Consider the following 119,010-nt stretch of genomic DNA (forward strand, 5'->3'; position numbering starts at 1 on the left):
GGGGGTAGTGTGAGAAATTTCAGCCCTTGAACTTTGAAATGTAAGTGTTGCATTTAAAATGCAGCTTACTGTAGAGTGGAACAGATTTCACATTCAGATTAAAAGACTCATTGTTCGCGATGAATGTCACGGTGTTACCAATCAAAGAGAAAATTCTGCTCCAGTGCCAAAATCATATGACCAAACATGAAATGAAGAATACGACAAGGCACCTTTTATACGTTGTTTGTGTTGTAGGAGCAAGTGCTTGGCAAATTTAATTCATCAAAGTGAATGTAAGAGAAGTTGACTGATTCGCATGTGATAAGACATCAGTTAACTTCCCGATCAGCTTACAGCCCTCTCACATCTGGGCTCCTGACAAACACAGACTTTTGCTTTCATCAGTACCGCTTTCTTGAATTATACATTTCCCTCATGTACCGACCCTGGTTCACCTTCTCCAGGAAAAATCGTACTTGTAACCTGAGTCAGCAGTTGAGAATCAGGGTCATTGTCTGAGTGCCGAGTGCCAACAAACCGGTATTTCTGAATGACCTGAGGCCGGGATTTTGACTCTAAAGTATTTGATGAAAGTATAATGCGTTTAGCGACTTTTGCATCTGAGCTCCTCATTGTATTTTTATCAATCTTATCCTATCCAATTCTGCCTGCTTCTTATTATAGCAAATCTATTTCAATAGATATCTAAACACTAAAAATATTTGCAGTGCCGTATACCTACATAAAGTAATGTAGTGTCAGCCCTGACAGATGGAAACTCAAATCCGTCTCTGGTGACCATTTGTAATTGAAGCTTCTTTGATTCTGTCAACATTGCATATATATTTTACTCTCTGCATTTTTTCTTTTGCAGTGTTATTGTTTTCAATAAAATAAAAAATCATGCTCACATTCTTAAAAATAACTCCCCACAAGTGTAAAATTTCAAGCAAAGTCTTCATTGTTATTTAAAGGGGACATTTCACGAGCCTTTTAAAAATGTCAAATAAATCTTTGGTGTCCCCAGAGTACGTATGTGAAGTTTTAGCTTAAAATACCATATATATAATTTATTATAAAATGTCACTTTGTAGATGTATGCAAACATTTGTTGTTTTTGGGTGTCCTTTAAAATGCAAATGAACTGATCTCTGCACTAAATGGCAGTGCTGTGGTTGGATAGTGCAGATTAAGGGGCGGTATTATCCCTTTCTGACATCACAAAGGGAGCCAAATTTCAATGACATATTTTTCACATGCTTGAAGGGAATAGTTTACCAAAACTAAGTTACTGGGTTGACCTTTTTCACATTTTCCAGATTGACAGAAGCAACTGGGGCCCAATTATAGTACTAAAACATGGGAAAAGTCAGATTTACATGATATGTCCCCTTTAAGCCAGGCTTAGTATTAACTCTGAATGTGCGCTGGGACGGTCTGCATTTTTCCATTTAGCAAATGCATTATAAAATGCAAAGTAGACTGATGTCTGTCACTGAATGTTGATGAAGTCTTGTGTGTGTGATAGCTTTTATAAATTTTGCTGATTGTTTTCTTTTAAAGCTATAACTAACAACAACTTACAACCCAAAAGTAGCGCCTCACGTGAAAGAGAAAGAACTCCGTGTATGTTTTAAAGATCGCTCTGCATCTGATCTCTATCAAAAGTCCTTCACAAAAATTGAATTATCTCAGCTTTATGCTTTATGCTTTATAATTGGGTGTTTTTGAAGAAACCTACCCATGTTTGAGAGGTGAAAAAAGAGAACTAATAAAGGTAGGATGAAATGTTTTTTTGTTATATTGTTTGTTTATATATTTAAAGAAGAACATTTCTGGAAGGCATTCAACTTTTGTGAAAATCATGAAAAATGCTGGCGCTGGCTGGCAACTTTTTTTTTAAAACGCTGGCGGGGAAAGAGTTAATGTTCATGTCACATGCAGTATATAGTTTCAGCATTATCTTCCAACCTGCCCAAATGGCAAAAAATAATTTAAAGAAATTATTTTAAAGATATTTCAAAATATACAAATTTATTTATACAATTTATTTGCTGAAATAAATATGTTTAAAATTTTTCACCAATATATTTTTGGCCATTTTTGTATATTTTGAAATAAATGTAAAAAAAATTAAATGTTTTTATTTTTCCATGTTTAAGTGCTATTATTGGGTCCTCAGTGCTTTTATCAACCTAGAAAATGTGAAAAATATCAACCCAGTAACTTAGTTTTAGTAAAACATTCTCTGCAAGCATGTGAAAAAATAGGTTATATTTGAAATCTGTACTGTATATTACAAACCTGTAAACAACAGGTATGAAAAGGTTCAAATTAAATATATTTTCAACTGCAAAAACATACTTTATCAAATTTAATTTTGTAGCCATACTTTAGCATATAAACTTCTATATTTTCCACAGGAGAAATATATTTTTTGCCATATGGTTTGTAAAATTAGAAATGTATTTGTTGTCCCTGAAATACAGAGCCCCTAAGGTGACATTGGAGTAAAAAAAATCTAAAGTTTAGTTTTATGTGCTCACCCGAAACCTTCATGTGCAGAATTTTTTTCGCGTGCACATGAAACTATCGCGCACACGTGAAAGCGAAAGTTTCACATACGCACACAAAAGTTTCACGTAGGCCGCGAAAGTTTCACGTAACACGCGAAAGTTTCACGTAGCATGCGAAACTAAACACGGTAGTTTCATGTGCGCACGCAAAAGTTTCACGTGAGCACGCGAAAGTTTCACGTGAGCACGCGATAGTTTCACGTGCGCACGCGAAACTAAACTTTATTTAATTTTTGCCCCATGTCCCCCTAGGGGCTCCTTACTGAAGTCCAATTTGGAAATAAATATTAAAACATGCAAATACAATTTTCATTTTTTTCCTTCAGATTTTGGTTCCCAAATTGTTTTGTATGAGGCTGTTATTTTAGTTTGAGGTAAAGACTTGTTAATGTTAAATGTTCACTTAACTTTAAACAAACTGTAGATAACATACATTTATATTTACAGTAAGTTACTGGCAAACAGTTGCCAGTACTGTGATTTCTACACAATTTATTAACAGTAGTTATTTAAGCTTTACTTTCCACAAAATGTATTTAGCATGTATTTAAAATATATGCAAACATTTTTTGCCAAATATTTTTTTTGCCATATGGGTGAATCCAGTTAGATTATTTAACGCATTTACCTGTTGCCTGTGACTGGTGGTTATAGTCTCTCTATTGCTGTTCTTCTTGTGTGTTTTACTGAAAAAAAGCTCACAGAGAGTGGGTGAGAAAAGCATGTTGCTCTTTTGAATTTGTTATTGATTGTACAAAAAGTCTATAAACACTTGAAGCGACGATCCGGTGCATCTGTGCATTCAGAGCAAATGTTCTCTCTAGTGTTTGAGAGCCGAGCTATTGCATTTCTTCGGTTGATTCTCTCCTGGCCTCCTCTTTCCTCCCTTGAGTGATGATTAGCATGCTCGCTAATGTCTGCTAATGCACCTCTCTTCACTCAAGCCCCTTATCCTGGCTGCCCGCACGTGCGTCTAAATAAAGACGCGCTATTGAGCTCGCGATATCACCCTGACAATCATCGGTCAGCGCTATCGTTCCATTAGCACCGACAACAAAAGACAGGAGCCGTCTAATTCGCCAATCGCCGAGCATCGCTTTCAGGGAACTCGTCAATGGATCGTAGCCCTAATGGTGATCTCAGCTCTGGGCTCGATAGCATCAAGTTGGCCTTTGTGTGGAGCTAATGGAAACGTTGCTGAATCTGACCGAGGAAGATTGTGAGGTTGTTGGCCTGGACCTCAGGAAGGAAACCATGAAATGCTACACAATGACGCTAGCTTGAGTTGTGAAACAAACAATGGCGGTGTCATGTAAACTTTTATCACATTACTACACAGTTTATTTGAACTGGGCTTGAAACTTGAAAAAAAGTGTAGCCATTTAACTCTAATACCGTTAAGTTTACACATGCTTAATTGACTAAGCTACTTTGTATTGAGCTCTATCAGACAGAGAAACACTTAAGTTAGGTTTCCATTAAGTTTATTCTACCAAGTACAATCTAGATGGCATCAATTTAATGTACTTGGCCTTTTTCGCCATAATACTTAAGCTGTTGAGCCGAAGGGGACTTGATCTTCATCCAGAGAGCTGCGCTGTAAGGGACGCAAGCTAATGCAATTATGAAGTCAATTAAGTCCCAGTAATAGAGTTTCCATGAAAGGACGTGTTAATCTTCTGACTGAAGTGTCTTACAGTGAAAAGAAGGAAGTACTGTAAAAATAAAGAGCTGTGTTTTGTCTTTTGTCTAAAATATAGTGACAAATTGGAATTGAATAGAAACACAGTGGCTAAATGATTTATTTAGACTTCATGTGCATCATGAAAATAAAAGCTAGATGTAACAAAAGCAAGGGGAGAACAGATGAGGTGTTTTATTAAATGATTTCTTTATTTTGTTTTGTTCATTTTCGAGCAACCACTATTTTACCTCAACAGCTGCTGTTGCAATACATGTAAAATGCAAAAATACATATTATAAAATTTATAAAATAATCAAGACATTTTTGCAATTTATCACAAGAAATTTAAGAGTAATTTCTAAAAAAATCTTACAATTTATTTGCATGCACCAGTTAGTTAACCCCAAAATTAAAACTTTATCATTATTTACTTACCCTCATGGCATTGTTCTTCTTAACCCAATCGCAAATTGTTGTTAATAAGTGTTGTGGTTTGGGGATTTGCTAGTTACTATGGGAGTGGATGGTGACCAACTAGAGGTTCAATTGATATGAGGCGGGGGAGTAAAGGCCTGGGTAATACACTTTTTACACGTATGCAAGGATCAGTGTACGTCGCGCGTCACGCAAATTTCATCATCAAAATAGTACACAACACTTGTACACCCACTGCCAGATTTTTGTAACTGTGCATACTTTGTACATGCTTCGCACATGCTTATTTAATTTTCTTGCAGTAAATTGGTCGATGAAAAACTACACGAACAAAATAGACCGTGTGCACGCGTGTGCAACCTACATCAACAATGGAGACCATAAATGACAGATTGCACAAAGAGGTCAGGAAGTACCCTCATTTCTACAACTTTACCATGAAAGAGTCGAAAGATGTTCACATGAGTTTTAACTCGTGACGTTACCCATGTAGACCTACTTAAAGGGATAGTTCACCCAAAAAAAAAAAAAATTGTATCTTTCTTTGTTCTGCTAAACTCAAATAAAGATATTTTTCTTTCAAGCAGGAAACAGAAGCACCATTGACTTCCAAAGTAGGAAAACATAATTCTATGGAAGTCAATGGTGCCCAAACACGGTTTGGTTACAAACATTACTCAAAATATCTTCCTTTGTTTTCAGGAGAACAAAGAAATTTATACATTTTTGTAACAATATCAGGGTAAGTAAATTGTGACAGCAACTGCTCCTTATGGACTCCTGTGGTCCAGGAGAGGAATTGCATGCGTCTAATACATATGTACGCATTCAAGTCAAATTAATTATGCTTTGCAAGGCTATGCGTTTGACTGTGCACATATATGAACCATATGTAAGGAATAATTGACAACGGGCCGTTGAATTATAAGAAAATAATGCACACTCAAGGTGGTAATGCCGGACGACGTGAAGCAGAATAATAATTCAAAGGACCGGATTCAATTATTCCGCTTATACCACGGTTACCACAAACATTGCTCTGGTGCCTATTTTTAAGACATTATTAGGTGTGCAGTTATTAAAAAATAATCAACACCCATAGAACATTTCTCAGCCAATCAAAATCAAGCATTCAACAGACCCGTGGTATAATTCCAGTTTAAATAATGACAACCTTTTAATGTATGGGTTCAGGGGCGTCATGCACCATTTTTTAAGGGGGCACAGTGTGCACAGCTCAGAGAAATTTGTGCATACACAGACATCAAACGAAATATTATAGCTTTTCCATGGCACTTACATTTCTAACACCCCTGCTTTCATGCAAAAACCTCCAAAATAAAAGTGTTGACTAACTTTCATATCAAATACTATTCAATCAAAATAATGACATATTGGCATCATATTTACATCTGAAAAGGCATATTTTGTTTATTTACGTTTTGTGTCATTAATGCATTTTGCACAACAACTGCATTATCCTATGAAATTTATGTAATTTTAAATCCATAAAGTATATAAACAACGGAAATGACATAAGCTATAGCCACGTAATTGATTTTAATGTTCAACAATGATTTAAAAAAATATATGTTTAGATAAAATTATTAGAAGAACGGATTATTGCATCAAATTTGACCTCATGTGAACGTGTGATTCCGCGCCCCGTGCACTCTGGCGAACTTTGGCGTTGTACCAAGATGAATCTAGAAATCTCTACTAATATAACGTCGAGACTGTCACATTTTAAACCACACATTTTCTACACAGAGGAGGTTAACTGCACATTACCGTACTGGGGTTTGAAAATGTTGTAAGCGTTTCTTACACGTTTAAATTCCTCAGATAGCAAAATGCAGCAGCAACAAGCTCGTGAGCGCGCTCAGACGCTGATGACGTCTGCGCTGACTGCAGCCCCTGCCGCCAAAATAAAGTAATGTAACACGATCAAAACACTATCAAAACGGCGAAAATCTCCGAAAAGTGACAAAGAGGCAGCACTGAATTAATAATATTGTGCATATTAAACAGATTAAAAACAAGTCACAGATTAATGGACACTTCTTTGATTTTGACGTTGCATACAAAATCCATTTGGCTAAAAAAACAGAGGGGGCACGTGCCCCCTCAGTTTGAATGGGCATGACGCCTCTCTATGGGTTAACTGTCCCTTTTAACAGCAAATGTGTAGAATATTGCAGTTCAAAGCTTTTTGTATTAATTTGACAATAAATCAAGAAACATAAATATTTTAGGGATTTTTCCAAAATCCTCCAAACTAAACCGGAGGGAGCCCTTTCAAAATTAGGAATGAAAAGACAGATTTCGATTTGTCTGCTACAGACAGCTATTGTGCTCTCTCATCATCAAAGGTCTCGCTTGAAATACTCCAATTTAAAATATATCAGAATTACTCCACATCGAAAACAACAGCTTTCTCCCAAACTACAAAAGATATAAAGCAGATCTTTATATGCACTTCCCTGGAGTGAATAAGACCGACAGTGCTTTTACAGACTGGAACAAATAGGTTACTCCATAGCCCCCCAGAAAAATCTGCCATCAAACACCTCTCCCCTTCGAGCAGATCATATGATTGGCCACATCTATCACAACGACTATCACTGTTTGGGGGCAGACAAATAGCAGTTTAAGTTAATGCAATTCAGACACTTGAAACTAAACCGATCCTTCTAAATCCATTTAAAGACAGACAGACACGGGACTGACGCTTCTCAAGTTAAAGACAACAATACAGATTTTACCATCTCTCTTTACCAATTTAAAAACTTTGGATCTTTCCTTTAATTCCTGAAACAAAGTGAACAACTTTACCAAAAAGCAAATGCACAGATTTTTGTTTGCACAAGTAAGTGCCTTACATTTAAAAGTAACAATAAACTGTCCTGATGTTGTCTCGCAAAGATTTATAATCAGTTATAAAACCGAATATCGTCTAGGTTGTCTCACGAATAAAGTGCTGCTCATGAGGATGCAGGTTTGAGTCTCTTGTATCTTAATAAGTAATTGATAAAGGCGATCGACCAAAATGCCAATGAAATAATAGCATCGCTTCTTTGGGAAATCTAAGTCATTTCTCATGATATGTAATTTATTTTACATTATTAGGCGCACTCCTCAGGGAGCACCGAGAAATGTCAAAACTATCAGAGAAAGTAAAATGCAACAGAGATTTTGGCAGGCATGGCAATAAGCGCAAGATGGTATATACGGGTTCCTTGACATTTGCGCTTCTAATTTAAAGTCTTTTGTAGGGATAATTACAATTGCACCATCTGAGCAGCACAGAAAGAAAAACGTTGGTGTTTCTCTGTCATTATTTTTTAACATCTGTTTGTTACTAGAATTCAAATAGGGCATTGAATGAGAGACTTTTCAGTTTGCTCATATCACACTTGGGAACTTACACGTTTTCAAGTGAAAAAAAAATCACGACATCAAGTCACGATTTTCTGTGCTGTCTCCTAACACCTGCTACGGCTTCATACTACAAACACATGTACCAAAACCATCCAGATTAAAACTGATTAATTTATATTAAATTTAACTATATTTAAAAAATATGTATACAAGTTACAGAGCAGATCACCAAACCCTCATTTACAGTATGCTGACACGCGATATTGCTGTTTTCATCTGAAGGATGTAATTTATAGATATCATCAATAAAACTTTCCCAGTCAGAATGACACTCAGCATATGTTTTTCCAACATTTATTATGTGAATGATTCCTCTTTTCAGATAATATGCTCTTTACAGACATCATGACGGCATATGTGCGCTTACTATAGAGTATGCTCTTAAAAATAATGCTTTTGAAAGCATAAAGGAAATACTTTTGCTTCCACAAAGACATTTTTGGTCAACGGTTCTTAAAAAAATAGTTCTTTCTTACCTCTCTTTCATAGTCTGTAGAAACATTTTTACAACAAAGAAACTTCAATAGAAAGGTTATGTGGAAATTAAAGACTCTTTATTTAACAAGCCTGTCAAAGAACCATTTAGAGACGCTTGCTTTTAAAGGGATACTTCAGCCAAATATCAAAATTACTCCATGATTTACTCACGCTCAAGAAATCTGAGATACATATGTCCATTATCTTTTAGACAAATACATTTGGAGTTATTTTATTAAATGTTGTTGCTTTTACATGCTTACAATGGGTTCACACCAGCTGCGTTTGAGGAGTCAAATTCGCGTCTACCGCGTCTAGTTTGCCACTTGAACATTTTGAGTTTACTCGCTTCATTCACGCGTGAAAGCCACGCGTGAAATTCTAGTCATCAAGACATTCACACAGAAATTTGCGTCATGGGAGGGGCTTCTGCGACTCTGCTTGCATCCTGTAAACACGTCACTACTAGAGCAAGTGCGCGGTGTGGTGCGTTTTTCAACTCGCGCATTTGCCCCGGAACTAATGAGGCATTTAGCACGGTGTGTTAGTTGCGTGAGTTGGCGTGAATGGCGCGAATTGAGCGTTGCGCGAGTTTAAAATGTTTAACTACAACGCGTCTTTACATTGACATAACATAGAAATCACTCGCACTTGACGCCTCTAACGTGGCTGGTGAACGCAGCATTATAATGGTAGAAAACAGGGATCAGGGAACAACTTCTGACTTTGAATCCCCAAAACAGAATGATCTCACGGAAAGTCGTGTTATAGTCACACAAAATCTGATTAATTTATTCGTGTCCATGGCACGAAATTCAGCTTTTTTGAATGTCTTTTTTGTGACGTGCACAAAATTCCTTCCGGTAACAACGCCATCTTGGAGTCAAGCGATTCACGCGACTCACGGTGCAAGGTTCCTATGGCAACCAACACTTACTTACACGAAAACTCTGGCGTGAGTCCAACATGCCGCCATTACCGAAAGCTAGAATTACAGTTTTTTAAATTTGAAATCTGGATATTTTTTCTAATCAACCATGTTGAAACAACCCAGCAGTTGGGTTAAAACAACCCATTATTTGGTTCATTTTAACCCAGAAATGTGTTTTGTCCTATAGTAACCCAGCCCTGGGTTAAATATTTTTTAGAGTGTAGCTTTCGGTAACAACACCATCTTGAACTCACGCGATTCACTGCGCAACGTACCTATGGCAACCAACGCTTACTTACGCTAAAACTCTGGCGTGAGTCCAACATGCCGCCATTACCGAAAGCTAGTATTACAGTTTTTAAAATTTGAAATCTCACCAAATTACCAAAAGTTGAGATAATTCCATTTTTGTATAGGACTTTTGATAGAGATCAGATGCAGAGTGATTCTCAAAACTTAGACAGACATACAGGTGCTTGCCCTAGGGCGAAACTTCCGGGTTTTATAAGTTGCAGAAGATCGCCACCTGGTGGATGATAGCTGTATGCAGATTGACGAGATAACTCGTCAATGGTGGGAAAAGAGTTAAACAATAAGCTGATATGAATTAGTATCATTCCACATACAACAACGGTGGAACGGTCCTCTTTCTGTGAGCGGTACTTTTGTATATGTCATGTGATCTTTCGACAAGATTATGTAATATGTAAGGTCACGCTGGCGTGTCAAAAGGCTAATGCAAGACCAGAAGTTGTGGTTTAAAAGTAATTTTTTGTGAAAATGACGATTGTTTTGCCAGATAAGACCCTTATGCCTTGGTTTGGGATCCTTTAGGCCTTTTGAAGCTGGACTGAAACGGCAATTTTAAATTGCATTGAAACTGTAAATTCCACTGAAGTCCACTATATGAAGAAAATCCTGGAAAGTTCTTCTCGACTGAACAAAGAAAGACATAAAACAATATTGTGAACACTGACTATACAGGATACAACGCAAAGTATTTGTATGTTAAATTTGTCTAGATTCTGTTTTATAGATTACTACATTTATTTAAGCCCACATCTTATTTATGTTTCGTATGTATTTATTGTATGTATTTTAATACATATAATTTTTTGCTTTAATACACTGTAATCTCTGTTTTAACCTTACAAGCCTAACCAGGGACAGGGGTTGCAAATTATTCTTGGCTATAAACCTGTATGAATGACATCTACTTTGTATTTTTTATAAAGCAATGTTTTATGCATTTGTCGCTGTCGAATAAACATTAAATAAATAAAAAAAATAATAATAAAATTAACATCTTGGATGACATGGGGCTGAGTAAATTATCAGGATTAGGGTTAGATTATAAGTGGAGTATTCCTTTAATTACGAAAAACCTTTTTGTTTTAAAGTAGTGATAAAAAGGTATGAAAGAAGTGTTTCTAAAAACCTTTGCCTAAATGGTTCTTTGTGGAACCAAAAATGGTTATTTTATTGCAGCCTGAAAACCTTTTAAGCATCTTTATTTTTAAGAGTGCACTGTAAGTCACTTTGGGTAAAAGGATCTGCCAAATGTGCAAATGTATATATAGGGGTCAAGAAAGATTAGTTAAGCCCACCTGCTTTCCATATTTATTTTTGGCCAAACCGTAATTTCTTCTCATACAAGTCACAGGAAATCAGGGCTCACACATCTGCTCTTATTACCTTCATATACCAAGGATCCTGGCATTATTATGACTCACAGATATTTCATAAACAGCTGCATGAACAGTACTGTACCACGCTAAAAAATCCATCATGTAGTAGCCTATCCGTTATGTTTTGTTTGGGTCTGAGAGACCACAAGGTCGTTGTACAAATACTGAAGTATATTGTGATAATGAATAAATCATGCGGGGTCTCTGGAGCCACATACAGTACAGTATATAAAGACAGTAAAGTTTAACTGATTGTAATGGTTAAATCCCAATAGACCGACCCATGATTTACTGTACTGTCAACTATAATTATACTGTCATTGTGACATTTCATTCTAAATGTATAAATATAATTTAAAACGTATCAATAAAATAAATATTTAAACGTTCAACAAAATCAATGTAAAATCCTGTTTTCTGTTCATTTGCGGTCGCTCTGTACTGTAATTTTTCTCCCTGTGGGTAATTGAGTAAGTGTGGTTTAGAAACACATGAACATTCTTGGAATTAAAACACAAATATCTCCAATTGATCTTGATTTTACGAGAAAGGCTTTGTGTAAGTGTAGCATGAGCTCAGATGTGACTGAGAAAATGCATCTTACAATCAAATAACCAAGACTCCAAGTTTCAGGCAAAAAAGTGCAGTTATTTCATTCTTCAAACAGATGAGCCTCTCATTTCTAAGCTTTATAAAACAATGCACTTGTCTATGAATGACAAAGATATTTGATTTTCCCTCGGACTGCTGCTCGTCGGCTCTAATCTGCTCTGCCTCCCAGAATTGATTCACTCAGATTTGTATCTGGCGGAGTCATCTTTGAACGCTGTGGTATTACTTCATATTCCTATTTCTCCTTCTGCATCTCTCTGCGTTGTATTTCTTTTCATGGGCGAAATCATAAGCAGTCATGATCCTCGATTACATGTGCAGATTATTCTGTCACTTTCTGTCGTTGCTTTACTTTTACCTTCTTTCTGCTTTTTATTCCTGACCCGCTTTTATGTGGGAGCTCCAGAGATCTGGATTTGCATTTCGCTTTGGCAAGTAGCTGTGAAATCTACTGTGGCCTTCAAAATCTTCTCATCTTTTTCATCCGCCTGAATCTTTTGGCAAGGGAACGAAAAGTTTTATGTATCGGAGGTAAATACTAACGTTGGTAAATAAGGGCTATGTTATGTAGGTATTTAGCAGACACTATTTCAAGCGACTGGTTACAGAAGTGAAGAAAACAGCAAAGCGATTCATCATAGGAAAGCAATAACACCAGAAGTGCTGTACAAAGTCAATTTCAGCTTAGAAAGTTTCACTGATCATTAGAGACACAACCTGTTTAGGGAGGTTTTTTAAACAGTAATGATAGTGCTGTCCAAAAATGAGATGAGGAGATGGATCGAAGTGCAGATTTCAGTTTTAATAAAGCAAGTGAAGAACATAAGCCAAAACATGACCATGAAACATGAAGTTAGCATGGAAGACATACAATAACCAACAATGGCAAAATAAGGTCTATGCACTGCAAAAAATGATTTTCAAGAAAAAAAATTCTTAGTATTTTTGTCTTGTTTTCAGTAAAAATATCTAAAAATTCTTAACCCTTGTATTGTGTTCGATTTTTGTGACGATTTTGAAGGAGCAGGTCAAATTGACCCACATTGGATTCAATGCAATTTCTTAAATATCACATTATGAAAAACAAGAAGGAATTAGGTATGAACAGAACCATTTTAGTCACACATTACAAACACTTAAAATTAAAAAGTATGATTTTAAAAAATGCATTCAACCACAATTTTTTTACATGTTTGTTTTAACAAATGTTGCACAAAAACTGTTGCATTTTACACAAATGGTGCTTATTTCGGTGTCATGTTTTATGGGGCACAGCTGGCATCACCTGTATTCACCTCTGGATTTTCTGTGGGTCTGAATTCATCTGCTTTACATAGTATTTCATATACATTGAAAAAGAAATGATAGTTCACATTTACTTTTCTGTGTCTAAGAAAGTCTTTATCAGTACTGAAAATAGTGAGGAAAAGCTCACTTTTCCCTTTCCAGGGTAGTAAAACACCAAAATATGTCTATACAGTTGCCTTGGAACATGGGTCAAATTGACCCGCGAACATCAAAATCGTTACAAAATTATTTTGGTACACTTCAAAACATATCAGCATGTCTAAACTTTGCATGCACGTTCATGGTCATAAATGAGAAAAAGTCACAAAATTTCAAGAATAAAATCACAAGTTAACTGGTTTATCCGACAGCAGAATCATTATTTGTGCTAAAAAAAACACTTCAAAACACATCAGTGTATCCTAACTTTGCATGCATGTTCATGGCCCTAAATGAGAAAAAGTGACAAAATTTCTGGAAGAAAAATGTAACTTAAGTAGTATTTCATATACATTGTAAATAGAAATTATAGCTCACTTTTACCATCTGTGTCTGTAAAAGTCTTTTTCAGTACTCAAAATAGTGAGGAGAAGCATTTTTACCCCCATTTCAGGATAGTAAAATACCAATATAACAACAAACAATAAAAATATATATTTAATTTAGGTCTATACTGTTGCTTTGGAGCAAAACAAAATGCGGGTCAAATTGACCCGCGAACCTCAAAATCGTTACAAAATTATTTTGGTACACTTCAAAACATATCAGCATGTCTAAACTTTGCATGCACGTTCATGGTCATAAATGAGAAAAAGTCACAAAATTTCAAGAATAAAATCACAAGTTAACTGGTTTATCCGCTTAAAAATCAAAACGGGTCAAATTGACCCGGAACATAATATGAGGGTTAAATTAAGATGTTTTTTCTTGAAGAGCAAAACGACCCAAGAAAGAAAATAAGTCTAGTTTTTAGACCAAAAATATCAAATGTAAGTGATTTTGTGCATAAAACAAACAAAAAAATCTGCCAATGGGGTAAGCAAAAAATCTTTTTTTTTAAACACTAAATTCAAGAAAAAATCAAGATAAATTTGCTTACCCCAGTGGCAGATTTGTTTGCTTGTTTTATGCACAAAATTACTTAAATTTGATATTTTTGGTCTGAAAACTAGACTTATTTTCTTGGATCATTTGCAAATCAAGAAAAAGCATCTTAAATTAAGAATTTGTAGATATTTTTACTGAAAACAAGACAATAATACTAAGAATTTTTTTTCTTGAAAATCTTTTTTTGCAGTGTGCCTAGACGGTTTCATCGGACGCACATGCTTACAGAGAATGGTTTACCGAAACTACTTTACTGGGTTGTTCTTTTTTCACATTTTCTAGGTAGATAGAAGCACTTGGGACCCAATTATAACACTTAAACATGGAAAAAACAGATTTTCATGATATGTCTATTATTCAAAAATACTGCATTCAATTATCCCGCTTATAGTTACCACAAATTTTGCTTTGGTGTTTATTTTAAGAAATTTGACAGGTTACGTGTGCGTTTTACAGAAAAATTATCAACACCTGAGGAACATATCTTAACCAATCAGAATAAAGCATTCAACAGGCCTGTGGTATAATCTAATATATATATATATATATAAGAAATTAATGCAGGGTTTAAACAACATGAGGGTGAGTAAATGATGACAGAATTTTTGGGTGAACTATCCCTTTAACCAGCAAATCTGACTTCTGACACAATTTGGTGAGATTTGAGCAAAAATTGTAGGCGTGACGTCCCTACCAAAATTGTGTGATTTGGATCTACTTGAATGAATAAATCTGAAATGGGGGACACTGAAAGCCTGTAAAACAAATGTGACTAGAATCATACGTCCTTGATCATCACCCATACATCCGTTTTCAGTTTATGTTTGAGCAGGTGAATGTGTGAAGTATAAGACACACACTCATATTTTGTCTTATGTGTCCTTGCCTGAGTCCTCCACCTTTATTCATTCATATTTTGTCCTAAGAGAATGAAGGCAGAGATAGACAGATAAAGACAAACCCTGAGGTCTACAGGCAAGATGAAGTCAGGAGTTATAGCTGTTCATGAGCTATATAAAACTCAGTCACAGTCGGGTCAAATTGACAAATGAGAACACACACGCACACACACACGCACGCACGCATGCACACACGCACACACACACACAGAGAATCAGGTTAGATATACCTTGAGGGAGTCATTGGATCAGTTTGTCTTTTATTGCAGCTCGAATGCAGCGCTGGACAAACCACAGATGCACTCTTGTGGTTCGGAGGTGCATGGTCCGTCTACACAACTGCAATACAATATAAAACACTGTCACAGGTTTAAAGGGATAGTTCACCCAAAAATGAAAATTCTGTCATCATTTTATCAATCTAATGTTGTTACAAACCGGTATAAATTTCTTTATTCTGATGAACACAAAGGAAGATATTTTTTTATTTATACAGGTTTGTAACATGAGAGTGATTAAATGATGACATAATTTTCATTTTTGGGTGAATTGTCCCTTTAAGTGTTTTTCACATTTTCACAGTAAAACACAGATTGTACATTTATGTATCAAAACAGTACATGTGCAATTTTGTTAATATATACTGTATATTTATTGCTCTTGTTTATATTTATATCTGTATCCACTTTACTTTATGCCTCTGTGTTCCTTTCCTTACTATCTCTGTTTTTCTTCACTTGTTTTGTTGCTGCTGTGACACCCACATTTCTCCGACTGGGAATTAATAAAGTAATATCTCATCTTATCTTACATTCAAAATTCTTATATAATATTATTCTAATACAAAATATCTACATCTCAAAATATAAAGTAATTTATTCGTGTTATTTCAAACTTGTATACTGTTATGTTTTTTCTTGCAAGAAATGTCTTAATTTTTTTTTTACTTAAAGCGATAGAGTTAAAGCGATAGTTCAGCGACCAATGGAAATTACCCTATAATTTACTCACCCTCAATACACATGAGATACACATGTTCATCATCTTTTAGACCAACAAAATGTGAGTTAAAGGAACACTCCACTATTTTCGAAAATATTCTCATTACAAAAAAATGTCACCTGTAATCTTTATTGAAAGTGTGATGCTAATGGTCTACTCAGATTCAATGGATTATGCTAAGCTATGCTAAAAGTGGTACCACCATACCCGGAGATCAGCTGAATGGATTCCACAATGGTAAAAATCAAATGTTTAAATCTAGGGGAGCTGGAAAATATTTTTCAAAAAAGTTGAGTGTCCCTCTAATTTAGTAAATGTCCTGGGCCCGGTTCCCCAAAACGTTCTTATCACTAAGTAGTTCTTAACCTATTCCTTAACCTCTCTCTTAACTCTATGGCACGATTCCCAAAACGTTCGTACGCCAAGTATATCTTCTGTAAGTCACACTTTCGTAAGGTTGGTCTGGACCATTCGTAAGCTCTCTCTTAGCATTGTTTGAGCGCAAAACGCTATTGCCGCAGTCTTTAGAAATCAGCGCAGCGCAGTACAAGTCAAACTATGGTATGCTGACAATGATTTTATGTTATGGACATTTTTAAGACCTATAATAGAATATGTTTGCAATGGATAGAGGACTATTTATGCAGTTGACTTTATTTGGTATCAGAACTAATGAATCAAAGACGGCGCCGGTGTTTGTTCCTCATTGAAGTCTGTTCCCTCTATTTTTATAGCGTTTTCATCACGTTACATTTATAATTTTTTTAGAAAGATTAAAGATTTGAATTGGTTATACTAAAAAGCAATAATATCATGTATTCTATTATACAATTTATTAAATATGTCATATTTGACAGTTTTATATCTTTTAACCTGTCTTTTTCTTTTCTTTTTTTCTCTACTGTTTGTTTTAAAACTGTTATGTTTCCAAATATAATAAATATATATTATACATATAATATGATTCATACTGTAAAAATAATTGACTTACAATCAAGAACAGTCAAGATACATTACATAAATGCACACATATACATCTCAGTAGCCATTAAAACTTGCAATGTATATAAAGAATAAACGTATAATGTGATAAAAATGCTATAAAAACACTACACTAAAGGGAAACATAGGGGGAACAGACTTCCACACAACACCGGCTGCGTAAGCAATACCGCATTAAACAGAAATACTGCAGCTGCTTGCCAATCAATTCTGATTGTTAAGTACCTTAACATTCGTATAAAAGTGTGTTACATATTTTTTTTTAAGTCAAAACCCATGTCAAGAAACGGCACAAGTGGCACACTGGGATAAGGAGGGTGGATAAATAGCGAGGGATACCGGGTTCGTCTACCCGTATTACTGACAAGTTGATCATTTAATTAATAGTCTATATTTTACGGATAACTTAAACTATGTTAAAATAAATGTTACTGGAATAATTTGAGTAATGTTCCATTTGTATATAACGTGTTGTCTTTCTTAACGTCGTAATGCACCTTCGCGTGAAGTGGAAAATCGATCCCTGAGTGATCGATGGCAAATAATTCAGCACCTTCACTTGGGACAGCGCCATTGTACGTCGAACTTAGAGGCAGCGTGTTAAGAAGCTTCCTAAGAGACACTTCGGGGAACACACTTAGGAACACAAACAACTTTGGTAAGATATATCTTTTTGAGTCGTCTTAGCGCGCTAAGAGTGAACAATATCAGGGAACCGGGCCCTGGTTTTTCCAAAACAGGGTCCACGACTTTCAAGCCTAAAAAAGTGCATCCATCCTTCACAAAAGTAATCCACACAGCCTCCAGGCTCGACCTGATTTTGACAAGTGAGAGATGTCCTCAGGGCAACATATTGTGTACAAACATTTTGTAAATTAAACCTAAATCCACTGCAAACCCCAACCCTAACCATAACCGAACCCTAAAATCATAGTGAAATGATAAGTGAAAAACAATGGTCTTGAAGCAGCTAATCCTGGTTATAAGATTAAACTTGAAACAAACTGTAAAAACTTACTTCTGAAATCTGATTGGTTGATTGAAATGTTGTTCCAGGGTCAACATAATTTTGAATCGATGCAAATTTTGTAAGAAAAAATATATATTTAAAACTTTATAAACTATAATGACTATTTTCCGATAGCAGCCCATGCGCATTATGCGTAGCATACGATAAGAATAAGAATCTAGCGAGAACTGTGCGTTGTTCAAGCTACAGATAACACAATATTCTCTTATATTAAATTTCTCCACCAAGTTTCTTGAAAATCCTTGGTTTAGATGACTTTTTATTCGTTTTGGACTCTGCTTTGTGTCTCCACGTTTGTCACTACGCCACTACACTACGTCACTACACATCGTACGCTACGTCCTACAGTGAAACTAGTTATTATAGTTTTAATTTCTATCAAGCTCTAAAACAAACAACCAAAAACTAATTTGACAAATTACATCAGGTTAGTTGTCAATCAAATATCATTGGTTCCTTTGTGTGTCATTACCAGACATAACTGATATCAAACCTGATCCCAACCGTGTAATTTTCACAGTTACAGCAGAGAGAAACATTTGCATAACAACTTAGTCTGTTCCCATAATAAAACTATTTTATGACTACTTGGAACTATATTTATGTTTAAATAGTACTTTTTCTTGACAGACAAGGTTTCTATGAATTGTCATCTTATGAAAAGCCGTGTGAAGACGGCATCTGGGATTGGATGATATGAGGGTAAGTAAACAATGACAGAATTTTTCATTTTTGGGTGAACTATTCCTTTAATCTAAAACCGTCTCTGGAAAACCAACTGTGATTTATTTGTTTTTATATTTCTTTTATGACATGTTTTCTTTCGGAAGAAATGCATCTGTTCGGAGTTGTATGTCAAACGATGTTTACTCAACACTGGCAAACATTTCACTGAATTTCTCCAGATAACGCTAATCTTGCTCCCGGTGCCGTGAATGACTACAGTATTCTTCCTTATGTCTTCACAAAAGTTTTCAATTAACGCAGGCCTACATAAACCCTCTAAAGGTCAAATTCAGCCAATATTCAGTTTAAATAAAACACATTGACAGAAAAGCTCAATAATAGAAGCTCATCTGAAGAGCACAATGGATGTGAGATGGGAGCTGTGCATGATAAAGGAAAGGATGAAACAAAGCTCTCTATGGTCACACTTGGATGTGGCCTTTCTCCTAAATAAATTCTCCTGTTGGCAGTCACATTAAAGCTATAACAAAACACTTCTGGGAGGCCTATTTTGAGTCGGTAACTGAATTCTTCGGAAATCGTTTGGCTAAATGGCCCTGAAATGTGCAGCTGGCCGTGTTAGACAGTAGCCGTGCGAGTTGAGGCTGTGGATTACGCAAGAGGATATAAAAAATCGCTCGATCGACTCAAACGCACCTCCCTTCCCCTCCCAGTTGTCTCTCAGCGCCTCAGATACCGGTCTTCGCCGAGATCCTCGTAAAACCCCAGAAATCCTGCTGCTATCGAGCAGAGTTTCCATCCAATCCCACCAGATCAGAACAGCTACTGGAGCGCATTACAGCACAGCTGGACGGGGAACCGGGCGCCGCGAGTGCTGTCGGGAGACGTGAGCTTGACCCAGTCTGAGCTGTGAGCCAGTCAAAACATCCACAGAAAGAAAAGAGAGAGACAATGAGGCAGAGAATAAGTCTGAGCATTAATGCTGATGAAGGATTACTTCTGTCCAGTGACTGCTGTTAAAATAATTACAAAAAAGTCAAACAGAATAGAATAGAAAAGCTCCAGTTGTAATCTGATAAAGCAATGGCAACTGTACTCTCCAACCACTTTTGATATACCGTAAGTAATCGCATGGGGCCCCCGAATTACATAGAGGTAGTCGCGGGGGGGCCTTTGTAAATGAATAGATCCCGACTTCTCTTGTGATGGCGCTTAATGTTCAATCCACACTAATGGCAAACGGCGCATTGTGACATAATTAGATCTGTGTCATTACAGTCGTTGAATGGGACCAATCTCGTTTTATCACATTGTGATGTGCCATGACATTGCTCGCTTCCAAATTTAGGGTTTGGAAATTAAATCACTTTCCAAATTAAGTTGTCCAGCAAACCACAACAATAGTGATTATGATAGTAAAATAAAAAATGAGCTCTGAATAAGAGGCACATGACAAATTGAAAGTGACAACAAACGCAACAATAACATGGTAACTTTTACTAGAATCTATGGCAGTACTGTATCTACTGTATTTATATACTGTAGTTGTTGCCAATGTTTTTTTTATTTAAGCCATTATGCTAACATTGTAAACAATACTTAAACAGCCAGTATAAATGCACAAATTACTTGCCAGCGTATATTCGGTGTCTGTACGCTGGCAACTACGTCAGTAGCATGTGCCATAGACTGCTCATGAAAGACTGAACAAATTGTTGAATAAAATCGTTAGTTTTGTTTTCTTTGCGCACAAACGTGTTCTCATCGCTTCATAATATTCAGTCAAAAGCCTTCTGGTTTTCATCAAAAATATCTAAAAATGTGTTCTGAAGACGGATCGAAGGACTTGGTGGTATAGAATGATACAGGGGTAAGTGATTTATTATCAAATACTAGGATAAACTACCTAGAAGTATAGTCCCGTTTTTACGAAAAAAAATTGTCATCAGAATAGTACGAGTGCGCTGTACACTGTACGATTTTTGTAATCGTGCATACTTTTCTACATGGAGGTCGCGCATGCATGTACATAAGAATTTAGTATGTAGCCCAGGAGATGCATTACATTTTCTCGCAATGCGCATCCGTCGAACGTCTGCGTAAACGTATAAGTCAAATAAACTATGCTTGTAGTGGTCGACCGATATGAATTTTTTTATGGCCGGTGTCGATACCGATATTAAGAAACCTGTTAGGCCGTTTGCCGATATGAAGGCGATATACTGTAACACAAATGTTATTACAGTAACAACATGATCTCACAAAGTTCCGTGGGATAGTCACGGAATTTTGTGCTCATTTTTCCGTGGCATTCTCACGGATCTCCGCATTTTTCTGTGGTCCTGCTACGGACTGTCTTTTTCCGTGGCATTCTCACGGATTGGTTACTCAACTGCTTTTTCCTATTTTCAAACCATTTTCACTTCGGTTTAGCATTAGATTTGGTGTTTGCGTTAGTATGTCACTTTAACTATTGGTTTATACTATTTTTTCTGATTTATTCGTTTATATTTTCTAAACTTTAAACAATTGTCGCCTGGCGTTGGGGTTAGAGTTTGGGTTTGGGTAGGGATGTCATTTCATGTAAATCTAACCCTAAACCGAAGCGAAAATGGTAAGAAAATAGGACAAAACAGTTGAGTAACCAATCTGTGAGAATGCCACGGAAAAAGACAGTTCGTAGCAGGGCCACGGAAAAATGCGGAGATCCGTGAGAATGCCACGGAATAAGAGACAAACAGAAAACTGGTGAAACTAAAAAAAAACTTTTGTTATGCATAACATGTATTAATATACCCTTTTGAAGTAGTTAAAACAGATTTACAAGACATAACTAATCTAACATCTCACGGTATTATTTGAATAAGTGTGTTGAACTAGTGTGCTGTTGTGTGTGACACATAACATAACGTCATGTTAAAAAGTGCATAATAATTTACTGTCTGTCAGACTTTGGCGTAACTGAGTGACACAGAGGGTCTTTTTTTACAAACTTTAAATATAGGTAAAAGAGAAATTTGCTGGCTGATTGAAAATATTTAAATATTTATTTAGGATAAAAATCGGCCAAGGCTGCGTTCGACCACTCGCGTACGTTTTGAGCAAGCGTACGTTTGCGTACACATAAAAAAAATGACTGTACCCCAAGCTATATTCAAAACTCACCCTCTCTTCTGGTTATAAAATGTTTACATCATTGATTTTTCACGATCACACCAAGAGGGCCCAAAAACCCATGCGGTGGCCCTCTCTTCTGTTTGAGCCAACTGTTCTCCAGCACCAATCTGTGTTTTTCTCTAATATTCGAACTTGATCTTGGACTTAGGAAAAATGCTCACAAAATCCTGCGGACATTTGCTGGACTGCTGTTGCATTTTTGGCCTTGTGGGTTTTGGCTTGGAAAGTGCAAATTAAGCCTGTGTGAGTTTTATTTGCAACAACTGCATGTTTACATTAGTTTTGGATAAGGAAGACTGGGGTTAACTTGTCACAGTTGCTTTTCTCAGGGTTGGTTTATATAGAACCTAAAAACCTAAAGTAATGTCGAAATCACTATTGAACAATTTCACCATTAATGCCTAGTGGGAAAAGATACATTTCACTGAACACATATTAGCCTTTTATTGTTCAACAGTAGGGCATGTTGTCTCACTTAATGGGGTAGTTTTTTATAATAATGGGAATGTGCCATTAAATTACTGGCTTTGTTCGGCTTTTGGGATTTAAAACCTCTCACTTAAAATAGTAAAACACTATTGGAGCACAAAACGATGTAACAGAACCAATTTAACAAGGTAGCCTACTATAAATGTATTGAACACTGTTTTAACAGAAATTTGGGCAAAATAATAAACATACAACAGATATATATATATATATATATATATATATATATATATATATATATATATATATATATATATATATATATATATATATATATATATATATATATATATATATATATATATATATATATATATATATATATATTTTATATAATCAATAATAAACTTACAGAATTTAAAAGACGCGACAACTTGCTTTAATAAAAAATATGACAATCTGCCCCACATGAGAAAGACTAGGCTATATACTACTTTAGTGTGTACTATAGGCTAGTAAACTGTAGTAAAAGAGTATATGTAGGCCTATATTATATAGCAATTACTACTCTTTGTTAACATATACTATATTCTGTATAACTAGTGAATTGATAAACTGTATATCCTGCTTAAATATTTACTATGGTAAGGTTCAAAACACTATAGGAAGTTTATTATGGTAAATACAGTACCTCATTTTTTTCATGTGGGATGGACTCAGCATTGCCATTTTTTTAAGTCACAAAAATGACAAAAACGAGCATTGTTCTCAAAACCTTGACAGCTTAGTCTCTCCTCTCCTCTTTATGGCTGTAATATTTATAAACCAGCAAAAATGCCAAAAAAAAAATTCAAATTCAAATAGGATTATTTTTTACAGATATAGAAATATTGCATCACGTGAGTAGGGTTGGATAAAAATATAATTGACGGTAATACTGTGTCCTTAACTTGAGAACAAACAGCAGTTGGGTGTGACAATTGTGAACAGCGCGGGGTTGCTCAAAGCGTTCTCACGCTGACGGCCATAATAAAGAATCACGCGACGATTGCTGGGCGCGCGCTTCTGAAACGCAACGCAAAGACGCGACGCAAACCCACGCGGTAACGATTTAAAACGTTCAAAGACCTGAAATGTAGACGATGCCGTTAAAGCGCCTGCTTCTTCAGTTTAGAGACTTCATATTGTCAGGATTTCTGACTTGAAAGGTTCACTTTTACTTGTAATGTTGCATAGAAATACCCGTTAATCCTGGTTTAACTAGTTTATTTATTTATTTATTAAAAGATAAGTCACTTTTACTGTTACTGCTATAAACATTCAGCTTTTCGATTTCTGGCTCGCATTGTGTGCTTGAGATGCTGTAACAAACTACTCGCGCGGTACCCGGGATCGTGTGTGTTGGTAATGAACGCGTTATTACAGCCAATCCGCGTCGCCAGAAAAGTGTGTACCCACCTCTCTCCTTCATCATCACCATCATCATCATTTGAATCCTCATAGTCAGAGTCAGACACCAGCCGAGAAAGACGCACGCAGGCAGCTCATATAGGAAGCGAGATGAAGACACCGCAACATTTTCCTAACAGAATGGAGTGAGGATCAACTAGTGGACCCGGACAGCTTTTCCCAAATTCACGCTTGGATGTGTTTATTCATCGGCTTCGACTTCCAGCCCTCTGGTTTTCGGGACACTTGCACGTGAAGTCCAGAGCGCACCCACACACGGGGATCAGCGCGGCATTGCGCAGAAGATGTGCATCACCGCCGAGCTGCTGAGATCTGCGTCGCCTGCGCGCATCGTGGGTTCGAGTCCGTCCCTTCATGTCTGCGCTCCGCGTCATTCCCGGTGAACTGAGATGGCTCTTTGCGCTGTGGTGCGACGGACACGCAGACCGCGGCGGGCGAGTTGGACACATGCAGTTGTAATCGCGACCTATTGCTTTCTGTGCATATTGCCATTGAAACAACTTTGCGCGTTTCCTTCTTCGCTGAGCGACTGTCAGACACCCACCGGTTGGAACTGCTCCGGTAAGAGACGGGTTGTCTTTTACCCTGTTTTTTTATATAAAGTAATGCATTTATTCCAAGTACAACTTGCAGGTTTAGTTTAGGTTTCATGGATAACCCCATGAGGGATTTAAACTTGCACTTTTTTAGCCACCAGCCCATCTTTTAAAACTACCAGGTAAAATTGGTTGTGCAGGGCGATCATTTAGCATGAGACAACTGGACCGGGTTGTGTGATGCCCTGTATCAGTAGGATAAATGTAGTCCTGAAAAGACAGCTTCACATGGATACACATAGGGAACAAAGATACCCATTTGTGTGCAATTATATTGTCTCTTTAAATAGCTTTAGGGGCAAGAAATCCATCTGTTGCACAGGGTCTGAGTGGGCTACCCAAGATGATACCCAAGATTCAGCACTGAATAGCCTATTGTTCCTAAAACATCCCTTAGTGTCAAGTCAGTATAAAATCATACATTAGAGCACAGCGGACCTTTTAAATTTGCTTTTGATGTGTTTCCCCCCTCCTCTCTGAATCGCTGTCTGTGTTGTACTCAGTAGTATCGATTCCTTCCCATCTCGTAACCCCACCACAGCGCAGTCGCACGTGTTGAAAGCAGGGCTTGAGTGTCAGATGACAGGCTGCTTGACTATATTCCAATATACACCAATATAAATCTTTGCATTGCCTGTTTTCTCTTTGTTAACCTGATCCAGCCAAGACCACAGTTTAGACTAGACTACAGCTGCTTCACTATTGAGATCCTCAAGAGGTAATAAAGTGATTGATTCAATGTTTAAATGAGCTATGAAAGCTTGCTCGACTTTCACAGTATGACAGTAGCAGCAGGCCTTGTTAACTTTAACCCAAACGCAGTGGCTAACTATCATCTACAAATTTCTCTGTCCTTTAGACTGTGAAAGACCGCAGGGATTAGTCTAATCCAACACCTCGGCTCTTTATTTCCTATTCCTCAGACACCGGTATGCCACAGCCTATTTTGACTGTAGAGAGTGTGTGTGAGAGGGAGAAATAGAGTCTGGAGTGTGTAAGGTCTTTTGGGAGAGCTTGTCTGAGCTCCTGGGCTAATGAGGAAGTTGCGGTGCCCTATTTCTAGTTTCTCAGGGTTTTCCACTGGTGCTCTCAGTTTTATCCTGGCTTTAATGCCATTATCGAGATTTAATCCAGTAAAACAAGAAGAACGCCGGTACTCGGTCAAGAAAAACGAGAAGGAAAAGAGCCCCGTCCTGTTTTATTCCCTTTTCTGTCATCATTAATTGGCTCAGAGGAGCCATGACTAATGCATGCCACCAGGAGGATGTTGCAGGGCTAATTTGAATGGCCAGCGCAAGTGTTTGTGATAAAATAATAATGGCACCTGGCTCGTTTATGGAGAAAGAACGGGTCGGTATTGGATGCTAGAGAGCGAGTTGTGTACCTGGAGGTGAGCAGCAGAAATAACGGACAGTAATTGGAGACGTCTCACGGAGTGTGCACTCATAAAGCTGAGTGGTTAGAAAGAGCACCGTGTTTAAATATGCATGATGGCAGATGTTTCTGCTTTTCATTCAAAACGTTGTTATTTCCTCTGTCGTACGATTGCTGGACATTCAAGGAGGGCATAATGATCACACGCGTCCCAATAACATTTAAACCCAAACAGAGATAAGCCCACATACTGATTAAAATGTCATTCGAAACTGAAAGTAAAATAAAGCCACACATGATACTTGATGATGTTAAAAAATAGTTAAGATTCATCACAGTCTCATCAAATACGCAGATAAATTAGATTTTTAAATGGTTCTTTGTTGGACTGCATGGTTCCATAAAGGTCCTTGACATCCACTGAAGCTTTCTGTTCCACAAAAAGGTTTTGCATACTATATAAAGGTAAGAAAGAAATTGAGGGGCTCAGATGCAAAACCCCCTTAAAGGAATAGTCTACTCATTTTCAATATTAAAATATGTTATTACCTTAACTAAGAATTGTTGATACATCCCTCTATCATCTGTGTGCGTGCACGTAAGCGCTGGAGCGCGCTGCGACGCTTCGATAGCATTTAGCTTAGCCCCATTCATTCAATGGTTCAACCAAACACATCAATGTTTTTCCTCTTTAAGACGAGTAGTTATACGAGCAAGTTTGGTGGTACAAAATAAAACGTAGCGCTTTTCTAAGCGGATTTAAAAGAGGAACTATATTTTATGGCGTAATAGCACTTTTGGGAGTACTTCGACTCGCCTGAAAAGTCCGCTCCCCTTCTCCCTCTCATAATGGGAGAGGGAGGGTGTTACTGCGCCGAGTCGAAGTACTCCCAAAAGTGCTATTACGCCATCAAATATAGTTCCTCTTTTAAATCCGCTTAGAAAAGCGCTACGTTTTATTTTGTACCACCAAACTTGCTCGTATAACTACTCGTCTTAAATAGGAAAAACATTGATGTGTTTGGTCACTTCTAACTTTATCTCTGATTGGTACCATTGAAAGAATGGGGCTAAGATAAATGCTATCGAAGCGTCGCAGCGTGCTCCAGCGCTTACGTGCACGCACACAGATGATAGAGGGATGTATCAACAATTCTTAGTTAAGGTAATAACATATATTAATATTGAAAATGAGTAGACTATTCCTTTAAGTGCATGAAATGTTTTCTTGTAAATGAACATTTTGGTGGCTCTTCAATTCTTCTTTTACGAAACTTTAACTAAAAGGTTCTCTGGAAAAGCAAAAGCGATTTTGCTGTGAGGACCCCCTTAAACCCCTTTATTTTTGAGAGTGTTGTACATTATCTCAACGTGCAAAGAACAGATCATAGATCTGTAGGTTCGGCAGGGTCTTGTATAATCAATGCTGGGTCGGGTGAATGCTGTCATTGAAGCAAGACATCAAAGCTTCCTGTTTGTAATTCAGCCTGTCACTCATATTGTAATGCTGATCAATTTCTTGTAGAAAACAAAACCGTGTTAAATTATAAAAATCGGAATTGATAGTGTAGTGGGCAGCGCTCCAACATGTGGTGCTTTCGCACTTTCAGCGACCCGAGTCGTGGTCATTTGCCGATCCCGTATCCCTCCCTACTCCCTGTACTTTTCTGTCCTATCCTCATTCACTGTTAAAAAAAGACAAAATGGCCAAAAAATAAATAAATTCTAAAAATGCAAAATCGAAGCTTTTTCACTGCATGTGGTTGACCTTTGGAAACCACTTTACTGTGGAACAGAGAAAAATGACTTTTTAGTGACTTTTAGTTGTCAGTAATTTTCCTCTTGATAGTTATTTTCTCGAAAAACAACAAAATTGACTCAATATACAAACCCAAACAGAGACGATCCACATGAAAACATCCCAGAAATATCAATAGCTGTGTTTCCATCCAAACGTGAAGCAAATCTTTTTAAATTTCGCAAAAAATAGAAAAACAAACAAATGCGAATTAGGTGCGTTTCTATCAAGTTGTTTGAGTGAATGGCAGTGATATTGGTAACTCAGTAACCAACAGTAAATAAATCAAGGCACGCTTGGAAAATGGAGACAGGACTGCATTTAGTTATGATTAAGCAAGTTATACATTTACTAGCAGTGCAACTTGTAATTGACAAATTGAATGTTGTGCACAGAAGAAGAAATGCAGATTTTTTGATGCGGGCACTAGTAGCAAGGGCATTACGACGACGTCAAGCCCCATGAAAGACGAAGTCAGGTTTTTGGTGAACGTCAGAATTTATTGCCAAATGCATTTAAATCTCCCATTATTCGCATTTACTCTTTTTCGCATAAATCAAAAAACACCTTAAGTGAATGTAAAAACTTTTTTGCAAATTAAGGGATTTTTATTTGAAATTTGGCATTTCCATCATCCGTTTCTTATGGGATTATTTAAAATGTGCATAAAATCTGTCTAATACCTAATTTTCAATCAAAAACCCCATGTATAGGAAAGTCGATGTCAGGTTTTTGGTGAACGTCAGAATTTATCCAAATGTGTTTCCTTCTTCCATTATTCCCATTTACTCTTTTTCGCATACAATAAATCAAAAACCACCTCAAGCGAACTCCAAGACTTTTTTGCAAATTTAGGAATTGTTATTTGAAATGTGGCATTTCCATCACCTGTTTCTTAAACGATAACTCAAAATGTGCATAAAATCAGTCTAATACCTAATTTTCTATCAAAAAATGAAGATACTGCATTTTGCCTTTAAAAAACTTATAGCTACCAAACTGAGCACCCACCAGACTCTATATAGATGTTTTCAATCAAAATAGCTCTCCCAAAGCTTTTTAAAGGAAAACACTACCGTTTTTTAAATATTTTACTAGGTTCAAACCTCAAATTAGTTTGCAGTGAGTGATGATGTCACTGCGCACCGAGGTCGAATTGCCGCAAAGTAAGTGCTCTTCTGCCATACAATATAGTTCTCGTTTTTTTCCGCTTAAAAATTGCCACATTTTATTTTGTGCCACCATACTTACTCATGTAACTACTCATGTAACAGTTTTTAAATAAGGAAAAACATGGAAGTGTTTGGTTGCTTCTAAATTCATCTCTGTTTGGATCCTAAGGAATGAATGGGGCTAGGCTAAATGGTAACGCATTCATGACGCACTGTACAAAGATTAAGTGCATGCATTGAAAAAAGATAGGTATGTATTCATTCGTCTAAGCCGAGGTAAGAACATAGCAAAACATTGAAAAACGGTGGTGTTTTCCTTTAAATGTCATTATTTTTAGCATCAGTCTGCCTGATAATGCTTCTTTTGATCGGAACTATTTAAATAATTTGACGATTACTTGACGTATTTCCGCGGTTCGATAACAGTAGGCAATTATGCGGTGTACCCCAAGGGTGCGAAGAATTTAGAATGCAACAGGGGCTGGTTTGGCCAGCTGCACAGAAACAAACATCAAATTGAATGTTTGAACAATGATCCTTACGCACAACAAGCAATGACATCAAACGGCTTTCTCCAGATGGATTGCAGGATGTTGATGTGACTAGCATGTGTTGCACATAAAAAGTTTTTAATATCCTTATAAATGCTGGAGTTTCTTTGCCAACATAAACTTAGAATAGAACATGAATTAGCTTGATAGTGTTCCTGTGATCAAAGGTTAAAGCGTTGCACTTGTGATGCAAAGGTCATTGGTTTGATTTCAGAAACACACACAGTACTAAAAGGAATAAATAGATTGAATGCACCGTACTGTGCATTAGGTTGCTGTGGATGAAAATGTCTGGATAAAATGCGTAAATGTAATAAACTAAATTGCATCAGTTGATGATTTATTGCATTGATTTAATAGAAGTGCATCTTTAACACACACTAGACTTTCTAATCACTTATGTAAGCCACATTGTTTTCAAAAGCTTACACCATATAAACAAGCCATTTCATGTAAGCTACTGGCACAAGTGTTTTATAATACATATATAAATATGCAGATTTCCTGAAGAATATGTCTACAATAAAGGTGCTTCACAATGTCATAGAAGAAACATTTTTGGATGAATGGTTCGATAAGGAACCATTAATATCCAGTTTCACAAATTTTTTTAGTAACAAAAGGTTATTTAGATTATAATTTTTTTTAATACATTACCTACATCTGTTAAATGAATTATATTGGTGGAATGCTTTCAAATTTGGTTAAACATGTTAAACTGAGCACTGTGAAGTTTACTCCAAAATAAAGGTTATAAATAAGTGATGGCATAAAGAACCATTTTTTGCTTCCCCAAAGAACCTTTTCAGCTAAAGAACCATTTCATTCTTACATTTTTAAAGTCTGTTCTTCGAGGGCACATAATGAGAAGCTCATCACAACATGTATTTAGCCAGTCATGTGTGTGGCTCGTCATGTCAAAATATGTATTCAGCGCGTCATGTTAAAGGAATAGTCTACTCATTTTCAATTTTAAAATATGTTATTACCTTAACTAAGAATTGTTGATACATCCCTCTATCATCTGTGTGCGTGCACGAAAGCGCTGGAGCGCGCTGCGACGCTTCGATAGCATTTAGCTTAGCCCCATTCATTCAATGGTACCATTTAGAGATAAAGTTAGAAGTGACCAAACAAATCAACGTTTTGCCTATTTAAGACGAGTAGTTATACGAGCAAGTTTGGTGGTACAAAATAAAACGTAGCGCTTTTCTAAGCGGATTTAAAAGAGGAACTATATTTTATGGCGTATTAGCACTTTTGGGAGTACTTCGCATCGGCGCAGTAACACCCTCCCTCTCCCATTATGAGAGGGAGAACACTCAAAAAAATAAAAAGTTGGATTTACTTAAAAAACCTTCGTCAAGTGGGTTCCACATAGCTTTGTTAAGTAATGTGTTGACATTACTTAACAAAGCTATGTGGAACAAATAAAATGTAAGTTGTATTTACTAAAAAAGTTTGTGTAAAATTGACAATTTAAATGTTGCATGGACTAAAGAAATCCTAGTAAAGTCACTATTATGAAACATTTATTTGATGACAACAAAATTAAAAATAATGATTTAATAACTCCATAACAACGAATCAATCAATCAGAGTGCAGCAATCTTTATTTAATTACAGTTTAACAAACATATCACAAACATATTTGAAATGCAATGTAACATTTCAAACCGTTTGTTGGTTTGTTTTGTTCTAAAATATATCAGAACAAGTTAATTAACTTATACTTGGCCACTTATGACTCAGGTACCCATCTAATCGTGCTACACTTTTGCAAGAGGGTACAACAATTCTGCCAGAACAACAATTTACCCATAATACACTGCAGCATCATCAGCCAATGAGATGCAAGTCTGTATTGGTTTTATTAATCTGTTACTTTTACGCAACAATGTTATATTGGCTAAACAAATCATTTTGAAGTAAAGCTGACAAAACACAGTCTTTTGTTGAAATTACTAAGTTAAATTAATCATATGTCGTTACTTGTGTTTGTTAAGTAAAGTGAACAAGAAATTATTTAGTAAAACTGACTTCAACCAAGTTCATTTTTTGGAGTGAAGGGGAGCGGACTTTTCAGGCGAGTCGAAGTACTCCCAAAAGTGCTATTATGCCATAAAATATAGTTCCTCTTTTAAATCCACTTAGAAAAGCGCTTTAAGTTGAATTAACTCAAAAATTGAAGGCAGCACGAACACTTACTTTTTTAAGTTGAAACAACAAATATTTTTTACAGTGTAGAACCAATTTCACTTCAAAGAACCTTTTGTGCAACAAAAATGTTCTGTTTTAATGTTAAAGGTTCTTTATGGAACCATAGAGCGTGACAAGAACGGTTTTGTAACCTTTATTTTTAATACTGTAGCTAACAACCATAATTAGGTCTATAATTGACGTAAATTTGGCCGTTTCTATTTTTGGGCAAGAATTAAATGTCAGCTGATATATGACCAATGTATGTAAGGTCATAGTTTACACAAGGGTTGTTTCATACTAAAATAAGGATTTCTAAAGTATTAAAGGATGTAAGTGAAAGCACTTTAAATTACCGTCTGTGTCCAAAACCGTCCTTTGAGGTCGATGTGTACTTTCATGCCTTTTCATAATATTTTAAAGGTTGTTCTGAATTGAAATGTGTGGCATTTGTGTGGGCTTGCTAATTTGTTAAATTGCTAAATGCAACAGAATTCTTTGCATTCCGGGAAAGGATGCATGCCCTTGAAATGTTTCAGTTATTAATGTATCTTTGTCAGCGTGTCGGTGCTCTCTACCGTCCAGATTCGCATTGTGACGTGATTCTCCCGATAAAATCTTGAGAGAATGTGATTTGTCTGGCTACACGAGACAGACAGGAAACACTGTTTCTATCCATCAGTGCTTATGGGCGGTTGTCGCACGCAGCCATATGGCGGTGAAACTGAGCTCATCTCCCAGAGGTTTTGAGCCGGTCTTCCACAGGTGTGCCAGAAGGTGCGAGGTTCAGTCATTATTAACCTTGTATGCAGAGACGTACCGATATTCCAAGGGTATACCTCCGAAAATGCATGGACCGGGCTGCAACCTTCATTTAACACAGGCTCTGTTCTTGCTTGTCTATTTTTGAAAATTAAAGCTAAGGAGCTCTATGGTAGATTAATGATGAGTGTATAAATACTACACTAATGGCCGGGCTATTCTTACTGGACCATCTGTTATAAGAGACGGGGCAGTGCTCACTTACAAGCATTTGTTGTTCATCAACAGGAAAACCTTCAGTGAATGGGTCCAGGAGGTGCGAGACAGCCCAGCGCTCCCTCTCGAAATTTCACTGTATGGGAAAATGTGTTTACTTAAGAAACAACAGCAGACCTGATAGATTGGTGTTATTATGGTGAAAGGCACCTTACCAATGTGTTTTTAATGGTTAGGATCACTGATTATTATTGGAAAGCGGTGCACACAAACAGTCATATTTGACCTATATTCATGTCATTTCAAACCTAATTTATGTGACTTTCTTTATTGTGTAAAACAGTAAAGGAGAAGTTCAGCAGAGTTTCCAATTGGTGTTTCATAATAAAAAATGGTGTTATCATTATGCAGGCCTGATACAAGTAGTCCCTACAATCTGTGCGGATAAGCACGAAATAGAGGTCATTATTTGTCGAAAATCTTGCTACACCTAAGATCACCATTCACATTTCTTATATGGATAAGAGCAGCACAGCATATTGAATATATGGGCATTTTGCTTAAATAATTTCTATAGTTATCCATAAAAGAACGTTTTCAAAAGGCACAATGGAGTAAATTCATTTTTGGGTAAACTGTTTTTTTTAACATGTATATATAGACTGTGTTTACAAGAAATATGAAACGTATAAAAAAATTATATATTGTGTATATTGTAAACTATAAGTTAATTGTGCGTTAAAGGTACAGTGTGTAGTTTTTAAAAGGATCTCTTGACAGAAATACAAAATAATATACAAAACTATATGATCAGGGGTGTATAAAGACCTTTCTTTATGAACCGTTATGTTTTAATTACCTTAGAATGAGATGTTTTTATCTACATATACTGAGGGTCCCCTTACATGGAAGTCGCCATTTTGTGCCGCCATGTTCCTACAGAAGCCCTTAACGGACAAACTTTTTTTACTCACTTGTCTCAGACGATGACATTTGTCTGGTGGTGGCTAACGTAGCTTCTCTATGCGTTTCAAAACCAAGGGATGAGCAGTGGACTGAGCCGTTGGTTGCAATGCGCAACCTCACCACTAGATCCCACAAAAATGTACACACTTCACTGTAAAAAAAATTGCTGTAATTTTGCATCTGGTTGCCAGTAACTTACTGTAGAAGATAAAGACTGAAAATGTTTCATGTTCATTTAAAGGCGGAGTCCATGATGTTTGAAAGCCAATGTTGATATTTGAAATCACCTAAACAAACACGCCCCTTCCCCAATAGAATCTGGACCTTCTGTTGATAGACCCGCCCCACACATACGCAAACCGGCATTTGATTTGATTTGATTGGCTATAAGTGTGTTTTGGTAGTCGGCCCGTCTCCTTTTCCAACGCGTTTTTCAAACATCGTGGACTCCACCTTTAACTTTGACCAAACTGTTGCCCATTAAATAACTTAAATGTAAAATTTACAGTAAGTTATTGGCAGCCAGTAATACTGTAATTTCTACAGATTTTTTTACAGGGTAATGTTAACAGATATAACTTTAGTTAATATTAAAATGTACTTACACTTTTAAAAATTCCTTACATTTCAAGGTTTAATCAACTTGAATTTAGAAAGTAATTTCGACTTTCTTGACTAGTGAGGAGTTAATCAAAAATAATCAATAAAAAATTAATTTTTATTTAAAAAAATTTATTGTAAATTCAAGTTGATTAAATTTAAAATAAGTACAGCAATGATTTTTCACAGTGTAGGTTAATAAATGTTGTGGTTAACTAATGTACTATAGTGTAACCAAAATATTTACTGTTGTCTAAAAATGTACAGTGAAATAAATAATCATTAGGTTTCCTATGTGTCATGGGTTAACCCAAATCTCCAGAAGTTAAAGAAAACGTGTGGCTTTCATGTTTATTTATATGCAGAAACGAAATCTTTTTAATGCTTCTTTCACCCCAGATCCAAAAACCATTACACATTATGCTGTATAATATAGTGTTCCCGTGTGGATGAGTACAAGTGCCGGCTGGCAGTAATAACACACATTAATGTGAGCTTTAGGTAATACTGCTGCAGATGCTGGGTTGCTTTGACACCCCGTGGGCTAACGATACTCATCCATTTGCATATTCATTTATTCAGTTAGCAGATGTTGTAGTTCAGAGAAACTTTGCCCCGAGTTCATTAGCAGAACGTATGCGAGGCGAGCGCAGATTCCCTGTGATGTGCTGTTTGTCAGCAAATGATCTGATGTCTTTGGCATCACCTTTGGTAAACTTTCAGCTCTGTTTAATGTCACTGTACCTACTGTACTTTCTTGTGTCCATATAATTCACCTACAGCAGATCTAGTGCTTTGTTGTGTATAAATGTAGTTGAAAGACAATTTAGAAGATGCAACTTTAAAAAGATACCTCTCTATCGCTCTCCCTGACATATAAAAAAGTAGTTTCTTCAAATTAAGTTAAATTAAGTCAAATGGACATTGCCCATAAAATCCCATTTGACAGCTCATTATAAATCATTGACCAGTGATTTAAGCAGTTTTGAGCGTGGCATGGTTGTTGGTGCCAGACGGGCTGGTCTGAGTATTTCACAATCTGCACAGTTACTGGTATTTTCACGCACAACTATTTCTAGGGATTACAAAGAATGGTGTGAAAAGGTAAAAACATCCAGTATGCGGCAGTCCTGTGGGCGAAAATGCCTTGTTGATGCTAGAGGTCAGAGGAGAATGAGCCGACTAATTTGAGCTGATAGAAGAGCAACTTTGACTGAAATAACCACTCGTTACAACCGAGGTATGCAGCAAAGCATTTGTGAAGCCACAACACGCACAACCTTGAGGCGGATGGGCTACAACAGCAGAAGACCCCACCGGGTATCACTCATATCCACTACAAATAGGAAAAAGACGCTACAATTTGCACAAGCTCACCCAAATTGGACAGTTGAAGACTGGAAAAATGTTGCCTGGTCTGATGAGTCTTGATTTTTATTGAGACATTCAGATGGTAGAGTCAGAATTTGGCATAAACAGAATGAGAACATGGATCCATCATGCCTTGTTACCACTGTGCAGGCTGCTGGTGGTGGTGTAATGGTGTGGGTGATGTTTTCTTGGCAAACTTTAGGCCCCTTAGTGCCAATTAGGCATCGTTTAAATGCCACGGCCTACCTGAGCATTGTTTCTGACCATGTCCATCCCTTTATGACCACTATGTACCCATCCTCTGATAGCTACTTCCAGCAGGATAATGCACCATGTCACAAAGCTCAAATCATTTCAAATTGGTTTCTTGAACATGACAATGAGTTCACTGTACTAAAATGACCCCCACAGTCACCAGATCTCAACCCAATAGAGCATCTTTGGGATGTGGTGGAATGGGAGCTTTGTGCCCTGGATGTGCATCTCACAAATCTCCATCAACTGCAAGATGCTATCCTATCAATATGGGCCAACATTTCTAAAGAATGCTTTCAGCACCTTGTTGAATCAATGCCATGTAGAATTAACGCAGTTCTGAAGGCAAAAGGGGGTCAAACACAGTATTAGTATGGTGTTCCTAATAATCCTTTAAGTGAGTGTATGCATCTATAAGTTTTGTACAGGAACACTGAGAAATTTATAAACAGCAGCACTACATTCAATCCTCTGAACATTCTGCATATCAGAAATTTATATTGTGTCCAATTGTAATTTCATACGATGTATGCCAGCTCCCTCTGCTTCTTTATCATTCTATACAGATGTGCTTATCCTGAGAGATTGGCTGCTTGTCTTGTTTTAGCAGCACTGTGCCACCTCTCTCTCTCTTTCTGCCTTTCTATCTATCTCATTCAATCTTTATCTCTGCCCTGCCCTCCCACCATTCATTGCTTACTTGATGAACAGTTTACCAGCATGTATCTGGCTTTCAGAAAGGCTGCATGTGTATAGACCCCCTCTCACATGTGTACACACATGAGCGCACACAATCATTTATCTTAGCTAAGTAGTCTGTACCATCGCTGAAGACACAACTGATTCTGCAATATTTAAATTTTATGCATGTCCCGTCTCAGGGAGAGAAGTCGTATCATCCATCTGCTCTTTCTCGTTCACTTTCTCCCTCTCTTGTTATCTTTTCTCAGACCTCATCACATCAGGTTAGGCACAGGTCACTTTGAGCAGATACGCATCACATTTAAATGTCTCTCTGTTTAATTTTGGTTTAAATTGACTTTCTCACTAATGCAGACTGAAGGAATGGGACACATAAATCTGTGCAGTGTTATTATTGAGAAAGGTCTTCCTTAGTCACAAGAAATATAGTTCATTATTTCAACCTGGCACATTATTATTATTAGCATTTTATAATGGCTTCCAAAATTAATTCGTCCAATCAAAATATAGAATTTGAACGATCTTCATTACAACACAGTTAGTTCCGGTTATATATTTGCAAGAAAGTGCCGATATACAGTAGCATGTGTACAGTGTGGAACGCTTCCTTGTTTTGTATTACTGTTGAAAGAATGCAATTTCCTAAGTTATCGATTTCTTGCAGCCTCGCGGCCAAATCACAACTGATACACGTCCATTGCTCACTTTTGTTCGTGATGATGTCATTCATCTTTGACAGAGGTTTTCAAAGCTGTACAATAGTTAATTGTTTTGGAAAGCTGGTGACAAAATCACCCCATTAATTCTGCCCGACCGACACATGTTTTGGGAGTAATGTCTTGAATACACTATTTGACTTTTCACTAAAGGAATTCACTGTGCAAACCCCATGAGGATACCCGAGTGACAAAACAAATCTCCAGAAAGAAGACTTGATGTATTAAAAATAAATAAATTAGAATACTGTGAAAGTAGGTACATATTTTCCGGACTATAAGTCGCTCCTGAGTATAAGTCGCATCTGTCAAAAAAATGTGTCACAAAGAGAAAAAAACATATATAAGTTACACTAGACTAGAAGTCGCATGTTATTTAAAATTATTATTCTTTTTGGGGTCATTTTGTTTGTTAAGTCTTTCTCCATTGTCTTTAAGTTAATGTTTAGTTAACAAGGGTAACAATGTTTTTTTTAGGGGTAGGCTACAGGAGCAACATATAGTGTCCTCTCGTGGCTGTAGATGGTAATGTTTTCGTTTGGTTCATGTTAGTCAGAATTAATTTTGACATATAAGTCGCACCTTACTATAAGTCGCCGGACCAGCCAAACTTTGAAAAAGTGTGACTTATAGTCTGGAAAATACGGTAATTAGATGAAGTACTCATCGACTGTTAAATCAGTAGGATATGGATAGTATGAATTAATTCGGACGTACTACATCCGCCATGTTGATACATCACCTGACACAGAGCCGGCCCTAGACCTTTGGGGGCCCTAAGCAAAATTTGGTCCGTTTTAAGTAAGGCCTAAAGAAAAGCAACGACTACCTTATGACTATACTGCACATATTATATCTACTATGTTATTTTTTTTTAAATGTGTCTATTAAATTATGTTTTAATTATTCTATGTATACTGTATGTTAATGATCTTTTTTACAAAAGAATCTGGTCCTGAGTACATATTTTGTTCTTATGTGGCAACTTGTAGCTTACAGAATGACAATAAAAGACCTTGGGGTGGTCCCGGACAGGGAATATCTTAAGACAGGACTCGGCCTTAGTTTAATTAGAAAACATAACTAATTTTAACAAAAATGCCTTACTAAAAACATTATTTCTGTGGATATTGAGGCAAAACAAAGGGCACTGGTGTATTTAAAGTTATGTCAGTGCAAGCTTTTTTCAGTTTGGACAGCTCTTAGCCTACTTTTATTTTAGTCTAGGTCTAGTTTAATTCCTGTCAGGGAAACTGCCCCCTTGAGTTCTTGATTTCAGTTCCATGTTTGATGTCTAACAGGAAAAATATGATGCCACTGACTGAACTGAATGGCAGTGCAGTGCAACAAATACACACGGATGAACTTGCTGAATAAAAAGACTGATAAAGTCATTTTCACTGACCATTAAAGAAACATTTTTAATTGACAGCAGAGTTTAAGAGGCACATAGGTTTGTGAATAATAACAATTAACTTGCAAATAATATTAATATTTGAAGATTAACAATTAACATTGCATTCATAACATTAATCTAACAAAGCTGGCTACTGTATGTCATATGCATTGCTATAGTTTAAATATTAAACACTGAACAGTGACATGACATTATACACTTTTGCAAAGGCTAGCAGGTGGTTTAACAACGGTGCGCTGTCTGGACATGTTACCACGCATATGCGCATGAGTTTGTTTACTCTTACACATAAAACACTTTAAATTCAGACGTTTAACAATATAATTACACTAATGACATAAATATGTAGAAATGACAATGGCATACATGAAATATAAGCGTAACAGAATTAATTTACCATGTTAAACCGTTTAAATATTAATTATTAAGCTTAATAAACCAATTCACGTTATGATGGCAAATATAAGAAAGAGAAGTTAAACAGAACACAGGTTTGGTCATTACCGAAGTCAAATAAGATCCACTTACTTCGCATTTATGCACAAACACACATAAAATTAAAGAAATTGTCCTTAAAGCAACAGCAAAAGTTCGCGTCTGTATCAGCGATCCGGCTCAACTCAACTTTGCGTTCTGTGGGCGGGATGCTCGCCTGCACATAGATCGCGGGCACTGATTGGCTGCTGTACAGGATGCTGTGTGTCAATCAATCTCGGCAAGAAAGAGATCTTATTAGCGAACTTTCATAATAACTATAATAACAAGTAACAGCCTTTTTAACATTGCCATAATAATAAATAATTAATATTTATATTTATTTTATGTAACTTTTGATGAATGATTTTTTTCAACCACTAGCTAAGTGACTTTAGGGGGCCCTCTGCTGGCCACGAGGCCCTTTGCAATCGCAATGGTCGTTTAGTGGCTGGGCCGGCTCTGACCTGACATATGTCGTCTTAACAACACTGTAAAAAAATTCAGTAGAAATTACAATGTTATTGCAGCTGGGTTGCCGGTAATTTACCGTAGATTTAAATTTATGCTATTTACTGGCAAGAGTTTGTTCAAAGTTAAATAGATTTTAAATATTAAGAAGTCTTTATCTTTACAAAATAAAACTATACAATAACAGCCTCATGCAAAGCATTCTGGGAACCAGAAATCATCATCAACATTTTTCTGTTTTTTTGCTTCAGAATTTGTTTCCCAGAATGTTTGGCTTGATGTTGTTTTTTAGTTTTACTCTATAAAGACAAAGACTTGTAAATGTTAAATGTTCAATTAACTTTGAACAAAATGTTGGCAGTAAATAACATAAGTTTAAATCTACGGTAAGTTACCGGCAACCCAGATGCAATTTCTACAGATTTTTTTTACAGTGAACAAGTTTGTCGTTAACTGGAATAACGTTAAACAAGCGCAATTTAACCACAAAGGGACAGCTGAAATCTGATATCCGCCGTGTTATTCTGTCATCTTTTCTCCCTTTTTTCCAAACCACGACAAATGCCAGTCCATCCCTGCAGAATGCAAGAAATCCGCTTAACCAATCACAGCGCAGCATTCCACGCAGTGTAAACAATAAGGGCGGCACTTTGAATACACACGGAATCCTACTTTTTCCTCATTTACTATGTATACATTGCAAAAAATATCTTTCTTGCTTAGTATTTTTGTCTTGTTTTCAGTAAAAATATCTAAAAATTCTAACATTAAGATGTATTTTCTTGAAGAGCAAAATGACCTAGGAAAATATGTCTAAGTTTTTAGACAAAAAATATGAAATTTAAGTAAATTAGTGCTTAAAAGAAGCAAAAAAATCTGCCAATGGAATAAGAAATATTTTCTTCAAATAAGTTGACTTTTTTCATAAACACTTAATTCAAGAAAATTTTTCTTATTCCATTGGCAGATTCTATTTTTGGCTTGCTTTAAGCACCAAATCACTTAAATTGTATATTTTTTGTCTAAAAACTAGACTTATTTTCCTAGGTCATTTTGCCAATCGCTGTCAAAAAATTTCAGCGATGACATCCCAACGATGACAGCAATGACATGTTCTTAATATGACAAAGTAAGTGTTTTGATTAATGCCATTAATGTTTATTTTTTAATCAGTGTAAACCACTAGTCAACTAAATTAATATAACATGGCAAAGATGATGCACTTTTATATATTGATTCAATAGATTTATAGCATTTTGAAAAAAAACTTTTCATGGATTTATTGCATTTTGTGGAAAAAATAATCAGTTTTTAAAATAAATCTTTGAAAATCAAATAACGGATTTGAATTTTTAATGTTTTTATAACCTAAAGATGCTATGTGAAAGTTTGTAACAGAAAATAGTGGTTTTCATCTTGTCACTTTGTTGGTATAGAAAACACATTTTTACCCAAATTAGTCAAAATGGATTTATTGCGTTTTGGAACCAAACTCTTCATATGTATTTGCTTTTGAATAGAGCTGCGTTACCACTTTTAGACATTTTTAAATAAAACAAACATCTCCTTCTTCCTCTTTGTTGCATAACTCCTCTCCCAGGGGCTCAAGTGATAGTAAAGGGTCCATCGAATGAACACTTCAGGATCTTCCCGGAGTCATTCAGTTACTTTTCGTGTAATACTATGAGTTCCAACATAATACTGCTTTTCACCTACTATATAGTATGAAAGTAGGTGGTTGTGGGCACAGCCTTACAGTACATACCACAGCTGTGTACTGTACCTCCTCTAAACAACAAACCTATTCTACAGAGACTATCCACAAAATTGAACATAGTCTTTCCATCCTTTCACTACTGCTAATGCCTGTTGGTCACAGTGAGTGCTAAAGGCTATCCCAGCAATACAATATCTCAGAGAAACACCTTGAACAGACGGCCAATCCATCCCAGAGTTACAGTGACTTACTAAATTAACTTAATCCGTGAGATACCAAACAGCAACATGGAACCATGAACAATGTACTTCTTAGACTAAACTATGTTATGAAATCATGAAAGCATATTTCAAGTATTATGTTTTAAATGCATTTACATTTACCATAATTTTAGTAACAACTAAAAGTTGAAATGCTAATGAAGTATACTTGCAGTTAAATTGCTTTAGCATGTACTGTATGGCTGTTAATTCATTTAAGTTAGTGGTTCTTACTTTTTGGTGTGCCCCCCAGAACCTCCCACCCACATGTGTAGGGTGCCTCCCTTTGCGTCCCCCCCCAAAGAAAATTCATGACATTTTAATCTCAGACATATTAAATTATACAATCTAGTTAGTTAGTAGCCTTATTTTTCTGAGGTTTAATTACACAGAATTTATGATACATATTTGAGATTACCTAAATAAACGCCCCTACCCTAATAGAATCTGGACCTTTTTTTGATAGACCCGCCCCACATATACGCAACCCAGACAACGATGTTGGTTAGTAGACACACCCCTTACTGCTGATTGGCAGTGTGTTTTGGTACTCGGCCCATCTCCCTTATCCTTTGAATTTAAGTTAAATTACTAGACAACACACTTTTATAAAATAAATTTTTTATGAAGGATTTTGAGTATGTGATCAATACACTTTGGTGCACTTCTTTTAAAAGGGTCCGAGCATGCAGGAATATTGAAAGGAAACCGGGGGAAACCCATCATCTGACACGGCATCAGTATGGTTCCATGTTGTAACATTACACTGTGTGACGTGGGTCCTACCGTTAGTGCTCTTTTACTCGCAGATGGTTGAGCCTATGAAATATTCATCCTGTATGTCGATGCGTGTTTACAGGGAGAAAGCAATTAGTTCTATAGTTATAAACTGACACTCTTACATTTTAAAAATGTGTTGCACAAAAAGTTCTTTGTAGTAGAAAGATTTACAGACTGCAAAAGGTAAAAAGAATCTTAAAAACCTAACATAAAAGTTTCTTTGGAGAACCAAAATGATTCTTATATGGCATCATTGCAAAGAACAATTAACAATTACACTATCAGTTAAGGAGCGCTATCTGATACTGTCTCATATATACAGGGGCTGCAGCTCCCCCTTGTGTTTTTTAGAGAGATATGCAATCATTGCGGTGATCTGAAATCATCGCGATGAGGTCAAACAATTGCAATGAGACATGTTGGATTGCAATACAACTCAGTCTAGACGTTGTGCCACACAAGTAGGACATTAAAGTTTCTTCTTTCCAATCAAGGTACAGTAAATGGTATTTGTATGTGTCTGCTTTTTAATATATGTGTATGTCAAGACAGAAAAAGGAAAAGATCATATCCTTGAAACCACTAACATTCGACAATAATGTAAATAACTTATCTCTCTTTAGCTTGGCTCTTATCTATATTGCATGTCTATGGACTCTATTCTTGTTGACAAGCACAAAACCTCAGTCCATTAAGAGACATCCTCCCCAGAGTCTTAACAGAGGTCTGTTTGCTTCATACTCCAAGATGTTATGACCCAAACCAGGGAAACCATCAACTTTATAAAAGCGGCCTTTATAACCGAGTTTCTGTCATTAGCTATTGCGCTCATAACACGCTTTAGGTTTGACACCATCTATTCAAAGCTTGTAACTAAAGGTCCTTTTGTCCTGAGAAAGTAATTCTGTGAAGCAGTTTCACACCAATGATGTGTTTACTCAGTTATAATGAAACACATTGCCTTATTTGACTGCCGGGGTTCTTAAGAAACAGATTGTTGGCTATGCAGAACCAATAGCAATGACAGTGAGACATTTTTTTCCCTTTTAGAAGTCTGAATGGATCATGCGGTTTTAAACTCAAGCAGTAAATAAGCCCTTGTGACCTGAGAGAAATGTAACATTCAAAATGTAAATTTGTAGGGCTTTCATATTCTTAGCGTGTCTTAGTATGAAATACCTGTTTCTAATCGAAATTTCTTGTATGTTTCATGACAGGGTTCGAGGAGCAAGACACAGATCTCTTTCTTTGCGACACAAACACATGCAAGTTCGACGGAGAGTGTTTGCGAATCGGGGACACGGTGACGTGCATCTGCGATTTCAAGGTAGGAAGCGATGCATCTCAAATACTGAGATTTTATTTAGCGTCACAGCGTGTTGAATGTGCTATTGCGTATTTCAGCATAGGCGGAGTTACGGTTTTGCCTGGGGGGCACCTACCGGCAAACAAAGGTACTGCAATACTTTGAGATTAGCGAGAAAGTGAGGCTTCATGGTTTTAAATATGAATTAAAACTATTTTAGCCTTAAAGAATTAGACCATTTTCTTAAAAAAAATCCAGATAATTTACTCACCACCATGTCATCCAAAATGTTGATGTCTTTCTTTGTTCAGTCCAGAAGAAATTATGTTTTTAGAGGAAATAATTCCAGGATTTTTCTCATTTTAATGGACCCCAACAGTTTTAATGCAGTTAAAAATTCTTTTTTAAAAATGCAGATCTTAATGATCCCAATCGAGACATAAGGGTCTTATCTAGCGAAACGATTGTTATTTTTGGAAAGAAAAAGAAAAAATATGCACTTTTAAACCAAAATTTCTCGTCTTCCTCCGTTCGTGTGACGCGCTAGCGTGACCTCACGTAATTGCGTAATGAAGTCGAAAGGTCACGTGTCACATATATGAAACGCACATTTGCGAACCCTTTTAAACATAAACTGACACAAAGACATTAATTAGTATCATTCGGCATACAACAACGTCGGAACGGTCCTCTTTCTCCACACTTGTAAACACTGGAGCGTAGTTTCGCATATGCCATCGTGACCTCTTGACGTGATGATGTATTAAGTGAGTTCGCGCTGGCGCGTCACACGAACAAAGGAAGATGAGAAATTGTGGTTTAAAAGTGCATATTTTTTAAATGACAATCATTTCGCTAGATAAGATACTTATGCCTTATTTGGGATTGTTTAGAGTCCTTTGAAATTCCATTGAAACTGCAATTTTAAACTGCATTAAAACTGTTACGTGTTGGGGTCCATTAAAGTCCATTAAAATGAGAAAAATCCTGGAATGTTTTCCTCAAAAAACATAATTTCTTCTTGACCTAACAAAGAAAGACATCAACATTTTGTATGACGTGGTGGTGAGTAAATTATCTGGATTTTTTTTTTTTTTTAAATGGACTAATCCTTTAAGTTACAGCCTAGCTCTTAAAATTAGACAAATGAAATATGTTTCATTTTCATTAATAGCTCAGATAAATCATAAGTGACTCTGTTCTAACCCCCCTGCCCACCCCCGGCTCTGCCTATGCATTTAAGCACGTTCAGAGCAAACAAAATTACCATATTCCTCCACATGACCCTCACACACACGGACACGCAGACGTTGTCTGGTTAGGTCAGAGTACTCAGACATCGTGCATCTGTTCCTTATTGCCGTCCAAGCTGCATCACTCAGGTAAATAGCATTATCTGTCTGCTCGCGCCGTGCGCGGGGGGATTTGCCTTTCATGCATCTGCTCGATCGCCCTGACTCGCTCGGCACAATGCTGCCTTGTGCACTTAAGAAGGGGTCACGCTGCTTTCATTTCTGCCCTTAATACAATTGAGCGCCGCTAACGCTTGTCTGGGGCCATGTGAGTGCTTCTAGCCGTGGTGGAGGGGAGGGGGTTATCGGTCAAGGATCGTGCACAGAGAGAGTCTGGGTGCGTACGGGGATGCGGGGATGCCCTGTTCCTGCGGTCTGATGCTGATACTCAAAGCCCTGCCCTATAGATGGGCTCTATTCCCAGATTGGATGGCGAATGGGAAGTGTGTGTGTGTGTGTGTGTGTGTGTGTGTGTGTGTGTGTGTGTGTGTGTGTGTGTAAGAAAGATGAATGGATGTGATTGGTACAAGTTCACTTACTGAGACGCTATTGATCCAGCTCTCATACTCAGCCTTCCATTTCTCTCTCTCTCTCTCTCTCTCTCTCTCTCTCTCTCTCTCTCTCTCTCTCTCTCTCTCTCTCTCTCTCTCTCTCTCTCTCTCTCTCTCTCTCATTCCAGACAGACAGTGTGAACTGTTTCTGAGCAGAAATAGTCACATGGGCACCAGAAGCCACACTTAAAGGTAATGTCTGTTATGGGCTAGACATAACAGCAAGGGTTGCAGGTTTTTGGGCAGGGGTACTTATTCGCACTGAACAATAGCGACGTTTTAATAATATCAAATTTCAGAAAGCAGTCATTTTTTATAGAGGGTATGCATTGACGTCACTTTTCCACGTGACCGTGCCGGAGCTCGCCCTGTCGAGTGGCAAACGTTCAACAAAATGGCTGGTTTTCATAGCGCCTGCTGTGAAAATGCCAGTAAAACTGACTATTATCAGCTTAAATTGTATTTAGTTGGACTTGATAGCAGAGGTGGACAATACTTACATTAGTTACATTTTCCAAGCATCTGTGCTTTATTAGGGTGTTTGTATTGGGAAAAATTTTACTTCACTACATTCTAAAGCATAATCATACTGTGTATTCTTTAATATTGCATATTAAACTATATGTAATACCCAATTACATTAAAATTGTGTACTTTTACTTGAGTTAAAGTATGTTAATCTGTACTTAAATATTAAATGTAAAACAAAAACTTGTATTTATGAAATGTAATAGAGTAAAAATTATGATAATATGCGAATGTATGTTTTCCAAAGAAAAACACAAATAACATACAAATACTTGAAAATAAACTTTTAAGTAGAAAGTAAAACCTTTGCTTGATAGCAGTGGTGGACGAATTACACAAATCGTGTACTTGAGTAAAAGTAAAGATACCTAGCCTGGTTAGCCAGACCTACATCAAGATGTAAGGTCTGGCAACTCTTCACACAAACGGCTCAATGCAAGGGGCAGGATATAAGGTTGTCCCTCAAAATGCCTCTGTACGCAATAGGATAGCGCTATGACCAATCAGAGCAACGATATATCAAACTTTTACCGTAACCAGTCGGCAAAACTCCAAACACATCTTTCTTGCTTAAAAAGGACTTCAGTAGGGTTATTTGCTCTTCTCTCAAAGAAAAACATAAGTCTAAGTCCTCCAGAGCCAAAGCCGCTTCAAAAGAAAGCTGTTCGCCAGCAGCAGCAGCCATTCTTTGTTTTCAAGTAGGAACCGTCGCAGCTGTGTCGTCATCATGTTAAGACCGCCCCACAGACGCTACACACGATGTGATTGTCCTGACCAATTTTTGGTTTTTGGAGCTGTTAAGTGTATTGTGAGTGCCTAGACTAAACCCTGGCAGCAAATATATTTTGCGGCCGCTAGGGTGCGTCTAGATTTCTAGGCTAAAAGATACCCAGGGTAAAATATTACTCAAGTAAAAGTAGAAGTACTTGCTTAAAATTTTTACTTGAGTAAACATACAAAAGTATCTGCCTCAAAATGTACTTAAGTACAAAAGTACTGTGATTTATTATGGCCGTATCATTTTTGTCACAAAACTCAAATTATGTCTATTAAAATTATCATAAGCCTAAAACCTTAAAAAGAAAAAAATTCCTTTAGCATGAAATGAAATAACAGGATTTAAGAGCAGTAAGTCTCATTTTAAGATTTTTTGTTAAATAATTTAACAGTTTAAGTGTAATAAAAACTTGACTTTAGCACAGGTTCACAATAGTTTTCAAAACATTAAATACATAAGTTATCTAGAAATCAGTCTCCCTTTCTTTGACAAATAAAACAAGCCTTACAGAATATAATTTCAGAAATGTTTCATGTGCTTTAGCATGTCATATGTATATTGTAATACATAATTAAATGTATTTATATATTTTGGAAGCAAAACTTTTGAAAATATTAATAACAATCTCAGTTAATAGGGAGCACTCCAATCCACCTGCCTGTTTAAGCATCATACACTGCATGGCTAGTCAAAATGTCATTTATATTTTACAACAGTGTTGATAGTGATTAATTGTCATTTCAAAATAACAGAGCACTGAGCTTCAAATACAATGAACTTAAGTGAAACAGCTAACTATACGGCTAAAAATAGCTTCAGCCTGCATAGCTTAAAGTTCATTCATGATAACGTCGTATATATTTTAGCAACACAATTAACAGTTTTCTGCAAGCTACTGTTAAGATTGCTCATTTAAAAATATAACCTGAATAAAAATGGCTTACCTCTACACGTTTCCTTAGATTTGAAAGAGTATTCTTTTAAAACGAAATAGCACAGTTTCAAGGCAGCAGAGAAGACACGAAGGACTCGTTCTTTTATTCAAGGACTTAAAAAAACGCGCGTAAATAAGGCCATTGTTGTTGTGACGGGTCAGTTATCTCCTCCGTTGTTTTTGAATGCAGTTTCATTCTCCAAACGATGCATTGGCTGGCTGCTGCACTCGCGTGACTCGAGTAGCTTACGTGAAACAGCGCGGCAACCAAAACAAGTTCAAAACGAAGCGCATGCTGTACCCTGATTGGTGGTTTGACGCATCACGTGTGCATTTTAGTTTTTATGTGCAGCTTTAGTTTGCCCAGTTACCGTTTTTATCCACTGATAAATAAAAAGGAACGACCGATTTTTTTTAAATGTAGTGGAGTAAAAAGTAAGATATTTTACTTTAAAATACAGTACAGATACGCAAAAAAAACTACTTAAGTACAGTAACGAATTACATTTTCTTCGTTACTGTCCACCACTGCTTGATAGTGACCCTAGCAACTTGTCAACCCACCTGTGGTCTGTGGACGTTGGCATGAACGATCTATTTAATTCTCCTTTTGGTGTTTTTTGGCAGTCTGTAAAACGATAGCTCTGAATTGTTGTTAAGTCTGTTAGTACAGTCTATCGCACAACAGCTTTTTTCCATTTAGACGCATTTTCCCCGTGTTTTCGCTGATTTCACACTGTACGCAAATTCTGCCGCCCTGTCTTTTGCCACTCAGTGGGCACAACCGCAGTCACTTTGCAGAAGGTGACGTCACGTGCATACCCTCTATTGTGTGAAAAATCTACCTATGATACACAAAGCCTCCGGCACAACTCCTCACTCCACATCACATCTTTTTTGGCCAATCACAAATTTTTGGGGAGGGGAAGATGCGTTAACAATTTCATCTTAATTCAATTTAATCTCAAGTGTCAATTTATTTTCATCCCATGTATTGTAAAATAATGTAATTTGAGAATAGGCATTGAGGTCCACCCTATTTTATCAAGGACCACTCACTTTAAAATTTCTGTACTCGCAACTTCAATAAATGACAAATATTCACTGCCCACATTAAGAAAATGTTTCTATATTGCTTTAATTTTGTATTTACAGTAAATCTGATTTCACAGACAGACAGACACACGCACGCACGCACGCACACACACACACCATACATTAGTGTGGATGTCTCATAGACTTCCATTGTTTTCATGCCTTCCTAATGATATTTCGATGCCCTAAACATAACCCTACCTCAAACCTGCTGACTTCAGCAGATTTAAAGCAAAAATGATTTGGTGTCAAATTTTTGTTTAACTGTCACAGACCATATACAGTTTTCAAGCCAGCTTTTGGCATGTTTCACTTTATTTATGAGTACATTTTCAAATAGTCCTATTTGTCATTCAGAAGCATAGCCAAACCTGCGTGCACACACAAATATACATTCATTAAAAAGCAAAAGCAGAGGTCATGATCCTAATAAAGGGATATTAAAGATTAATTGATTTAGCTCAATAGTGCTGAAAATCTATTACTAACACAGTACACTTCTACAGTACATCATATCTTATTACCATTTTTCTGTTTTCTGTAAATAAGAGCTTTTATTAATTCAAGCGCAGTCTTTAAATGCACAATTCATTACATCCTTTGGGTACATTGTACATTCAATGGGGCTTTGTGTGATCTGCAGGTGAGAGTTTGTACTCAACTATTTCTCTGGAGCCATGTGCACATTTGTATTTTCTCACACTTATTTTTAATGTATTTCAGATTGTGAACAGACTTGTTTCTGCAGAGAATTACTTTCATAGCCGAGATGTTTATTCCTTTTTTATTTAGGGGATACAGTGACCCCTTTAGGCCATGATAGGCCTTGCACTTTGTCCGACATGGTTCCCCAACAATCACTTTCTAAGGCTACCCAGAAAGCAAAAACATCGGATAGGCGTACAAATACAGCCTAGACGTCTAGGCAAAATTTGGGCTGTCAGTGAAAATTTATAATGAAATGAAATAAAATAAATGAATTCGAACACCATGTAATCACTGTTGATTTTTCTTGCATCATGGAATATGCATAAAATGACATGTAACCAAATTCAAGTTTATTTTGCCTAGAACTGGTTTACTCATAGCCAGACTGCAGTATATCGGGTCTATAGTTAACCTAGAGATGATAAAATGACTGCTATATCTTGCTGAGTATATTGTAGTTGAAAATATAAATATTAAATATTAGCTGTTTTGAATATTCCCCATTGATGCATCAAGCATAAATTTATCCAAAATGTATATAAATTTATACATGTTTAACCAAAAGTTACTTTTTTTAAATTTATTAAATTTGTATTTACCTAGGCATAGATGAATAATAAGAGTTTTGTACATAATAATGACATATCATGAGCCTCACAATTGTTTCCTCCTTATTGTGTAAACCTTGTGCATGCAAAAGACACAGACCAATCTCAACATAACCATAACACCAATTATGACATTACAGTCAAGATGTACGCCCCAACATTAAATTAAACATTAAATTAATTACAAGCTTGTTACAATGTTAAAAACTAAGTGTGACTGCTGAGTTAGCGCCATATGCTAGTTAATGCTATAGGCTGAAGTTCTGCTATTGCCGTTATATTTACATTTTGCAGGTCCATACTGAGAACAACTTACCACTCAGAAACATCCATTAACAATCTCTAAATAATTAATTATTACTTAAAATCTGTATCTTCGTATTATAAGGTCTGTTTACACACACAGAGCTACTGAACAGCTACTGAGAAACAGCCAATCAGAGCAGAGCTCATTATAACTAAACATAGTCTCTAGATATTTTTTGCACTTAATAAAGCTACATACCTTCTAGTTGTCAGAGAACAATTTAACATATTATTTCAATGCGTTCTTTGGCACCTTTAACACACTGCACCATAACAAAAGACACAAAAAGCCTGACACATATTTAAAATAGTATAAATTTATATATAGCCTATAATAACATGTAAGTTTAGATGTGTACAGGTACAGGAAGATGCAATGAAAGAGAGCTTTGTCCATCATATGACGCACCTCATATGAGCATCCACGATGGTTGAAATCACAAGGAACACATACTGACAAATAATGAATAGATTGAATTCACTCTAAGTCACTTTGGATAAAAGCATTTGCTAAAATAAATAAAAAAGCAAGGATACTGCGTTAAAAGGTGCCTGCAGGCTATGTATGTGGTAGCTATAAGGCAGCCCACAAGGTTTTGAAACATATTCAATTTATGATTCAAAATATTTATAGTAAACATTATTCTTTATAGCCATTATCATGGTGGTTTGAAACTGATAGCCGTATACACAAGTGTGCGCGTGTTTTTACCTTTTTAATTAAGGGGATACAGTGACCCCTTTAGGCCATGGTAGGCCTTGCACTTTGTCTGACATGGTTCCCCAACAATCACTTTCTAAGGCTACCCAGCAAGCAATTTTGAGTTTAAATAAAAAATTTTGAGTTTTTCAGGCAATTCGGAAAAGGGGTATTTCGCCCCTTTTCGCCTCACGCGGTGCGAATGAGGTGTTTAGCGCGTGCGGTGGACGCGAATCGCCTCATTTGCACATCTAGTTCAGGTGGTAGACAAAAATTGAGTGTTGCCGCCAGAAACAGCCGAGTTGAAAAATCTGAACTTTGAACCGCGGTGCATTAACCGCCTCATTTGCACAGAGACCTCCAGACGCGCGTAAACACGTCTTTACATTGACTTAACATCCAGCATTAGGGGGTGTGCACACCAAAGCTTTTAAACGCGGATAAAAATACCTGTTGGTTGTTGTGATATTTGTCCCACCCTCTTCCACTGTGATTGGATGGCCATGTGAGAACTGACATTGACGAGCTGAGCTTTCAACCAAAGTTGAATATTATTCAACTCGCTGCACTCAGCGATGAAAAAAAACACAGAGCGCCGGCTTTCAGCATGCAAAAAAGCTAGCTGCTGGCTTTTTTGATAAACGCTGAGCTTCAATTAAAACAATTAAAAACATATGCTGGCAGCAGACGTAAAGCTTTGGTGTGCATGCCCCCTTATGTCATATTAGTAAAAAGTAAAAATTAGTATAAAGTTTCGCTGCTTATCATCGTTTAATGGAAACGCTGTCATTTCGCAATAGTCTTCTGTCGACATTTACAAATTAACGCTAAATTTTCGCGCAAATCTGCAATGGAAACGCACCTAGTGACAGTGCATTCAAGCTATCCATTTTTAAATCAGTATGTTTGTTCCATGAGAATCGAATCCGCTTTACCAATGGAGCTATAGGAACTGTGCTTTTGGTCAAACAGATGACCATATACACAGACAGCGCAGACAAATTCACTTTGTTCCAATTCAACAAATCCCGTTAGAATGTTTGTGGTTGACTGTTATAGCCCAGTTTTCACTTAAATCACTTTAGAGATTTCAAACTTTCAAAGAGTTGCCCTCACCGACTCTCTTTCACTTTGTCCTTCTCACTTTTGCTCTCTTTTCCCGCAGGCCATTAGTCAGCAGTTCCATGTTTAGTGTGTGTGTGTGTGTGTGTGTGTGTGTTTAAGGATTTAGTGCGTTTCTTATGTGTGTATCGCGTGTGTATCCCAGATAGATGAATGACCGCTTCTCTACCTCTCTCTGCGCTTCTGTGGGTTTGATATATGAGTCTAAAACTAGTTCACCTTCTCTGATCTTGCCGCTGGGTCACCTGCTTCCTCCAGACGCCACACCACAGCTGGCAATAACAAAACCGCCGTCCGCGTACTCGACTCGTCCCACCATGCGTGATCATCGGTATCACGGTCACCAGTCGGTCACTACTTTTCCCATCTTGCATACTACAGTAGCACACCTGAACCAGCATCTCGTCTTTCCGGGTGTTGTTGTAATTAAAGTTCAGGTTTGTCATCATCTGATCTCATCCATTAAACATTTACAGCAAGACAGACACCCGTGTTTCTCTGTTTTTTTTTACAGTGCAGCGGTGACTATGCTCCGGTGTGCGGTTCTAATGGGGAGAGCTATGAGAACCACTGTCTCCTGCGTAAAGACGCCTGTAAGCTCCAGACGGAGGTCTTGGTGGCGTCGGAAGGTGCCTGCCCTGTCGGTATGTCTCTTTAACTGTCTAGAGGTGACAGTTTCACCTGTGATTGTGTGTGTTTGACATTAAAGGCAGGATAGGCAGGAATTATCTAAAAAACATTTTTACACATTTGTTTAAACTGTCTTTATATACAAATACATAATTAAAATGTAAGTACTCTGAAAAAGAGAGTATAAAACTTGTGTCTGTAGACCTCTCACGACACAGCTCATTATTAAACACAGCTCATTATTTCCATTCGGGACGAAACAAATGATTGGTTTGCATGACTATCACTCTCTCGCACAACCATGGCACCACCCCTGTTGCTATGGGATCTGCCCACACATGCGCACACCCGATTGATTTGAACGTGCACGAGGCACTCTCGGAAGAGCAAAAGTACGGCAGAGAAAGAGCATTCAGAACTCACAGTACCTGCATATGCAGTCAGCAAAGGCAAACAAGGCAAAAAAAAGGAATAAATGAAGAAATCAAACGAAAGTAAATATCGCGTGGCTTTTCCTCGAGTCGACTATGCGGTAGCGGTATTGTCTCCTTAGTGTAGTCCTCATCAGAATCAACAATGCTTTCATCACGGAAACTCTTCCATGCAAAACACTGGCTTAATAGTGAGTACTAAAAGCCATCCTATTTGTTTATATTCATAGTGATAAAGTTAGGTGTATAATTACATGTGATTGTGACATGATGTTACTACATGCACCGCGCTCCCAGCAGAGCCGGTCAGCGTCGCGCGTTCATGTGTTTTGGGGGCGTGGCTTTAGAAGAAACCCAGAAGGGAGGGGGTGGAGTGAATGGAAAAATTAGCTGTGTCGTGAGAGGTCTACAGACACTCGATTTTTATACTCTCTTTTTCAGAGTACTTACATTTTAATTATGTATTGGTATATAAAGAAAGTTTAAACAAATTTGTAAAAAAGTTTTTTTAGATCATTCCTGCCTATCCTGCCTTTAAACTCCATGGATGCCAATGTGCAATGCAAAACAATTATTTTCCTAATCAGTGTTTTTCTATTGCTTTATAGTAAATTTTCTAAACATCTTTAAAATATGGCTAATTACAGGGAAGCAAAATAGATTTTTTAAATTAAGTATAGTCAAAGTCTTTAAAAGGAAATCACGTCATTGCCCAACCATGTTTGTAACGCCTAAAGCTAGAAGTGTCAGATACTGTGCATCTTGGTTAAAATATCTTTGGTATAATTAAAACCAATCAAAACAAAGGTTTTTTATATAAATTATAGAGCACCTATTTCATTGCTTAAAACAACGTTATTTTGTGTATTTGGTATAATACAATGTGTTTGTGAGGTTTATGGTTTAAAAACACATTATTTTCCACATATTGTACATTTTTGTAGCTCCAGATTTCACTCTCTTCCTGAAACGCATGGATTTTGCACAAAACTCATCGATTTGAAAAGAGCTGTGACCTTGATTGGCCAGCTAATCTGTACGATGTGATTGGCCTGAATACGCCTGACGTCAGCGGGAAATTTGACGCTCCTTACCATGTTTGAAAGATTCGGTCACAATGCAAAACTAATTAACAGGAGTCCGAAGCGGGAGGAATTATGATTATGTCGGTCTTGTCTTGATCACCAATCCCAGGAAGTAAACTTTTGCCTACAATCCGCGTGATTGTTGTAGTCCAAGAAAAGAGATTTTGCGTCACCGTTTACTTTAGGGTATATACCTTTTGCATATCGTTACATGTACTAATACACACTTACACACCACAGGAAATTTAAAAACGAGAATCAGACAATATGTGCTCTTTAAGCTTAAAGCTTACTAAAAGCAGTGGTGGCTCGTGACTGCTCATCCGAGGGGCGCAAGTTCAAAATAAGTGTTCGGAGTGTCATGTGTATTGCTCGTGTTTTCAAAATAGGTGTTTTTGGCGTCATGTCAACCACGAGCATGATAAAAGAGACGCTCACGTACACAAAATACACGCAAGACACTCCCTTAAAAGTAAACTCTGGGTACGCATGAGATTATACGAGTATCTGGCAAACATGAGCGTCTCTTTTATCATAAACCCTTTAGACGCGTCTGCAGCAGGCACTTATTTTGACAAGACACATGATGCACACAGGATCTCTCGATGCGCAGAACACATATTTTGAAATTACGAATCACACACATGACGAGCTACATACATGTTGTGACGAACTTCTCATCGAGCTCCCTTGAAAAAAGAAGTCACCGGCCGCCACTGACTAAAAGGTTTTATGGTTCCATTTAAATCATTTCACATGCACAAAAACTTCTGTACACTGTCAAAAAAAATTCCTTAGCTGTCACCTTGAGGTACTAATATGCACTCTTGGAGGTACCTATATGAACTCTTTGGTTGCAATGGTGTCAGCTAGGGATCATTTTTGACCATTGACAGTGTAGATAATAAAGACTATGAAAAAGTATGAATGATTCCTTAAAGACCCGATGACCAAACGATCAAAAGCCCCATTGACTTTCATAGTATTCTTTTTCATACTATGGAAGTCAATCGGGCCTCTGATCGGTTTGGTTACAAACATTCCTCAAAATATCTTCCTTCGTGTTTATCAGAACAAAGACATTTATACAGGCTTGTAACTGCATGAGAGTAAATGATGACATAATTTTCATTTTTGAATGAACTATCCCTTTAAATTTGACAGAAAACATTTTTACTCTTGCGTTAGTTTATACAGGTTAATAACAATGGAGAAATGTGTATACTGACTGAAGCTTCTGAGCCTTATTTACCATCTTGACTTGTCATTGGTTTGGCTCTGTACCGCTCTATTGTAATGCATACAGTCAGTAGGCGCTAATTTCTGCCAGCAAGCTGCAAAAGATAAATATAACTGTGAACTTCCATTAGCAGCGAGCAGGGATATGTTGGACGTTCGCAGGCGTTACATTCCACGACCGTTCAGCGGGACTTGCGAGTGATGTCGGCAACCCAAGTGCTGGTACTCAGGTTACGAGAGCCGCGTTGAGTGGGTGATAAAGACGATTATGAGCTAAAGTAATGATCATTCACTAACAGCTACTGTAATTACTGTGAAAGTGACAAATGCACCTGGTGCCAGCTGAAATACAGGACGGGCACAGATGTTTTTAATGGTTAAACTGATAATGACGGTTTTAGAAGAGGGGTGTGAGATCATCTTCAGACAAACCCAAATTAAAACACTGGCGCTTTGAGATTTCTTTAGTATTGTAATTCAAAACTCCTTCTGAGAAATAAAAATGAGTCACTGGTGGACATAACATGAGACTATAAAGCTATTGAATTATGTGGATAATATTGCTCTTTGAGAATTTTACATTCACATTTGGCATCTTGCCGAATCTTGGCAGTTTATGACACTGTTGACAATCTAACTTTCAGTCATTTTTGGACTCATGCCAGATTAGAAAAAACTTTGTGCCCAGTGAGTTATGTGGCGTGCTTGAGAACAGCAGAATCGGGTTCAGTTGAGCAAAGGGTAATTTCCCAATCCCACCCCCTTTCACTTACTGTCCTATTAAACTGTCCTATTTATAATACAAAAATCATTTTAAAAATCCTTAAATTGTCCCACGGGCCAGATCGCAGGCAGCCCTGCACTTAAAGAGACACTTATGTTTCTTTTTTAAGAGAAAAGTCAGGAGACATAAGCAAAAGTACATTTGCTGCGGCCTCGCATTTTGTTTGCAGAGGCCCAATGCTGCCCCCCGTTAAATGCCACCTTGGGTGGCTGCCTAAATTCGCCACTGAGTTTGTTCCTGGCAAAAAAACAGCTCTCATATTCACTCTAATGGAAATCTTTAAATAACATTTTATACCAGAAACGATTCTCTTCTCCCTCCTTCATATCTTTTCTCGCATTTCAAGCAGTTTCTTCATTATCTGGTCAATTATCTAAAAAAGAGAGACACGGCATTTGGAAGCCATTTGGGCAACGCTCTGGGGGAATCACATTCTGGGTTGTTTGCCTTTTTATTGGCAGATGACATTGTGTGTCACCTCTCTTCGTTTCTCCTTCACACACACATACAGAAAAACACACTTCTGCTCATTAGAGGTGAACTCCTGCGAGGACACACACACAAACAGCCATTCAGGTCCAGTTGCCATGTCCTTTTTAGTCCTCCAAATCAGCCTACTTTTGGCCATCATTTATCAGGCAAAAGATGAATTTGGTCCGGAACAAAGATAAATAGATTACAGCTTTATCAGTGTTCAGGTCAGATGTGTTCATGTGTTCTGTAATGGGTTTATATGGGCACTTTCCCAGACAGGTTTTAGATTAATCCAGGACTAGGCCTTAGTTAAATTAGGATATTTAAAGGAAAACACCACCATTTTCAATATTTGACTATGTTCTTACCTCAACTTAGACAAATGAATAAAAACCTATCTTTTTTCAATGCATGTACTTTTAATCTTTGTACAGAGGCTTATGAATGTGTTAGCATTAGCCTAGCCCCATTCATTCCTATGGTTCCAAACAGGGATGAATTTAGAAGCCACTAAACACCTCCATGTTTTCCCTATTTAAAGACTGTTTAATGAGTAGTTATAAGAGTAAGTATGGTGGCACAAAATAAAACTTTTGTTTGGAGCCATAGGAATGAATGGGGCTAGGCTAAATGCTAACATGTTCAAGAAGCTCTGTACAAAGATTAAAAGTGCACGCATTGAAAAAAGATAGGTATGTCCGTGCCTCAAAAACTGTAATGTGATCCGAACCATGAGTTTTGTGATCCGTCACACACCCCTAGTAAAGTTAGTACACAGTGATAGCCATAAATTCATCTAAATGGAGGTTAGAACTGGGGATGCACCGAAATGAAAATTCTTGGCCAAAACCGAAAACCGAAAAAGAGGAAACCACCGAAATAAATCATTATGCCAATTATTAGTACAAATGCATTTATGGCTATCACTGTGTACTAACTTTACTAGGGGTGTGTGACGGATCACAAAACTCACGGTTCGGATCACATTACAGTTTTTGAGGGACGGATCGGATTATTTTTAAGATCAGTGAAAAGGGGGTGGGGAAAATCTAATAACAAATAAAGAAATTGAAAAAAATAACGAAATATAGAAATTTATAAACAAATAAAATAAAGAAATTTATAAAAAAGAACAAAGTTGCACATTAATAAGGGCCAACAGTAGCATTAGGTACAGAAATCGAATTTATAACACTGAGTTATAACACTGTCTTTATTCTATAAATTAAATATATTATTATTTTTAGAGCTACAGAAGTGATTTTCTCTTTGTCTTGGGTTGTTTGATTAACAATAATGACACAGACTTAAGTAGGTTAATTGAGGTTACTGTCTCTTTAAATAAGCAGAGACTGGTTTCTAACTGTAATCTTTACATACACTTAAGACATAAACAAATGTTTTTTATTAGAAAAAGAATACTTTGGAGATAATTTTGTTTATATGTGCCCTGTCAATAACAGAAAGATTTTACGTTCGCTTGTTTGCGTCTCACTCGTGTATGCACTATTGAGGGCACTTAAACGCGTGAGCACACAGAGACCGAGGGCAAATCCCAAACAGCGCAGCATGCAAACGTTACGTTGTTTTTCATTGCTTTATTCGGCCAATTTATGTTAATGGACTACAGTATGAGACACATTTGCGCGACTCTCTGAAGTTTACACACCAAGAGTTCTGATCTTTGAAGGGCGTACTCACTGTGATGATCACGTCTGGACCGGACACATTCAACCGCATGTGCCTTTGTGCGTACAGACAACTGTTCTCTTTAACACCTTTTTGCGGTTAAATACATCCACACCGCATACATGTTGCTTCAGACAAGCATGTGCAGGTCGCGGTTTCTGTTTGCGTCATCACAACCTTTCGGCCGTATTGTTTCGGTGATAAAAGTATTTCGGCCGAAAATCGAAAATGTTTTTTTGGGCCATTTTCGGACGAAAATTTTCGGGGCCGAATATTCGGTGCATCCCTAGTTAGAACATATTAAAATATTGAAAAACGGTGGTGTTTTTCTTTAAGAAGTTTTTATAAACAAACCTTACAAAATAACTCGGTTTGAATAAAAATGTCTGCCAAATGCATACATGTAAATAGTTCTTGAGTTTTTCTGGTTGTTGGTGGTTGCTAGGTGGTTTTGGGATAGTTGTGAATTATATGGTACTAGAAATTCTCTATTGTCGTTATTGTTTAATTGAGTCGGATCAAAAATAATGACCTTGATAAGCCGAGTGATACTGTATAATGTATTATTCATGTCCCACGCTACATTATTAGAATTTTGAAAAATTGTTTTGTTAATGTTTACCTTACCAAGTACCTCTAACTAGCTCAGTATTAAAACAATAAAAGTCAGTGTTGAGTCCCCACCACAATAGAAAACAAATGTGTGTGTGTGTTTGTAAAAAGTGGGGTTGTTCAGAAGCAAAGGCAGTAATCAGTGTCAAATAAAGTGGGCCACATTTCCTCACAGGCCACAAATCATTGTGTGTGTTTTATGGGTGTACACAATTGGAGTGTGTGTTTGGAGACAGAATAAGCACAGGTCACGCTGTTCTCCGATTGATCACCCATTACTTGTAAAGATTAGAGAGATAGGAGGAAGCAGTTATAAATCAGACGGTGTATTTGTGTGCTGGGGAATGGGGCAAAGCTGGAGGAAGATGGAATCGGAAAAGTCATCATTAGAATAATCCATCAGAACCTCTAGACGGTCCCCACAGAGCAGTTTGAGAGGGAGAGAGAGCCGGGCGAGAGAGAGAGACTGAGAATGAGCAAGGGACGGTCAGAGAGAAAGGCAAAATAAAAACATGGATGGAAAGAAAAGGAGAAGCAGAGGAAGAAACAGAAGAAGAGTATGAAAGAGAGCGAGAGAGACAGGCAGTGATAGGGATATAGACAGAGATAGGCAGAGAGAGAGATAAGCAGTGATAGGAATGAGCAGAGAGACAGAGACAGGCAGTGACAGGGATGAGGCAGAGATAGACAGGCAGCAATAGGAATGAGCAGTGAGAGAGATAGGCAGCTATAGGAATGAGCAGAGAGAGAGAGAGAGAGAGAGAGAGAGAGACAGGCAAAGATAGGAATGAGGCAGAGAGAGACAGACAGCAATAGGGATGAGTAGAGAGAGAGAGAGAGAGACAGGCAGTGATAGAGTGAGCAGAGAGAGACAGACAGGCAGCGATAGAGTGAGCAGAGAGAGACAGGGAGCGATAGGAGTGAGGCAGAGATAGACAGGCAGTGATAGGAATGAGCAGAGAGAGAGAGAGACAGGCAGCGATAGGGTGAGCAGAGAGAGACAGACAGGCAGCGATAGGGTGAGCAGAGAGAGACAGACAGGCAGCGATAGGGTAAGCAGAGAGAGACAGACAGGCAGCGATAGGGTGAGCAGAGAGAGACAAACAGACAGGCAGTGATAGGGTGAGCAGAGAGAGACAGACAGGCAGCGATAGGGTGAGCAGAGAGAGACAGACAGGCAGCGATAGGGTGAGCAGAGAGAGACAGACATCTGGTTTGATAATGAATGTAAAAGTAAAAGACAACGTCTCCGACAACTCTCCAATCAAAAACACAGAGATCCACACAAACCAGAAATCAGACAAAACTATTGCGAAGCACTCAGGGATTACAAAAATACAATTCACTACAAAAAACAACAACACCTCAATTATACTCTCAAAGAAATCCAAGACTCAATTCATAATAATCAATTCTGGGAAAAATGGAATAGTCTAAACAAAAAACAAAAGCAGGACATACCCATACAAAATGGAGAATTATGGAAAGACTATTTTAAAAACCTATTCAGGGAAATCCCCTCAGATAGTCTTACACCTGATCAAAAAAACATACAAACTAAACTAAAACAATTGGAATCCATCATTAAAAACAACCAAAACCCTTTAGATTACCCGATTAGCTTAGAAGAACTAAAAGAAGCACTAAAGAAATTAAAACCCAGAAAGGCATGCGGTTTAGACAACATCAGAACAGAAATGTTGAAACACAGTCCTGCAGCAATGCAAGAGGCACTTTTAAAAATGTTTAATTTAATCCTACAAACTGGACACTTTCCTGAAACCTGGAGTACAGGTTTAATACACCCGCTATATAAGAGCGGAGACAAATTTGACCCCAATAACTACAGAGGCATTTGTGTAAATAGTAATCTAGGGAAGACTTTCTGCTGTATCTTAAATGCTCGGATTCAGGCCTTCCTTACCAAACACAACGTTTTAAGTAAAAGTCAGATTGGATTTTTACCAAACCACCGCACCACTGACCACATTTACACACTACAGACGCTAGTCAATCAACACGTTCATTATAAAAACAAAGGCAAAGTTTTTGCATGTTTCGTTGACTTTAAAAGCATTCGACTCGATATGGCACGACGGCTTATACTATAAAATTCTACAATCAGGCATAGGAGGAAAAGTATATGACATCATTAAATCCATGTACTCAGAAAACAAGTGCGGAGTTAAAATCGGTGACAAAAGAACAGAATTTTTCAGTCAAGGGCGTGGGGTGAGACAGGGCTGTAACTTGAGTCCAACTCTGTTTAACTTATATATTAATGAGTTAGCAGTGTTACTGGAACAATCCAGCACACCCGGACTCATCCTAAACAACTCAGAGATTAAAGCTTTTCTGTATGCAGATGATCTGGTGCTATTGTCAGACACTGCACAAGGTTTACAGCAACACCTGGACCTGCTGGAAAAATACTGTCAAAACTGGGCCCTAACGGTCAATCTGAAAAAAACTAAAATTATGATTTTCCAGAAAAAAGCAAGATTACAGGATAACAGATACACATTTACTCTAGGAAACACTTCACTAGAACACACCTTACACTACGACTATCTCGGGTTAAAAATCAGCGCATCAGGCGGTTTTGGTCTCGCGATAAATGCACTTAAAGAGAAAGCTAGACGAGCATTTTATGCCATCAAAGGCAAATTTAAACAAACAGACATTCCTGCTACAGTTTGGTGTAAAATATTTGATAGTGTAATAATGCCCATAGCTCTGTATGGTTGTGAGGTTTGGGGTCCACAATGCCTAACAGATTACTCCAAATGAGACAAACATCCAATGAAATCCCTGCATGCTGAATTCTGTAGAAATATTTTAAGAGTTCAGAGAAAAACACCTACTAATGCATGCAGGGCTGAACTAGGCAGATATCCCCTAATAATACACATCCAAAAACGCTCCCTTAAATTCTGGTCACACTTAAACTCAAGTCCCCCAAACACACTTCAGTATGAAACCCTTAAAACCCAAGAGAAGAGACCTAAAACCAGTCCCATCTGTCAACTGGCTCTAAGACTCCAGACCAGCACTAATGAACGCAAACAAACCACAATAAACCAAATCAATAAAGAAAGTCAAACTTTATATTTGGATCATTGGGATAATGAAAGTAAAAACCAAAGTAAACTAGAATGTTATCGCGCACTAAACAGAAGATACAATTTGTCAGAATATCTCTCCACAGTTAGAGATGTAAAGCAGAGACGAATCCTCACTAAATACAGACTCAGTGATCACAGTCTGGCAATAGAGAAAGGCCGACATAGACAAACATGGCTCCCAAACGAAGAGCGAATCTGTGTCCATTGTGACAGTGATGAGATCGAGACAGAGACACACTTTCTCCTTTACTGTGGTAAATATAAAGAGCTTAGAGAAAAACACTTTGACAAAATCTCAAAGCTCATACCAGAGTTTCATAGCTCTTCAGATTCAGATCAAATGAAGATGTTACTGGGGGAAGACAGACACCCATCAGCTGCTGCTAAATTCATTTATCAGTTACACACCATCAGAAATAATCTACAGCCCTGATCTTGTACAGTACTTTTATTTTAACTCTCATGTGCCTCCGTAAATGTACATTTGTATACTTCAAATATTTCTATTTCAAAGACTGTACTGTAAATATCCTCTGATTCTATTTTATTTATTTTATTTGCAGTAGTACTTCATCCATCACCCAGCACCTTAGCTTAATTGCACCTTAATATTTGCTACTATTGTGTTATTGTATGTTTCTTGTTTTGTGTATAATGCTTTGGCAATATTGTAAGTGACACAATCATGCCAATAAAGTTCTTTAAATTGAAAATTGAAATTGACAGACAAGCAGCCATAGGGTGAGCAGAGAGAGAAAGACAGGCAGCGATAGGGTGAGCAGAGAGAGACAGACAGGCAGCGATAGGGTGAGCAGAGAGAGACAGACAGACAGGCAGTGATAGGGTGAGCAGAGAGAGACAGACAAGCAGCCATAGGGTGAGCAGAGAGAGACAGACAAGCAGCCATAGGGTGAGCAGAGAGAGACAGACAGGCAGTAATAGGAATGAGCAGAGAGAGAGAGACAGGCAGCAATAGGGTGAGCAGAGAGAGACAGACAGGCAGCGATAAGGTGAGCAGAGAGAGACAGGCAGGCAGTTATAGGGTAAGCAGAGAGAGACAGACAGGCAGTGATAGGGTGAGCAGAGAGAGACAGACAGGCAGCAATGGGTGAGCAGAGAGAGACAGACAGGCAGCGATAGGGTGAGCAGAGAGAGACAGACAGGCAGTGATAGGGTAAGCAGAGAGAGACAGACAGGCAGTGATAGGGTGAGCAGAGAGAGACAGACAGGCAGCGATAGGGTGAGCAGAGAGAGACAGACAGGCAGTGATAGGGTAAGCAGAGAGAGACAGACAGGCAGTGATAGGGTGAGCAGAGAGAGACAGACAGGCAGTGATAGGGTGAGCAGAGAGAGACAGACAGGCAGCGATAGGGTGAGCAGAGAGAGACAGACAGTCAGGGAAAGGATGAGCAGAGAAAGACAGACAGGCAGCGATAGGGTGAGCAGAGAGAGACAGACAGGCAGCGATAGGGTGAGCAGAGAGAGACAGACAGGCAGCGATAGGGTGAGCAGAGAGAGACAGACAAGCAGCCATAGGGTGAGCAGAGAGAGACAGACAGGCAGCGATAGGGTGAGCAGAGAGAGACAGACAGGCAGGGAAAGGATGAGCAGCGAAAGACAGACAGGCAGCAATAGGGTGAGCAGAGAGAGACAGACAAGCAGTGATAGGGTGAGCAGAGAGAGACAGACAGCGATAGGGTTAGCAGAGAGAGACAGACAGGCAGTGATAGGGTGAGCAGAGAGAGACAGACAGGCAGCGATAGGGTGAGCAGAGAGAGACAGACAGGCAGCGAAAGGATGAGCAGAGAAAGACAGACAGGCAGCAATAGGGTGAGCAGAGAGAGACAGACAGACAGCGATAGGGTGAGCAGAGACAGACAGACAGGCAGCGATAGGGTGAGCAGAGAGAGACAGACAAGCAGCCATAGGAGTCAGAGAGAGACAGGCAGCAATAGGAGTGAGGCAGAGATAGACATGCAGCGATAGGAATAAGCAGAGAGAGAGAGACAGGCAGTGATAGGAATGAGCAGAGAGAGAGAGACAGGCAGCGATAGGAATGAGCAGAGAGAGAGAGACAGGCAGTGATAGGAGTGAGACAGAGATAGACATGCAGCGATAGGAATGAGCAGAGAGAGAGAGACAGGCAGCGATAGGGTGAGCAGAGAGAGACAGACAGGCAGCGATAGGAGTGAATCAGAGATAGACAGGCAGCGATAGGAGTGAGGCAGAGATAGACAGGCAGCGATAGGGTGAGCAGAGAGAGACAGACAGGCAGCGATAGGATGAGCATAGAGAGACAGACAGACAGGCAGTGATAGGGTGAGCAGAGAGAGACAGACAGGCAGTGATAGGGTGAGCAGAGAGAGACAGACAGGCAGTGATAGGGTAAGCAGAGAGAGACAGACAGGCAGCGATAGGGCGAGCAGAGAGAGACAGACAGACAGGGTGTGATAGGGTGAGCAAAGAGAGAGACAGACAGCCAGCGATAGGGTTAGCAGAGAGAGACAGACAGGCAGCGATAGGGTGAGCAGAGAGAGACAGACAGGCAGCGATAGGATGAGCATAGAGAGACAGACAGACAGGCAGTGATAGGGTGAGCAGAGAGAGACAGACAGGCAGTGATAGGGTGAGCAGAGAGAGACAGACAGGCAGCGATAGGGTAAGCAGAGAGAGACAGACAGGCAGCGATAGGGCGAGCAGAGAGAGACAGACAGACAGGCTGTGATAGGGTGAGCAAAGAGAGAGACAGACAGCCAGCGATAGGGTTAGCAGAGAGAGACAGACAGGCAGCGATAGGGTGAGCAGAGAGAGACAGACAGGCAGCGATAGGGTGAGCAGAGAGAGACAGACAGGCAGCAATAGAGTGAGCAGAGAGAGACAGACAGGCAGCGATAGGGTGAGCAGAGAGAGACAGACAGGCAGCGATAGGAGTGAATCAGAGATAGACATGCAGCGATAGGAGTGAGGCAGAGATAGACAGGCAGTGAAAGGAATGAGAAGAGAGAAAGACATGCAGTGAACAGAATGAACAGAGGGAGAGAGAGACAGGCAACGATAGGAATATGCTGAGAGAGAGAGAGAGAGAGAGAGACAGACATGATAGGGTGAGCAAAGAGAATGGTGCAGCGATAGGAGTGAGTCAGAGATAGACAGGCAGCGATAGGAATGAACAGAGAGAGAGAGAGAGAGAGAGGCAGTAAAAGGAATGAGCAGAGGGAGAGAGAGACAGGCAGCAATAGGGATGAGCAGAGAGAGAGATAGAGAGGCAGTGATAGGAGAGAGCAGAGAGAGAGAGACAGGCAGCGATAGGGTAAGCAGAGAGAGACAGACAGGCAGCGATAGGGTGAGCAGAGAGAGACAGACAGGCAGCGATAGGGTGAGCAGAGAGAGACAGACAGGCAGCAATAGAGTGAGCAGAGAGAGACAGACAGGCAGCGATAGGAGTGAATCAGAGATAGACATGCAGCGATAGGAATGAGCTGAGAGAGAGAGAGAGAGAGGCAGCTTTTTGCTAATTATTGTAGAACATGATTGCAACATGAGAAAAAGGTTTAATCATGACAATTAAAAAGCAGATTGAAGATGAAAAATAAGGTGCTGAATACACAGCTGAAGTGTCACAGGATCAGAACACTGCGAACCTGTTATTAATTTCCTTATTAAACACAGCCTCATGAATATGAATGAGCTCACCCTCATCTACATACCTCAGACTGTTTATGTTACCTGTGACCTGACAGGGGACACAAAAGTTTGGAAAAGAGAGGAAGAGCTGAATGCTTAAAGGTTGAAGTCGAGTGTAAAAGCAAGCTGTATTGCTATCGTGTCCTTTTCCGAAAGTTCTCATTCACTGTAATAGCATAAAAAGTGCAGAATATCTCTTTTTGAGTTTTGAGTAAATGATGACAGATTTTTCTTTACTGGGCGAATTAATCCATTAAGGGTGAAGGTGTTTTTGCTGAAAAACGAGACAAAAAAAGTCTGATTAAATAAAGGATATTCTGCAGTGGAGGGGGAGAGAAGCGGTTCAGAATTAAGGGAACAACACATTAAGGCGTCGCTTTCCCGTGGCCATCTCAAACTAAGATTTATATTTGTTCTGGGCGGGGAATAATTGGTGGAGTGATCGATGGGAGGGGTTTGAATGAGGGCACAGGGCTATAAGCTGCTCCTCTCCATCATAACAAATTGATGAATGTCAGATTTTCCCAAAGCTGCCGTCGAGCCCAGGGGCGGATGGTGAGAAAGACTGAGAGCGAGCAAAGAACCGCAATACGTTCTAGTCATAGCGGTTGTGTCCTTGAACTTCGGAAAGCAAGAGAGAGAGAGAAAAAGTGGGGTTATCTGGGGCTGTTTTCTTTTCACCTCAAATGAAACCACTAGAACTCCATTATTTATATTTTGAGAGGTACAGATGCAGCCGTAGGGCAGATTTATAAGTTTTAAAAATTGGAAATAAGATGACAGACGCCTCTCTCCTCCACCCCTCCTTTCCTGTCTAATCTATACATTTTCCTCCTTATAGCTGGATCCCGGCGCTGTGCGCTTGGGCTCGTAAAAGCTCGATTTAAGTCCCAATTGTCTTATTTTACCACTCTCATAAGTCATTTTGGAGTTTAGTTTTTTATCTCTACTGAGTTGAAGGCTTTCTGTCTCACTCCTGAGGCTGGGAATGTTCTAGAATTAGCCTTTGGTTTACGTAAGCTTTCCAGAAATGTCCCTTATAAGTCAAAGAGACCAACTGCTGGAAATGCACTCACCTTGACTTATACTGCAACCCCACAACTTTTTTCTATTACTATTTGATGCTCAGATATTAAAAAAGCTACAGATTTAATTAACAAGAGTTTGTATTTGATAGTGTTGAAAAACACAGTGTTTTTGCTAATCTCATGTTAATCTTAAGTACCTTCAGACCGTTTCATTGGACGCATGTGCGGTGACGCGACACGCGTCTGGTCCGAACTTTACTTCCGGTTTCAGTTTTTTTAATGGTCTGACTGAGTTGCTAAACTGATCTCTTGAACAAATACCTTGTTGAAAATAACAAATGTTTTTAGGGATGCACCGAAATGAAAATTCTTGGCTGAAACCGAAAACCGAAAAAGCAAACCAAGGCCGAAACACCGAAAGAAATTATTACGCCAATTATTAGTACAATTGCATTTATGGCTATCACTGTGTACTAAATGGGGTGTGTGACGGATCAAAAAACACAATCACAGTTCGTATCACATTATAGTTTTTGAGGCACAGATCAGATTATTTTTCCGATCAGCAAAAAGCGGGTGGGAAAAATCTAATAAACAATAAAGAAATTGCAAACATTTATAAAAAAGAACAAAGTTGTACGTTAATAAGTTCTGAAATTAGCATTAGGTACAGAAATCAAATTAAATGAATCATACCACAATAAATTAAATTTCGTTTTTCATTGCTTTATTCGCCAAATGTATGTTAATGGATTACAGTATGAGACACATTTGCGCGACTCTCTCTAAAGTTTACACATCAAGACATGCTTAATCTTTGCAGACGCGTGCAACAGCTCGACCGTGAGTGAAATCTGCTTGAGCACGAAGAGGAGGGGTGGGTGACGACTGATCACCGTGATGGGAGGGACAGATGGGAGGGACGCGGTTGACATTCATTTTCGGTTGACATGCATTTTCGGCTGGATTTTTTATTTTGGCCCGAAACCGATAATGCCATTTTCGGCCGAAAGTTCCGGCGACCGAAATTTCGGTGCACCCCTAAATGTTTTGGTTTCATAGGTAATCTACATGTTGTTTTGTTTTGCTTGTTATTTAAATAAACTACGTTTTAAGTGCTTTGTTGTTATTTATTCTTAGCGGAGTTTACTGGAAGTTACGTGTTGACCACGAAACCCGCTTGTTTATGTTGTTACTGCAAAAACCGTCTATAGAGTAGTATTGCATCCTTCATATATCTTATATAGTCTTTTGTATTATCATATTTATAAAAGATAGATCAGCTTACGATAATGTTCGTGTTGTTTACATTATATACACTTAAGCGGCAACTGCCAACAAAGCACAGACATTTGATGCGGTTTTACTTACCGCCTGCAACTCATGACCTGGTTATTTAATCACTGGGACCAACAAAATTTCAACGATTTCAGCATTAAACAAACACACATGTACAACCAAACAAACTACATCCATTGTTCCCATAATGCTGGAAGCTAAACAAGATAAAATTTCCCTCACAAACAACAACACACTTCTTTGGTGATGTTGATTTCTTGTCAGCTCTTGTGTGTTTGTGGTGTGCCCATATAAGGACTTCCACTGTACTTCCTGCACTGCTTACGCAACAGATTCAGAAGTCGAAACAACTTTTCAGCACAGAAATACTCTGTCATACGTCCAAATAGCTCTTTGAACCTTTGCCCATGTTTAGCATGACGAATCCAACTCTTAAACTGTTTTAATAAGCCAACATGCATGAGATACAATTACACCCCCAAAAGACAAATATGAGTATTTGTAATTTAAGCGTTCAGCAAACAGTAATGAGACAAAGTACAATCCACATGCTTGAGACTTATGCTGCGTCCCAAATGGCACCTTTCATGTAGACTTGTAGTCTTGTGGACTTACAATGGCCTTCGCGTGTGTGTGTCTGTTAAGTCCACAAGACAAAATGTCTTGTAAATTGTCCCATTTGTCATTTTAGGTTTGAAGAGGGTGCTCATGGGTGCCAATTTTTGGTCATATGCAGCCTAGATGCACTTTTCCTGAGCCTGCACAAGTTTTGCAGCAGATTTCTTTCCAACAGTCAAAGTGGCGCTAACAGTACATCACGAAAGTGTGGACTTGTAGGAAGACCAGAGTGTTTAGGGTGCCATTTAGTCTCAGCCTCAGACGTCACGCCCACGGAGCGTTGACTGAACGTCTGATGCATATGGAACACTTTTCTGGAAACACTTTGAAAGCTTTCATGTTTACATCGGTGACAATATGCTTTATCAAGATCGAATAAATGCTGCATGCTTAAAAGTATGCAAGGCATTTTAACGTGTTTTCCATTGTTGTTATAAACTTTAGAGACGGTCATGAATGATGAATGAGGTGTCTGTTATTGTAGTGACATCTCCAAGCCCCCAGTCAAATGGACTCTTGGGCGGTCCTTGGCCATTCCAAACAGCCATGCTTCCCAGACCTTCAGTAGGAAGGTGGCATTTGGGACAGGGCCTTAAAGTCCCCGTAAACACGAGAAAGTCGCAATCAACTTTACTTCCGTAATGTAGCGTATTTCTGAGTGAAACAAAATGTCACACATGACTTGTGTTGTCCACTGTGAATTAATTGCATATAGAAAAGTAGGAATTTAATTTATAAATGGAACTCACAGCAGACTGACAGCTCGAGGGGGGCGGGGTTAACAGAAGGCGTTAAAACATTTTCAGATTTAAGATTTATTAGGGCACATCAATAAAAAAACACACGCATATTTTTTTATACAACAGTTCTTTCTGGTTCACGAATCTGATTGGCTAAGAGCTATGCGATATTGTGCTGATAACGGCACTGTAACCGCTTCACCTTTCGTATCATTCCGCCACCTAGTGAATGGAGGTCCTAAGCAGGCTCATCTCTGAATGGAAAAACACAGACGCGCTGTTTTGAATCACTCTCCGTGTGTCTCATTATTTTACTAGCTCATTAATCAGTCTGTGAATCCCCAATCGGAAGTTATTATTCCGTCAAAGATCAGCGCTCTTGGATGTTACGTTAAAGTTAATGGGAGTAATGTCTTGTCACATTGTGTGGACACTTGGAAAGAGGAATGTAAACACTCGGTTTTTTCTGGAGCTATTATCTCTTATCAGAACGCGAAAACACCGTGGAACTGCAGGTAAGCACCGCAGCTTTTAAATGTGGACATTGATCATTTACTTTACCGTGACGTGACTATTAAAACATGTTATGAGATATCGCCACTGGTATATTTATAAGCAGCATGTAAAAACATCTCTCTGACACTTATAAAAAAACGTTTTATATAGTACTGACAAGAACAAAGTTTAATAATAATAATCGAGTGCTCGTATCGCGTTAAGAATAAATGACAAAGCAATAGTAACGTTATACAAGTATAGTTTTATTCACTTTTACCTCGCGCCAAAACAATAACAACACAAAAGACACTAAATATGAATAAAAAACAAGTAATAGTTTGATCATGACACCAAATACTGCTGATTTTATCTCATTTTGACGATCATAAACAAACAAGGCCAACATGAGAGCCAGGGAATCCCTGTCAGAGATGTAGCCCAAAGAGGGCGGTGGTCAGCGGGGCGAGTGAACACTGACGTCCGCTCATGCTTTGGTTCTCATTCGTACCGAATCTCACTAAGCAAACGTTCAAACAGGCGCTATCTTTACTAATCGACTGCAGATTTAAATATAATACATATACATTCTCGACTGAACTAATCTTAAAACTACACTTTGTGACCAAGAAACGGTAATATAAAGTAACGGCTTTTCCGTCCATTGAGTTGTTATGAGCTTCAAAGCAGCCGAAAGTGTTACCTGTCATTCTGGCCGCCCTCAAATCCGTGGCGGAAGAAGTAGTTCTCAAACAAAGAGGCTTTTAAAATAACTCCGTTGTTGTTTTCTAGTTTTCGTTTTTCAAACGTGTGCCGTCGAACTGTTGTATAAAAGCAATATCGCTCTCGGAGTCGTGTGATATAGCTCGACGGCCTCGTGCCTTTGGCCTAATCACAGCCGTGATGATATAGAGCTATATCACACTCCTACTCGAGCGATATTGCTTAAATAATGAACACTAGTTTAGAGAAAATTGTTGCATTCTCAGTTTTCTATTTGTTCCTTCAGGTGTGTGGAGCCAAAAAAAAAATGTGTAGAACAAAACAGAGAAAATGGCTGACCGCACACTAGTGTTGTAGTCAAAACCACCTAAACCGAAACTAAGTCATGACCAAGACCAAGATAGGCTGACATCGAGACAAGACCAAGACTTTAAAGGGTCGAGACCAAGTCAAGACCAAGACCAGTGCAAGTCACTGCATTAAAACACTTATGATAAAATGTGGAATATGCATATGATTAGGCACTTCTTGTCTGTGTGTGCGTGCGTGCGTGCGTGCGTGTGTGTGTGTGTGCGCCATCAGAGAAGTTGATAAAATAATCAAAGGCATTGCAGATATGTGGGAATTTATCTTTGTCTATAAGCAAATAAAAGTGAACAAACACTAAAGAGCTGAAATCAACTTAACCATTTAATCTGAACTGTCTTTCCATGGCGTGCCATCCACTTAACACAATGCAGGTGTTTTTAGTAATAAAATTAGAAAAATTGTCATTGGGAGAAGCTTAAACAATGCCAAACCTGAATAAACTGCATAAAATTAATGATAAAAAATAAATTTGTGATGTGCCATCAGTTGTGGTCTTGGCTGGTCTTGAAATAAAATTCCGAGTCCTCTTTGTCTGAGACCGAGACGAGACCGAGTAAAAATGCGGTCGATTCCAAGACGAGACCAAGACCTTTAAAAAGACCGGTCTTGAGAACTACAACACTACCGCACACTGAATCAAAAAAGACTGAAAAAGTCTAGAAAGTACAAAAAGTACAAAATTTATTGATGCATAGTGCAAAAAAATGCAAAGTGTAAGTAAAAACAGAGTTACATGAGCAAAATGCTATGTACAAATAAATGTTGTACTTTTTGTACTTTCTAGACTTTTTAGTCTTTTTTGATTCAGTGTGCGGTCAGCCATTTTCTAATGCAATATTCTATTAAAAAAATAAGAATTGTACGTTTTTGATTTCATGGGGACTTTAAAGCCTCAATGAGTTCTTTCACACGCAGAGACATGCGCACTTGAAAAAAACTGTGAGAAAGCAGGTTAAAGGACAAGTTCGGCATTTTACACTTAAAGCCCTGTTTTCAGATTGTTTATGATGAAATAGAACGGTTTTGACTGAAATTTGGACATATGATGCTGGCCCGAGAATTTTCGGGTGTTTCTTGTATCACCTCCCACCTCTATAATGACTTTATAGGTGCACATGAACAATCCTTCCTAAAATGCATTAAACTTTCATTTACAAAGACGTGAAACTCACCGAGCGGCCAGGGGTGCCCACCGATATGCCCACACAAAAATCGCTGCAAAAGATGCATTCCAACAGGTTTTATCGTATTTTTTTCCAACTCCATTGACTTGTATTAGATTTTCTGTGAGGTACGGTAGGCTATTACTCTGCTGGGAACGTTGTTTGTATTCTTGCAATTGGCAAAGGCGGATTAAAGCCCCCAACTGGGCTGGAGTGTCTATTATTCAAGCTCTCAACAGAAGAATATACAGGTGTGAGGCGTTTGGAAAAATACATCCACAAGTTTACAACAAATGCTAAAACACCTGTTAGAAAGCAAAAAGCGATTTTTGTGTGAGCATATCAGTACACACCTGACCGCTCGGTGAGTTTTACGTCTTTGTGGGCGAAGGTTTGATGCGTTTTGGGAAGGATTGTTCCAGTGCACCTATGGACCCATTGTGGAGGTGGGAGGTGAACAACAAACACCCAAAAATTCTCGGGGCAGCCGCATATGTCGAAATTTCAGTCAAAACCGTTCTATTTCATCATAAACAATCTGGAAACAGGGCTTTAAGTGTAAAATACCGAAATTTGTCCTTTAAGGTGTTTACATGCGACACGAAATAAAAAAAACTACCGTTTATGGGCTTTCCCCGATAAAAGAAAACGTTTACGTTTACATGACCTCACACATTATGAGTTTATTAAGCCATATTGGCATTTGATTCAACCTAATTTCGCAAGTGGTTGAAACAACTTTAAAAATACTATTTCTTATTGATTAATTGCTAATCTGAGTATCACATTAACTGGAAAATTATTTTTTAGTTTTTCCAAAATGACATTTGCTTGGGTGGCATTTGACACCCTGCAACTCACTTGTCCAATTTTGGCCTTTGGCACTTAATTATGGGTGAGTTTTTCACAACAATCATGTTAAATGTCAATCACAAATTCAAGTGTTCTTCATTCATTTCCGCTTTCAACTATGAGCCATATGAGGCAGAGGCATAGAGCATGCAAACAACTGTAGCCGCTGTGGGAGAGCAAAGATTCGGTAAGGAAATAAAAAGAAAGGGGCAGGCGGTCTGAAGCCTTTAACTAATGACTATACAGAGCTGTGACGTCAAAGGCAGCATTCAGGGATTTAACACAGTCCATTTTACACATTTAAGAGCACTTCATAAAAAATTGGTAGATGGAAATGCATACTGTACTATAATGAAATATTAGCTAACTTGTTGCCTGCAAAAAAATCCATTTTGACACAATTCTCAGTTATCGTACTTTAAATGTTTGGCGGTGGAAAAAATCCTTTTTGCCAGCAGAATAATATAGTTACGATATCTTTACCTGCAGGGTCTATCTGGACAATGCAAACCATTCATGACCCCTAGAGAAAATCATAAACCGGCCCATCCCGGTTCAGAGCTTGTGATTTCAGTCAGTTTTTGGCATTTGTGTACCATCTAAATGTCAAATATAAACCGGACAGCCAGTTGATGTTGAATAAATCCATCAAGATTTTTCATTCGCAGGGTGTGTAATTTTGCGGCACCCATTGTTTAATGTTTGTCTAAAAATGGAGCCGTCCACCAATGCGGAGGAGCAGTCTGGATAGCTGTCTCTACGGATGCTTTGTTGTGCCTGACCATCTGTTTTCTGTTTTGTAGATGCTGGCTCTGGATCAGGGGATGATGGTGAGTATTTTCATCTTGTCTCTAATTAATACAGAGCATTACAATGATCTCATGGCTCTTGCTTTGTCTGCTCACCAGCACACACACACACACACACACACACACGCTCGTACTGTGTTTAGATGACTGCGGCTGCCGTCCGCCTCTCCTGATAGATGTGAATATGCCAGCGGTACTTATGAAATGAATCCAGGATGAAGAATTTCACTCTGGAGCTTGTCTAATTAAAAAGAGATACAGGATGGGCTGATGGGGCGAGAGGAAAAAGAGAGGGCATAGAAACAAATGGAGTGAGGGATGAGTTATCTACTGTGAAAGATAATCAGCTGGGAATGGATGAGAAGCAAGGAATGGTTTGGGACAGAGAGAGGGAAAGAAAGTGAGAGGACATAGTGAAATTGAATTGAATGCTAGCTTACTACTTAATAAATATTATGCAGTATGTACATTGGGGTATGGGATGCCCGCAGTCTCCGTGGACCATAGGATGCTGTGACATAATAATATTATCTTCGGCCTTTTAGAAAGATTAAACTGCACATAGAAGTGAAATTTGAGATTGTATTCACTCCAAATATATTGTGTATTTAGACTTTAAAAGCCACACTGAGGTGTTTTTAAATGCATTTGCACATTTACATTTATGCATTTGGCAGATGCTTTTATCCAGAGTGACTTACAGTGCATAGTGTAAGGTGTGACCTTCAGATTTGCATTTTCTAGAAAGGTGCACAGAAAAGTGGTACATGTGTGACATGTCTGACATGACCACTTGTGATGCTTTGTAATGCAATTGTTCGAAAAAAAAAAGTATTGTTAAAGCAGAGCTGCTCTTTACAAATTAAAGGTCCTGTATGTAACACTGGGTACGTTTACATGCAAAAGATGGAAGGATTTTGTTGATTAGTTATAAGTATTTGGGCTATTAATAGTCATTGGGGTAATTTTGGGCTAGTTTTGAATGTCCATTGGGCTGGTTTTGTTATGTGAATAACACACTTGCGCAGACGTTTGGTTCAGATTACATTAAATGTAAACGAACACTTGAATCAGACTGCAATGTTTGGGGTACATGTAAACTGTATTGTCATAACCTGCAATCGGATTAAATTCAGTCAGATTTTGTGCCATTGACTCGTAGCGGCTAAACTTGGTATCTTAGTCTAAAGTCAATATATTGGAGACGGTTTATTCTTATCCCCCCAGACATACAGGTGCGTAAGTGACGATGGAGCGCAAGTTTATCTGCTAAATTTTACGTTCTGCAATGTTTTTGTCGATTGCAAATTACAACCCCACCTCGTATGGATGTTTATACCTCAATCTGCAGCTCTTTTCAGAGGTTGGGTCCACCGGAGGTCGCATTTTATGGTCCATTGCGGTCTCATTTAAGCAACCGTGATAACTGGCAACCGAGCTGTCGAAATACACTATTGGGTAAATTGGCAGTGGCAGGATCACAAAGACCAAAACAAAAACAAACGTTTCGCCTCGGAGTATATACCAGGCTATAGCAAACATAAATGTTTATACATATCTGCGAAGATTTTATAGGGGCGGTTTCCCGGACAGGGATTAGATTAGTAATAGAATAAAATAATGTAAAATCCGTCCAAATGGAATACCACTTGTACTGACATATCTTAAAATGCATCAGTGCTCTTTGTTTTGTAATGCACACGGCTAATGTTTTAAGTAAGCCATCTTTGTTAAAACTAGTTATATTTCCTATTAAACTAAGGCCTAGTCCTGGCTTAAGCTAATCCCTGTCTGGGAAACCACCCAATAGTATGTTGTACAGTCAAAAATCTACATACAGCTCCTTTAAGCTTTGACTGTCTTTGGAATAGCATCCAAGTGTTCTGCATATATAGTGTGCATAGTACACACTACATTCTTCAGTAATAGCAGTATGGTTATAGTTTCCTATTCCAAACATAGCCAGATATAGGTGATGGTTATAGAAATGCAGGAAGCCAACTGCTCAGATGAGGAGATCTGAGGGGCTTAAAGAAAAGTGCAAGAGGAAGGAAATCATCAAAGATCAGAAAGAAGGATGGATAGGTTGCGAGCTAAAAGCAAATAAGTAAACGGATGTAAAATCCACAGCAGACTGATGATACCGAAATGAGAAAGACACAGGACATGGAAACAAATGTATGCACTGTGGGAGAGCGGAGATACAGGGAGTGGGATAGAGGGAGTGACAGAAAATTAAAGTCCTTGGAAGAGAAAGATGAGGGTGCTTAGACACAGATCAGCAAGCTCCTCAAAAAAGTTTAGCTTAAAGAAAGCTATTCCCTATATACTTAAAAAGTAAGTTGTAAGTTGCTTAGGATAAAAGCATCTGCCAAATGCATAAATGTTACAACATCATCTCTATTATAAGAACGATGACAAGGAGGCAACTGTGCCACCACACTGTAAATGTTAAAGGATTATTCCATTTTCTTAAAAGAAAAATCCAGATAACCCACTCACCACCATGTCATCCAAAATGTTGATGTCTTTCTTTGTTCAGTCGAGAAGAAATTATGTTTTTTTGAGGAAAACATTGCAGGATTTTTCTCATTTTAATGGACTTTAATAGAGCCCAACATTTAACACTTAACTCAACACTTAACAGTTTTTTTCAACGGAGTTTCAAAGGACAACAAACGATCCCAAACAAGGCACAAGGGTCCCACCCAGCGAAACGACCGTCACTCTCGACAAGAAAAACAAAAAACATGATATCCAATTTTAAACCACAACTTCTCGTCCAGATCCGGTCGTGATACGCCCGCGTGACCCCACGCAATACGTCACGACATCAAGAGGCCACAGAGGACGAACGCGAAACTCCGCCCCAGTGTTTACAAGTGTGTTGAAAGAGGACCGTTCCTACGTTGTTGTATGTCAACTGATACTAATTAATGTCTTTGTGTCAGTTTATTGTTTACAATGGTCTGCAAATGTGCGTTTTATATATGTAACACGTGACCTCCTTACGTCACTACGCATTTACGTTAGGTCGCGCTGGACCAGACCCAGACGAAAAGCTGTGGTCTAAAAGAGCTTTTTTCTTCTTGTCAAAAATGACAATCGTTTCGCTAGATAATACCCTAATGGCTCGTTTGAGATCGTTTATAGTCCTTTGAAACTCCGTTGAAAAAAACTGTTAAGTGTTGAGTTAAGTGTTAATTGTTGGTGTCTATTAAAGTCCATTAAAATGAGAAAAATCCTGCAATGTTTTCCTCAAAAAAAACATAATTTCTTCTGGACTGAACAAAGAAAGACATCAACATTTTGGATGACATGGTGGTGAGTAAATTATCTGGATTTTTATTTTAAGAAAATTGACTATTCCTTTAAGCTAACACCATGGGCCATTTTAACGATCTAAGCGCATTGTCTAAAGCGCACAGATCATGGTCTAAACGGGCGTGTCCGATTCCACTTTTGCTAATTTAATGATGGAAAAAATGGTTTGGCCTAAAATGGTTGTTCGTATTCTCATAATGAGTAATGGGTGTGTTTTGGGCGTAACATGTAATAAACCAATGAGAGTCTCAGCTCTCATCCCCTTTAAAAGCCTGTCCTCGTTTATGTCCAAGAGACTCAATAATAATCTTTTACATTTTAATCCTTTGATTTTTCATTGTTGGTCAATGGCGTAGTCTATTGAAGTTGCCTCAAACAATGCGCCTGAACACACCTCGTTTTCAGACCAGAACGCCCATGGGCGCAAAATTGGGAGCAAATGCATTTGCTATTTAAACAACGTGCGGCAAAACGTGAAAATGATAATTGCGCCGGGTTGAAACTAGCAAAAGACACTTGCGTAACGCATTGTGCTGCATTGCACCAGGTGTATGATAGAGCCCTGATGTTTTCTTGTTTGTAATGTCGACAGCTTTGTTGATGTTTAATTTTGCATTGGATTGTAAGCAAGAATAACAAGCAGGTTCCATCTTAGCCTAAAGGGCCATTTTCAAAGCAATGCTTTGTCTACCTTAAGGTTAGCAATGCGACACACTGGCCCTGACTCATGTGGTCCACTGCTCTGGCTTGAAGCCTTCTACTTCACAGTATGAGAAAAATCAAGCCCTGCTTTGAAATCCATGCCAACCTGCTAAGAGCGGCTGCTTGACCCATATTTAGCTTCCAGGAGATCTCACGTTTCTCAGATCTCTTCACATTCTGCCTCTGGATGTTTTTCAGATTAATTTGTAGCCAATGCTCTGTGCACTGCAATCAACAACCCATTATCTAACCAAATACCCCAGTCTGGTTGTTACCATTGTCAGTATTTGGTCATCAGCAGTACTCGCATTCAAAAACACCCTTGATTATTTCTACAGCTTATTCTACAAGTGGATTTCTGCAGTGCTTCATATCAGCATTTCAATACTTCACCCAAAAACTTTGATTTGAATTTGTTGCATGTTGACAAAATTTAACATCACAGCTATTCACTAGACACAAAAGAACCAATCAAATGTAAAGTTATCAATGCGCAGCTATAGATGGTTTTAGCAGTAACAACATAAACAAGCGGCTTTCGTGTTCAACACGTAACTTCCGGTAAACTCCGCTAAAAATAAATAACAACAAAGTACTTTAAACTTAGTTTATTTATATAACAAGCAAAATAAACAACACGTAAATAACCAAAACATTTGTTATTGTTGACGAGGTATTTGTTCAAGAGTTCATTTCAGCAACTAGTCAGAACATTAAAAAAGTGAAACAGGAAGTCCGGACCAGACGCGTAACGCGTCACCGCATGTGCGTCCGATAAAACGGTCTATATTTGAATTTGGCCCTTGTTTTGGTTTTAATACTACTATGTCATTTAAAAAAAAAGTATTGTTTTACTTCTATGTAGAAGATATATAAAATTACTTATATGTGTCCCTGGACCACAAAACCAGTCATAAGTCGCATGGGTATATTTGTAGCAATAGCAAACAAAACAGTGTATCGATCAAATTATTGATTTGTTTATGCCAAAAACTGTTAGGGTATTAAGTTAAAGGTGACATATCATGAAAATCTGTCATTTTTCATGTTTAAGTGCTATAATTGGGTCCTCAGTGCTTCTATCAACTAGGGGTGGCACGGTTCACAAAACCCTCGGTTCGGTTCGTATCACGGTTTTATGGTCACGGTTCTCGGTTCAGTACGGTTCTTGTTGTTCTTTTTTCTTTTAATTTTTAACACTCCAGAAATGTATTATCTTATTAATGTATTAATTATCCATAATTTAGGATACAGTATTAAAAAAGTTATATCACGTAATCATGCACAAACTGAATTTGACTTTAAGCACATTATTGGGACCATCTCTGAGGAAAGCCAGGTGAGATTTTGAAACAGCAAGAGGGAAGACATTGATGATTTCAACATGCTTTACATTTATTTGGCAAAACAGAGAATGTGTATTGCCATCTACATGAACTTTATGTGCATGTTTAGCACACAAAGATAACTTGCATTTATCAAAATGCCAACTTCAGTGTAGCTCTAAGATTTATCACTGAGAGGCTGCTTAAATACTGCAGAGAGAATATGTGGACGAGAGAGAAACATAACGTTTACACCTGTAATATTTAAATCCGTCTCTTTTGTTCACTTTTGACCACTTCTGTCCTGATTACTTTGAGGGGCAGTTTATGAAATAAGATCGCGCAACTTTCACACGCTAGCAAAATAAAACTACGCGGAATTCAGTCGCTTTAGTTTTATCAATGAAAGGCTAAAAATAGCGCTGAATACGAAAAGACGTAAAACATTGTGTTCAGTACCTCAGATTAGATAAATGGTCGGAGAGAAGGCTGTCTCCTGTGGCTGTTCGAACACATTCAACCCATAGACTGCAGTTCTATCTATTGTTTTATTTCTGCTGTTATCATCGTATATAGTGTGCATAGTACACACTACATTCTTCAGTAATAGCAGTATGGTTATAGTTTCCTATTCCAAACCAGTCACCTATTCTTTCGCGCGAAAGGGAAACACGCTATCTGAGGTAACATACAGGGCATGAGACTACATTGCGCATGCCATGAACCGTCGAACGGTGCGACACACACGCGCTCCGAACCGAGACAAGCGAACCGAATTGTTCGGATTTTTTCATGAACCGTGCCACCCCTACTATCAACCTAGAAAATGTGAAAAAATAAGTAATTGGAATTTGGCTCCCCTTGTGATGTCAGCAGGGGATAATAACGCCCCTTAATCTGCACTATCCAACCACAGCACTGCCATTTAGTGCAGAGATCAGCTCATTTGCATTTAAAAGGACAAAACAAAAAATGGCACAATTTTGCTCACACCTACAAAGTGGCAGTTTTAACATGTTGTATTAAATGATCTATATGGTATTTTTAGCTAAAACTTCACATTATTATTATGTACACATGGTGGGTCCCAGAAGGATTTTGGGTATTGCTGTTCTTTAGGAATATAGCTATTAAACATAATTATACATGATTAGAGTAAATAAATCTATAAAAGTAAATAAAACATAAATCTATTCAAACGGCACCAAAGCACAATAATTGCGTTTTTCTATGAAAAATTTTTTTTACTTCGGAAACATAATTGTTGTGATCGATTGCATGTTTTGTGTTCATAGCTGCACTGCAGGTTTAGCTAAGGATTTGATTCATGAATCATGCACATGCCTTCTCATTTATGCAGTAGCTCAGGGATGGGCAACTTCGGTCCTGGAGGGCTGGTGTCCTGCAGAGTTTAGCTCCAACCATAATTAAACACACCAAAAGCAGCCAATTAAGGTCTTACTAGGCATACTAGAAACTTTTAGACAGGTGTGCTGAGGCAAGTTGGAGCTCAAATCTGCAGGACACCAGCCCTCCAGGACCGAAGTTGCCCATCCCTGTAGTAGCTGTTTAAACCAAATATGAACAAAGTCACTTTGCTCAAAAATGTTAAAATACTAGTAAAAATTGTTTAATGCAATATGACTTGAAATAGCTTCTGAAGACAATAAAAAAGGAAGGGATTTTACAAGGATACACAGGGAGGGACTCAGATCTCAATCTTAGAAACATGAAAAATGACTGTATTTTAGAGAAAAACAAGGAATGGTTATTAATGTCGAAATTAGCTCTGGATTCAAGAATTATCAGACAGCAATTAGTGCATATTTTCTATCCCTTTTCTACACCTGGGTCAATTTAAAAACCCCAAAATGTATTTATTTTAAAGTAACTGCACTCCAAATTTTCAGTTAGCACCCTGACCCTTGGGTGCACTTTTTAAGTTTAGATTTAATTAGAAATACTCGCCATGCAATAATTGTTTTTAGTTTTATATCATTAAGTGTCTTTATCTGTCTGATAATTGATTTGTGGTGCAGTCTGGTTTTTCTGCTGGCCAGATCGAACAGTAGAGTCTCTGGCTGCCTGCCATCCAAAAGCCATCACAAATCACTTTTTACAAAGGTTGCCCCTATAATGACATAATTTCTCTACATAGGACTTTCTGATGCCAGAACCCATTGTTCATCCTGTTGTGTTTTTACACACATTTAATAATGTTGGCTTGTTTCAACCCATGGTTGAGTAACAACAATCAAGACTAAAAGCCCACTTGACCGTGAGTAAAGTTTAACACTTGTTAATGTTAACAATGGGTTAACGAGAGATTTGGTTGCCTGCCGAAGTAAATAAAGGAGAAGATAAATGTATGGCGACATTTTCACAGATGGACAGGTTATTGGACAGGGTTGCGTGCCCGTGTTTGTCCAACCAATGTTACTGACCTCATAAATATGCAAATAAGAGCATTAACACAGATTTTATACTGTGTGAAATCCTGAATGCCAAAGACCCAAATATAAAACATTAATTAGTATTTTTAGTTTAATTGATGTGTGTGTGTTAAAGGCACAATATGTAAGATTTTTGCATAAAAATATCCATGTTATTTATTATACTTACGCTCTGCTCCTGTTCATAGGGTTGGTTATCAATAGTGTCAGGTCCAGCTTATCCACAGTTTCTGCTTTAGCTGGCGTAGAAACCATACAGGTTCAACTTCATGTGACCTTACGCAGACGAAGTGAAAACAGTGCTCTTGTAACAATTTCATGTCATACTCCGATCAATCTGCGCAGTGTTGCACGCTGAAATAATAGTTTGCATGTAAAATGCAGAAGTAGTAACGTCTAGCACGCCCTTCTGTTGTTGCTTTTACTGGGCTTACATTGGTCTATTTTTACGTGTACGTAAGGGTCCGCATCAACTTGATCTCACGAATTTTCGTGGCATAGTCAGAATTTTTTGCACATTTTTCCGTGGCATTCTCACGGATCTCTGCATTTTTCACGGACTTTCTTTTCCGTAGCATTCTCACGGATTGGTTACTCAACTGTTTTGTCCTATTTTCTTACCATTGTCGCTTTGGTTTAGGGTTAGATTTACATAAAATGACTTCCCTACCCAAACCCAAGTCTAACCCCAACGCCAGGGGACAATTTTTTAAAGTTTAGAAAATATAAAAGAATACTTTAGAAAAAAATAGTATAAACCAATACTTAAAGTGACATACTAACGCAAACACCAAATCTAACCCTAAACCGAAGCGACAATGGTTTGAAAATAGGAAAAAGCAGTTGAGTAACCAATCCGTGAGAATGCCATGGAAAAATGCAGAGATCTGTGAGAATGCCACGGAAAAATGAGCAAAAAATTCTGTGAAATATCCCACAGAACTTTGTAAGATCATGTTGGTCCGCATACAGTGTGCGTTGCGCAATTTTGAATGTATGCGCACGCTGGATTTTTGCCCGTACAGGAACAATGATTTGTATCTGTGGGTTCACACCAGCCGCGTTTGAGGCGTCACATTCGCGTCTACCGCGTCTAGTTTGCCGCTTGAACATTTTGAGTTTACTCGCTTCATTCACGTGTGAAAGCCGCGTGTGAAATTCTAGTCATCGAGACATTCACGCAAAAATTTTCGTCATGTGAGGGGCTTCTGCGACTCCGCTCGCTTCCTGTGTTATCAAACTACAGCCGTTGTTGTTGTTTAGGGACCTCTAGTGGCAAAAGTAAAATATTATGCCTTTATGTGTATTTAATGGTACTGCTTTGGCAATGTCTCTTTTTACCATGGTAATATGAATCTTGAATGGCCCAGGGTCAACAATTTAAAGTGTAAAAAGCTCATTTGATTTTTCGTGATATGACCCATTTCAGCAAGGATTTCTAACTCTCATTCTCTCTCTCTCTCTCTCTCTCTCTCTCTATCTTTCTCTCTCCAGTTAATGAAGGATCTGCAGAGATCAGTCAGAAGGAGACGTCAACTTGCGATATTTGTCAGTTCGGGGCAGAGTGCGACGAGGATTCGGAGGATGTTTGGTGAGTCACACACACAGTTTATTGATGTTGTGCTCTTGTGAGAGCCACGGGGCTTCTTGTATATGGGGGCGTGTCTAATGGTATGTATCAGATGTAAAGTCCTCTGCAGGCCTGTTTTTCATGAGCTTCCTGGCTCTGATACCAATGGCTGATAAAGTCTTCAGCATTTCGCTGTGATACATGGCAGTACGTCGCTGAGGGCGCCTGCTGTACTGATGGAAATAATCTCTTTTTGATCGTCCTGCTCTGTATCTTTGCATCTCTCCTTCTTTTGGTCTTCTTCATCTTTCTTCCCATCATCTTCCTGTGTTTCTATTTCTCCGGTTCTGCTTCTGTTTCTCAATTTCCTACTTTCCCATTCTCTTGGTTAAAATAAGAAAGTAATTTTATTTATGACATTTTACTTGTGTATTTCATTATGAATAGCAAAACATAGTTGAGAGGCCACATTGTGTAAAACAATAAATAAAGCAATATTATACACTCACCTAAAGGATTATTAGGAACACCATACTAATACTGTGTTTGACCCCCTTTCTCCTTCAGAACTGCGTTAATTCTACGTGGCATTGATTCAACAAGGTGCTGAAAGCATTCTTTAGAAATGTTGGCCCATATTGATAGGATAGCATCTTGCAGTTGATGAAGATTTGTGGAATGTACATCCAGGGCATGAAGCTCCCGTTCCACCACATCCCAAAGATGCTCTATTGGGTTGAGATCTGGTGACTGTGGGGGCCATTTTAGTACAGTGAACTCATCATCATGTTCAAGAAACCAATTTGAAATGATTCGAGCTTTGTGACATAGTGCATTATCCTGCTGGAAGTAGCCATCAGAGGATGGGTCATGGTGATCATAAAGGGATGGACATGGTCAGTAACAATTCTCAGGTAGGCCGTGGCATTTAAACGATGCCCAGTTGGCACTAAGGGGCCTAAGGTGTGCCAAGAAATCATCCCCCACACCATTACACCACCACCACCAGCCTGCACAGTGGTAACAAGGCATGATGGATCCATGTTCTCATTCTGTTTATGCCAAATTCTGACTGTACCATCTGAATGTCTCAACAGAAATCGAGACTCATCAGACCAGGCAACATTTTTCCGGTCTTCAACTGTCCAATTTTGGGGAGCTCATGCAAACTGTAGCCTCTTTTTTTTATTTGTAGTGGAAATGAGTGGTACCCGGTTGGGTCTTCTGCTGTTGTAGCCCATCCGCATCAAGGTTGTGCATGCTGTGGCTTCACAAATGCTTTGCTGCATACCTTAGTTGTAATGAGTGGTTATTTCAGTCAAAGTTGCTCTTCTATCAGCTTAAATCAGTCTGCCCATTCTCCTCTGATCTCTAGCATCAACAAGGCATTTTCGCCCACAGGACTGCCGCATACTGGATGTTTTTCCCTTTTCACACCATTCTTTGTAAACCCTGAAATGGTTGTGCGTGAAAATCCCAGTAACTGAACAGATTGTGAAATATTCATACCGGCCTGTCTGGCACCAACAACCATACCACGCTCAAAATTGCTTAAATCACCTTTCTTTCCCATTCTGACATTCAGTTTGGAGTTCATCGGATGTCTTGACCAGGACCACACCCCTAAATGCATTGAAGAAACTGCCATGTGATTGGTTGATTAGATAATTGCATTAAAGAGAAATTGAACATGTGTTCCTAATAATCCTTTAGGTGAGTGTACATGCAATAGTATGTTATGGCTGTATATATGCTCACCTGTGTTCCAAATTTCAGGAACTCCTCTCCTCCAATCAGATTTGAGGCCCAGAAACTGTTGTATAACTAATTAAAAATTAATTAACTCAATCTTGTGAGAATAAAAAAAAAATTAAGCATAAATCTTGTGAGGATTTTGGAGAAAAATTGAGGATTATGCAAGGAAAATGATTTGTTTGAAGTGCAGTTGTTTCAGAGGGAGAGCAATTTATTACATTTTGATAACCTAAATTTGCATAAGAAAGGTTAATTTTAATGTTATTGTTTTAAGTAATTTTCTGAAATTATTCCACGTCACTACTCTTCTCTTTCCCTCCATTTCCGTCCAGTTTCACCTTCGCAACTTGCCCAACATGTTGTTCTGTGACATTCTGAGCAGATTGTAAATGTTAATTGTATTGTTATTGGACCATATGGGTCACTTCTCACATTCAAAGTATGATGGATTATTTCCAAGTGCAATGCCTAACACTCAGGACACCGGACAAAAGACCCAACAGATGAAAGGGTAAAAGACTGCACCTGTCCACTGCAATTCTGTATTCATTTAGCAGACTTCCTCGTCCGCAACAGACAGATTGAAACCTCAGGATCACGGTCAGGCAATTCATATTCAAACATCCCTCACGGTAACACACTAACCAGACAGATCAGAGTGATGGAGGTGTACGAGGAGACAAAACGAATGAAGGTGAAAATGTCTGGAAAAGGGAGATGAGGCATGCCAGGCAGTTAATGTGGATAAGCGTGTGTGTGTTAAGGTTCATCGAGTGGGTTAAAAGCAAGCGTGGGGACTACAACACCATAGCAGAGGAAAGAAAATGAACATTGCTTTATTTCAGCTTGATTCTTTATCAACGGTGACCAAAACTATGCCATTTAGCAGTGCTAAAATCTTTTACTCGCCTGCCAAATACACGGCAGAAAAGCAAATCTCTCCCTTATCTCCAAAGAAAGAGAATTTAGTTTGTGCCTTTGAAACTAATAAAGCCTGCATTTAAAGGTGCAATGTGTAATGTTTCTTGACAGAAATGCAATATATTTTACATAATTATATTATCATTGGTGTATAAAAACCTTACATTATGAACCGTATTGTTTATATTGTCTTAAAATTATTCATTTTTATCTACATACACTGTGTTTCCTCTATCATGGAAGTCGCCGTCATGTTTCTACGGTAGGTCTAAACAGACAAACAGAGTTGTTTTGTCGCCATGTTGTCTCAGACGACGATATGTTTGTCCTGTGCGGTTACTATATGCGTTTTGAAATTAGGGGTGAGCTGTTGGTTACAACTCGCAATCTCACCACTAGATGTCACTGAAATTTACACATACCACCTTTAAAGTGGTTCTGTAATAGAGAGAAATAAGAAATAAAGATTTTGATTTACTATGGAGTGTCAAGCCGCGGGAACTGAGCGGCGACTGTCCTGAAAAGTAAGGGAGTAACCCACTTCTAGCCAAAATAAATTTGAATTTTATTTTTGGTTTTGCCTTTTAGACAACGCAGTAGTTATTTATACTTCTGAATTATGTAATTTTTTATAGTTCACTTACTGTGTTGAAGGCACGATATGTACGATTTTTGCATTAAAATATCCAAAGAATACAAGCACAGTAATAAAAAATTTTGTTTACATGTGTACTTACACTACGTTATCGCAAATATCGCTTAGCGGGCAATCACACAGTACCGATAAAGACGCGAGGCGGACCCATAGACTGTAAAAAGGATGGACGTAGTGTCCGTGACGTCACCCATTGGTTTCTGAGGATCATTTTTGAAGCTTAAAGTAGGCTGTGTCTGCCGTCGCCATCTTTGCCGCGAGTCACCGCGCATCACTTGCGGATATCCGAAAATGAGAAAAAAGGCGGGACGTGGGAGAAGGTGAGGTGACTGGTTGCTGAAACCACGCCCACCTAGCTCGACTCTAGTGACAGCAGTGGCTGTTCAACCGTCACTCAAGTGGCCACACCCTTAATTATGCAGAACTTTAAAGCTTAATATATTTTAAATGAATGAGTTACAAAAAAATTCACCCCCATCATAGTTGTCAGGAAGGGCGAAATTAGCTATACAGACCAAAAACTATTTTTGTACCAGGCTGTAAACATATTATTTTCTACTGTAAAGTTGATCATTTTAAAGGATAATTCCGGTATTTAACACTTTGAGTCTCATTTCTGGTTTGTTTTGGATGAACTACAGTGATGGACACAGAAATTTTGACAATGGGCCGTGTCTTGAGTTTTTGACTTGTTTAGAAGCGTCTCTTGACTGCTTCAGAATGGAAGTCAATGGCCATGCACAAACATGTCATTAAAACAACACTTAACGTTCATTTTCAAAACTGTGCTACTCACTGAGTGGTTTGTGGTGTTCGTTGATGACCAAAAACACGTTGTGTAGCGAAATACAGTTTCGGTCGTGTTTTATTTGGCATTTTGTAAAATTCCATTGACTTCTCTGGAAGACTCAGTGCTCGCTGATATATCACTCCGCCGCCGGGAAACAGAAAAGGGACTGTTTACATGTGGTTGTTGTTTTTTTGCTCGGTTTCTCTCAGAATAAATTTTTCCCATATTTGTAGGGCTGGACCAGAATATTTGAATATTCGTTCCGTGGGTTGACATTCGATTTTCAGTTTTGAGATTGGAATATATATATAAATATTTTACAGCGTTAATGCAGAGCTTTTGCCAAGCAGGAAGTGCGCTTCACGCTCCCGCTCTATAGGTGGTGCAGAGAGACCAACATCCATAGCCAACAGCCACCAAACTGCACCAGTGGAAGATCGCCTCAAACGGAAAACGCGCTTCCTGCTTTGGCATTCACGCTAATAATGTTGTAAATAACGTTCAGTTTCCTGCAAAAACTGATTGATTTGCTTCACAAGACGTCAATATGTGACACAGAGTTATGGGGGATTACTGTTGTATTGGATATAAATGCTTTAGCTCTTAAAGTGTGCGGATCTGTTGACTTGCATGGCGGAGCACCGGGGTTTCTGCAAAATATCTTCTTTATTGTTCTGCCGATGAAAAAAACATATTGGATGGTGTAAGTGTTATAAATAAACTTGATTTTGAAAGTATGCTACCGTTTTATTACAGTTTGTTGGACTACGTTCATTCATGCTTCACACTTAAATATAGAGCGGAAGTATATACGCGGTTGTGAGGTATCTGAAAAAATAGTTCCACTATAGCAAATAACACGAATTGAAATCATACATTGCGCCAATATATTTGTTTTTGATCGTCAACGAGCACCACGGGCCGCTCGGTGAGTGGTACAGTTTTGGAGGCGAGCGTTGGGTGTTGTTTTGGTGACGTGTTTGTGCATGGTCGTTGACTTCCATTCTGGAGCGGTCGAGAGACGCTTCTAAATGAGTCGAAAAGTCAAGACGCGGCCCATTGTCGGGATTTCTGTGTCCATCACTGTGGTTCATCCAAAACAAACCAAAAATGAGACTCAAAGGGCTCTATCTTACACCCGGCGCAATGCAGCGCAATGCGCGACGCAGTGTCTTTCGCTAGTTTCCACCCTAATTTTCACGTTTAGCGCCCCGTTGTTTAAATAGCAAATGCATTTGCGCCCCTTTTGCGCCCATGGGCGTTCTGGTCTGAAAACGAGGCGTGTTCAGGCGCATTGTTGGCGCGTTGCTATTTTGAGGCAACTAAAATAGACTACGCCATTGACCAACAAAAACCTAGTCTAAAGTCAATGGCGCAATATGTTTTATGTTATTTAAAGAGCGCATTAGTAATATGCGCCTATAAACGGGAGGACAACGCGGGTTTGCTTATCACAAAGTACATGAATGCCCAGCAGCACAAAATGCTTTTAAATATGAAAGATTAAAGGATTGAATGAAAAAGATTATTATTGAGTCTCTTGGACATAAATGAGACGTTAGAAGGCGCAAAGAGCTGCTTCACCTGCAGCCTGGTAAGTAAATAAATGCTTTGCTTTAAACAAATGCATCTGTTTTTAAATGTTTTTTTTAATGCTACCTCGCGGATTTATTGTATATGATGACTCTGTACCTGTGGATATGGTGAGATGAAAAACATTTTAAGTAATGCTTAAAAAAACTCTTTGCTAAAAAAAACGCTGTCCAAAGTGCTGAAACGTGCGAAGAGCCGTTTGTAAATTCTTTATCTTCTGTTTGTTACAAATAAAGTATTTTTACAGTACAAACCTTATCTTACATACTTGTAAATTATTTTTTGATGATATTGGATAGCCATACATTTAAAGCAATTACAAGCCTGCTTTTTTACTTCCATGACTAAAAGAAAACGGGTTTTAAAGGATTTAATAAAAAAATAAAATTTGAATTCAAGTGAAAATCAACACAATTATTTAACATTAATCTTAAACTGGGGATCTTCTTCCTCCGCTTAGTTTTTCAGTTTACAAAGTTCGTCATCTAAATAGGGATTAGACATAGCGCCAGCGCAACTTGCTTTTTAAAGGGGATGAGAGCTGTGACTCTCATTGGTTTACTGGACGTTACGCCCAAAATACTCCCATTACAATAGGACCAACCCTTTTCGACCATGCGTTCGGCGCACAAACCATTTTCCCGTCGTTAAATTAGCAAAAGTGGATTCGGACACGCCCATTTAGACGTTGCGCTGTGCGCTTTAGACAATGCGCTTAGATCGTTAAAATAGAGCCCAAAGTGTTAAATACCGGAATTATCCTTTAACATGGGTATTGACTCCCTTTTGAAGCCAGCCTCTAGTGGCCAGTCGATGAATTGCAGTTTAAATCACTTCCATATTGGCTTCATCGGAGAGATCGGAAGGTTGCCCCTTGGGCGGACCACACTTTTTTAGATTTGCTATCCACACTATTCCTACGCCCCATGACGCTTTGCGCAAATTATGGGTGCGACTTCCGGCATGTACTGTCACTGAACCAAAGCCGGCGTTTTCCATGATGATCACAGTCAGAATTTCATGTATGAGCCAGTGTGAGGATGAAATTAAGAAGTCTCCTGATACATCACATCAAGGTTTATATAATCATTTCATGTTGTTCCTCAGGGGTGACGGGTCTTTAATGTGCAAATATAAAAGCACAGAGACACGCGTATCTCTACAGTGCGACAGTCAGTCGATTGTTTAATACATGGAATATACAGAGACTTCTTGTTTTTAACCTTTTCAGGTGATGTTTTAAAATGTCACAACTGTCCCTGATGTGAGGTTTTCTTAAACGGCAATTTTCATTCGAGTTTTTATGGCTACACATCAAGCTTCACACGATCCGACAGCAGCAGTTACTTATGCTTCTCATTTAACACAATGTAAATTATTTAAACAAACCATAAACTCCTATTACATGTTTTCAGTATTGTTTTCGTTTTATGAAAATATTATACAGTAGATAAGGCATGAGCTTATGAAATTATTTGCTTAAAAAAAATCTTTTAAAAGTAACGGTATGCGTAAACACATCACAAACTATTATAAACATTAACTAATAAGCAGTTAATGTCGTAGGCTATATATTATGTACTGTAATCTCATTTTTGTAATAATATATAGTAGCAGAATAAACACTACTGGCCCACTGGGAAAAGTCCCGACTCTCCCAATTGCCACTCCCCCACTGATACAGCCTGACATTTTTGCAACCTTTTTTAAGAGTATAGGTTCATCCACTTAAAAGGTCAATCGCAGATTATTAGGATCTCTTTAATGCCAGCAAACGTTTTGCTTTAATATTAACTCTTTCCCCGCCATTGACGAGATATCTCGTCAATCAAGAGAAAACGCTTCCCCGCCAATGACGAGTATTTCCGTCTTTCCGCAATACTTCCGCAACTTTTTAAAACCGGAAGTATTGCCCTATGGCAAGCTGCTGCATGTCCGTGTCTGTTTTAAAGATCGCTCTGAATGGGATCTCTATGAAAAGTCCGTCACAAAAATGGAATTATCTCAGCTTTTTGCTCAAAATGTGGTGTTTTTGCAAAAACCTACCCATATTCAAAAGCTGATTACAAAAGAACTACTAAAGGTAGGATGAAACGTTTTTTTTTTTTTGTTTGAAAGCGGAGGGTCTGTTCTTTCATTTGGTATATTGTATGTTTATATATTTGAAGAAGAACATTTTCTGGAAGGCATTAAACTTTTGTGAAAATCATGAAAAACGCTGGCGCTGGCTGGCAACTTTTTTTTTAAAAAACGCTGGCGGTGAAAGAGTTAACAATCCAAAACTTCTCTTCTCAAAACATTTATTGAAGCTAATTTGAAAAATCCGGTCAATCAGAAATCGGACTGCTTTGATGAACAACATGAGCAATGCCATTACGCAGAGGTTAGCCAATCATTGCAGAGATCAATTACATAAAGGTCTTAAAGGCACAGTAGCAAAAAGCCTTTTCAATAATAAATGTCAAAGAGTGGAGTTTTGCCATTTAACTAAATTGCATTTATTTCTAATGCAAGAAACCATGACTAACGCAACATAATTTGTTATTGTAACAATTTTGTAATAAAGAAATACTGCAGAAGTGTAGAATATGACACGTTTAGCATGAAAACAAGTCTGTCTGTTTGTATGTAATGTTTGTGTACTGATTTTAAGTAGCAGAATCTGTGACCCTTTTCGCTCTTGGCTCTCATGCTGAAGGTTTCGTGCTTTAATATGCGGAGAATCTTTCCGCCAAATATAGCCGCTCCAATTCCAGCAAGATTAAGCGTATGTTTGAGTCTTATAAAATCCCTACTGATCCTTTGGAAGTTGTTCCCATCAATTATATTTTGGGAAAGCTGTGAAATTTTTTCCAAATAAATCATTTTCATCAGGCACGTCTAACAATAAGGGTGATAGATCGATTTGCAGAGGTCTAATTATAGACATTATAAAACTCTCTGTCTCTCTCTCTCTCTCTCTCTCTCTCTCTCTCTCTCTCTCTCTCTCTCTCTCTCTCTCTCTCTCTCTCTCTCTCTCTCTCCCTCTTTCTCTTTCATTCCCCTCAGAGTCTATTTGTGTGTGTGTGTGTGTGCGCGCTGTGTCTGATAACCAATTAGTAGCTACATCTGCAAGCATTGATGGAGTCTGGCCCTGTAGCATAGAAATTCAGCTCAAACTAACAGTAATCAATTCATACTCTTCTAATCGTATTTGCTCCAGCTCGATGGAAATGGAATGAATCTACTTCGAAGCTGTGTGAGAATAACATCTGTGCGCGCGTGCTTGCGTGTCAAATAGTTGTGTGAGAACACGATGTACGGATAATCGAGAGTCGAGCACGGTAGCTTTGTCTTCCAACGCCGCCCGGCCCGAGTCCTCTCCATTACCCTCAAGTCACGTACGGAGGGATTAGAAATTATTAGGGAGGGTTTTTATAAATCAATACCAGACTGGGAGATAAAGCGTTCGGCAGTAAATATAACAGGCAGATGTGGATTTATCACGCATATGTGATGTAAGAACCCATCGTTTTGTCTCATTCTCAAAGAATTTGTATGTGTGTGTGTGTGCATGCCAGCTACTATAGACCAAGTGTCCTGGTTGTGTTTTCCATGCGCCAGATAAAGAAGACACACAAAGACTTTTAGCATCTGATTCACTGAAGGATACTTGCAAATTAGATGCCATTTACTATACATGACAACGTTTTTAACCCAAAACGTGAAACTTTGTATTTGGGTCCTCCAAAATACAACAACACCACGGGTACCATTTCCGTGTATTATGTTGAAAACGCAAATCTGTGATACAGGTGACGTTGTATGCATGCAGTACTAGTGTACATATCTTATGAAATAGTTGCAAAAATACCATATCACAGATTTTTGTTTTCAAAGTTTACTTTGTAGATTTAGCGCCATCTAGCAGTTAGATTGTGAATTGCAAACAATGCTCAGTCCACATAGCCTGGCTCCGCCCTCCTACGTGATTCCGCTTAATTTTAATTTCGCTTCAGTACTACGTCTGGGAATGCTGTGTAGAGTTTCGTTTTCTCCTGCAAAAATCTGCAGGTTCAATCAGCGAACAGATGGGGGTGGCTAAGAACGATGACGTTGAGGTTGTGCGTCAGTTTGAGTTGTAGTTCAGTAATGGCAGCGGAGAAAGACGTGAGAAAAGCTATTCGGTTCGTTGTTGCAAAACTGTCGAATATACAAAAGTTAAAGCCGGAGCAAGAACAATATTTGCTAAGTTTTGTTGGTCTGATCATTCGGACTTGTTGTTTCCGGACGGTTACGCCGCATGATATACGTCACGACCACACATTAGCGATTGGTTATGGCAGATCCTGAGTGACTCTGGGCAGATCCAATAGTTTTAAACTTCAACAGAGGACCCTCCTTAACGGAAGTAACGCTTTGCAATGGAGCGTGGCCAGACTCTCTGTACAAATGAAATGAATGTACGAGAGTCTGGTTTGGACCAGGCTACAGTCCACAGCTCACCCATCCATTTCAAAACGCAATGTGAAGCTACGGTAGCCACTACAGGACAGACACGTCGTCGTCCGAGACAGCATAGTGACAAAACCAAGCGTGCCGCACAAGCCCTGAAAAGTGAAGCCAAAACGTCTTGATCGCCCCTCAGTGACTGGTCCCAGTAACAGTCATAAACCCCCGCCTCCCCCATGTTATTCAATGGGACTTGAGACCAACTAAACAATTTAATTACACTTCAGTTATCTTTTTTCCGAAGCTTGTTTCTGTCATTTACTGAAGTTTTTATCACGCTGATGTAAATTCAAGTGTTTGTTTTTAAAATAAGTTAGTTTTTAGTTAGTTATTTAATGCTTTGAAAACGGTGATTGAATGACAGCTGTGATATGCGCATTCTACGAGAGCGAGGGCAGGGCCTTGATTTCGGGGCTTTACCTCCTGCTCACTATTGCGCAGGACTGGTCCCGAAATCGCTATGGCCCAGACTCAAGACCCAAGATGTCATCGCCAGATGTCACTGGTGGCTTCACTTTTCACCAATGGAAGAAAGCGAACGGGCTTGTCCATCTTTTTTTTTACAGTCTATGGACAAAACACGCTTTATAGAGCAGTTTGTCCATTTAGGGCTACTGTAGAAACATGACGGCAACTTTTATGTAAGGGGACCTGCATCGTTTGTTGATAAAACCAGCTCATTCATAGGTAATAAAAACAATATAGTTCATTTTATAAGGTCTTTATACACCACTAATAATATAGTTATGTATATTATGCATTTACACTGGCTTTTTGAAGTGACTTCATTTTTCCCCCCAAGTGGTACAGATCGAATGTGACCCATAGATTCTGATATTCTATGATCGGATTCAGGCCTTAATCATATGTGGAAATAAATTGAATATGAATCGGTTTAGTGCTGCAACGGATCGCAGTTGATCCGACCCGCGGTTCGGCTCGCATGTGATTTGCGGATTAATACGCAAATAGGGAAAGTTTATAATTTGCACGTGCTTCAAAGGCTTGCAAATGTTAACATTTAAGTGATTTTAAACAATTTAACCGCTAAAGTGAGCAGCTTACTTTACGCACAAATGCACGTGCGGTTGAATGTGTCCGGTTCAGCTCAAGTCAGACGTGATCATCCTTCAAAGATCAGCAGATTCAGAACTCTTGATGTGTAAACTTTAGAGAGTTGCATCACTGTATATCATACTGCAGTGTATTAAAATGCATTTGGCTAATAGAGCAATGAAAAACAACGTAACGTTTTTTTTTATGTGGGACTACTGTTTATGCTGCGCCGTTTGTAATTTGCCCTCCATCTGTGTGCGCACGCGTTAAGTGCACTCAGTAGTGCACACACAGAGAGATGCGTTTCAAAAAGCAAACAGACATAAAATCTTTCCGTTCTTGACAGGGCACATATAAACAAAATGATCTCCACAGTATTATTTTTCTAATAAAAACATTTGTTTATGTCTTAAGTGTATGTATCGATTACAGTAAGAAACCAGTGCTTATTTGGTCTTAAAGAGACAGTAACCTCAATTAACATACTTAAGTCTGTGTCATTAATGTTAATCAAACAACCTTAATCAGACAAAGAGAAAATCACTTCTGAAGCTCTTAAAAAATGTAATTAAATTTAATTAAAGGAATAGTCTACTCATTTTAAATTTTAAAATATGTTATTACCTTAAGAATTGTTGATACATCCCTCTATCATCTGTGTGCGTGCACGTAAGCGCTGGAGCACGCTGCGACGCTTTGATAGCATTTAGCTTAGCCCCATTCATTCAATGGTACCAATCAGAGATAAAGTTAGAAGTGACCAAACACATCAACGTTTTTCCTATTTAAGACGAGTAGTTATACGAGCAAGTTTGGTGGTACAAAATAAAACATAGCGCTTTTCTAAGCGGATTTAAAAGAGGAACTATATTTTATGGCGTAATAGCACTTTTGGGAGTACTTCGACGTGTTTGGTCACTTCTAACTTTATCTCTAAATGGTACCATTGAATGAATGGGGCTAAGCTAAATGCTATCAAAGCATCGCAGCGCGCTCCAGCGCTTACGTGCACGCACACAGATGATAGAGGGATGTATCAACAATTCTTAGTTAAGGTAATAACATATTTTTATATTGAAAATGAGTAGACTATTCCTTTAAGATCTGCAGTATAAATCTAGCCTAAAAGTTACAAAATGCACCTTTATTACCATGTATTTTATATATATATGTTTGCTATATTTAAAGTTCAATACAGTATAACAATACAGTACAATACAGACGTTTATAGCCCTTAACAAGGGGTTGCAGCATAGCTTCTCTGATTAACACGGTCGTGTAAAAATTTTACATGTGGTGAAACACATTGCCCGTATAATTTAAAAAATCCCTTGAGGGAGCTGAATGTCGTCTTTTACAGAGCAAATAGATGTTGCCGGTATGGTGCAGAAGATTACCCACCTGCTTTATAGATACATCTGTCTCTTAAACTCCAAGAACCAAATGAACACATTTCCTACAAGGTGGACGCATGTGTCCACATACAGCGCATTGCAAACTTTTTCTAGTTTTCTGAACGTGTCAGAAACCAATTATTATTAATGGACCGCCAATAAAATTTACAAGGCCGGGGGCATTTTTATGGCTGGGTGGGTCTCTCCTCGGCGTGTGAGTAAGATATGAACAGATTTTAAAGTGGGGCATGCCATGCATTTAAGGGTAGACACTCAGAATGTTTCTAAACTAAAAAAAAAACGCATTTTCCCTGTTTGCATATGTAATGTTTAACTACTTACACAATACTCTCTCTCTCTTTCTCTCCCTGTAGGTGTGTGTGCAACATTGATTGCTCCCACATCAGCTTTAATCCCGTTTGCGCATCGGACGGCCGTTCCTATGACAACCCCTGCCAGGTGAAAGAGGTGTCGTGTCAGAAACAGGAAAGGATTGAGGTCAAATACCTTGGACATTGTAAGGGTCAGTCTCAAACCTCAATTTATTTCACGCAAATGTGTTCAGCTCCAGTCTGTGAATCTAATCAAATTCGTTCTGTTCAAGATATGAGAAAGTTGCCTTCTCGCCACTTTCACACAGAAACTCAATTTAAGTTTTAAAGCTTATTTCATTAATATCTTTATTAGTAAGGATGTGAATAGATTAGATCAAATCACACAATGTCACGCTTTAATGCAGGTTAAACCTAATTAAGAAATGTGTTAATTGTGTTTAATTTGATGGTATTAAAGGAAACAGTTAGCAAATTCTTTAATAATTTACTCACACTCTAAAATGCTGGGTTGTTTCAACTTTTGTTTGGGTAAAAATGAACAAAACCCCATCGTTGGGTTTAAAATAAACTATGCTGAGTTGTTTCAAACCAAATTGCTGGGTGGTTGGGTCAAATATGGACATTTTGGTTATTTTAAAACAGCAGTTTGGTTTGTCCATATTTTAGCCAACCATAGGTAGAAACAACCCAGCATTATATTTAGATCCCAGGATGCATACTGTTTGACTTCCTTTCTTTGGTTGAACACAAACAAATAATTTTACTTATTTTCTCAGTCACTTTGTACAACCTTCATATCATCAAGTCAGTTGTGCACAACATAAAAGCAAATTCTCATTGTTTTGGACCAATTGCAAATGCTAAATTTTTGCTTATGTCATTTTCATCAAAATACATTACATAAAATACATAAAAATTCTGCCAATGGGGTAAGCAAATTTTTCTTGAATTTTTCTTGAATTTAGTGTTTAAGAAAAATTTTCAAGATTTTTTTTGCTCACCCCATTGGCAGATTATTTTTGCTTGTTTTGTGCACAAAATCACTTAAATTTGATATTTTTGGTCTAAAAACTAGACTTATTTTCTTGGATCGTTTTGCTCATCAAGAAAAATCATCTTAATTTAAGAATTTTTAGATATTTTTACTGAAAACAAGACAAAAATACCATTTTTTTCTTGAAAATAATTTTTTGCAGTGTACTGGTTTCTGTTGAATAGTCTTACACCTCAAAGCATTTAGAAATTAGTCTATCACATAAATCATGACATACATTTCCTCCTATACTGAAAGCAGTGAATCTCTGGGGAACCGGCATCCTTTATGTGCCTTCAACATGCAGGCCACCGTACCCTCGATACCTCCCGATGTGACTGAGCGATGTGACCTGCTGCACAGACAGTATCAGGAGAGAGTTGAGAACGTGTGAGAGGGAAGAAAAGAAAGAAAAGAGATTGTGATTAATTGAGTAAACAGGAGGGTGAAGTGTCACTGCCATTGATTTTGACTCACACAGATACCCTTGAAATGCTCTCCTGCGCACACACACACACACAAAATTTCAGTTTAACATTTAATGTTTTTGTTCACATAAAAATACAAATTCTGTCAAAATGCATTCTTATAGGTGTTATTAAATCTCATTTGCATTTACATGCATTTAAATATGACAACAATGCAAATGCAATCGATTCTTGCATATAATCACTAATAATATTGTACTCCGGTGAGCCCACTAACATTCATTCACGCGTGAAATTCGCATCATTCACGTGTAAAATCCGTGTTATTCCATGAGAAATTCAGATGCGAATGTGCTCAATTTGTTGGCTTTAGTTAGCTTGTAGTTTCAATGTGTATATATGTAGCTCAAATTAAGTATAGCGCGTTTTTTTTTTTAATCAACTAGATTACTAGATTACAATTACTAGATTGTCCGACCTTCTCACTCACTTTCTTCGAAGCAAGATAGTTTTCATTCCTGTTTCTTTAAAAGTACGAAGATGTGTTGTACCGCTTCAGGTGTCCACATACAGTGACAATGATTTTGTCCTCCATTGTTGTTTTGTATTTCTGCTTCAGCTCGCTACATCATAATCACGTCACTACTAGAGCAAGCTCCTGATTGGTTAACACGGCAATATCCACCAAAGTTCAAATTTTCAACGCCCGTCAAACGCCCGAAAACGCTTTATTCACGTTGCGTCATTCGTTTGAATGGCGTCATTTGCGATGCAGGATATCTATCACAGCTTTGCATTGACTTAACATGCAAATCACTCACGCTTACCGCTTCATTCGTATCTGGTGTGAAGTTCTGTGAACACACCATAAGAAATGATTTACAAGAAATGAGTTTGTAAATTGAATCAACTGATTCATTAAAAAGATCTGATTCAATTGAAGTATTTGTTTATAAAATCAAACACATTATATAAACAACTTACTACTAGTACTACTACCCTCATTGAGTGTGTTTAAATGCACAGTCTTACGCCGATTATGCTTAATAAACTAATAACACGTGGGGTCATGTAAACGCATACAATTTTTTCTTTAATTGGGGAAAGCCCATAAACGGCGTAAGCAAAAACCGATTTACCCCGATTTCGCATGGCATTAACTGGCTTTCTCACGGTTTTGTCCATGTGCATGTCTCCGCGTGTGAAAGATAAACGTCAGACGCGGAAGTAAGCACAAAGTAACGCAAAATGTCTCTGCGATGATGTCACTACCTGCGAGAAACCTTACAAATCTCCAAGTCCCATGTAAACGCAATTGTCTGCATAGCCGGTTTATTGATTTGCATGTAAACGCATGAACAGTTTTTTATAATAAGCAGATTTTTGATATTTATCCGCTTATTCTGTACATATAAACTTACTCATTAAGTTAACCGAAGGCACCGTCAGGATTTTCAGTAAATAAAGACCTACATGTTGGACTGTTTCTCACACAAGATCTACCGTACGGCTTCAGAAGGTGTATGAACCACATTGATTAGACTTTTATTAAACTTTTGATACGATTTGTTATTAAAAGAGTTGTGAGTATATTCTTAAAAGATTTGCTTTAATGCTTTATTAAAGAAAATGACCATTTTCATTTTTGGGTGAACTGTACCAGTAAATTTTGCAGAGATTTATGCTGTGTTCACACCAAAAGGGAAACATTGATACGATTAACATAGATTACTCTCTGAAAACACGTTTGAGGCGAACAGCGGATTTTCCAACAATTGTGCCACCCAATTTGCATAATTCGTGCAAATTTGAATAGTTGACTTTAAGTGTAATCTCCTTGCTCAAATAATTAAATTAGCTTCTGGTGTGTACACAGCATTACATTATTATTTTATCAATATCTGTGTTACCTGGGATGGAATCCATGGCCACAGGACCCCTACGGTATATGTAGTGTTATATAGCCATATGTTATATATTTATGGGTCAACCACCCACGTACAATGTGTTTATATTTCATATAAAAAGAAAGAAACTGCTCGTCATGATTGCATCGGCTCTCTGGATCTTTTATTTCACCAAAAATGTTACAGCACCGTGACTCATTTTCATGATCTCACCGCAGGTCCCATAAACCCCTGGGCCGGCCCTCCATTAAAACCACAACTACTGACATAAACCTGGTTGCCGAATCACAGTCTCTCTCTTTCTCTTTGTGTGTGTAGAGGAGAAAGACCAGGTGAGCGAGGTACCGTGGGGTCTTTACATCCCCTGTCCGGAACGATACAAGAACTACTGCGTCCACGGAGACTGCGAGTATCCTAGCAACCTCTCGCCTCCCACCTGCAGGTAACCGCACCACACGAGAAACGCAACATATCAAACACCCACAGAGACTCTTTAGAGGACAGCTTGAGCGATTTTAAGATTGATTTTAGACATTTGAAGGGGAAAAGGGACAAGAAATGGGAGAAGATCGAAAGTGATGAAAGATGCAGAAAGAAAGGTGTGATGGAGGAAAAACAGTACAGACGTTATATATGCGTACCACCCACTGAAAGATGACTCACATCGAACAGCTGTGTTTGTGTCTATGTGAGATACCTGGCAGGTGTCGCTTTAACCACCTCCCTCCCAAGAGGTCGAGGCTTTAATTAAACAACGTTATGTTTTACGCAGTGTGAACCATCATTGCAATTGCATTTTGCATCCATAAACACTGAGGTCTCAATAATTACTCACAAACTACGGCATCAACATCATGCTTTTTGATCACACACACTTTTACTGCCCTGCATAATCACATACTCAAGTTACACATTAAAGCTGAATTCTTTTAATAACCAAAGTGACATCTTTTATTTATTAATGTGTACTGTCACTGTAAATAAAAAAGACATTAAGTGTCACAGTGCCACTTTATGCTCATGTGCTATAAGTTGTCTACCACATTATGGTCAAATAATGGTCCATATCCGTCACCCTTACAAAAAGTTCACATTATATTATACATTATATAGTTTATATTAGTACCTTAGAGGTACATATTGTTTACCAAATGTATGCATACAGTATCTATACATAAAGGCTACATTATGATCTTTTTTAAAGAGTACCGCCCCAGTGACAGCTTGGGACCGTACTCTTCTAGGTGAATAGCTTCATATTAAAATGATAAGAAAGTGAGCTTTGTAAAGTCTCAATGTCTTTGTCTATGCCTTTTCTCCAGTTGTCATTCAGGCTTCGTTGGGCCGCAGTGTGACACAAAAGACTACAACGTGATGTACGTGGTTCCCGGTTCGGGAAAACTCCGTTACGTGCTGATCGCGTCCATCATCGGAGCTCTGCAGGTGGCCATCATCTGTCTGGTAGTGCTTTGCATCACGCGGTGAGTTTTCGGTTTATAGTTTCTGTCATCTGACTTTTACCCCTTTAGCTGCGTTCTAATGAAACCGGTTGTGCAATGAGTTTGATGGGGGGTTACAGAAAATAATCTGTGCGTAAACTCGCTATGAAGTAACAAATCTGTAGGTCTTCGTTGAAGCAATTTAGTGTAAATTAATAAGTATGAATACATACCTAGATTAAAGTCTCTTGCCTTGACACGGATTTACGATTAAAATGAAATTTCATTACGACTGCCACTAGGGGGCGAACTCCGACTGTCGTGTCTGGATGTAGCGTGCAATTGAAAGGCAGTTTAAAATATCTTTAAAATGTTAATAGTCATCAGGAGAAGACTGACTATATGTTGTGATTACTTGAAATGTAACAATTTCTGAAAGGTAAATAGTTATAAACAAAAGACGTTTAAGAGCTCTACATGTGTTGATTGTTTACACTTGCACTTTTTTGTGCAATGTTCATTGTAAAACTATTAAAATTGGGTTCTTGTGATGTTAAACTGCAATTGTTCTCAGCAAGTAAAAGGCAAAATACTGGATACAAGAAGTGTGCACCTTTTTAAAAAAAGTGCATGCTTTTTATTTATGACCTATAATAATTGAAATATAACATAATAATATATATATACAGTATATATATACACATTTATATACACATATATATATATATATATATATATATATATATATATATATATAAAATAGCATCTCATATCATATTTACAATTTTTTAATCTGTCCCTCGAAGAAGATTAGCTGAAGACCCCTGGGCTAGACTACAGTATAGTCAAACAGAAATTGCACATTAATAAAATTAATGGCGTTAAAATGATGTTGTTTTAACATATTATTAACGCGTTAATATTGACAGCCCTAGTTTTAATACAGTATTTTTAACGAATTTGAAAATGGATAAAATTCCTTGAATGATTTTTACATTATTTCAATGTTAAAGGTACAGTGTGTAATTTTTCGAAGGATCTCTTGACAGAAATGCTAAATAATATACAAAGCTATATTATCAGGGGCATATAAAGACCTTTCATAATGAACCGTTATGTGTTTATTACCTTAGAATGAGAAGTTTTTATCTACATATACAGAGGGTCCCCTTACATGGAAGTCGCCATTTTGTGCTGCCACGTTTCTACAGAAGGCCATTATGGACAAACTTTTTTTAATAAGTTTGTCCGGTGGCGGCTACCATAGCTTCTCTATGTGATTAAAAAATGAGGGGTAAGCTGTGGACTGAGCCGTTGGTTGCAATTCACCAGCACCTCACCACTAAAATTTACACACTGCACCTTTAATATAAGCAATATATATATATTTAATATAAATATTTTAAGCAATGTATAAATTAACAATATATAAATATTAGTTTTTTTTAGTATTAGCTCAAAAAGTATATTTAGACATTTTTCTGTTTTTGTGGAGGGAAAAACTAGTAAGAGAACGTCTACGCTCACTCTGCTACATACATGTAAGCAAATGAAAAAAGACTGCATTTAATCGATTAATCGGGCGATTATTTTCCCGATTAATCGGATAAAATATAAATATTTACTTAATTAAATATTTTCACGTATTATAGCTAAATAAGGCACTCAATTAGGGTATTCACGTGTAGCCGTGTACTTTTAAAGGGTAAAAGCCACAGAGTTTTACTAATATAATATTTTTTGATTTAGATATTTTAAGCCTTAAATAAAAAAGTGTGTGCAGCTTTTAAATAGTAAAACCTCTTTAATGTCAAAAATTGACGATGAATTAAGTCTTCAGAGATGTGCTGAGAATTTTGCCACAGATTAATAAACTAATTTTAATTTTCATCTTGATGAATATTAAGATTATTTGTTATTAACAAATAATTAAGCCATTATGATATGAAACCGGTGATATACATGCGTTGTTACAGTAATACAGTTTTACTTTAAAACAGATGCTTGTGGTTCATTACTATTTTAATGAAAACCCAACAACAATTAGTCGGCGCCCGTATAAACCGCACCTGAATAAACATGCAGCTCGCATTGTATGAAGTAAAAGTGAGCTTGCGCTGTATGAAGAAACAGCACCTGACGCATGTGCATGTTGGCCGACGGTGGTGCGGGAGCATGTGAGGTCACGGACCAACTAATGGATAATGAAATTCGTTGACAACGAATGTCATAATTGATTTTTATCATTTTTATTGATTAGTTGTTGCAGCTCTAAAGACATCAGACAGTATCAGTAAAGTTAGTTTGCAGGTAATTCCTTTAATGTGGCATTTTAGGTTTCCTATTGTCCACCTTTTGGGGTTACAGTACATATGATGGTACACATGAAGTTCATACAGAAAGCTCTGGTGTCAGGGTCTCTTGGATGTTTCTATAGCAACCGTCTCTCTAAAAGCATCAGGGACTTAGGAATGTCTTTATCTGCCACCTTATACTTTCTTATATGTCAGTTTCTCATGTCCTGTCTTTCTCTTTCATTCTCCTTCTTTCTATCTCTCTCTCCCGTTAATCAAAGATGCTCAGACTGAAGCACACGTCTAATCAAACACACTCTTGCAGAGCCACAGAGCCGCCATAGTGATTAGATGATTGTAATGACTCTGCCTCATTTCAAACAGAGCTCCAGCGAGAGACCGAAAGTAATGGTTGGGAAAAACTGTATTCAGGAGGGAAGAAAAGGAAAATCAGACAGTCTCTGATGAGTGATCGTTTAGACTCTCTGACCTTTTTAAAAGTTTACAAACCACATTACCGGTATTCCCTTTTCTCCTCCGCCGTGCCTCTCTACCTCCACGCTCTCAGCTCCACCTGCGCAGCCTTTCCGGCACCCCTGATGTGTTATGGTTGTGTTTTGATTGTTGTTTTGTCCCATAACGAGGCTCCCAGGGACACCCGGGGCAGCGGAATGGACCGTGATGTCATAATGGCCCTGTTGCCCTCCGTGTTTCCTCCCCAGGGGGAAATTGCCACCTCACTTTCCTACAATAAGCACAAATGGCCTTCAACTGCAATCCATTTAATGCAATTCTGCGAGACTGGCCCTGTAGGCTCCTAAAGGGAAGGGTTTATTGATTAACGGAAAGATTTGCCGAACAGACACAACAATGCAGCTAAAGTGTTTTGTGATATAATGCCTCAACTTTTTCCAGCGTAGTTTTAGATGTTACAGCACAGCTGTTATTATGGATTTGCATATTGTCGGCCATAGAAATGTAATTGCAGTTAATAAATGTAAAGGTTTTGAAATCGGTGAATGATTGGTTTCCTCCATCACTACAGTCAGTAAGTCAAAGGTTCTCCTCACTGTGTAAAATCTGACGTCCGTGAGCGAGGCGATGGAACTAATTAAAACAGGAACCGCATTTGGTGTGGTCAAGAATCAGTGTCCCCTTGCGTACCCCACTGCCTCTGAGCAGATATAAGAGCCAGGGGCGCACTGTGCCCTATGCAAAACATGACATTTAATAAAGCGATGAGCAAAATATAATAAAGATTCCCTGTGGCAGAAGGTTTCCCCTGCCAAGTTGCTCGGGAAGAGAGAGGAGCTGTTAATGAGACCATTTAAACCCGCAGCAAGTGCCTGTCTGTCTGTATCTCACCTTCATGCGTCTGTCTATGTCTGATATCCATCTGTCTTCGGCTATCTGTGGGTTTTGGATGTTTTTTCGCTCTTTCTTTGTGAAACTGGAAAATTTGTTTGAAACAGAGCCAGGCAGGCACTCGCAATGCATCCTCAATGGAAACATACATGTGATCTGAAAAACTTTCTTCAGACACTTTTCACATGTGTGACATGCTTAAAGGGGACATATCATGAAAAGCTGACTTTTTTAATGTTTAAGTGCTATAATTGGGTCCCCAGTGCTTCTATCAGCCTAGAAAATATTAAAAAAGCACAACCCAGTAACTTAGTTTTGGTAAACCATTCTCTTCAAGCATGTGAAAAAATAGGTAATTGAAATTTGTCTCCCCTTGTGATGTCAAAAGGGGATCTTATTGTAATAATACCACCCCTTAATCTGCATTATGCAACCACGGCACTGCCATTCAGGAAAAAATAATTGACAGCACAATTGAGTTTCAATTTCAACAAACTACCATTATTGCGATCAGTGCTTGTATTGCTTCAGCTCATTTGCATTTTAAAGGACACGCACAAAATTTTAACATGCTATAATAAATTATCTATATGGTATTATGAGCTGAAACTTCACATATAAACTTTGAGGACACCAAAGATTTAAAAAAAAAAAACTTTAAAAACTTTTTTTTTTTAAGTTTTGTGAAATGTTACCTTTAAATTCCTAGTTGCCATGGACACAGTCATATGAGATTTGCATAAATTAGGCCTAAAAAACATTTAAAACTGCAACAACTAAAACTTTTCTTGTGAAATCACTTAATTATATTTATGCTTTTTATTCACAATCAGATCAAGTAAAATAAACTTAAAATGTAATGATCAACTCTAAAAAGTTGTATTGTTATATCTTTTACTGTTTGCTATGCCCTTGTAGGTCAGGGTTTCCCAAACCGAGGTTCGCAAAATGATGCTGGTTTGTGAGGGAACAATATTTTTTAAGAAAAATACCAATATTTAAGAGTTTATAACATAGTATAAAAGTTTTTTACAGTTTATTGTTGTTTGTTTGAAAGCAGAGGGTCTGTTCTTTCATTTGATATATTTGTGTGTTTATATATTTTTAGAAGAAAAATTTCCTGGAAGGCATTTTGTGAAACTTTTGTGAAAATCACAAAAAAATGCTGGCGGGCAATTAAAAAAACATATAAACAAAAGATATTATATAAAATTGAAAGATATGTTTTATGTACCAATAAAATTATGATAACGGATAATGATAACGATAACTAAGCAAAATAATATTTTGAGTGTGGGTTTTAGCGGCATCTAGTAGTGAGATTGCAAATTGCAACCAACCTCAATTTCTAAACGCAAAGTAAAGCTACAGCAGCTGCCACAGGACAAACATGTCGTCGTCTAAGACAACGTATGGACTTTGGGAAACGCGCACTGTAGAACAGTTTGTCCATTTAGGCCTATTGTAGAAACATGACGGCAACTTTCATGTATGGAGACACGCGGTGTATGTAGATAAACACAGCTCATACTAAGGTAATTAAAACAATACAGTTCATTATGTAAGGTCTTTATACACCACTGATAATATAGTTATGTAGATTATAAAGCATTTTTGTCAAGAGATCCTTCTAAAAGTTACACAATGCACCTTTAAAGGATTAGTCCATTTTCTTAAAAATCCAGATAATTTACTCACCTCCATGTCGTCCGGGGTGTTGGTGTCTTTCTTTGTTCAGTCGAGAAGAAATTGTGTTTTTTGCGGAGAAAAATCCAGGATTTTTCTCATTTTAATGGACTTTAATGGACCCCAACACTTAACAGTTTTAATGCAGTTTAAAATTGCAGTTTCAAAGGACTCTAAACGATCTCAAACGAGGCATAAGGGTCTTATCCAGCGAAATGATTGTCCTTTTTGAAAAAAAAAATGCATTTTAAAAATAACTTCTTGTCTTCCTCCGGTCATGTGATGCGCCAGCGTGACCTCACACAATACGTCATCACATCAAGAGGTCACGGATGACGTATGCGAAACTACGCCCCAGTGTTTACAAGTGAAAGAGGACCGTTCTGCCAACGTCGTTGTATGTGGAATAATACTAATTAATGTCTTTGTGTCAGTTTATTGTTTAAAATGGTCCGCAAATGTGCGTTTCATATATGTAACACGTAACATTTCCACGTCATTACGCAATTACGTGAGGTCGCCCTGGCGCGTCACACAGCCGGAGGAAGAAGAGAAGTTGTGGTTCAAAAGTGCATATTTTTTTATTTTTCTTGCCAAAAATGACAATCGTTTCGATAGATAAGACCCTTATGCCTCGTTTGAGATCATTTAGAGTCCTTTGAAACTGCAATTTTAAACTGCATTAAAACTGTTAAGTATTGGAGTCCATTAAAGTCCATTAAAATTTGAAAAATCTTGGAATGTTTTTCTATTTTTTCTCGACTGAACAAAGAAAGACATCAACATTTTGGATGACATAGTGTTAAGTAAAATATCTGGATTTTTTTTTTAAGAAAATATACTAATCCTTTAAGTTATTGAAATACAGTATGTACTTAAAATCTTAGGGGGTACTTCAAGTAAATAATTTAGGTCAATGGGTTTCAAAATAGTTTGAAAACGCCTACTGTAGGCTAGGTTATTCTGTTACCATCATAAAACATCATGGGTTTAATTTTTGAGCAAACACGCATACTCATAAAATGTATAGCCTGAAGATGTTTTGGATAAAAGTCTCTGCAAAAATGTAATGCATGGATATTAACTACCATCTTTGTATTTACAGACGGTGTCCACGTGGGAATCGTATAGCGCGCCAGAAGCAAACCGTTCCGCACTTCAACTCTGAAAACACCCTACGGGCCTCCACAAGACTCATCTGACAAACCCTTAAACTTAGAGTGATGTGCTAAAGACAGCAGAGAAAGGCCCCAGGGAATTGTGGGAACACAACCTCTCCAGACAAGCGATGCTGGATGCGGAATTGTGCTCAAACCTTATCGGTCCTCGTTTCCTATAGGGAATAAACAGAGGATGGGCCTCGTGAGCTTTGGTTTATCCAGCTGGCCTGCAGGTCTTAATAAGGCTCAGTGGAAAGAGAAAAGACAGTCAACTTCAGCGAGGGGATGTCAGAAACACGCCCATCCCTGGGGTTGCAACAATCTGGAAAAGAGAAGTGCTTTCAGATGGATGTTTCAATTGGTGGAGGTGTCACATGTTGCCTTGTATTTGTTGTCTATGACACCATAAAGGAAAAGAGCAGTCCAAGGCTGTTTGGTTATGTATTATATATTTTGAATAGGTTAATATTCTTGTGACGTTTTTCTTTGTTTTTATTCGCTGTAATGTAAATAAATAATTTATATGATGTGATCTGACGTGTCATCTTACGTAACCTCATCACACTTACAGCACATGGGTGATTATTTAATTGCAGGTACATTTGGTGTCCAAAGTCTGCTTTCTTCAAATGAAGCTATACATTTTTATTTTTATACATCTTGCCACACATTTTAGCAATTTTCTAAAAACATAAATATACAAACAGGATATGCACATGTTGTGTCTTTTTAAATGTCAGGTTTAACGTTATGTAAATGCACACACTGACAAAGTCTCTTTAGTAAATTTGTTTTCTTAAACTTCCGTGCAACCGAGCTTAAAGGTCTTCTCAACTGTCAAAGTTGTCAATACGATCACGGCTTAAAATAAAACCCCCAAGCTCTGTTGATTAGCTTTAGCATGCAGTACATCTTTTCTCGTCACCTTGTTTTTCTTAGCACAATCTGACACGCACAGGAAAGGACAGTCTGCCTGTCTGCCTTCCTCGGCCCGAAGGGAGTTGTAGGCGGATGAAGCCCAGCAGCCAATCGATGGTTGCGAGCCGCACCCATTACCCAGAAATCAATGCTGCCACAAGATCCGACAGCAGAGAGGCTGTCACAACCTCGGTCCTGCTCTCTCCTACGCCTCTGAGCTGTCAAATACAATCACCGCCAACAAGTATTGTGTGTGTTGTGTTGTTACCAATGCCCTCTGTGACCTAAGATAACTAATGGAACCAACAGTGGTATCCAACAGTTCTGTGATCATTTGTGTGTGTGTGTGTGTGCGCATGTGCAGGGACTCAGGGAGAAATATAAAACTATATGAAACATCAAAAGATTATTTGTCTATAATTTCTATAACTTGTGCATTCTGTTGCTATGATGATCAGTGGCCACACGATGGTGGAAATGAGTCAACCCATACAGCAAAAAAATATATTTCTATTGCTAAAAATATTTTTAAATATATGCTAAATACATTTTGTAGACAGTAAAGCTTAAATAAATATTTGTATTAGAACAAAATATATTTAGTTTTAACCTTCATATATTAACATGTATTTCAAAATGTATTTCAGGAGCAACAAATACATTTCTAATTTTACAACCCATACAGCAAAAATAAAGTGTTTAAAGAGTATTTATAAAATTACAAGTATATATGCAGTTGAAAATATATTTAATTTTAACCTTTTCAAACCTATTATGTTTACAGTTTACTTATGTTTAAGTTTTTCTTTCAATGTTATGTGAATATAAATGCTTATATATACACTCACTTAAAGGATTATAAGGGACACCATACTAATACTGTGTTTGACTCCCTTTTGCCTTCAGAACTGCGTTAATTCTATGTGGCATTGATTCAACAAGGTGCTGAAAGCATTCTTTAGAAATGTTGGCCCATATTGATAGGATAACATCTTGCAGTTGATGAAGATTTGTGGGATGCACATCCAGGGCATGAAGGTTGAGGTTCTCAACCTTCTCAAATTAGGTTGAGATCTGGTGACTGTGGGGGCCATTTTAGTACAGTGAACTTATTGTCATGTTCAAGAAACCAATTTGAAATGATTCGAGCTTTGTGACATGGTGCATTATCCTGCTGGAAGTAGACATCAGAGGATGGGTACATGGTGGTCATAAAGGGATGGACATGGTCAGAAACAATGCTCAGGTAGGCCGTGGCTTTTAAACGATGCCCAATTGGCACTAAGGGGCCTAAAGTGTGCCAAGAACACATCCCCACACCATTACACCACCAGCCTGCACAGTGGTAACAAGGCATGATGGATCCATCTTCTCATTCTGTTTATGCCAAATTCTGACTTACGCCAAATTCTGAATGTCTCAACAGAAATCGAGACTCATCAGACCAGGCAACAATTTTCCAGTCTTCAACGGTACAATTTTAGTGAGCTCGTGCAAATTGTAGCCCCTTTTTCCTATTTGTAGTGGAGATGAGTGGTACCCGCTGGGGTCTTCTGCTATTGTAGCCCATCCGCCTCAAGGTTGTGCGTGTTGTGGCTTCACAAATGCTTTGCTGCATACCTCGGTTGTAACGAGTAGTTATTTCAGTCAAAGTTGCTTTTCTATCAGCTTGAATCAGTCGGCTCATTCTCCTCTGACCTATAGCATCAACAAGGCATTTTCGCCCACAGGACTGCCGCATACTGAATGTTTTTACGCACAACCCTAGAAATGGTTGTTCGTGAAAATCCCAGTAACTGAGCAGATGGTGAAATACTCAGACCGGCCCGTCTGGCATCAACAACCATGCCACGCTCAAAATTGCTTACATCACCTTTCTTTCCCATTCTGACATTCAATTTGGAGTTCAGGAGATTGTCTTGACCAGGACCACACCCCTAAATGCATTGAAGGAACTACCATGTGATTGGATGATTAGATATTTATTTTGAAATAAACGTAATTATATCAAAAAATATATTTTTTGCTGTATGGGAAGTGTCAGCAACTTTTTTAGGCCAGGAACACTTTAGTGGATGGAGAAGGAACAGAGCTCCCGCCTCCAGTCCCTACATAATGCAAAAAAACTGAGTATTGCATTTTAAGCCTTGCTTGTACAGTAATAACAGTAAACATGTGTTGCAAAGCAATAAAATGAGCATTACTGATACTTCACAATACATTACATTGTATAGGTATCACAGAAGTTGTTTCTTGTAGATAATCTGCAATTGTTTACACAAAGTAAATGTGCACGGCCACTAGGGTAAGTTGTTGCTTCACTGAACTGGATAATACACTCATGTTTCCATCGGGAAATTAAAATGAATTGCTGCCTCACTTGTCAATGTAAGTAAATTCAATAGGTTTTTGAAGTTAATGCTGTGGACTGTTTAAATTTGAGCTGTGTTAAGTTGAAACAATGCTTTGTGGGTTATTTCCCATTTTGGTTGTTTAATTTTTTTGTTTCCTTAATCCGATGTTGTATATACATGTTATTTTCTTGTGAGCTTTTCAAATTTTGCTATGATTGGCGGCAGAGCAGCTCAGCGGGTACACTCTCAGAAATAAAGGTACAAAAGCAGGTCCAATACCCTCAAATTCAAGGACTAAATGTGGGGACACATTTCAAGTAAGAGCAAGGTTACGTCGTGTTACCTTTTAAGATATATTGTTAAAGTTCACTTTCGAGGGAACTTGCGCTACGTCATTGTGGTGACACTTTGGGGACGCCTCCAGTGGTAAGTGCGTCTGAATGTGTACATCAAATTCAACCAATGGTGAGGCTTAACGACAAAGACAGGGTGACACAGGAGCCAGGAAGTATATCGCTATCTGAAATATTGTCAAAGACAGCATTACAGGGACGCAGGAAGTATGGCAAGGGAGATGCAGCGTCTCGTTCCCTTCTCGGGGAACAACAGTTACATACGTAGCCAAGACGTTTTCACGTGCACAACTATGCAAAAAAGCATTTTGGTATGAATCAACATTCGCATACAGAAGATATAAGCATTTAAAGTGAACAGTTTAGCACGTGTGCTTAAAAAGTCTAGAAATGTTTTGATATTATCCTACACTACACAGGGAATAATATGGATTTTTTTCCTGAAAACTTCTTGCATAAAATAGATTCAAGCACTTTCAATGACCTGTATCTATGCCTGTATATTTTCAAAAACTTCCCAGGGCCTTGAATTTTTTCCAACAATTCACAAACTTTCAAGGATTTCAAGGACCTGTGGGAACCCCGGGTATTGGATGCTGGAATATTGTGAATAAATAAAAAATATTGCTAGGATGTAACAACCCAACTGCTGGGTTACTACAACCCATGGTGTGTAACAAATACTTTTTCGGCCCCCAGTTTTTCCTCATCAAAGCACAAAAAAAGCCCTGTTCAAAGCCTCAAATAATGAGTAAATCTATATTGGTGACAAAGCATTAAGCTCTTTGTATGAGTTTGGCTTTTTCAGTACAGTTTTGAATAATCTACATTAGGGCTTTGAGAGAGAAAGGAAGTTTGAGATTGGGTGGTAATAAATCATATCCCTGTACTGCTGTAAATATTCCTTCCCTCTCTGTCGCCTGTTAGCGTCAGGTACGCCACAGGTTTCCCACGGCTGATCTGTCAGTATGATATCTCACAACAATTACCAAAGACGCTCAACAGACATCCAGCAGAGAGATTCACAGCCTCTGGGGTTAATATAAGATTGAGACATACTGTAAGATATAATCGGTGAGGGTGGGTCGGTCTTCGGGAAGGTAAAACTGTGAAGGAGAGCTGAAGATGTGAGAGAGAAAATAAGAGGGGAAGAGAGTTTTTAATAATGAATGAATCCAATGCAAACAGAGGAAAGTCATTTTTATGTTAGATCAATAATGCAGACGGTCACCTTGAGAGAGAGAGAGAGAGAGAGAGAGAGAGAGAGAGAGAAAGACTTAAAAATAACCAATTTTATGCATTGTTTAAGCTATAGTAAAACCTCTATAATATAATGAAATAAAAAATATTGTATAATTTTGCTTTTTGTAGAAATATATGCAGGATGTATTTTTATATATATATTTTAATGAATTTTGGTTTAATATCTGGGAAGGTTATTTATGTTTATATTATAATTTGTGTGTTTTCTATTTTTATTTAAAGGGGCCATGGCACAAGACTTTTTTAAGACGCCAAATAAATCTTTGGTGTCCTCAGAGCACATATGTGAAGTTTTAGCTCAAAATACCATATAAATAATTTATTATAGCATAGTAAAATTGCCACTTATATATATATATATATATATATATATATATATATATATATATATATATATATATATATATATATATATATATATATATATATATATAAAGAAGTCGGCACAAGTCACCTCCTGATGCATTCTTGATAAAATGGGTGGATCAAGAACACCTCCGGGGATGTTATTGGAACTTGGCTTGATGCGAATTTGGATTTGGAACAGTAGCCTACTTAGGTCGCGACTGATGACGTTTTACAAGTCTACAAGATCAGACAAGAACGCATATTGAGAAATAGCCCATGTTTTGTCACAATGTTGTCTCAAACGATGATTGTCCTGTGGCAGCTACCATAGCTGCTCTAGGCGTTTCGACAGAGAATGAGCTGTGGACTGAGCTGTTGGTTGCAACTCACAATCTTACCACTAGATGCCACTAAAAATCCACACAGTGAACCTTTAATGGATTAGCTAACATGAACTAACAATGAACCTGCTTCTGCAACTTTATTTTAAACTTATTTTATGTTAATCCAGCATTTACTAATACATTTTAAAATTAAAAGTTGATAAATGGACTGCATTTATATAGCACTTTCATAGAACAATGGCCATCACATTCACCCATTCACTCACACATTCATACACCGACAGCGGTGTCAGCTATATAAGGCGCCATCCAGCTCGTCAGGAGAAGTTGGGGTCAGGTGTCTTGCTCAAGGACACCTCGACACAATCCCAGGTGGAGCCGGGGATTGAACCACCAACCTTCCGATTTGTAGACAACATACACAAACCAAAAGTTGTAACTGTTAACATTAGTTAAAGGTGCAGTGTGTAATTTTTGCTAAATAATATACAAAACTATATTATCAGGGGTGTATAAAGACCTTTTAATAATGAACCATTATGTTTGTATTACCTTAGAATGAGACGTTTTTATCTACATACACCGAGGGCCATTTTTCTACAGAAGCTCCTAACAGACACACTTTTTTTACTAAATTGCCTCAGTCGATGACATGTTTTTCTGGTGGCGGCTACTGTAACTTTTCTATGCGTTTCAAAAGCAAGGGAAGAGCAGTGAACTGAGCCATGGGTTGCAATTTGCAACCTCACCACTAGATGTCGCTAAAATTTACACAATGCACCTTTAATGTACCATACACTAACATGGACAATTGTATTGGCCGTAACTAACATTAACAAAGATTACAAATACAAGCTTATTGCAAAGTGTTTTTTCACCTTTTGCCATGTTCACAAAAAACTAATACAGACTGCTTAGTCATAATGTTTACTCGCAAAAATTTACAAACTTATTAAACTATGTTTCGGATTCTTTGGCCTTTCTCTCCAGCCATCTCTTTTTGGGTGACCTCAGAGGCGGGGTCACAATGCTGGTGGGGTTGGACGGGTTTGTCTCAGTTTCTGTCCGGGTCGCAGCACTTCTCCTTCTGGAGCATTGATGGCCTGTATCTTCATTCAATGGTGGGGAAAGAGCCTGACCCACTGTAGAGGTCCCAGCAACCGCTTCATCATGGGATGTCAACGATGTCACTGCTGCGTATAAACCCTTCTGTCCTGTACCATAAGATTGGCACGCCAAGTTATTAACAATATTTATGAGACATTATAATAACAAACATGGTATTTACAAGTGCCGGCTGGTGACTGCTCATCCGAGGGGCGCAAATTCAAAATAAGTGTTCGGAGTGTCATGTGTGTTGCTTGTGTTTTCAAAATATGTGTTTGTCGCGTCATGTAAACCATATGCATTACGTGTTTTGTCAAAATAAGTGCCTGCTGCCCGTGTGTCAAAACCGTTTATCATAACAGAGACGCTCACGTTCACAAAATACACGCAAACGACACTCCCTTAACAGTAAACTTTGATTACGCATGAGATTATGCGAGTATCTGGCAAACGCAAGCGTCTCTTTTATCATAAACCCTTTAGACGCATCTGCAGCAGTCACTTATTTTGACAAGACACGTAATGCACATAGGATCCCTCGATGCCCAGAACACATATTTTGAAAAAAGGAACCACACACACGACAGGCTACATACATGTGGTGACAAACTTTGCATCGAGTGCCCTCGAAAAAAAGAAGTCACGACCGCCACTGGTGTTTACACATATTCTCACCCTTATTTGCCATCTCTGAAGAACCTAGCACTGACAGATGTTGACTCGCAGATTGAAGAGAACAGCATCCACCTAAAAAATACAATGATTAAAGTCTGATATTAAATCTCAAGTTTGTCACACTACAGAAAAAATTGTTATTAACCACCAAGCTAATTTTAAATAATAAAAAAAAATAAAGTAAATTATTAAAACATTGTGGTGTACAGTATGAGGAACAAAACTGTACTGTAGGTCTTACCTGAGATAACACAGACTGTGCATCTCCTGTCAGCCATCACAAATCTTACAGGGGAACATAAAGCCCTCCTGTCGAACTGACAACTGGACAGGAGATACTGGCTGGAGTTTGCTGTTGTGTAGTAAACCTGGAACCCAACTTATAAGATTGATAGAATTTTTTTTAAATTGTCAAAACAACTTGCGATTAAAATCTCTTGCCCTTTTTTTATTTTTTTTTACAAATTGTCTTTTGACCTACATGTTATTTTCTTAAAATCCTTAATTTTACTCTTACCTGGTGATATGGGGTTTTGGCAAGACATTGTTGCCTTAAGATTGTTTTATGCCAAACAGAAATTTCTTGAAATCATAAAATTTTATGAGACATACTTGCAGCTTTAAAAAATAATTTGTGTACTTCAGCTGGGGATATATGTTTTTATATCTCCCGGACAACAGAATTTTCAAATGATGCAAATTGCAACTATATTGTATATGGACTTTTAATGTTTTAAACAGTGTAAGTATATTAACAAAACACACAAAACTATTTAAAGTGACAGAGTAATATTCAATAGTCATATTTTTGTGCATTAGGGTGCAACATGTTAGGTAAATTACAGATACTGAATTGCGCTCACTTAAAGGGACATTTCATCGATAGGAACATTAATCTTTATTGAAAGTGGGTCATTTTTGTAGTCGAAATGTAACATAAATTTAGAATTTTGTGCCTATTTGACTGAGAAAAGACAGAATGTGACTTACTTTAGAGCACATTTGTATGAAAAACTACAACTCCCACTATGCACCACAATGCACAGCTCTGCAAGCCACTCCCATTAATTGGGACACGGCTCAGATATGATATTGTGTACATAAATGCCACGTTAGTAAAACAAAGAAAATGGCCACCACCACTGTGTCTGACAGACACCAATCATGACTTACTTTTAAACGTGATGTTACATTGAGTTACACACAATAACACTCTGGCCTGGTGTGTAGTCTTATTCAAACAGTAACGTGAGGTGTCAGATCTGCAGTACAAATGCCTTTTCAAGTACTTAAAAAGGGTATGCATATTAAATGTTTATTTAGTTTTACCAATTTTCTTTTTGTCTGTTGTTTACTGTAATTACATCTGTGCAATATCAGCCTCATTGCTTTCACATAGACATATAAAACACCGCTCAGATATGCTATTGTGTACATAAATGCCACGTTAGTATAACAAAGAAAATAGAAACACTCACTTTAGTCAGATGTCCATTTATCCCTGCATCCTGCACACAAACACGTCCCCTGCACAATATTTCCACAGACGCGCTGCCTCAGCTCTTTGAAATAAGCACGCGTGCCCCGAAACATTCACAAAACAAACGTTCATATCCTTATCTGATCCAGAAATCTTAAACTGAAAGCACACAGCGCGAGTCCGTCCAAGCTCATATACTCCGCAGCGCGTCTGCTCGTAACGTAAGCCGAAACACGTCCGTGAAATAAACACGTCCAAACACGCGCAAAGTTGCTCTTGCCTGGAAACATTCACCAAACAAACGTCCATATCCTTATCTGATGCAGAAATGTTATAAAGCAGGCACACACCGAGAGTACAGGCAGTAGTCTGTCCAAGCTTCTCTACGCAGCAGAGGCCGAGGGTTGCGGTGTCTTCCACGGGCTCCTCTACTCAGTCGAAGCCCAGGCTCCGGCTTCTCCTCGGGGTTCTGTTCCTCCATCTGCCTCAACTCTTTGCTGTATTGTGGCTCATAAAGGTGCAATGAACAGCGGATTAGAGCAACATGCTTGCGAAATCACCCTCTTCCATATCATATTGATTAACTTCCACTGTTATTGTTATTGTAAGTCTGGCTCGCTCCACAACTTCTGTTTAGCTTAGCTTAGCATAAAGATGGTGGCTGATCGTTTTTTTGTCTGTGTTTGTATATTTTCACAAGTCCCACCCACTGATCTGTAATAGGTCTGTAGCGTGAGTGGGTCCCACCCATAGCCCCCACCTTGGAAAAATGAAGAATGAGTGTCTGTAGTCTTTCACACTCGACAAAGATACAGGATTTCCTTTTTTCAATGATGCAAAATGACATCATTGAAAGAAGGAAGTGCCTCACTGAAATCTGTATTTCTCCCATCTCAGGGGAAACTGAGGGAATGATGCACGACCATTCAAAAACATGACTGGGGTTCTAAAGATACAAAGCTTAATGCAAATGGGTGAAGTTTCCCTTTAAAGTGATACTTTTCTCATCCTCATGTTGTTCTAAATCTGTATGAATTTCTTTTTTTTACTGATGAACACAACAGATAATATTTTGATAAATGATGGCAAGCTCACAGCTGATTGTAACCATTGACTTCCATAGTAGGAAAAACAAATACAATAAAATTCAATTGGTACCGCAGGCGCCAACTGTGTCCTTACCATCATTTATGACAATATCTTCTTTATCATTTATCACAATACTTCCATAATATTTGTTTTCCTACTATGGAAGTCACAATCAGCTGTGCTTAACATTATTTTTAAAAATATCTTCATTTGTGTTTATCACAAAAAAGAAATTCATACAGGTTTACTCAAACCAAGTCATAAGACCCATGCACATATCAAGCAAAATCCCATAATAATTGACAAGACTTCTCTAATGTCCTCTAAAATAAACTAAAAAGTATGTATCCTGTGGAACATGCTGCCTGTTTAAGGGTTAAACACAATATATTCCTTACATTTGTAGTGTGTGTGCCTGTACCATACCCACAAATTGTGGTGTCAACTTTTTTCCACTGATTTGGTGTTTTTCCCAGTGGAAGCTTAAAGATTTGCCACTGATTTCCTCGGTCTTTACATGTTATTACAAGTCACATTATTGATTTACAATACAAGTAATTACGTGGGAACAAGTTCATTTGATCATTTCTTGTGTGAAAAGTGTGTTGGTGTATTGGACGCAAACAGCAGGGGTTTGCATGAGCTTATGTGTCACTTCACTGTAAGATTTTCCAAGGAGGAAGCGGTGGAATTCCAGGCAATGTGGTCTGTCCAATTTTCTTGCTAATGCAGTTACACAATATATTCTCCAGGGGGCGACAGTCATCTCTGAAACGATGACCAGATGGCGTGCACCTTAAAGCTTTTGAGATATTCCCATGAAAAGGGATCAGGATGTGTGTTCCTGAGAATGAAAATAACAGTGATAAAACAATAGAGATAGAGAATGTGTGATAAGGCAGGAATCCTCCACCCATTTTAACACAACTCGCAGATGAATTTTCCAGGTTTCCACATCTTGCTCTGCCTCTCTTTCTTAGTTAAGTAATCTGTCATTTTACAGTATGTTTAATTGTTTATCATTAATTAAATAACTGTTTTATTGACTAAATATGTTTATTATACAATGTTATATATCTATAAATTAAATAATGGTATATATTACTGTGTGGGAGCACAAGCTAAACAAGTACACACATGCCTGTGAACCACTTTGCGTTTGAAAAAGCCAATTGGGACTTGTTCCAAAAATTCTGTGTGTGAGCTTCCCAACAAAATTATGTAACCTCTAGCACAGTGTTTCCCAACCCTGGTCCTCGGGCACCCCCTCCCAGAAAGTTTTAGATGTCTCCTTATTTAAAACACCTGATTTG

General features: G+C 38.1%; 1 protein-coding gene and 1 long non-coding RNA gene across 2 annotated transcripts; one reads left to right on the forward strand and one right to left on the reverse strand.

Annotated features, from left to right (window-relative positions):
• Positions 1–15,348: 15,348 nt before the first annotated feature.
• On the reverse strand, positions 15,349–24,044 carry LOC129450714 (uncharacterized). Its single transcript, XR_008646409.2, has 3 exons — positions 23,905–24,044; positions 19,537–19,747; positions 15,349–15,458 (listed from the first exon to the last, which is right to left on the reverse strand). It is a non-coding gene; the product is annotated as an uncharacterized lncRNA (long non-coding RNA).
• tmeff2b (transmembrane protein with EGF-like and two follistatin-like domains 2b) lies at positions 23,948–108,298 on the forward strand. Its single transcript, XM_055213671.2, has 9 exons — positions 23,948–24,477; positions 43,531–43,640; positions 52,756–52,885; positions 74,085–74,111; positions 83,389–83,485; positions 96,494–96,642; positions 100,141–100,264; positions 101,145–101,303; positions 107,712–108,298. Exons 1-9 carry the CDS (start codon positions 24,306–24,308, stop codon positions 107,806–107,808), a joined length of 1,065 nt encoding a protein of 354 aa, XP_055069646.1. The 5' UTR covers positions 23,948–24,305; the 3' UTR covers positions 107,809–108,298.
• The last annotated feature ends 10,712 nt before the right edge of the window (positions 108,299–119,010 follow it).

Source organism: Misgurnus anguillicaudatus, chromosome 8 (assembly GCF_027580225.2).
Source record: "Misgurnus anguillicaudatus chromosome 8, ASM2758022v2, whole genome shotgun sequence".
Lineage (NCBI taxonomy): Eukaryota > Metazoa > Chordata > Actinopteri > Cypriniformes > Cobitidae > Misgurnus > Misgurnus anguillicaudatus.

Excerpts from the sequence above, each read along its gene's own strand:
- tmeff2b (XM_055213671.2), top strand. The coding sequence starts at position 24,306 with ATGGCTCTTTGCGCTGTGGTGCGACGGACACGCAGACCGCGGCGGGCG. Across the intron at positions 74,112-83,388 it reads CTCTGGATCAGGGGATGATG|TTAATGAAGGATCTGCAGAG; the intron begins GTGAGTATTTTC and ends TTCTCTCTCCAG. Across the intron at positions 83,486-96,493 it reads GAGGATTCGGAGGATGTTTG|GTGTGTGTGCAACATTGATT; the intron begins GTGAGTCACACA and ends CTCTCCCTGTAG.